The sequence below is a fragment of the Heptranchias perlo genome, chromosome 41 (assembly GCF_035084215.1).
Source record: "Heptranchias perlo isolate sHepPer1 chromosome 41, sHepPer1.hap1, whole genome shotgun sequence".
NCBI classification, from domain to species: domain Eukaryota; kingdom Metazoa; phylum Chordata; class Chondrichthyes; order Hexanchiformes; family Hexanchidae; genus Heptranchias; species Heptranchias perlo.
This window is the reverse complement of record NC_090365.1, coordinates 5,878,299-5,998,997: the sequence shown is the minus strand read 5'-3', so window position 1 is coordinate 5,998,997 and position 120,699 is coordinate 5,878,299. Positions and strand designations below refer to the sequence as shown.

Sequence of the window (120,699 nt, the reverse complement as noted above, 5' to 3'; positions counted from 1 at the left end):
CCCCACCTCTCAAACCCTCGGTTTTAAAACATTCTCTCATTAGCTGCACCGGGGTTACCAACTTTGGTTGGACGTATTCCCTGGAGGTTTCACCTCGTGAACTCGTTTTTCCCTCCCCCTGGCCATTGGTCGTCCGACACGTCCAACCTCCCAGTTTACTGCCTTCCCCCACCAACTGGAAAGCAAACAGATGCTTCATTACCCGATTGACTGTCAGTCAAACAGCCTTTTTCCCCTCCAATATTTTTATAACTAATAAATGAAAGTATTTAAAGAAAATTTTTTTTTAAAAACGCTTTTTTTCTTAATACCCTGATTATTTTTTTTTTTCACCTGGATTTTGCTCCCCGCAGCGTCCTGAATTTAATCTTCAATTCCTGGAGACTGCAGGACAATCCTGGAGGGTTGGCAACCCTATACTCCTCTTTTGGGAAAAATAAAATTAAACCAGTTTGGCCACAAAGCTCTTTTTTAAAAAAAAAACCCACATAGAGGTTTTCGGATGGAGTCACAGTGATGCTCGTCGCTCGAATCTGCCCGCTTGAGTTGAGGTGCAGTTGGCTGGAGCCGTAGACCAACCACAGACTGGCACACGGAGAAAGGGATATTAAATGCCAACCGTCTCGCACTTTTCATTTACACCCGCTGTATTGGCTAAGCACTTAACGGGGGGGGGGGGGGGTGGGGGTTGGGAATTCCACCAACTGAGGCCTTCCCTGACAGCCAGAAAGAGATTACTAGAGGCAGATGGTGGTGGTGGGGGCGGGAAAACAGGGGAAGGCTATATATATAAAAAAAAATTATATTCCGAATTCTGTTTGTTGCAGTTCATTGCAAAATAAGCTGAAATAGACAGCTCATGGGGTTGGTTAATATATTTTTGAACTGGAAATAGAAACCGGTCGGTTTGCATCGAGCGGTCTGATTGGGCAGCTTGGGTTTGGAAAGCCAATTCGGAGGAGCAACCAGTTGGTCCCACACTGGTCTGATTGCTGGTTTTTGCAATCCCTATGGTGTTGGGCTATGGTAAAATGGTACAGCTCAGATATAGGGGAGGAAATATGCTCGATGTTTCTTAAGTGAGATGGGAGGGGCATGTAGGGCAGAATAGGGGACGGTGTCATCCTAACAAGACTGCGGCATGAGTGGTTTAGGAGGGGATGTTGGTAACTATCTGTGACTAAACCGTTCTTGTAGGTTCTGGGTTATTATTTGCCTGTGTGTGCGAAGCTAAAGAAAATCTCTTTTATTTAACCACGGGGTTTAGAAGGACAGAGTTAGTAAAAGTTGTTTCCAGATACATCCCTCTGAGCAGGGAGGCTGACAAAGCCAAGTAATTGCAGTCTGCAGCCGATCTCTTCCTTAAAACTTCTTTTTTTCATACCACAGGATTCTGTAGTTCTTGGTATCAGGGAGTAATGAAGGAACAGCAGGACAGGAATAGATGGCATGTGTGTGCATGTGAAGCTTTAGCGCCCAGCAACAAGCTTGTAACCTGGCAGCTCATCTGCATTGTACAAGGTACTTTAGTGTGTAGAAAATTGCAATCTGTGAAACCAGGCTCCTGTGTCAGAGCGTGCAGGTTATCTTTACGTATTCTTATTCCTCTGATGTCATCAACCCATAATATAGGAGCCCTGGTGATGTCACCCCCCCCCCCCCTCCCCAATATGTTTGTTGTACTTGAAGTCTCAGCTTTTTTTTTACGACCTGGCAAATGGGGGGAGGGGGAGGAGGTGATTTTCTACCATAATTAAGAGAGAGCAGGGTGCTGATGGATCTCGGGGCAATCTCTGCAGACGGTACAGTTCTCAAACACATGGGGGGAGAGATCCTTACAATTCACTTCCTACAGGTCCATTATTTTCTACAAATTAATTTAACAGGAGTGTTGATCAGAGATTAACGAATTCCTGAAGCCAAGGGTCACTTTCGAAGGATGTTGTGCAGATTTATTGCAACTTTTTGATGTAAACCCTGAGACTACACGTATAAGGTGAAGGGGCTTCTCTATTGCAGAATTGTGTTTGTGTCTGTCTGCATGTCTGCCTTTCTGTGTCAGTCTCTGTCTGCCTTTCTCTGTCTCGGGGGGTTTTTCTCTCTCTCTCTCTCTCTCTCTCTCTCCCTCTCCCCTTTCCCCCCCCCCCCACTTCCCTTCGGCTCACCGTTTACAAATTCTAAACCACACTTGGAATTCTCTGCTTGTAAATGTACTCTGAGGATACAGCATGGAGACATGACTTGTTTTATAACCCACAAGTGGGCTGACCTGTTAAATGGCGATTAGCACCACAAGTAGGATCTTAATTGCACCCTCAGGTCTGCAGCTTGTTCAGTTTGTACCGTGTGTTTTAAAAAGAAATAATTGGAGCGAAGAATTTAGAAAGTTAATTATGTTCGAAAGAAGTTTGGTTTCAGAATGAACTATTAGTTAAGAGACTACCTCCCAAGGAGGGACAGTGGAGTCCAGTTAAGACTATTGCAGATGTATGTTTTGAATCTTTATGCTTTGAGTATTCTATTTAAAACAGGTTTTCAATGGGAGGGGGGGATGGTCCAATAATTATCAAGTGATGGGACCTCCCTGATGTGAAAAAATATTTAATGAAAGCGCCATTGTGACTCTTAATGGTTTTTTTTGCACTTGTGAGCGGGAATCACTTTATTCTACAGTTTGTGCCAATTTGGAACATATCTCAAATCTATGCCCTTTTTTTTAGAAAAAAGAACCCTCCAAATTATGTTCCATTTTCTACTTGAATGATTTAAAATTTTGTATTTTCTGTGGTGCAGTTTTTTTTTTAAGTGTTTAAAGATCCGAGACTTCATGCAGATGTGGTCCAGTGACAGTGAAAGCAGAACGTTTACATATTTATGAACATCATTGTGACAGTCTCAATTGTGGAAATTTAAACAATGATGATTTTTTTTTTGTTGCTCCAGTGCTTATTCTTTGTGTAAACCTAGACTAGCAAGTGCCGGTGGGCTATTTAACCGCAGAGTGCGTCGCATGCGAGCCCGGTCCTGTCCTGGTTCAGTGTCCAGATGTGCCTTTCCAGCAGGGGATACAGAACAGCGACTGAGACTTCGGACCCCTGGTCCGTGTGGCTCAGAGTCACTGAGGTTTCCTTTTAAAATAAGGCCTGTGCTTTTGTACCACAGAGTAAGTATTTTAATTAAAGGTGCAATTGGCTGTCCGGTCCCTCAACTTGGGGGGGCAGTCAGCCACGGCATCCGACTGTTAAATGATTTAAAGCTTTTGCTTGCATTCCCCCTACCTGAGGTCCACACCATGTAGCGGTCACTCTGTCTGTGAAGAGGCTCCTGGTGACCGATCCTAAACATGCCTTTCCTGAGCTTGAACCTGTTGTCCTAACTGTCGCAGTTTAGTTTGAAGTATTGTTGCTAATTTATCTTATTTCGTTAACTGTCTTGCATACCTCCGGTGAGGACCCCTTCCTTTCGAGGCTGACCAGCGTTTTCACGGGGGGGAGGGAGCCCCAGTTGATGCTCCCGGCGGTCATCAGCGCTCAACGCCAGCGGGAACTTTGGGAGTGGTCAGATACTGAAAACTAAGTTTCGGAAGAACTGTCTGTCTCAGGATCGAGGCAGGAGGAGCCTTCCTTTCTCCCCAGCCCCCTCCCGTGTTGGTGCTGAGTTGAATGATGCTGAGCCGGTCAAAAGTAGCCTCGATCATGGGAGCTATGCCTTTGTGTGCTGTTGCCATGGTGAATGTCTTTCAGGCGAAAGTTGGGGCCCAGGAAATTTGGAGAAATAGTTGCCTGTAGGGCAATTAATGTTAATTTAGAGCACTTGTTTTTATTGGGTGGGAGGGAATTTTCTTCAAACGACCACTTTGCACTTCAAAGCATCCAACTCCTTTTGCGTACAGACTAACTCTGAGCCGGCAGATTCTGCGTGCTGTGTGTGTGTGTGTGTGTGTGTGTCTCTCTCTCTCTCTGCCCCCCGGGTATTTAAAGGGATACTGTCTCTTTTTTTTCTCAAAGCAGCTGGTTTAACTCCACCTTGAAACAATGCAGAACAAAAAAACAAACAGAATCACACAAACTCCCGCCCCCGTCAAGAGCAAACATCTCTCCTTTCAAATTGTCTCTCGTACCCCAACATTCCTGAGAGGATCTTTGTGTCTCAGAAAGCAGTGCACTGAACTGTCTCAAAACGTTTTTCTTGGGCGGGGGGGTGGGACGGGGGGAGGGAGGAGGGGGGGGAAGGGATGTGATGCCACCACTTTCTGCCTATGCTTCACCTACAGACCAAGATGATTGTATATATAATATTGAAGATAGGTCTCATCAATTTGTTATACTGTTTAAAGAAAAAAAAAATGTTTTTTGGAGAGGTTATTTTCAGCAGAATGTTCCGGGGGCCTTAACCTGAGCATCGTAGAAACTTTCAATGTTCTGTCAACAATGAAGGAGGGTGATTCAAAGTACAGTGACTTTTGATCTCCCCCTCCGCTGTATAGGCTAAATCTCCTACTCTAAAACCAGTGAACATTTTTGTACACATTTATATTAAGCTATTTATTAAACAAAATGTTTTGTAATAAACAATGAAATCTTAAAAGAAGCACAAAAACCTGGCTCCTTTCTTACACAGCAGATGTTTCCTCTTCCAGCTTTTGCTTTATGAAGTTTGCAAATTAATTTTAATTTGGAGCAAGTGGTAAAGGAAATGACTATCTCCAGACAGTGTGTCTGCATCACTGCGTGTATATAACACTAGGGTCTCTGCGTATATAACACCGGGGTCTCCGCACCTATAGGGTCACAGCGTATTTAACCCCATTGTCGCCTCTAGACTCGATTAATCCGTGCTTTCCCGGCTGGCCTCCCGCCTTGCATCCTCCAAAGCTCTGCTGCCCGCATCCTGACTCGCACCAAGTCCCGTTCACCCCCCTCCCCTGTGCTCGCTGACCGACATTGGCTCCCGGTCCGTCAACGCCTCAGTTTTAAAATTCTCATATTTGTTTTCAGATCCGTCCACGGCCTCGCCCCCTCCCTATCTCCGTAACCTCCTCCAGCCCTACAGCCCTCCGAGATCTCTGCACCCTTCCAATTCTGGCCTCCTGCGCTCCACCGTTGGCAGCCGTGCCTTCAGCTGCCTCGGCCCTAAGCTCTGGAATTCCCTCCCTAAACCTCTCCGCCTCTCTCTTCTCCTTTTAAGACGTTCCTTAAAACCTACCTCTTTTTGACCAAGCTTTTGGTCACCTGTCCTAATATCTCCTTACATGGCTCGGTGTCACATTTTGTTAACGCTCCTGTGAAGCGCATTGGGCCGTTTTGCTACGTTAAAGGCACTATATAAATGCAAGTTGTTGTTGTCACCACCTATTTTTCAACTTTTGTTCCATGCTTAGCCCCAGTGATCCACAGCTGTTTTTACAAAAAAATTGAAGCTGTTTAGCAAACATCAACGATAGAGATGAGGTAGAGAGATATTCCGAGGCCTAATGGTCTCGGGGCCCAGTGTTTCATTTCAAAATCCTTTACTTTGCCTTTAAATTCCTGGTCCCCGCCCTTCTCTCGCCCTTTTTCCTCCTCCTGCTGTCCCTCCCCTCACCCTCAGCTCATCCCACTCATGGTTTGTTGTGTGTTTTGCCCTCTGCCGCTTCCCTGTTGGTGGCAGAACTCCCTCCCTAAAACCCTCTGTCTCGCTGCATCTCTTTCCCCACCTGCAGTCACCTCCTCAATCTTCCTGCCCCCCCCACCCCACTCGGGTCTGATGCCCAACTGTGAGGCGCTTGGGACATTTTGCTACCTTTAAAGGTGCTTTAACCAAGCTGTTTAGCAGATTATAATTTTCTTGCAGGAGCTTCGCAAATACTTGCACCTGGGGCAACATTGCCCTCTGCTGGAACAAACACTGCTGCAGGAGCACAAAATAAACCTTACATTTGACTAAAACTAGATGCAATATGGAAACGGCCCTTAGTCAGCAAGGAAAAAAATCTTGATTTGAGTGACCAGGGACCTCGTGGAATTACGTTGGCATCAGCCGTGGCTCGGTGGGTAGCACTCTCGCCTGAGCCAGAAGACTCTGGGTTCAAGCCCCACTCCAGAGACTTGAGCACAGAAGCCAGGCTGACACTCCCAGTGCAGTACTGAGGGAGTGCTGCGCTGTCAGAAGTGCCGTCTTTCGGATGAGATGATAAACCGAGGCCCCGTCTGTAAAAGGTCCCGTGGCCCCCCTTCAAAGAAGAGCAGGGGAGTCCGTTACCCCCCCCAACCCCGGGTGTCCTAGGTCAATATTTATCCTTCAACCAACATCACTAAAACAAATTATCTCATTGCTGTTTGTGGGATCTTGCTGTGCGCAAATTGGCTGCCGCGTTTCCTACATTACAACAGTGACTACACTTGGAAACGTAATTCATTGGCTGTAAAGTGCTTCGGGATGTCCTGAGGTTGTGAAAGATGCTATAGAAATGCAAGTCTTTCTTTTATTAATGTGCAGTGGCATCGCATTGATGTACATAACAATTTACCCATGCGTGGAGCTAATTGTTAGGTCATCTGTCATCACCCCACAGCATCGTCCATACGTTCCAAACACCATGAGAAAGGTTGTATGGGATTCCTGAGGCAGTCACTGTATGTAATCAGCTCTGCAGTGGAAGCTGAATGGACGAAGTTCGAGGATTCTGGTGGGAAAACCACAGGCCACACCAGGAGGGTGAAAGGGATGTAGGAATTTGCACTATCCATCTCAGGCAGATGGACGACACCAAGCTACAAAACTACACAAACAACAAAAAACGGATTGCAGACCAAACTGAGGGAAGTGCCGAGAAAAGAAAGCAAAGGAGGAGGTGCAGGTGATATGATTCAGTCGCTCACAGTGCTGGTCCCTCAGGGTTGTAGATGGTGAGTCGAGCATTGAGAAGCATAAACTACTGGAACGAGCATTTCAGTGAGATCCTGAAGAGATGTTCAGCAGTGAATTCCCCCATAGCCATAATTCCAGAGCAACCAATTCAAAGCTGAGCCTACCAATTGCCCGATTGAAATGCATAAGGTCATTAACCAGGCTAAGACTGTCTCTGATGGAATTCTAGCTGATGTATGGAAGCACACTGGCCCAGAAATCACAACGCAACTTTTCAGAAAGTTCAGCTGGTCAGGGATGTAGAGGTGGTTCCGATGGAGTTGAAGGCCGTGTAACTAAGGGTGGCCATTCTGACCATGGCATCTCACTGAGACGACCCTCACCAGGACCCTGCTGAATCACCTGAACGAGACCGCCACAGGCTATGTTCTTCCTGTGGATTTTGATTCAAGTGAAGCATTGTAGGCGCGATCTTCGTTGGAACGCACATTCGGGAGAAACGTGAAGAACAAAACAGGAACCTGTTTATCACCTTCATTGACCTGGCACTGGGTTTTGCGGGAAGACAAAGCCCGATTTTAAGTTTGATCGATCTCTGCACTTCTCCAATTCTGGCCTCTTGCGCATCCCCAATTTCCTTTGCTCCACTGTTGGCGGCCGTGCCTTCAGCTGCTTTGGCCCTAAACTCTGGAATTTCCGCCCTGAACCTCTCCACCTCTCCTCCTTTTAAGATGCTCCTTAAAAACTATCTATAACCAAGCCTTTCATCTAATGAGACCAATATCTCCTTTGGCTAGGTGACAGTTTTTGTCTGTGAAGCGCCTCGAGACATTTTCCTACGTTAAAGGCGCTATATAAATGCAATTTGTTGTTGCCCTTAGAAGCTCGCCAATATGATCCAACAAACGCATGATGGGTGGTCAGAAAGCAATGGCTGGTGCTTTTCCCAAGTCAAACAGGCTGTGTCCTCACACCTGCCCTATTTGGCCTGTTCTTCTCTGTCATAAGAACATAAGAAATAGGAGCAGGAGTAGGCCATACGGCCACTCGAGCCTGCTCCGCCATTCAATAAGATCATGGCTGATCTTCAAACTCAATTCCACTTTCCTGCCCAATCCCCCTATCCCTTGATTCCCTAGAGTCCAAAAGTCTGTCTATCACAGCCTTGAATATATTAAGTGACTCAGCATCCACAGCCCTCTGGGGTAGAGAATTCCAAAGATTCACAACTCTATGCGTGAAGAAATTCCTCCTCATCTCAGTCTTAAATGGCAAATCCCTTATCCTGTGATTATACCCACTAATTCTAGACTCTCCAGCCATGGGAAACAATCTCTCAGCATCTACCCTGTCAAGCCCCCACATAATCTTATATATTTCAGTGAGCTCACCTCTCGTTCTTCTAAATTCCAGAGAGTATAGGCCCATTCTGCTCAATTAATGATGAAAGAGACCACGTGAGACCTGTGGGATGGAGTGATCTTTCTCCCCAATTCTGAACAAACGGTAAACTGTTCAGTCTTTAGAGACTGTAAGCAGAGGCCAAAATTAAGGAAGCCATTTTTTCCTGAGGTCCTGTTTCCTGTCAGCTGGACCTTCAGAACATCATCATTGTGTCTGCAGCATAAACACCAACTCTGACTGTGAGGATACTGGAAGCCCATCCACACACCTTCACTCAGAGCTGGCTCGAGCCAATTGTCAAATTGGTGTTTATCCTCCGCATGAGAAGTATCCTAATCCCATCTGCCTGCCCTATGCCCATCTCCCTTTATTCCTCTTTCCTTTGAACAAAACAATATAAATTATCGGTTCTCAAAATTTTTTGTGTTGGACCCCCCATCAAAAAACAGCCTTTCACGTCCCTCTAGCTGAAGATACTAATAGGTCTGCAGAAAGTGTCTCTTTCTCTCTCCTTCTGTCCTCTTCATTACTTTCCTCCACTTGTTTTTCTTTGCTACTGTTTCTTACTCTCTCCATTTTGCCTCTTTCCCCCTCCCTTTTCTCTCTCTCTCTCTCTCTATCTATCTATCCCTGTCTCTCCCTACTCCACTTCTGTTTCTTGCTCTCTCCCTTGTCTGTCTGTCTCTCCTGCAATGATTATGCTGCCTGGCTCTCACTCTTTCATACTATCACAAACCCGGCAGTATTTCACATCTGCTTCTCCTCGAAGGAGAGCTACAAATTCCTTTATTTACACTGTTTCTCCGAGTACAGTTGTTGAACAGCCTTTGCTAAGGTTCTAACACTGAGTTTTTCCAAATGATTTGAAAATGAGCTGGCGAATCAACTTAGGCTTTTTGCCCTACAAGTTTCACATCAAAACTTTTTTTCAATTTATATTTTTACTTCAGAGAGGCAGGTGATTTACAGCATCTGTGCTTTCATTAGTTTATACCTAGAATTCCAAAACGATTACCGTTAAAATAAAGATTTAATTATGCAGTTGTGCTATTTCGCGATACGAAACCCCCTCTCCACTGCCCCAGGGCTGCCAAACCCACAGATCTCCTCCTTTCCCCAATGGTGTAAAACTCCGCCCCCCCCGACCAAATGCTACGACCAGCTCCACTCTCCTCCTTGTTTATCCCCCAATGCCAATATATCCTCCAACTCACCATCAGCCTTGAGATGAGAAATGGGTATATATCTGAAAGAGAATGCAAGGCAGACATTTAATGTGGGTTTCTTCTGACCGCAAGCCAGAAATTTACAAGTATCTGACAAGCAGTCTACATCAATTACCCTCTGATTGACCTTAGGATTAAGGACAATTAAATTTTGTGGTGTTAATGGGACAAATTAAATACAGCTGTAATTGACAGGAGACCAGCACACTTGTGAGCTACGTATTAATGTGGCTCCTGCTGATACAAAACAGCAAATCCTCTCGATTTACCATTAACAACACCACAGAGCATCTGAGGACCTGCGAGTTCTTTTTAAAGAGGATAGAGCAGGAATCCTGTGTTTGATTAAAGATTGCAGCGTGAGATGGACGAGTCGAAATTCAATTGTAAATTTTTGTTTCTGTTTCCTTGTGATGAGTTTGATGAGGTGCAAACCTGTTGGAGAAAAGAAAATCAAAATATTTGAGAGAAATTACACAAACAGGCCATTTGGCCCATCCAGTCCTTGTTGGTGTTTATCCTCCGCACGAGAAGTATCCTAATCCCATCTGCCTGCCCTATGCCCATCTCCCTTTCTTCCTCTTTCCTTCAGCCACCTTACTATCCTGTTCTTAAAAGTAGTCATTGTCTCTGCTTCAATCGTTTTAATCGCCCCACCGTTGGCGGCCATGCCTTCAGCCATCTAGGCCCTAAGCTCTGGAATTCCCTCTCTAAACCTCTACCTCTCTCTCCTTTTAAGATGCTTCTTAAAACCGTACCTCTTTGACCAAGCTTTTGGTCATCTATCCTAATATCTCCTTATGCGGTTCGGTGTGAAATTTTGTTCGATAATTGCTCCTGTGAAGCGCCTTGGGACATGTTAAAGGCGCTATATAAATGCAAATTGTTCTTGATGTAGACTCCTCAATCACCGGAAACAGTCTGTTTCTATCTGTTCTGTACCAGCCCTTCATAATTTTAAACACCAATCAAATCAAGGTTATGCCGAGGGTCAAGAGCCTCAGCCAATTTGGGATCCTGCGTTTCGGATCAGATGTTAAACCAGTTCCTCAGCTGCCTGTTCCAGGGACCCTAATAGACTTTAAAAATCACATGGCGCAATTTGAGGAAGAGAGGAGAATTCTCCTGGAGCCTTGACCAACATTCATCACTCAATGTCTAACCACCTCCCCTTGACATTCAACGGCATTACCATCGCCGAATCCCCCACCATCAACATCCTAGGAGTTACCATTGACCAGAAACTTAACTGGACCAGCCACATAAACACTGTGGCTACAAGAGCAGGTCAGAGGCTGGGTATTCTGCAGCGAGTGACTCACCTCCTGACTCCCCAAAGCCTTTCCACCATCTACAAGGCACAAGTCTGCAGTGTGATGGAATACTCCACTTGCCTGGATGAGTGCAACTCCAACAACACTCAAGAAGCTCGACACCATCCAGGACAAAGCAGCCCGCTTGATTGGCACCCCATCCACCACCCTAAACATTCACTCCCTTCACCACCGGCGCACCGTGGCTGCAGTGTGTACCATCCACAGGATGCACTGCAGCAACTCGCCAAGGCTTCTTCGACAGCACCTCCCAAACCCGCGACCTCTACCACCTAGAAGGACAAGGGCAGCAGGCACATGGGAACAACACCACCTGCACGTTCCCCTCCAAGTCACACATCATCCCGACTTGGAAATATATCGCCGTTCCTTCATCATCGCTGGGTCAAAATCCTGGAACTCCCTTCCTAACAGCACTGTGGGAGAACCTTCACCACACGGACTGCAGCGGTTCAAGAAGGCGGCTCACCACCACCTTCTCGAGGGCAATTAGGGATGGGCAATAAATAATTTATTGCATATGAAGTGCTTTAGGATGTTTCTGAGATGTGACGAGGTCCTATATAAATGCACATCTTTTATGAGGCTCTCAAAACCTTAAACTGTTGATGCTCAAAAAAAACAAAGAAAATACGGCATATCAAATGAGTAGAAGCACGGAATTCATGTGCTGTGGAAGGGAACTCGTGCAGTTGAGAGAGGTATGATAGTTCAGAATTTTTTTCAACACCTTTTTCTTGTGTGAGCAGCTTAATGATTTTCCTAAACAGATGCCTTTCTTGCAAGCTGTAATCTGCCTTTCACATACGGAAATGATGGGCAAGTAAAGACCAGCTGACCCATCGAGCCTGCCCCACACTCGTGATGCCTGGAGACCTCCCCTCTCCCCTCTCCCCCTCCTCCCCCCCCCCCCCCCCCCTCAGCCATTTAATCTGGGACAGGCAAAAAAAACCACGGCCAATAAGAGGGAGAAAAAACTCTGGAAAATTCCTCTCTGACCCTCTCAAGCGATGGAAACCAGTCCAGGAGATTACATGGACCGATTATCTTTTAATCCACTTGCTTTCTATATGATGCGATCTCTGCCCCATTCAGGAACCCGTCCAGCTCCCTCTTGAAGGCAGAGAGTCGGCACCCACCACACCAGCCGGCAACACATTCCAGAGGCTCACTACTCTCCGGGAACAGAGGAACTGCCCAACATCCAGTCTATTCCTAAACCCGTGTCCCCTAGTCCTCCCTAATCTGTCAATGGGCACACGATCCAGCCCTTTCGTTATTTTACGCCCTGGATTAGTGAGCCCAGCTCTCACAATTAACCCGGGTTAAGTTAGTGGAGAACGCACAGGATGCCCGCAACATGGCCCGTCAATTCGGAAGGTACAGAGTATGGACACCACTTAACCACCATGTACAGGCTAAAAACTACTGTCCAGATTTATTTATAAATAAAATGATTCACCGGAGCAAAAGTAGGGAATGCAGAATCAGTAACTTATACTATGACTGTTTAAAAGAGCTCAGTGAGCTCTACTCACCTTAATTACAAGAATGACAATGAACAGAAACTGATGAGTGCTGATAGATTGTCAGGTTATAGAGATATTACCTCCTTTAAAGTTCAAGCAATTTCTTTAAAGAATTCAGGTAAGTCTTAACCCCTTAGTAAACAGTGGGATATTGGTTTGTAACAGTTGTATTTTGTTATCTGCTCACCACCACCTTCTCAAGGGCAATTAGGGATGGGCAATAAATGCCGGCCTCGCCAGTGACGCCACATCCCATGAACGAATAAAAAAAAACAGACAGTATTAACTAATGACAACAATCAGAAATTACATTTTTATCCACCCCATCACACCAGGGGTGATCCAAATAATGTCCCATTAGATTAAATAGAGTTCTCCGGCCTAGAGTCAGGTGAAATATATCTGAGTAGACATTACACTTTCCAATAAAATGCTTGGAATCCATTTTAGAATTCGGTTACCATCACAATTAAAAGAGATATATGTACAAAATGAAATTCCATTGTTTGCCACCAGGCTTTGTGAAGAATCCCACTGCCCCGCTCTCTCCCCATAGCCCTGTATCAATCCCAAACTAATCCTACTGCCCCCCTCTCCCATAGTCCTGTATCAATCCCAAACTAATCCCACTGCCCTGCTCTCAGCCCAAAGCCCTGTATCAATCCCAAACTAATCCCGCTGCCCCCTCTCCCAAAAGCCCTGTATCAATCCCAAACTAATCCCACTTCCCTGCTCTCTCCCCAAAGCCCTATATCAATCCCAAACTAATCCCACTGCCCTGCTCTCAGCCCAAAGCCCTATATCAATCCCAAACTAATCCTACTGCCCCGCTCTCTCCCCAAAGCCCTATATCAATCCCAAACTAATCCCACTGCCCTGCTCTCAGCCCAAAGCCCTGTATCAATCCCAAACTAATCCCGCTGCCCCCTCTCCCAAAAGCCCTGTATCAATCCCAAACTAATCCCACTTCCCTGCTCTCTCCCCAAAGCCCTATATCAATCCCAAACTAATCCCACTGCCCTGCTCTCAGCCCAAAGCCCTGTATCAATCCCAAACTAATCCCGCTGCCCCCTCTCCCAAAAGCCCTGTATCAATCCCAAACTAATCCCACTTCCCTGCTCTCTCCCCAAAGCCCTATATCAATCCCAAACTAATCCCACTGCCTCGCTCTCTTCCCCAAAGCCCTGCATCAATCCCAAACCAATCCCACTGCCCCCTCTCCAAAGCCCTGTATCAATCCCAAACCAATCCCACTGGCCCCTCTCCAAGCCCTGTATCAATCCCAAACTAATCCCGCTGCCCCCTCTCTCCCCATAGCCCTGTATCAATCCCAGACTAATCCCGCTGCCCCCTCTCTCCCCATAGCCCTGTATCAATCCCAGACTAATCCCACTGCCTCGCTCTCTCCCCATAGCCCTATATCTTTCTCTGCTCCAATATTTATCTGTGCTTCCCTTAAAAGATGCAATGTCTCCTGTCTCAAACACTCCCTGTGGCAAAGCATTCCAGGCTCTTAACAACTCTATGCACAAAGACATTTCTCCTAACCTCTCTCCTCACTCGCATAGAGACAATTTTAAATTAATGAACTTTTAAATTAATCAACAGAGGAAGCAGTCTTTCTCCAGTCACCCTATCAAATTAAATTTAAATTTAAATTTTCTCTTAGCTTTCCCCACCCCAGTGAAAATAATTTCACCTGGAAAGTAAGCTCCTGTGATACTTGATAATGTTAGGGTGTGGTGTTTGATTTTATGTTTGCTGGAGTTTTTACATGTAAATTTAAAAATGTTGGAAAAAATATAAAATTACAGCCTTCAGTAAAATTAGAGTGGTGGAAGCAGATTTAATAATAACTTTCAAAGGGGAATTGGATAAATACTTGAACGGGGAAATTTTGCAGGGCTATGGGGAAAAAAGAGCAGAGGGAGTGGGACCAATTGGATAGCTCTTTCAAAGAGCCGGCACAGGCGCGACGGGCCGAATGGCCTCCTGCGCTGTATGGTTCTATATGTAGCCTGGTAAAGAGGGTCAAAGATGAAGCAAAAGACAGAGAATGCCGGAAAAGCTCAGCAAGCGAGGCAGCATCTGTGGAGAAAGAAACAAGAGTTAACGTTTCAGGTCGAAGACCTTTGGTGGGAGTCAAAAGTTTTCAAACAAGTACAGAGCCAGGGTACTTGGCCCAGATACTGCTGAGCTTTTCCAACATTTTCTGTTTTTATTTCAGACTTCCAGCATCGACAGTATTTTGCTTTTCATAAAGATGAAGCAGTGTTCGGCGCTAGATGGCGCCAGGCAGGTTATTTGAATAAATTTATTGAAGTTCAGATATTTTATGTGCGAATGGGAGGGGGATTTATTATAATAATTAGGGAGTGTTTTCTGCACAAGTTGAAGAAGGTGCTTCAGTTAAACGGCAGCTCTAAAACTTACCCGGTCTCGATCCTCGATAGATTTCCCCCCCCCCCTCCCAAACTCCCAAGTTATTTCTTTTGAAGAACTTCTGACAATTTTTTTTTAAAGTTATCAAACCGTTGGATCGAGAGAGAAAAAAGTTCCGGAAAGTTTTTGTCTGAATTTTTAAGGCAAGTTTTGTAATTTTTTTTTCCCACGGGAAAATATATATAATAAGAAAAAATGTTTAGCTGGATTAAAAAGAACGAGAAAAAGACCCCCGAGGTTATCCACACGGTGACAGAGGGTCTGAAGAAGTTGTATAAAAACAAACTTTTGCCTTTGGAGGAGTTTTACCGATTCCATGATTTCCACTCTCCTTCCCTGGAAGATGCGGATTTCGATAACAAGCCGATGATTTTGGTGGTGGGACAATATTCCACGGGCAAAACTACTTTTATTCAGTATCTTCTAGAGGAGGATTTTCCCGGGAGCAGAGTGGGACCCGAACCCACCACCGACTCCTTCATCGCCGTGATGCACGGAGCGGTGGAAAGTGTCATCCCCGGAAACGCCTTAATCGTCGACCCTAAGAAACCTTTCCGAAAGCTGAACCCCTTTGGGACTTCCTTCCTCAACAGGTAGGCTCCTTTCAAAAAAAGCTCCCCCCCCCACCTCTTTAAAACAATTTCCTTTTAAAAGTGTCATTTTAGTTCAATAGTAACTTTCAAAAAAGGGAATTGGATATCTACTTGAAAAGGGGGAAAAATGCAGGGCTATGGGGTAGGGGGTGGGGGGATAGCTGTTTCAAAGAGAGCCGGCACAGGCACGATGGGCCGAATGGCCTCCTCCTGTGCTGTAAGATTCTAGTTCTCCTTGATTGGTATAGACCTGGTCTGTCCCGAGTTAACTCATCTCGGTTAGGCAGTTACAATTGGCCTTAGTGCCCCTGTGCTAGGGAGGAGGGATAAATATCAGCCAGGGTTACCGCTCCTGATCCGATGATACCTGCAGGGAAATCCGTCCGTGTGGGATATGGGGCGAGGGCAGCGTTTGGCTGTGCTGTGATTCCTCCCGTGGTCGAATAGCCTACCCACACTCACTGCCGAGTCACTCACTTGGAGGATGGCCCCTTGGCCGACGTACTGAAGGGTGCCTGTAGTACCCCGCTCGTAAACCCCGGCCAATATTCCCTTCCCCTAGGTAGGACCAGTACCTCCACTCTGTCATAGATCATCATACCAGGACTATAACACGTTTTAATTGGGTTTTAGTCAACCATTTATAGAATAGAATCTTACAGCACAGAAGGAGGCCATTCAGCCCATCGTGCCTGTGCCGGCTCTTTGAAAGAGCTATCCAATTAGTCCCATTCCCCCGCTCTTTCCCCATAGCTCTGCAAATATTTCCTTTTCAAGTATTTATCCAGTTCCCTTTTGAAAGTTACCATTGAATCTGCTTCCATCACCCTTTCAGTCGGCGCATTCCAGATCATAACAACTCGCTGCGTAAGAAAATCTCTCCTCATCTCCCCCCTGGTTCTTTAGCCAATTATTTTAAATCTGTGTCCTCTGGCTAGCAACCCTCTGGCAAGTAGAAACAGTTTCTCCCTATCTGCTCTGTCCAAACCCCTCTTAATTTTGAACACCTCTATTAAATCTCCCCTTAACCTTCTGTACTCTAAGGAGAACTCTCTTGTAGGTATCCATTTGGTAGATTGTAGAAATAATGATGTTGACCGAGGCAAACTTGGGCCATAAATGGAGTCCAAATGGTGTCACTGGGGAGCAGGGAATTATTCCATTAAAAGCAGGAATTACACTGAGAGAAAAGCAGGAATGGGAAAACTGAAAATGGCCACGGATTCAATTTCTAGCCAATTGAGGGGCGTCATTGCAGACCAGAGGATAGAGGTCACTGTCGGTACGATCAATAATTTCCAGAATACAACAGATACGCCTTTGTCCACCTCTCCCCACAGGCCTCCGTCCCAGCTCGGAAATGTTGCCCACACAGCCGTGTTTGAGGAGTGATCTGGTTCTAACTCCCAATTTATGCTGTGCGAACACAAACCAGGAGACAGAGCTGGCAACTACCCAAAAAACGAAACAAAGGGCTTTCAACATTTAGATTTTCTTTATACTTTCCTTGGACTTGTTCCTCCAAATGGAAACCTCTCAGTAATGTCAATGTTTAAATAGATTGGCTGTAATAACATTCATAATGTGTTTTCTGCCTGTAATCTGTTCCATCACCAAGACCGCCTATTTCCACCTCCGTAATATCGCCCCCTCCATTAACTGAATACCCTTCACTGTACCCCCTCCATTAACTGAATACCCTTCTCTGTACCCCCTCCATTAACTGAATACCCTTCTCTGTACCCCCTCCATTAACTGAATACCCTTCTCTGTACCCCCTCCAATGAATACCCTTCTCTGTACCCCCTCCATTAACTGAATACCCTTCACTGTACCCCCTCCATTAACTGAATACCCTTCTCTGTACCCCCTCCAATGAATACCCTTCACTGTACCCCCTCCATTAACTGAATACCCTTCACTGTACCCCCTCCATTAACTGAATACCCTTCACTGTACCCCCTCCATTAACTGAATACTCTTCTCTATACCCCCTCCAATGAATACCCTTCTCTGTACCCCCTCCATTAACTGAATACCCTTCTCTGTACCCCCTCCATTAACTGAATACCCTTCACTGTACCCCCTCCATTAACTGAATACCCTTCTCTGTACCCCCTCCAATGAATACCCTTCTCTGTACCCCCTCCATTAACTGAATACCCTTCACTGTACCCCCTCCATTAACTGAATACTCTTCTCTATACCCCCTCCAATGAATACCCTTCTCTGTACCCCCTCCTATAACTGAATACCCTTCACTGTACCCCCTCCTATAACTGAATACCCTTCTCTGTACCCCCTCCTATAACTGAATACTCTTCTCTGTACCCCCTCCTATAACTGAATACTCTTCTCTGTACCCCCTCCTATAACTGAATACCCTTCTCTGTACCCCCTCCTATAACTGAATACCCTTCTCTGTACCCCCTTCAATAACTGAATACCCTTCTCTGTACCCCCTCCTATAACTGAATGTCCTTTTTGAAACAGAGACACCAAAACTGCACGCAGTGCTCCAAATGAGGTCTCACCGGGGCCAAATTATGGGCCCTGAGGACAATTATGGAGTGCGTACTTTTATTGTGGCTGAGGTTGGTACCAGGGTATCAGACCTGGAACATTCTTGAACTGTACAGCTCAGTTTCACATCGTACAATTGCCAATTGATCGGGGGACTGAAGCTCCGTCTCCTTAAGTTACTTTCTCCCCACTCCTCAGTTGAGTTCCTTTGACCCAAATACAATCCAAAACTGAGAGACGTTGGGAGGTTCCTCAGCCGCTGCCACTTCAAACTTGGCAGCTAGAAAGTGCCAACAGTGCTTGGAGGGTGACATCTCTCCGTGCATTGTCCCTCTATCCCAGTGGGGAGATGCCAGCCTCCGATCAGCCCTCCCTTGTGCTCCACCATTGGCGGCCGTGCCTTCAGCTGCCTAGACCCTGAGTTCTGGAATTCCCTCTCTAAACCTCTCTGCCTCTTCACCCCTCTCTCCTCCCTTAAGTCACTCCTTAAAACCTACCTCTTTGACCAAGCTGTTGATCACTTGTCCTAATATCTCATTATGTGCCTCGGTGTCAAATTTTGTCTGATACGATCCTGTGAAGTGCCTTGGGTCGTTTTACTACATTAAAGGTGCTATATAAATACAAGTTGATGTGGTTGGGACAGGGGCCTTGGTTGTGTTGGGCGACTGGCCAGAAGCCATCTCAATGGGTACAGTCGTGTAGTGGTTATTTTACTGGATTATTAATCCAGAGACCATGGGTTCATCTCCCACCAGGGCAGCTTGAGAATGTGAATTCAGTTTTTTTTTTAATAATCTGGTATCAGTAAAAGTGATCATGAAGCTGTCAGATTGTCGTAAAAACCCAACTGGTTCACCAACGCTCTTTAGGACAGAAAACCTGCTGTCCTTTCCTGGTCTGGGCCTATATGTGACTCCAGTCCCACGCCAACGTGGTTGACTCTCAACTGCCCTCTCAAGTGGCCTAGCAAGCCCCTCAGTTTCAGGGCAACCAGGGATGGGCAATAAATGCCGGCCATGCCCATGTACGGAAATCGAATTTTAAAAAAAAAATAATTGTAGGTGTTTGTTAAAAGCTTCTGAGATGCTCTTGTTGACGTTTATAAGTTTGTGAGAAAAACAAGGAATGTTGAAGGAAAAAGGAGCCAGGAAATCTGTCAAGCGCCTGTTAGGGAAAGAGATTACCTTATTTGTCGAGAATCCAGAATGAGTTTAGTATCATAACATTTACAGACCAGCACGGCCTCTGCTATGACAAATATTCTCTCCTGGCAACTGTTGCAATCATAGTTATAGAATTCATTGAGTCTGAGAGATAGCAACTGTGGGAACTGGTCACAAAAAGCTGCTCTAACTCAATGGGCACACCTTAAGGGAATGTTGTAAACCGGGGACTGAGCCAGTTCAGATCCAGGGAGGGGTATATGAGGGGCTTCCCTCTTTTCTTCCCCAACTCGACAGTGACTCACAGTCGTCCCCGGTAACTCATTCAAGTCACGTTCTTCGTTTGCAAGCCTGGGCAGTGTCTGTCGGAGTTGAGCCATGCTGCGCCCACCTGGAGTGAAAGAAAGAACTTGCATTTATATAGCGCCTTTCACGACCTCAGGATGTGCCAAAGCACTTTACAGCTAATGAAGTACTTTTGAAGTGTAGTCACTGTTGTAATGTAGGCAACACAATTTGTGCACAGCAAGCTCCCACAAACAGCAATGAGATAATGACCTGTTTTTTAGTGATGTTGGTTGAGGGATAAATATAGGCTCCAGGACACAACTCTCCTGCTCTTCTTCGAAATAGTGGCGTGGGATCTTTTATGTCCACCTGAGAGGGCAGACGGGGCCTCGGTTTAATGTCTTATCTGAAAGACGGCACCTCTGACAGTGCAGCACTCCCTCCGTACTGCCCTGGGAGTGTCAGCCTAGATTTTGTGCTCAAGTCTCTGGAGTGGGACTATGAACCCACAAGCTACTGACTCAGATGCCAGAGTACTACTCGCTGAGCCACAGTTGGCACTCTGTGTGTTCTGCTTGAGACTCGTTACGAGATGCAGTGTGACGTGAACCTGAGATCGTCATGGACACTCATCTATAAATGTGCATCATTGTGCAGCTGTTCACTGCTTTCATTCCCACCCACTGCTCCTCCCCTCCCTGCACCAATACCATTGTACTTACATGCCAAGTTAGGACCAACCTTAGAGCTCCCAGTGGGGGAAGGGATTGTAACTTTGACCTCCCTGTGAATTTGGCCGCTCCAGAGTGAGTGTGAGGTGTCTGAGGGCACTGAGCAACACCTCGATTTTAAAATTCTCATCCTTTTTTTCAAACCCCTCTATGGCCTGGCCCTCTCCCCATCTCTGTAACCTCCTCCATAAGACCATAAGAGATAGGAGCAGGAGTAGGCCATTCGGCCCCTCGAGCCTGCTCCGCCATTCAATGAGATCATGGCTGATCTGATTTTTACCTCAACTCCACTTTCCCGCCTTTTCTCCATATCCTTTGACTCCCTTGCTGATCAAAAATTTGTCTAACTCAGCCTTGAATGTATTCTTTACCCCAAAAAGCCTCCACAGCTTTTTGGGGTAAAGAATTCCATAGATTCACGACCCTCTGGGAGAAGAAATTCCTCCAGCCCCTACAACCCTCCTAGATCTATTTTGACTTATAGGGAGAGGTTGGATAGACTGCGACTTTATTCCCTGGAGAGTAGGAGGTTTAGGGGTGATCTTATAGAAGTCTATAAAATAATGAGGGGCATAGATAAGGTAGATAGTCAAAATCTTTTCCCAAAGGTAGGGGAGTTTATAACGAGGGGGCATAGATTTAAGGTGAGAGGGGAGAGATACAAAAGGGTCCAGAGGGGCAATTTTTTCACTCAAAGGGTGGTGAGTGTCTGGAACGAGCTGCCAGAGGCAGTAGTAGAGGCGGGTAAAATTCTGTCTTTTAAAAAGCATTTGGACAGTTACATGGGTAAGATGTGTATAGAGGGATATGGGCCAAGTGCAGGCAACTGGGACTAGCTTAGTGGTATAAACTGGGCGACATGGACATGTTGGGCCGAAGGGCCTGTTTCCATGTTGTAAACTTCTATGATTCTATCTCTGCGCTCCTCCAATTCTGGCCTCTCGCGCGTCCCCGATTTTCAACGCTGCACTATTGGCGGCCGTGCCTTCAGCTGCCTAGGCCCTAAGCTCTGGAATTCACTCCCTGAACCTCTCCGTCTCTCTACCTCTCTCTCCTCCTCGAAGTCGCTCCTTAAAAACCTACCTCTTTGACCAAGCTTTTGGCCACCTGTCCTAATATCTCCTTGTGTGGCTCACCTCTTCGAAGCGCCTTGGGACGTTTTACCATTTTAAAGGTGCTTTACAAATACAAGTTGTTGCTGTTGTGAATCAACTCCTGACATCGGGAAGCATGTTGCCTGTGATTAATGCTTCCTGCTGTCACTATAAGTTATACCACTGCTCCCGGTCACCATCTCTATCCATGTTCCTCCTCACTAAGAAGTTCGAATGGCCCAACGTAGTAGGGCTCGCATTGCTTTTAAGATGTATTAAGACTGGTCTTATCTCCTGTAGATTAACATGTGCCCAGTTGCCAAACAAAGTACTGGAAAGCATCAGCATCATTGACACTCCGGGCATTCTGTCAGGCGCCAAGCAAAGAGTGACCAGAGGTAAGAGTTTATGGAATTCCAGATCCTTCTTTCTCTCCGTTCTGCTCCTCCGGCACCTCCTTACCAGCTCGTAGGGACTAGAATTTTTTACTTGAATTGTGTTGATCCAGATGAAGGAAGTGTTAGTGCTGGGAACTGGCAGCCTGTCCAATTTCGGACCCCCGGGCCTCGATATTACCAGGGAGGCGGGTTGGAAGCGGGGGGGGGCGCTTGGGTAACCCGCCCAGTAAAGTCCGTCCGTTCCCCACGCAATCGCGGGTGAAATGAAGCCACTTAACGTGGCTTCCGGCTTTCCCGTCAGAAACCGGGCGGACTGCGCACCTGCGTCACAGGCTGTCAGCTGGAGGAGCCCTGTTTAAAGGGGCAGTCCTCCAATGACTGATCCTGCAGCAAAGAACCACACAGGACCACGGAGCAGCCCAGGGGAAAGGCTGCCCCCAAGTTTAATGATGCCTCACTCCAGGTCTTACTGGATGGGGTGAGGAGGAGGAGTAGGGAGATCTTCTACCCGGCGGACGGGAGGAAATGGCCTGCCTCTGCCACCAAGAAGGCCTGGCTCGAGGTGGCAGAGGAGGTCAGCAGCAGCAGCAACGTCTCCCGCACATGGATCCAGTGCAGGAAGCGCTTCAATGACCTAACTAGGTCAGCCAAAGTCAGTACACTTACTCATTCTCCTACACTCTGTCTTCCACATCCCACAACTCATTCTGCACTGACATCACTACTCTATCACATCACTCCTCACACCCATTCAAACCTCATCCTCAACTTACCTGCACTTACTCACCTCCCCAGTACTCATCCCACCACTACCACTCAACCCAATCCTCATACAATGTCATGGCTCTGTCTTATACTCACCCTCTGATGCATCTCTTTCACGGTCAGTCTCACCCAAATCCAATGCATTCAGCGGTTGGCCATGTCACCATCTCTCACTCAAGCCAACTAGCACTGGCCTTACAAGGTGTCACACATGTCCTCCAAACTGTCGTCCAGCTGGGTGGTAGGAGTGATGTGGGCCTGGCCCAGGAGAGGGATGATGGCGAAAGGGGACATGGAAGTGGGGACGCCACTCAAAGCGCTCCCACGTCTCACCCGTTGCCCCCCTCTCATCCAGTACCTGCAATGCTGCCTCCTCTCCAGGTGGTCGAGTCTGCCCCTGCACAGGTGCAGGTGGAGCAGTCTTTGGAGGGGCTCTCACGAGCACCGAAACCCAGAGGGCATAGGCACAAAGCATCTAATCGGTCAGGGCATGACCAAGAGCAACCTGCCACTACCTCTGCTGCAGCCACAGGGGAAGCACCACGTAGGAATAGTCATAAACGTAAGGCAAAGGTTTTGTGAGCACAAAGGGGATGCACAAGGGTGTTTGACGGTTTGTCATGTTTTTTATTTATATTTGATTTTTGTTAATGGCACATTAAATATTATTATTGTCAGCACTACTGCCACATCTTGGCCATTCTTGACTGGCTTGTGTAATAAGTCCCTTTCATGTGGTTCACCATGAACACCCACACTTGATGCCACCCATTGGGTCACCTTATAGTGGGTGCATACAACACACACACACTCACACAGAGACACACACATTCTCACACACAGACACACACAGACATACACACACACATGCACTCACACACATACAACACGCACTCACACACAGACACACATACACAAGCGCGCTCACATAGATACATACGTGATCACTTACACACACACACACACAGACATACACACACGCACTCACAATCTCACACACGCACTCTCAATCTCACACACGCACTCTCAATCTCACACACGCACTCTCAATCTCACACACGCACTCACAATCTCACACACGCACTCACAATCTCACACACGCACTCACAATCTCACACACGCACTCACAATCTCACACACGCACTCACAATCTCACACACGCACTCACAATCTCACACACGCACTCACAATCTCACACACTCATACCCACATCCCACTAAACACTCCCAGGGCAGATACAGCACGGGATAAATACAGAGTAAAGCTCCTTCTACACAGATCTTGTGCATATGCCCCAAATTAGGCACAAAATTCGCAATATTGCTCAGAGAGGCCATGAGAATGCTCAGTGTGGGAAATGGAAATGTGCCACTGGGGAAATGGAGGGTTCTTTTCTGGGGGTGGGTGCAGTACATTGTTGGAGTGGAGTAGAGCAAACTTTACTCCGCATCCAACGCAAGGTGCACATAATCTGGGAGGGATTGATGCTGACCCACGAAACAAAAAGTGAAAAATGCTCCCTTTCCAGCACCGGGTACATTCCTCTGAGTCGTTATGTCTGATCTTTCCACCACTTTTGAGTCACCAAAATCGCACTGGAGAGGAGCCAACAGCTGAAAATATAATGCTCAAAGAGCAGCTAAATCCACATCGCAAACCTGGAGCTCTCCGTTTTGGCTCCTGTGAGTGAAAGTGAGACATTGAACCCTTGGAGAAGTTTGGAAGCATTTGCTGGTTGCACTCATTCCTGTCTTGACTCGGTTGATTGGATTGGTGCAGTAGCCGTCAGTGTGACAGACTAATCACAGCTCATCCCAAACCACAGTTCTTTACAAAATAACAACGTGCACTTCTGAACATTGTGGAAACAACTACAGGAATGGGCAATTGACGGGGTAGAGTTGCTCAATCAGCAAGTGCACTGCCCTGAGCCAAGCAGGAGCAGGAAGATCCCACGTTCAATATCTGCTCAGTGCTGAGTTAGTTGATCTTGGCTGGGCTGATGTTAGCGACACCACAATTGGTCCCTGGGCTAAGGAGGCCAAAATAGAGAGTCAGGGTTCCTGCTTGCTATTGTTTAAGGGAGTCTGTCTGCAAATTTATTGGGCCTGGATGTGATGTTCCCTGTGGTCAAATAGCCATCAAGGCCAATGTCCATTTTGTAATCCCAGGTGCCCAAAGGCAAGGACCACCAGAGCTGCCCTCCCACATCCAGATCTCTTTCCCCTTTCAAATCTGATTGGCTGCAGGCATCACTAAGAAAAATAAAAGTGCAGGAACACGCGTGCGCTTGATCGCGCAGGAACACGCGTGCGCTTGATCGCGCAGGAACACGCGTGCGCTTGATCGCGCAGGAACACCCGCGTGCGCGCAGAAAACGTACATGCAGAAAAACATGTACGCACAGAAACACGTGTATGCATAGCATCGGGTAAAAGTCGGCGCATTTTAATGATTGTGTATTTCTTCAGCCAGTGCTTATGTAGAGGAGCAGACAGATTGGGGAGTGAGCTGTCTGGGAATGTGAGCTGCCTGGCTGTGGCTTATAATGGGTTAATTGAATTGCAGCCTTGCAACGATCCAACTGTTACCCTGTACTTTTTCCTCCCTTGTTTTCCACTCCCTCCACCCTGCCTCCCATCAGCCTCATTGTACCTAAGTATGATTGAAAATCTGATGATCTAAGGTCTGTTTCAATCAAACTGAGGTCCTCAAACTAACCTCTTGACCCGTCTCACCCTCCCTTCAGAAACGCCACTGGGTTGGGGGCAGAAAAATGGTTAAAAACTCCCTGTCGAATCAGCGATTACTGGAACCACATGTAACGTGTCAGAGCATGAGATGCTTGGCAGACTCTGGGAATACTCGAGCAAGCCTTGAAACGGATTCGCTGAATTTTCCATGTTAACAGCTGGGCTGCAGCCAGCAAGAGTGAGAGGCACCATTTACAAAGTGATGCCGTTAGCGTGACAACCCGTTGTGCCACAGAGTGCAGGGGAGTTTGGGGCTCCCCTCCTCCCACACGCTCACCCACACACAGAGAAGCACATGCGCACTCACGCAGCAGTGACCCTGGAAAGGGGTGGAGGGAACAATGCAGCAAAAGGGAAAAGTGGGGGGGGGGTGAGAAGGAGGGCAAGTTGCCTCAGGCCACAGCCGTGTGCTCCCATCCCCTTTGATATCCCACCCAGTCTAATTCCACTCTCCTGCTCACTCCCCTTACCCTTTAATATTCCACCCAGTCTAATCACACTCTCCTGCTCACCCCCCATCCCCTTTAATATCCCACCCAGTCTAATTCCATTCTCCTGCTCACTCCCCATATCCTTTAATATCCCACCCAGTCTAATTCCACTCTCCTGCTCACTCCCCTTACCCTTTAATATCCCACCCAGTCTAATTCCACTCTCCTGCTCACTCCCCATACCCTTTAATATTCCACCCAGTCTAATCACACTCTCCTGCTCACCCCCCATCCCCTTTAATATCCCACCCAGTCTAATTCCACTCTCCTGCTCACTCCCCATCCCCTTTAATATCCCACCCAGTCTAATTCCACTCTCCTGCTCACCCCCCATCCCCTTTAATATCCCACCCAGTCTAATTCCACTCTCCTGCTCACCCCCCATCCCCTTTAATATCCCACCCAGTCTAATTCCACTCTCCTGCTCACCCCCCATCCCCTTTAATATCCCACCCAGTCTAATTCCACTCTCCTGTTCACTCCCCTTACCCTTTAATATTCCACCCAGTCTAATTCCACTCTCCCCCTCACTCCCCTTACCCTTTAATATCCCACCCAGTCTAATCCCTCCCTCATGCTCACTCCCCATACCCTTTAATATCCCACCTGGTCTAATTCTACTCTCCTCACTCCCCATATCCTTTAATATCCCACCCAGTCTAATCCCACTCAGTGAGAGTCAGCGCCTATGGAACCCCTTTAGGAGAGGAGAAAACAAAGAAGGGTTCATACCATTTTTGGGTAGAGCTGGTACAAAAACCAGCCAACACCAAGATGTCTGCAGCCCCTTCCCCACCCCCCCCATCCTCTCCCCCTCCCCCATCCCACCCCCTCTCTAATCTCCTCCTCCCCCTCTAATCTCGCCTTCCATCCCATGCACCCCACACCCACCTCCTGCCTGAGGGAACAGTTGTGGAGACAGGACAGTGGAATTTGATTTGGCGGGAGGGGGAGATTTAATTGTTTCCCCAAATTACGTGTCTCCAAACAGCAATTTACTCAGGTTGCCACAGGCCTGTCGCTGGGAGTTGCCTGTGGGCCCAGTTGGTAAAGAACTGTACTGGGATGTTGCTGGGAGTTGAGTCGATGCAGACTGTAATGGAATGTTGCTGGGAGTTGAGTTGGTGCAGACTGTAATGGGATGTTGCTCGGAGTTGAGTTGGTGCAGACTGTAATGGGATGTTGCTGGGCGTTGAGTTGGTGCAGGCTGTAATGGGATGTTGCTGGGCGTTGAGTTGGTGCAGACTGTAATGGGATGTTGCTGGGCGTTGAGTTGGTGCAGACTGTAATGGGATGTTGCTGGGAGTTGAGTTGGTGCAGACTGTAATGGGATGTTGCTGGGTGTTGAGTTGGTGCAGGCTGTAATGGGATGTTGCTGGACGTTGAGTTGGTGCAGGCTGTAATGGGATGTTGCTGGGAGTTGAGTTGGTGCAGACTGTAATGGGATGTTGCTGGGCGTCAGCAGCTGTCTTACAGGGAAGTTCCATCTCTATCTGATTTTTGACAAAAGTTGCCTAGCCCTTTGGGGAACTGGTATGTTGCTCTGGTCTAACCCTTCTGGATTCGTATGCCTTGTAATCATAGCTTCGATCACCGTCTATGTAAAGCTCCTGCACAGACATGTCCATATTGAGCTGGAACATTCTCTAAGGGATTTGTTTCTTCTCTACTTAGGGTTAGATGAAGTAGGGAGGGAGGAGGCTTGTGTGGAGCATAAACACCGGCGTAGATCTGTTGGGCCGAGTGGCCTGTTTCTGTGCCCTACATTCTGTGTAATTCTATGTAATATACTTCCCTCCCCCTTCTGATATAACAATTTTTCTCTCTTCCCTCTTTAAAGTTTTTAATTTGTTCTTGGGGTGAGGGTGACACTGGCAAGGCCCCATTTACTGCCCATCCCAAGGTACGCTGAGCAGGGGTGGGGGGGGCGGGGGGGGGATTTGGGCCGCCTTATCAGTTTACATAACTCCATATCAGGCTGGGCCACTTCAGAGGACATTAATGGCTCTTCATCGCCTGTGGCCCTTAGTGTGTCAGTTCACTGCGCGATTCACACTTACCGACGGCTAACATGAGCTCCACAATGGACAACAACAGAAGGAAGATCGTTCCCAAAGCTGCTCTTGACCACCTCCCAGTGGTCACTTATAGAACAGCAGTGAATAGGCCTGGGATCAGGTCATGTGTTGGGCCTTTTAGTCAGCAAATGGGGCTTGGACCATTAAGGGCATTCAAAAAAAAGGCAAAGGAGGAGGTATAGAAAGGGATAAAAGTCACAGACAGCCGTGTCTGGGAGATTAATCTTTAATCCTTGGAGACTCCAGGATAATCCTGGAGGGTTGGCAGCCCAAGTGGGTTCATGATTCGGGCAGGACTCCCATCAGAACTGGCACAGTCGGTGTGGAGAAGCTTCTGACCGGACGGACCAAAAGCAAAGATCCAAATAAACAAAACAGAGGTGTAGAAAAGTGATCACTGGTCGTATTAAAGCTGAGGCTCGGCTAGCACAAGGAATCTTCACCCATGCATCTCCTGGCTAGCCAAGATTAAGCACTGACGTGAAGGATAAGTTGCTCGACTGAGGAATGATACGAGACAAGATATAGAATCATTTCTGCCGAGAAGGTGGAGACATCCAACATTCCCAACACGGAAGGGGATTGCACGAGGAAGTACTTCAGTAAAGTATCTATCCCCTTTAACTCTTCCTCTCCTGTATTCGTACTGGTGAGTGCCAGATCACATATCGTGAAATCATACAGCACGGAAGGAGGCCGTTCGGCCCGTCGTGCCTGTGCCAGCTCTTTGAAAGAGCTATCCAATTAGTCCCACTCTCTTCCCCCGCCACCCCCCCACCCCGCTCTTTCCCCATAGCCCTGCATTTTTGTCCCCTTCAAGTATTTATCCAATTCCCTTTTGAAAGTTATTGTTGAATCTGCTTCCACCGCCCTTTCAGGCAGCGCATTCCTGATCATAACAACTCGCTGCGTAAAAGAATTTCTCCTCATCTCCCCCCTGATTCTTTTGCCAATTACAATATCGAACAAGACTTTATTGCCTTTGAGGCAGGGTGTAGTGTCTGACTCTTTCCTAACATTTTCCTTCTCATTTTTCTGAATTTCTCTGACGGTATCCTACGTGTAACCAATCTATTGAGATCACTGTTTATGGTTGAGTTGTTACTTTCACTACTGGAGAATAGTGTGTAGTGGTGGAAGGGATCGCAGACTGATTAACAGTCTGACAGGCCGTAACCATCTTTATACCAGTCGATAGGGGGGTTTTAGTCCTGATGGTGAGAGGGATCGTGCTCCCTCTGTTATACGTACTATGATTCCATGAAGTTGGTTGGGGTGGAAAATTGAAAAATGTCAAACTAGTGAATTAGGACCACTTTACTGAGATTGAGACTGAGATACCTTTATAGGGAGTGCAGAGCAAGCTTTACTCTGTATCTAACCCTGTACCTGCCCTGGGAGTGTTTGATGGGACGGTGTAGAGGGAGCTTTACTCTGCATCTAACCCTGTACCTGCCCTGGGAGTGTTTGATGGGACGGTGTAGAGGGAGCTTTACTCTGCATCTAACCCGTACTGTACCTGCCCTGGGAGTGTTTGATGGGACAGTGTAGAGGGAGCTTTACTCTGTATCTAACCCATGCTGTACCTGCCCTGGGAGTGTTTGATGGGACAGTGTAGAGGGAGCTTTACTCTGCATCTAACCCGTACTGTACCTGCCCTGGGAGTGTTTGATGGGACAGTGTAGAGGGAGCTTTACTCTGTATCTAACCCATGCTGTACCTGCCCTGGGATTGTTTGATGGGACAGTGTAGAGGGAGCTTTACTCTGTATCTAACCCGTGCTGTACCTGCCCTGGGAGTGTTTGATGGGACAGTGTAGAGGGAGCTTTACTCTGTATCTAACCCGTGCTGTACCTGCCCTGGGAGTGTTTGATGGGACAGTGTAGAGGGAGCTTTACTCTGTATCTAACCCGTGCTGTACCTGCCCTGGGAGTGTTTGATGGGACAGTGTAGAGGGAGCTTTACCCTGTATCTAACCCGTGCTGTACCTGCCCTGGGAGTGTTTGATGGGACAGTGTAGAGGGAGCTTTACTCTGTATCTAACCCGTGCTGTACCTGCCCTGGGAGTGTTTGATGGGACAGTGTAGAGGGAGCTTTACCCTGTATCTAACCCGTGCTGTACCTGCCCTGGGAGTGTTTGATGGGACAGTGTAGAGGGAGCTTTACTCTGTATCTAACCCGTGCTGTACCTCCTGGGAGTGATTGATGGGACAGTGTAGAGGGAGCTTTACCCTGTATCTAACCCGTGCTGTACTTGCCCTGGGAGTGTTTGATGGGACAGTGTAGAGGGAACTTTATCTAACTGTATCTAACCCGTGCTGTAGTTTTACCCCTCACGCCTTCATTTGTATTGGAGAAAAAAATGGAAAGGATATGAAAACCTCAAAGGGGAATTCTAAATGTTGAAGGCACGAAACAAGAGGTGCATTTCTCCAGAGTTCGGGGACTTGCTCCCCGAGAAAAATGTACATTTTTACATTGAAATGATTCATTCTTGTTCAGTTTAAACATTTTTATACAATTCTTCATCCAAAAAAAAAGGAAAATAAAGTGATATTTTGATTTTCAATGGAGCCACAAAAGCCTCACTTACCTAAAAGGTACCTCAGCAGTCAGTCACCCTATCAGACCCCCCATCACCCCCATTCTCAAGAGCACTCCACCCTCTCCCACACTCTTTCACAAACACTTTCTTCTCCAACCATCCCAGTTCATACTGGCTTCCCTTTGCCCGCCCCCCTCCCAATCCCACTCCTCCCCGCCCCGTCCCGCTCCTTCTCCCACCCCCACCCCGTCCCGCTCCTTCTCCCCCCCCCCCCCCCCCCGTCCCGCTCTTCCCACTCGTCCCCGGTTAAGCTGGTCTCCTCTGTGAACCCCAGGGGTTCAGAGTGCAGATGGGCAGGGCTGCCTGTGCTTATTACGCAGAATCGACCCCCTCCTTGTGGCGGTCGGTTTGTGGACCCACAGACAGCTGGTTTGAAGAGCCTCCGCATTTTACACGATGAGTGTCTGCCCATCATACCCTCGGACTATGTGATGGGGAATCAGGGCGTCTCTGGTCAGACAAGCTAAGACAGGTTGAATGGCCTCTTTCATTCTAAATTTATTTTGTGCAACACAGCATTGTGACTGCAGTCTGATAATGTAAAATGCAGAGATCCTTATACTCCATATAAAGGGATTATTTTGGAGTCAATTCGAGGAACTAACCAGTCCCTTGATATATTTCTTGGCTCAGAGGGAAAGATAATTTCATCAATAGAATCACAAGATTCAAAAACACAAATTAAATAAAAATTGTGGAACCAAACTGCAGTCATTCATCTTTAATTATTATTAAATGGATTTTTTTCTCTCTGCTTCTTCCAATTTTCCTTCATCTTCCCAAACCTCTGGATTGCTCTAATTCTGCATCAGAAATAGCAAAAAAAAATCATATCCAGATGTTTTGTACTATTAACGTGGCTGTAGTAAGATGCCGCATTGGTGCAGCGAGGGGGCTGCACTTTACGGCGAGGGGGCTGCACTTTACGGCGAGGGGGCTGCACCGTACAGACCAGTAGGTCCCAGGTTCAATCCCTGGTCTGTGCTGAGTTGGCCCATCTCGGTTGTGATGCTACAATTGACACCAGAACTCGGGCTAAGGAGGGGGGAGAATCAGAGAGGTTTTCCTGCTCCTGTTTGATTCCCAGTGGCCCTGATGGTTGGAGGTTGGGTGAGGACAGGGTGACGCTGGGCTTGCCTGTGGTATCCTCCACTGGTTGAATAGCTTGTTGGCACTCACTGTTTGAGCAAGAATGAGAAGAATGGCCACCTGGGCAAAGTTATATCTTCGGGGGTGGGGGTGCGGATAAAGTTCGGAAAAGAAAACCACCACAGCTCCTCGAAAGGATAAGCTCCTTTTTCACTCTGGGCGGTGTCCTGCACCGTGAGCCTTCTCAGTAATAAAGGAACGTGTTGTCGGATGGAGACTATCGATTGTTACAGCTCGGGTCTGCAGATGGAATTCTAATAAGCGTTCACCAGGAGCCAGGTGTTGGGAGGAGGTGCACTGAAACCCTGAAGCTGTTTGGAACTTGGAACTTTCCTTTCGCAGTTATAAACGGAGAGCTTTGTTAAATGTATCCTGTGTGCAGAATAAACAGCGGAAAAGCTTTTTGTGGCTATTGAAATAATGTCACTGAAAGGTTCTAAGTCTGGTGTTGAGCGTTTGCGTTTTCCACTGATTTTTTTGTTGCCGTTTCTGGCTGCCCTTTAATGATAATGATTCATCTTTCAGTGTTCAAGGGAGCTGAGATTCCTCCCCCCACACCATCCCTTTTAACCATTGCAGTCTGACAGATGTTAGTTGATATCCAGTGTCTAGAACTTTGATCTTAAAAGAAAGCACAACACACAGTTGCTGACGGAGAGCCTTTGCTGAGACTTGTACCGAGGAATTTGAACAGTGAATTCCTGTGCATTGTGAGAGCAGAGCTGAACGTGTTTGGTGCTGGGTGTTCTGCTCCAACACTGCGAGGCCCGAGCGATAACTTGCGGACTTGCCCCAGAGATTTCCCACAGGGCAAGTTCACAGCTCTAACTGTGACCTTGGCCTCTCTCCCCTGAACAGAGGCCAACTTCTTGCACAAAGGAAGGGGAGTTACCTGTGCTTTTGAATCTTTAGACTTTTAGCTTTAATGACAACACTGTGATGGTAGGAGCGAAAAGGAGGCAATTGGGGCTGGGGGAGTCGAATCATCAAAGTGGCAAAGAGCAGCAGAAGAGTCGATGGTCGTGAACGGGTAGAGAGTGGACACGGCCGGAAGAATAGAGTCGTGATAAGAAGGAACTAGTTCAGTGGGACAGGAGCAGGCTCCTGAGATGGGGTATTTTGGGAGGAGGTGAAAGGGAATGTGCGGGATTGGGGGAGCTGAGAGGTTGGAAGGTATCTGGGGAAACGATGGTTTGGTGTTCAGTAGTGGGGTCGTGGTTTAGAGGAAGAGGAATCAGATGGTTGACAATCAGCATCAGATGTACAACAACAGCGCCTTGTACGTCAACAGATTTGATACGATGTCAGTATTGGGTGAGAGAGAGGGAGAACGCAGAGCTTCAAGATAAGAGGGAGATGGACACGAGTGAGTAAAGGGGATCGGAGAAACGAACGGCCAGAGAGATGACTGAAAACCAAACGGCCATCCTACATCACAGCTTGTGAGTTAGTTTATGGTCACTAACCCTCCAGGATTGTCCTGGAGTCTCCAGGAATTAAAGAAAAATCATAGGTTAATTTAAAAAATTGTGTGTGTTTATTTTCTTTGAACATTTTTGTTTATTAGTTATAAAAATATTGGAGATGGGGAAACAGGCTGTTTGACTGACACTCAATAATCATCCAGTCAGGTAACTAAGAGTCAATTCACTTTCCAATTGGCCTTGGGGAAGTCGGAGCATTGGGAGAATGGACGTGTCAGGTGACCGATGGTGGGAGTGTGGGGGCGGGGCACTGGGAGGTAGATGTATCAGGTGACCGATGGTGGGAGTGTGGGGGCGGGGCACTGCGAGGTGGACGTGTCAGGTGACCAATGGTGGGAGTGTGGGAATGGGGCACTACGAGGTGGACGTGTCAGGCGACCAATGGTGGGAGTGTGGGAATGGGGCACTGGGAGGGTAGACATGTCAGGCGACTGGGGGTGGGGGGGTGGGGTCACTGGGAGAATGGACGTGTTGGGCGACTAATGGCAGGACTGTAGGTCAGGGTGATTGGAGGCATGAGGTCATGTGACAAAACCTCGAGGAATACATCCAATCACAGTGGCAAGTCAAGGTTAGTTGTACAGTAAGCGCTGTGTGGAGATGCTTATCCAGGTGATTATACAACAAGAGCTAGGGTTTGAATTAGCAGCAACAAAGTGCTATATTGTGGGGGTACTTGTGGTGCTTAGCATTCAGCCTCAGTCAGGGTGTAGGTAGCGAGAGGATACAGTTAATGCAGGTAGACGGAGAGAATATGTTTCCACTTGTGAGGGAGTCCAAAACTAGGGATCATAAATATAAATCAAAAACAAAATACTTGAGGAACAGCACCTCATATTTCGATTAGGCACTTTACAACCTTCTGGACTCAACATTGATTTCAATAACTTCAGATCATAACCATTGCTCGGCTTTATCTGGACAGCAAGTGCTGCTAATGGTTCTGATGTTGCCATTTACAGCTCCTCTAGACCCATCTTTTGTTTCTCTACTTGTCCCATTACCATCCTCCTTTTGCCTTGCACCATCATCCCTTTTGTCATTTAATCACTCCTGCCCCCCACCCTATCACAGACCTTCCCTTTGTTCTTTCCTCCCCTCCACCCCACCCACCTTTCCCTGACTCTATACTTGCTTTAAAAACTGTATTATCTTCAACTTTTTCCAGTTCTGACAAAGGGTCATCAACCTGAAACATTAACTCTGTTTCTTTCTCCACAGATGCTGCCGGACTTGCTGAGTATTTCCAGCATTTTCTGTTTATAGTTCGTAAATATAAGATAGTCACTAATATGTCCAGTAGGGAATTCAGGAGAATCTTCTTTACTGGGAGAGTGGTGAGAATGTGGAATACCACATGGAGTTGTTGAGGTGAATAGCGGAGATGCATTTAAGGGGAAGCTGGATAAGGGAGAAAGGAATAGAAGGATATGCTGATAGGGTGAGACGAAGAGGGGGAGGCTCGCGTGGAGCATAAACACAGGCATAGAGCAGTGGGCCAAATAGACTGTTTCTGTGCTGTACATTCTACATAATTCCCTGCATACTTTGCCCATCTGCTTGATATATTACAGCGCTGGCTAACCTCAATTTGGCTGACAGTTCTCTGGCTTATTAAGCTTTTTCCTCATCTGCCTCCAGCTCTTTTGGACTTTTGAAGGATGCATTTACCCAGAAACACATCCTCCTGACCAGCAACCTGTGCGTCTCTTGTGGGGGGATTCCGCACGGGGGATTCTCCTTTGCTGCATTTATTAAAAGTGGAGAATAAAGCAGCCGTTCCTCCTTCACTGCTCAGTGACAATTAATAAGCCCCTTTAAAGGGCAGCCACGGGCCTCTCGGAGGCGCAGCAAGTCAGGGGGAGGGGTGGGGCTTTCTGAACCGATTCTAAAATATCCGACTTCAGGAAATCCCTCGAGGTTGTCTCAGCGAGAGTGATGCTTGCCGTTGTTTCGTAACATCGCCCGTCTCTGCCCCTCCTTCTGCCCATCTACTGCCGAAACCCTGAAGCCTTTGTTACCTCCAGACTCGACTATTCCAATGCTCTCCTGGCCGGCCTCCCGCCTTCCACCCTCCGTAAACTTGAGCTCATCCAAAATTCTGCTGCCCGTATCCTAACTCGCACCAAGTCCCATTCACCCATCACCCCCTTGTGCTTACTGAACTACATTGGCTCCCGGTCAGGCAACGCCTCAATTTTAAAATTCTCATCCTTGTTTTCAAATCTCTCCACGGCCTCGCCCCTCCCTATCTCTGTAATCTCCTCCAGCCCTACAACCCTCCGAGATCTCTGCACTCCTCCGATTCTGGCCTCTTACGCATCCCTGATTTTAATCGCTCCACAGTTGGTGGCCGTGCCTTCAGCCGCCTAGGCCCTAAGCTCTGGAATTCCCTCCCTGAACCTCTCCACCTCTCCCTCCTCCTTTAAGACGCTCCTTAAAACCTACTTCTTTGACCAAGCTTTTGGTCAGCTGACCTAATATCTCCTCATGTGACTCGGTGTCGAATTTCGACTGATTACGCTCCTGTGAAATGCCTTGGGACGTTAAAGGCGCTACATAAATGCAGGTTGTTGTGTTATGGTGAAGGTTTTTCTTTGTCCCAAAGCAGAAATGTTGTCCCAATCAGCTGAGTTCTGATTGACTGAGATTTGCTGTTAATCCATTGCCCATCCTGAATTCCTTAGACCGTCAACTCGCAGCTAATTAGTTACAGCTCAGTAATGGCTGCCCATCGGATCCTGCTTTTCCTCGGCCGAACGCAAACATTTTGCTAGCTGAAAGTGCCTAAAGTTAGAAACTTTTTCTTCCAAGCTGTACAGTCTGTATCTGCAGCGTCAGCTGAACAAGGCAGAGATTTGCTTCTCTTAACCAGTAATTTCCCATTAAACTTGCAGCTGCCTTTTATGGAATTTTTGAGGCTGAGGATGAGACTGGCTGCCAAGGGGCAGGGGCAGGGTTCCTGGACTCGAGCCAGTTCAGCTCACTGGGACTGAGATTCCGTGTGTGCTGACCCATATGGGTTATAAAATGCATTGCAGCTGTTTTATTAAAGGGGCAGTCAGTCCATGCCAGATCACTCTTGCTGAAAGAAAGAAAGAACTTGCATTTCTACAGTGCTTTTCATAACCTCAGGACGTCCCAAAGCACTTTACAGCCAGTGGATTTTTTTTTTTGAAGTGTAGTTACTGTTGTAATGTAGGAAACGCGGCAGCCAATTTACGCACAGCAAGCTCCCACAAACAGCAATGTGATAATGACCAGATAATCAGTTTTTAGTGATGTTGATTGAGGGATAAATATTGGTCAGGACACTGGGGGAGAACTCCCCTGCTCATCTTCCAATAGTGCCGTGGGATCTCTTACGTCCACCTGAGAGGGCAGAGAGGGCCTCGGTTTAATGTCTCATCTGAAAGATGACAGTGCAGTGCTCCCTCAGTACTACTGAGGGGAGAGGGCAAATTTACATTGATGTGCCCCAATCTGGCTTTGCTGGTTGACGTTGAAGTAATTAAAGATGTTTTAGAGCTCAGTGCGGCCCATCTTTAGACCCTCATAGCGAGTTACCCCATGCTTAGTGAGACTCCCTGAAATCTGACACACGATACAAACTGCAATTTAAACCTCAAAATAGTGTAAAACTTCTCTGAGGAAGAGTCGCTTCCCAGTTAGAGCCTTTCACCGAGTCAGCTGTGCAATCTGATGTCAGAGAGCTTTAATGGGCTTAGGAAGAAACCCTCCTTTTAAAGAATTACATAGAGATTACAGCATAGAACCAGGCCATTCGGCCCAACTGATCTATGCTGTTGTTTTTTGCTCCACACGACCCTCCTCCCACCCCTCTTTATCTCACCCTATCAGCATATCCCTCTATTCCTTTCTCTCTCATGTGTTTATCTAGCTTCCCCTTAAATGCATCTGTGTTATTCGCCTCAACTACTTCTTGTGGTAACGAGTTCCACATTCTAACCACTCTCTGGGTAATGAAGTTTCTCCTGAATTCCTTATTGGATTTATTGGTGACTATCTTATTTTTATGGCTCCTAGTTTTGGTCTCCCCCACAAGTGGAAACATATTCTCTACATCTACCCCATCAAACCCCTTCATAATTTTAAAGACCTCAATCAGGTTACTCCTCAGCCTTCTCTTTTCTAAGGACTTGCACAACACCAAGTTATAGTCCAACAGTTTTATTTTAAATCACAAGCTTTCAGAGCTTACCTCCTTCGTCAGGTGAGTGAAGGGTTCTAAAAACGCATAGCATATACAGTCAGAGAACAATGCCTGGTGATTACAGATAATCTTTCCAACTGCCCCCTATCACATCTCGGCTGGGAGACAATCACAGCAATCAAAGGTGTCGTTGGTGTTCAGACAGGTTAGCCACGGAAAACATTACATCCCAGTATACTGAATACACAATGGGTCAGATTACAAAGACAGAGAGAGAAAGAGACCCGAAAGGCAGAGAGAGAGAGAGAATGTCCAGTTGTATTAAAAACAGATAACTTTTTTTCGCTGGTGGGGTTACATGTAGCGTGACATGAACCCAAGATCCCGGTTGAGGCCATCCTCATGGGTGCGGAACTTGGCTATCAATTTCTGCCCCAGGCTGTTCAGTCTTTCCCGATTCCTTTTTAAAGATTCCTTCTGCCTTTCAGGTTATGACTTTGCTTCCGTGCTGCAGTGGTTTGCCGAGCGTGTTGACCGAATCATCCTTCTGTTTGACGCCCACAAGCTGGAGATTTCGGACGAGTTCTCGGAAGCCATCCGGGCTCTGAAGGGGAACGAGGACAAGATTCGGGTGGTGCTGAACAAGGCTGATCAGGTGGACACGCAGCAACTGATGAGGGTCTACGGTGCCCTGATGTGGTCTCTCGGAAAAGTCATTAACACCCCCGAGGTCATGCGCGTCTACATTGGCTCCTTCTGGTCCGAACCACTCCTGATTTCCGACAACCGGAAGCTGTTTGAGTTGGAGGAGCAAGATCTTTTCCTAGACCTTCAGAACCTGCCCAGAAATGCTGCCCTGAGGAAGCTGAATGACCTTGTAAAAAGAGCCAGGCTTGTGAGGGTAAGAGACACTACATTACTTCTTGAGATAGCCGTGCCACCTCAGTCATGCGGCTGATTTATGTTTAGTTTCAGTGTTGCTTCAATGTCTCGGTGAGTTTACCTGGTGACCAGCTGTGCTACACAACCAGAAAGCTCCCAGATTCGAAAAGTATGGTTATGATCACAGTCGGAGCCACAGGAGGGCAGCTCCACGTGGCTACAGTGCCCTGGTTTAGGACGAGGAAAGGTCAGACAGGGTTCCTACTCCTGATCGCTACCCGGGAACTCGGGCTGGACGTGTGCGTTACAGGGTCGTTGGGTGAGGACAAGGCTGGGCTCGGTTGAGGTGCCGCCAAGGCCAGAGGCGCTGCTAACACTCGCGGCAAAGGTCACACGTGGCTAACGGCGGCAAAGGTCACACGTGGTTAACGGTCACGTGAATGAGTTGCAGGAGGGTGACTGACCTTCGTGGAGATGGAACCCAGCAAGGAATCAGCACCTTCAGAGGAGGAGGAGGAGGGGAGTAAACTGGTGAGAAAAGGGAATAATCTCCAGGATCTGGTGTTTCAGTGGCTGATGTTGCCACGGTGACACAATCTTCTGGACTTTGAGAAAGAACTTGCATTTATATAGAGCCTTTCACGACCTCAGGACGTCCCAAAGCACTTTACAGCCAATGAAATACTTTTCTAAGTTTAGTCACTGTTGTGATGTAGGAAACGTGGCAGCCAATTTGCGCACAGCAAGATCCCACAAACAGTAATGTGATAAATGACCAGATCATCAGTTATTAGTGATGTTGGTTGAGGGATAAATATTGGCCAGCACTCCAGGGAGAACTCCCCAGCTCTTCTTCGAAATAGTGGCTGTGGGATCTTTTACATCCACCTGAGAGGGCAGACGGGACCTCGATTTAACGTCACAGCCGAAAGACGGCACCTCCGACAGTGCAGCACTCCCTCAGTACTGCCCTGGGAGTGTCGGCCTACATTTTGTGCTCAAGTCTCTGGAGTGGGGCTTGAACCCACGACCTTCTGACTCAGAGACGAGAGCTTGAGAGAACTTCAAACACACAATGGCTTTATCTGTGGCTCGCCAATGACCATGTGTTGTGCTGACCACGAGGTCCCAGCTCTGATTCCTGGTCTGTGCTGGATTTGCTGACCTCAGCTGGAGCATGAACAGCCCCCTGGGCAATGGGGTGAAAAAATGAGCCAGGGATCACATTCCTAATACATTTCCAGTGACTCCCCCTCGGGAAGCAAAGCGTGAGAACTGCAGGTGTGGATGGGAACAGGCTTGACTCTGATGCATACAGTAGTTGAATAGCCTGCCGGCTTTGGCAAGGGACCTGCAGTACCTTCAGATCAAGGCCTATGGGGACTTTAGAGAAATAATACTGCTTTTAAAACTAACTGTAAACAATTTTACAACACCAAGTTATAGTCCAGCAATTTTATGTTCACCTGATGAAGGAGGAAGCCTCCGAAAGCTTGTGAATTTAAAATAAAATTGCTGGACTATAACTTGGTGTTGTAAAATTGTTTACAATTGTCAACCCCAGTCCATCACCGGCATCTCCACATCTTTAAAACTAACATTAGCCATTTTGATCTTTTTAATATTTGTGTTTCTATGTGACTTGCATCCCATTTCACCTCGCACTCAATGGTACCATCAAGGCCTCCTAGGACAGATCAGGCATGGGTCACATGTCAATCAGTCAGTCACCCCCTGCGTCACCCTCCCACCAGACCGGCCTCAGTTGAACTCTGCTTTTGATGCTATTTCTATTTCCACTGGTCTGACAATGGCACAGATCCCAACACTGTCCCTAAAGTGTCCCCGAGCACTTCCACAATTTAAGCATTTGGTGTATCCACCGAAAGTCGGTCTTGGATCCACTGCACTGCCTCCCATAGTCCTTTACACTCTGACCCCTCACCTCCCATAGTCCTTTACACTCCGACCCCTAACCTCCCACAGTCCTTTACACTCCGACCCCCTCACCTCCCATAGTCCTTTACACTCCGACCCCCTCACCTCCCACAGCCCTTTACACTCCGACCCCCTCACCTCCCACAGCCCTTTACACTCCGACCCCCTCACCTCCCACAGCCCTTTACACTCCGACCCCCTCACCTCCCATAGTCCTTTACACTCCGACCCCCTCACCTCCCACAGCCCTTTACACTCCGACCCCCTCACCTCCCATAGTCCTTTACACTCCGACCCCCTCACCTCCCATAGTCCTTTACACTCCGACCCCCTCACCTCCCATAGTCCTTTACACTCCGACCCCCTCACCTCCCATAGTCCTTTACACTCCGACCCCCTCACCTCCCACAGCCCTTTACACTCCGACCCCCTCACCTCCCACAGCCCTTTACACTCCGACCCCCTCACCTCCCACAGCCCTTTACACTCCGACCCCCTCACCTCCCACAGCCCTTTACACTCCGACCCCCTCACCTCCCATAGTCCTTTACGCTCCGACCCCCTCACCTCCCATAGTCCTTTACACTCCGACCCCCTCACCTCCCACAGCCCTTTACACTCCGACCCCCTCACCTCCCACAGCCCTTTACACTCCGACCCCCTCACCTCCCACAGCCCTTTACACTCCGACCCCCTCACCTCCCATAGCCCTTTACACTCCGACCCCCTCACCTCCCACAGCCCTTTACACTCCGACCCCCTCACCTCCCACAGCCCTTTACACTCCGACCCCCTCACCTCCCATAGTCCTTTACACTCCGACCCCCTCACCTCCCACAGCCCTTTACACTCCGACCCCCTCACCTACCATAGTCCTTTACACTCCGACCCCCTCACCTCCCATAGTCCTTTACACTCCGACCCCCTCACCTCCCATAGTCCTTTACACTCCGACCCCCTCACCTCCCATAGTCCTTTACACTCCGACCCCCTCACCTACCATAGTCCTTTACACTCCGACCCCCCTCACCTCCCATAGTCCTTTACACTCCGACCCCCTCACCTCCCATAGTCCTTTACACTCCGACCCCCCTCACCTACCATAGTCCTTTACACTCCGACCCCCCTCACCTACCATAGTCCTTTACACTCCGACCCCTAACCTCCCGCAGCCCTTTACACTCCGACCCCCTCGCCTCCTGCAGCCCTTTACACTCTGACCCCTCACCTCCCATAGTCCTTTACACTCCGACCCCCTCGCCTCCTGCAGCCCTTTACACTCTGACCCCTCACCTCCCATAGTCCTTTACACTCTGACCCCTCACCTCCCATAGTCCTTTACACTCCGACCCCCTCGCCTCCCACAGCCCTTTACACTCCGACCCCCTCACCTCCCGCAGCTCTTTACACTCCGACCCCTCACCTCCCATTGTCCGTTACACTCCGACCCCTAACCTCCCACAGCCCTTTACACTCCGACCCCCTCGCCTCCCGCAGCCCTTTACACTCCGACCCCCTCACCTCCCGCAGCCCTTTACACTCCGACTCCTCACCTCTCATAGCCCTTTACACTCCGACCCCCTCACCTCCCACAGCCCTTTACACTCCGACCCCCTCGCCTCCCACAACCCTTTGCACTCCGACCCCCTCGCCTCCCGCAGCCCTTTACACTCCGACCCCTCACCTCCCATTGTCCGTTACACTCCGACCCCTCACCTCCCATAGCCCTTTGCACTCCGACCCCCTCGCCTCCCACAGCCCTTTACACTCCGACCCCCTCACCTCCCATAGTCCTTTACACTCCGACCCCCTCACCTCCCATAGTCCTTTACACTCCGACCCCCTCACCTCCCACAGTCCTTTACACTCCGACCCCCTCACCTCCCATAGTCCTTTACACTCTGACCCCCTCACCTCCCATAGTCCTTTACACTCCGACCCCCTCACCTCCCATAGTCCTTTACACTCTGACCCCCTCACCTCCCATAGTCCTTTACACTCCGACCCCCTCACCTCCCATAGTCCTTTACACTCCGACCCCCTCACCTCCCATAGTCCTTTACACTCCGACCCCCTCACCTCCCATAGTCCTTTACACTCCGACCCCCTCACCTCCCACAGCCCTTTACACTCCGACCCCCTCACCTCCCATAGTCCTTTACACTCCGACCCCCTCACCTCCCATAGTCCTTTACACTCCGACCCCCTCACCTCCCACAGTCCTTTACACTCCGACCCCCTCACCTCCCATAGTCCTTTACACTCCGACCCCCTCACCTCCCATAGTCCTTTACACTCCGACCCCCTCACCTCCCACAACCCTTTGCACTCCGACCCCCTCGCCTCCCGCAGCCCTTTACACTCCGACCCCTCACCTCCCATTGTCCGTTACACTCCGACCCCTCACCTCCCATTGTCCGTTACACTCCGACCCCCTCGCCTCCCACAGCCCTTTACACTCCGACCCCCTCACCTCCCACAACCCTTTACATTCCGACCCCCTCACCTCCCATAGTCCTTTACACTCCGACCCCCTCACCTCCCACAGCCCTTTACACTCCGACCCCCTCGCCTCCCGCAGCCCTTTACACTCCGACCCCCTCACCTCCCACAACCCTTTACACTCCGACCCCCTCACCTCCCATAGCCCTTTACACTCCGACCCCCTCACCTCCCATAACCCTTTACACTCCGACCCCCTCACCTCCCACAACCCTTTACACTCCGACCCCCTCACCTCCCATAGCCCTTTACACTCCGACCCCCTCGCCTCCCACAACCCTTTACACTCCGACCCCTCACCTCCCACAACCCTTTGCACTCTGATTCCCAGAGATTCCCCATGGGCCTTGGTTCCTCATCTAGGTTTTTCCATGTTTTTAGAAAACAAGAGAAGTAGAGTAAAGGAACATTGAAGTTGTCCTGCTCCTGGGGTGCGGAATGAACAAATCCAATAGCTCAGCAGGCTTTGACTAGGGTACCTCATTCCCACAGAGAAGAGAGCCCTTGGCTTAAGGGGATTGCTGATTCGGTGATGTCTAGATACATCCAACGGAGGGTGTACAATTGCTACCTGAACTATTTTGTACTACTTTCTAACTCTGTTCGAACTAACTATGGGAGCGTAGGAAGGTGCAGGGCTGGAAAAAAAACACCCCTGAGGTCCATCAACCGGTCCTAGTGTCCAGGAAATGGCACGTCCCACGATACCACTCACACCCCTCTATTACATGGTCTCCAGAACTTATCCAGCTCTCTTAAACTGCTGCCTCCCTTTGCAATCCATCCCATACGTTCACCAACCTCTCTGTAAAGTAGTTAAATTTAGTCTTTGAGGAACTTAGTAACAGGAGGAGGCCGTTCAGCCCCTCGAGCCTGTTCCGCCATTTAATCAGATCATGGCTAATCTGTATCCTAACTCCATCCAGCCGCCTTGGCTCCATATCCCTTAATACCCTCGGCTAGCAAAAATCTATCGATCTCAGATTTAAAATGATTAATTGAGCTAGCGCCTACTGCTTTTTTTTTGTGGGAGAGGTGAAGAGGTGTCTCCTAACTCCTCTCCTGAATGGCCTGGCTCTGATTTTAAGGTTATGCCCCCTTGTCCTAGACTCTTCCCCGCCAGCTGAAAAACGTTTCTCTCTCTCTACCCTATCAATTCCTTTCAAAATCCTAAAAACCTCATTCAAATCGTCCCTTAACCTTCTGTATTCCGGGGAATGCAAGGCTAGTCGATGAAATCTCTGCTCGTAATCTAACCCTTGGTGTGAACCCTTTTCACCTGCCCTTTGAGTTTGAGGCTGTGTGTTTCAATGTGTAAGTGTCGGCTGATGTCCACAGTGTGTGAACAATGGACTCCCTGGGACATGTGCCTGAAAGTGCCTGCGTAGTATTTTGTGAGAAGCTGTTATCAGTTGTGGACACACGCCCAGGGTCCCGATGTGTCAGGGACCGATAAGCCTCAGTGATGCATTGTTTTTCGGACACTGGGAACATGCAGTGCTTATGTTGTTGGCTGTGACAGGACTGTTATACCCGCTCCTGCCGTCAGCAAGAAGGTAACATAAACAAGGCAAACTCTGACAGCTCCCGGGGACCCTACTCCTGAGAACGGAGATCGGGGGGTAGCCCCAAACCGTAGAGCTTTGCCTCTTGGCCTCCGATGGGTACCAGGTGCCCAGTGGCTGAGGAAAAGAGGGAGAGGCAGCTCCCAGAGGCCGTGGGTCTCTGCTCTGATGCCCCCACCGCTGAGAAAAAAAAGGTGACAGCCATGGCTCACTCTCGCCTCTGAGTCAGAAGGTCGTGGGTTCAAGCCCCACTTCAGAGACTTGAGCACATAATCCAGGCTGACACTCCCCGTGCAGTACTGAGGGAGTGCTGCACTGTCAGAGGTGCCGTCATTTGGACGAGATGTTAAACCAAGGCCCTGTCTGCCCTCTGACGTGGATGTAAAAGATCCCGCAACACTATTTCAAAGAGTTCTCCCCGGTGTCCTGGGGCCATTACTTATCCATCAACCAACGTCATTAAAACAGATAATCTGGTCATTATCACATTGCTGTTTGTGGGATCTTGCTGTGCGCAAATTGGCTGCCACGTTTCCTACATTACAACAGTGACTACACTTCGAAAATACTTCAATGGCTGTAAACGCTTTGGGATTTGCTGGGGTTTTGAAAGGCGCTATAGAAATGCAAGTCTTTCTTTTCTTTCAGTTGACTGACATCAGTAAACACCACCCCTGCTCCTTGCTACAAAACCAAACTCCAGATGTTTGCTCTCGGAAGCTTCCGGGCACAGAAGGATCTAGAAAGATTTCGGCCTCCCGCCCAATTGCTTTCAATCAACCGGTTATTTACATGCTGCCAATAAGAAGACCCCCCCCCCAGTTAATTGAACAAAACCCTAGCCTGGGTCTGTCAGGGCAGAGCCCACTCTATCTTTCACACAACAAATCAATTCATATCCTTCAGACCCTTAAAGGGCCTTTGCCTTATCTGTGACCGGCAGACTGTGTATACAGTGTCTGTAAATAGTGCAGATCCTGCTTTCAATTTGGAATCTCCTCTGGTGCAAGCGAGCAGCCAACACAAACATATCCTTATCCTGATTAACCTCAGTCCTCTTTATTTGTGTAAAACACAGGGGTCTGGGTCACTGCATTTTTGGTTACTTTCTCCACGATATCATTTAATCCTCCTGCAGCGCCTCTCGCAGAGCTTCAGGTAATGAGGATTCTTTCTGAAAGGTTCCCACTGCTTCTCGCAGACAATGTGGACTTGACAATGTAAATCAGCAACTAATACTGAGGCTACGATAAGATCGAGACTTGTTTGTGAACAAATCTTGCTGAAATCCTGTTTATTCAAGTTGAACTCGAGCTGTGTGTGTTTAGAGAGGGAGTCGCATCGTCGGGGTTCCTTTTAAAAATAGTTTTTAAGGAATTTGAATTAAATGTAATATCCTTTTGTTTGCTTTTCCTAAAAAAAAACATTCTCCCCTCCTCTCCTGAAGGCGCCAACTCTTGTTGGGGACCAATTCACTCCTGGGCGCCTGCCGTTTCCCCCCCCCCCGCCTCCCCCAGGGACCTCACCCAAGGGTGTGTCCTTCATGTGCGAACCCAGATCAGGTTGGTCGACCATGGTGGGGGCGGGGTTCACAGCTGAGACTTTTTTATTATTCGTTCGTGGGATGTGGGCGTCGCTGGCGAGGCCGGCATTTATTGCCCATCCCTAATTGCCCCTTGAGAAGGTGGTGATGAGCCGCCTTCTTGAACCGCTGCAGTCCGTGTGGTGACGGTTCTCCCACAGTGCTGTTAGGAAGGGAGTTCCAGGATTTTGACCCAGCGACGATGAAGGCGATATATTTCCAAGTCGGGATGGTGGAGGGCACTGTCGACGACACCTTCCATCACTTTGCTGCTGATTGAGAGTAGACTGATGGGGCGGTAATTGGCCGGATTGGATTTGTCCTGCTTTTTGTGGGCAATTTTCCACATTGTCGGGTAGATGCCAGTGTTGTAGCTGTACTGGAACAGTTTGGCTAGAGGCGCAGCTAGTTCTGGAGCACAAGTCTTCAGCACTACAACCGGGATATTGTTGGGACCCATAGCCTTTGTTGTATCCAGTGCACTCAGCCGTTTCTTGATATCACGTAGAGTGAATCGAATTGGCTGAAGACTGGCTTCTGTGATGGTGGGGATATGGGGAGGAGGCCGAGATGGATCATCCACTCGGCACTTCTGGCTGAAGATGGTTGCAAACGCTTCAGCCTTGTCTTTTGCACTCATGTGCTGGACTCTGCCATCATTGAGGATGGGGATGTTTACAGAGCCTCCTCCTCCCGTTAGTTGTTTAATTGTCCATCACCATTCACGACTGGATGTGGCAGGACTGCAGAGCTTTGATCTGATCCGTTGGTTGTGGAATCGCTTAGCTCTGTCTATAGCATGTTGCTTCCGCCGTTTAGCATGCATGTAGTCCTGAGTTGAAGCTTCACCAGGTTGGCACCTCATTTTTAGGTACGCCTGGTGCTGCTCCTGGCATGCTCTTCTACACTCCTCATTGAACCAGGGTTGATCCCCTGGCTTGTTGGTAATGGTAGAGTGCCGGGCCATGAGGTTACAGATTATGCTGGAATACAATTCTGCTGCTGCTGATGGCCCACAGCACCTCATGGATGCCCAGTTTTGAGCTGCTATATCTGTTCTGAATCTATCCCATTTAGCACGGTGATAATGCCACACAACACGTTGGATGGTGTCCTCAGTGCGAAGACGGGACTTCGTCTCCACAAGGACTGTGCGATGATCACTCCTACCAATACTGTCATGGACAGATACATCTGCGACAGGTAGATTGGTGAGGACGAGGTCAAGTAGGTTTTTCCCTCGTGTTGGTTCGCTCACCACCTGCCGCAGGCCCAGTCTAGCAGCTATGTCCTTCAGGACTCGGCCAGCTCGGTCAGTAGTGATGCTACCGAGCCACTCTTGGTGATGGACATTGAAGTCCCCCACCCAGAGTACATTCTGTGCCTTTGTCACCCTCAGTGCTTCCTCCAAGTGGTGCTCAACGTGGAGGAGTAAAACATAGAAAATAGGAGCAGGAGTAGGCCATTTGGCCCTTCGAGCCTGCTCCGCCATTCAATATGATCATGGCTGATCCTCTATCTCAATACCATATTCCTGCTCTCTCCCCATACCCCTTTGATGCCTTTTGTGTCTAGAAATCTATCTAGCTCCTTCTTAAATATATTCAGTGACTTGGCCTCCACAGCCTTCTGTGGTAGAGAATTCCACAGGTTCACCACCCTCTGAGTGAAGAAATTTCTCCTCATCTCAGTCCTAACTGTCCTACCCTGTATTCTGAGACTGTGAACCCTCGTTCTGGACCCCCCAGCCAGGGGAAACATCCTCCCTGCATCCAGTCTGTCTAGCCCTGTCAGAATTTTATATGTTTCAATGAGATCTCCTCTCATTCTTCTAAACTCAAGTTAATACAGGCCGAGTCGACCCACTCTCTCATATGACAGTCCTGCCATCCCAGGGATCAGTCTGGTGAACCTTCGCTGCACTCCCTCTATGGCAAGTATATCCTTTCTTGGGTAAGGAGACCAAAACTGCACACAATACTCCAGGTGTGGTCACACCTAGGCCCTGTATAACTGCAGTAAGTCATCCTTGCTCATGTACTCAAATCCTCTTGCAATGAAGGCCGGTAATGAAGGTAATGTTTCATCGGCTGAGGGAGGACGGTAAGTGGTAATCAGCAGGAGGTTTCCTTGCCCATGTTTGACCTGATGGCTTGAGATTTCATGGGGTCCGAAGTCAATGTTGAGGTCTCCCAGGGACACTCTCTCCTGACTGTATATCACTGTACCGCCACCTCTGGTGGGTCTGTCCTGCCGGTGGGACAGGACATACCCAGGGATGATGATGGAAGAGTCTGGGACGTTGGCTGAAAGGTATGATTCTATGAGTATGGCTATGTCAGGCTGTTGCTTGACTAGTCTGTAGGACAGCTCTCCCAATTTTGGCACAAGTCCCCAGATGTTAGTGAGGAGGACGTTGCAGGGTCGACTAGGCTTGGTTTGCCTTTGTCGTGTCCGGTGCCTAGTGGTCCGATGCCGGGTGGTCCGTCCGGTTTTATTCTTCTTATGACTTTTTGTAGCGAGATTGTACAACTGAGTGGCTTGCTAGGCCATTTCAGAGGGCGATTAAGAATCAACCACATTGCTGTGGGTCTGGAGTCACATATAGGCCAGACCAGGTAAGGACGGCAGGTTTCCTTCCCTAAAGGACATTAGTGACCCTGACCCCACCCGATGACCACACGCGGGCTTCTGACCAGGGGTCACTGGGCAGCAATTGGGAACCGGAATCTCGGTTGATTTTCCCAGATGTTGAAACCTGGACAGTTGGCCGTCTGTAGATTCCATTCTACACGGCCCTGTGTACTCAGACAGTGGATGCTGGGAGTGTGCCAGTATTTACAGGGGTTCCCCGGGAGTGTGTCGATATTTACAGGGGTTCCCCGGGAGTGTGTCGGTATTTACAGGGGGTCCCCGGGAGTGTGTCGGCATTTACAGGGGGTCCCCGGGAGTGTGTCGGCATTTACAGGGGGTCCCCGGGAGTGTGTCGGCATTTACAGGGGGTCCTCGGGAGTGTGTCGGCATTTACAGGGGGTCCCCGGGAGTGTGTCGGCATTTACAGGGGGTCCCCGGGAGTGTGTCGGCATTTACAGGGGGTCCCCGGGAGTGTGTTGGCATTTACAGGGGGTCCTCGGGAGTGTGTCGGCATTTACAGGGGGTCCCCGGGAGTGTGTTGGTATTTACGGGGGGTCCCCGGGAGTGTGTCGGTATTTGTAGGTGGTCTCCCACAGAGAAAGTACCATTTTTGAACATTCTCTGACCTGCTCTTGTTACATTCCATGATTTCTGACAGATGTGTTCACGTTTGGCAGGAGTTTTGCTCAGTCAGGTACAGACCTACAGCTGGCAGTAAATATCCCACTGAATGACAGAATGATGCTGATCACCAAGCCAAAGACTGAAGGCTCGCCACGATTAAGAAATACTGGCAGTTTCTCAGCTGTTATCAATTTATCTTTTGAGTGGGAAATAAAGGGGAAACCCAGCTGTTGTCCATTAGGTTGAGTTGCAACATCAAACTTGGCAGCTACTGAGGAGAGAGCTTGGGTCCGAGAGGGAGATAAAGAGAGAAAAAGATAGAGGAAGGAGGAGGGAGACCAAGGAAGAAGGGGAACTTGTGATAAAGAGAGAGAGGCAGAGACAGGGAAAGAGAGAGGTGGAGATAGAGGAGTGAGAGAAAGAGGCAGGGACAGAGAGAAGATAAAACGATAAGAGGGAGAGTGGGGAGAAAGACCAAAGAGGAAGATGGGGGTGCAAGAGAGAGAGAGGGAGATTGACTAACTTGTAGGCTCACACGTGACGAATGGGTGAGGGAGCAGAGGGATCTTGTACCAGTGACACTGCCCAACCCAGCACGCAGCAGTGCCTGGAGCAGAGGGGAGGAAAAACTGGAGGATAAAGTGCCAACAAACTTTCAGATGTTGCAAAAACATCACCTGGGATATTCCTCCTTTCAATATTTAGCAACTCCTTGGCAGACAAGCAGCAGCTGGGAGCCTAACACAAGCCAGTTGTTTTTCCCAATATAACAGGGACCCCTCCCTGCATTCTATTCATAGACTGCTGTGAGGGAGGGGGGTCTGCTGTGCAGTTTCTACATTAGGCGAGCTCTCCCGTCGCTAATGCACACGCTCATTAATGGAAACAATTGTGCCGTCATTTCGTTTTGTTTGCTTTACCACTTGCATCCTGTGTAAATAGGAGACGGGGAGTGACTGTTTAAATCGTTGTTTGCATCCGGAAAACCTCTCCTTCGCCACTACACTGTAATTAGCTTAACCTTCCAGATTGTTGTCCGTTTGCTGAGCCTCTCGCTGATATCTTTGGAAGGATCTTAAAAGTACTTGATCCCATTCTAACCTCAACGATTCCTTTTAACAAAAAAAGAAACAACTCGCATTTCTACAGCGTATTTCACAACCTCAGGACGTCCCAGTGCTTTACAGCCAACAAAGTACTTTTGAAGTGTAGTCACTGTTGTGATGTAGGAAACACGGCAGCCAATTTGCGCACAGCAAGCTCCCACAAACAGCAGTGAGATAAGTGACCGGGTAATCTGTTTTAGCGATGTCGGTTGAGGGATAAATATTGGCCAGGACACTGGGGAGAACTCCCCCTGCTCTTCTTCAAATAGTGGCATGGGATCTTTTACGTCCACCTGAGAGGGTGGACGGGGTCTCGGGTTAAGGTCTTATCCGAAAGACGGCACCTCCAACGGTGCAGCACTCCCTCAGTACTGCACCGGGGGTGTCAGCCATGGATTTGTGCTCAAATCTTGCACCCACAACCTTCTGACTCAGAGGCGAGAGTGCTACCACTGAGCCACGGCTGACACTGTTGTGAGGAACATTATTTCAATGTGAAGCGCAATATATCATTCTGCTGCTAAAGTGTAGATGTGTGTCCTGTTAAGGCTGCAAAGTCCAATTGCTGTTAAGTAAACACTAGGTGGATTCATTCACAGGTTCGTTAAGAGACTGCAGGCTCTGCTGCTATTCATACACATGGAAAGTTCTTCTGTTTCTTTACAGAAGTGTGACACCGAAATTTGAGTGTGACAGGGAAGTGTGACAGACAGGAAATGCATGCTGGTTGTGCCGTTTGTATAATTTACCGACACAGACAAATAAGGTTCTGCAGGCAAATCTGTTTGACCAAACTTTTTTGATCGCTTGCCACTGAAAACGGGGGAAGTGAGTTGTGTCAAAGCGTCACTGTCCGGAAAGAACATCTCTGTGGCGCCTTTGGGTCATCTCACTGAAAACTTCATCAACTCTCTGACAAGTTCTCTCCGCGATGGACTTGGGTTTTATTGAGGGTTACGTGAAAAGGAGCGTTTGGCCCGAGAAAGGGCAACCAAGCTTCCGACGGTAGCATTAGTGACAGAAGAGCAGGGAGTTCCACTCGGGATCAGAGGAGATGTTTATAAAGGAGCAACAAGGCGGGGGGGGGCGGGGACAGCCGAACGTCACTGCCTATACCCCGCGCACGCGGAGTGCCCTCAGTGTATCTGTACAAACACCAGGCCACAAGAGACAGACAGTTACTGATCCCTTTGTTTAGAAGCAGGATTGAGAAATGATCTTTGACTCTTACAGCTGACGTGAAATGGAAACTGTAGAAGTTCATTTGTAAAATAAATAAATGTGTTTCCTCACAGCCTGCAACCTCTTTTTTCCAAGGATCTTTTTAAAGGGGAAAATTTCATCAAAAAAATGTTTGTCAAAACTTTTTTTGTTTCCTCTTGGTGGTGAATTAATCCACGTTAAAGGTATCACGTGGCTATTGTGGGGGAGACACACTCCTGTTTCTGTTTTTTCCCCCTTTAGTAACAAAGGCACTGCCCCTTTAATGACTTATTTTTCAGTGCTGCAGTTCCTTCCCCTGTTTTAGTGTAGCTTGCCCTTCCTGTCCTGAAAGAGTGATGTGAGAAGGCGAATGTTTGACCCATCTTGTCTGTGCCAGACTTGTGCCAAGGTAAAATTCCATGGGGACCAACTGCTTTCCAGTACCCCACCAAAGTGGCCATCCATTGTGTGTGAGCCTGGACAGCAGGGCTACTTTATCATGAGGAGCATCAGTTGATCTCGATTCCGGCCTTAATGAACATCCAGACACACACTCCTGGAAGCAGGGATCATTGGACAGCGATCAGGAGTGGGATCCCTGGCTGATTTGCTTTCCCTCCCTAGTGTGAGGACACTGTCACTCCAGCTCAGCTTGGGAGAGTCAGCACACTCCTGATCTCCAAAGGTCATTATCACTCTGCCCCTGAGTCACCAGGGCTGTGAAAGTGAGTAAATGTTCACAAAGGGGCCAGATTTCCTCTGCACACTCTGTGTAGCGAGATTGTGAGCCTGTCTTGTTTCCTCTGCATGCTCTGTGTAATGAGATTGCGAGTCTGTCTTGTACACACAGAGTGCCCCCTCCATTGTCAATGCAATGACATCATTCTAGTGCAGGTCTATTCCAACGCTCTCCTGGCCGGCCTCCCATCTTCCACCCTCCATAAGCTTGAGCTCATCCAAAACTCTGCTGCCCGTATCCTAACTCGCACCAAGTCCCGTTCACCCATCGCCCCCTGTGCTCGCTGACCTACATTGGCTCCCAGTCCGGCAATGCCTCGATTTTAAAATTCTCATCCTTGTGTGACCTCCAGCCCTACAACCCTCCGAGATCTCTGCCCCCCTCCAATTCTGGCCTCTTGTGCATCCCCCATTTTCTTTGCCCCACCATTGGCGGCCGTGCTTTCAGCTGCCTCGGGCCTAAGCTCTGGAATTCCCTCCCTAAACCTCTCCGCCTCTCTCTTTCCCTTTAAGACACTCCTTAAAACCTACCTCTTTGACCAAGCTTTTGGGCGCCTGTCCTAATATCTCCTTCTTTGGCTCAGTGTCAAATTTTGTCTGATTTACGCTCCTGTGAAGCAAATAGAAACATAGAAAATAGGAGCAGGAGTAGGCCAATCGGCCCTTTGAGTCTGCTTCGCCATTCAATATGATCATGGCTGATCCTCTATCTCAATACCATATTCCCGCTCTCTCCCCATACCCCCCTTGATGCCTTTTGTGTCTAGAAATCTATCCAGCTCCTTCTTAAATATATTCAGTGACTTGGCCTCGCAGCCTTCAGAGGTAGAGAATTCCACAGGTTCACCACCCTCTGAGTGAAGAAATTTCTCCTTATCTCAGTCCCAAATGTCCTACCCCGTATCCTGAGACTGTGACCCCTCGTTCTGGACCCCCCCAGCCAGGGGAAACATCCTCCCTGCATCCAGTCTGTCTAGCCCTGTCAGAATTTTATATGTTTCAATGAGATCCCCTCTCATTCTTCTAAACTCGAGTGAATACAGGCCGAGTCGACCCAATCTCTCCTCATACGACAGTCCTGCCATCCCAGGAATCGCTGTGCTCCCTCTGGGGCAAGTATATCCTTTCTTAGGGAAGTTTTGCTGTGATAAAGACGCTATATAAATGCAGGTTGTTGTTTTGTTCATATCACACAAGCTCCACAGACAAGGCAAAGCATCTCACAAACCCCAACAACACTGCACTTTTAACAGAAACAGTCTCCTCTGTCTGCCGTCAAGTTTGATTGCTTTGTTCTAGCTGTAAGGAGCAGTTTACAGCTCCTTCGATCTCCTGCATTTTTGTTCAGGTGCCAAATACATGATCTAAGGCATGTTCAGACTTTCCCTCTGCGTGGGGCTGCATTAACTGCTTCAGTCGCAGATCGCAAACAAGTTAGGGCTTTGCCGACAGAACTCTGGTAAACAATGATCAGTCAGAGCTGGGCGGGGAGCAGGTGTCAAACGTGGCTCAGTGGGTAGCACTCTCGCCTCTCGGTCAGACGGTTGTGGGTTCAAGTCCCACTCAGGCACAGGAGCACGATATCCAGGCCGATGCTCCGGTGCCCTACTGAGGGAGCGCTGCACTGTCAGAGGTGCCGTCTTTTGGGTGCGACGTTATACCCCAGAAAGGGCAGATATCTGGTATGTTAAAGATCTCATGTCAAAAGCAGATTACCTGGTCATTCATCTCATTACTGGGATCTTGCTGTGTGTGTAGTTAGAGCGTTTATAAGGAATTCTGGGATATACCTTTGCTTTTCCCACCAATTTTCTCTCCTTCACCCTCCTCCCCTGGCTTGTGTTGAGTGCAGCTGGGCACCTCATCCAACTGACTATTCCTCAAGTGGGAGTCCAGGCATTCAGTGTTATTTGATTGCAGGGGCATCACAGCCGAGTCTGATCCTGTCCTCACCCAATGTGTGCACGCAAAGACACACACACACAGACAGGCACACGCACTCACACACACATAATTTCCAGCAGGAGTGGGAGCCCTGTCTAATTTTCCCTACCTAGCCTAGTGACTGGGTCACACATGTAGACTGTCGATTAGATGAGATACCAGAGGGCAATAACTGTATATCCTCTAGTATTTATACACTGTAAGACAACTTAACTCATTACATGGTCACTAGGGATATGGGCTGCCGGTTACTAGGGGCGTTGGTTGCCGGTCATTAGGGATATGGGCTGCCGGTTACTAGGGGCGTTGGTTGCCGGTCATTAGGGATATGGGCTGCCGGTTACTAGGGGCGTTGGTTGCCGGTCATTAGGGATATGGGCTGCCGGTTACTAGGGGCGTTGGTTGCCGGTCACTAGGGATATGGGCTGCCGGTTACTAGGGGCGTTGGTTGCCGGTCACTAGGGATATGGGCTGCCGGTTACTAGGGGCGTTGGTTGCCGGTCATTAGGGATATGGGCTGCCGGTTACTAGGGGCGTTGGTTGCCGGTCACTAGGGATATGGGCTGCCGGTTACTAGGGGCGTTGGTTGCTGGTCACTAGGAGTTTGGGCTGCTGGTCACTAGGGGTATGGGCTTCCTATTGCAGCCTGGTAAAGCTGTCGAATGAGCTATCATGTTTAAAATGCACAAACTTCAGGACTGGAGGGGAGTAAATGGCAGAGGGAGGGAAGATGCACCATGTGTTGTACCGTGTCTTTGTTTCTCACACACTATTTAAATAAAGACCTCGGAGAGCTGAAGTATCAAATGATTATGGTGCAGTGTCTCAATAAGAAACGGCCATAAGATGGGCATTTCCTTATTACAAACCTGGGAAGCTTTGAAGAAAGACGCACATTCACATCTGGGAACACTCTCAGGCCCCTGATTTACATCACTGCCTTCCCGTCACCTCCTGACCTGCGAGAACGCTGGCTCATCGATGCCTCGCTGCCAACACCCTGAACCGATTAGTGGCCGACATCTCTGGTGTGATTGATATGGTTTGGCGTTCACACTCCGCGCGTTAACCCTTTGTGGACGCTGGGGGGGGGGGGGGGGGGGGTTTGCCAGTTTCCTCCGCTGTGTTATGACTACACCTCGATTTTAGAGCTTTTAAATTATCTTCTCACCCATACGTCTTCTGAAGCTGTTGCTGTGATGACTTGCTGCTTGTGGGAGGAGTGCGTTGCTGCATCAAGTTTCGTTGGCAGAGCTGACCTTACACTGGGAACAACGACACCAAGATAAATACAAACAGTAACGGACAGGAGCAGACCCTCTGGTCCAAACTGCCTGTCTCACAGCTGTGATTTGTTGTGCTTCACAATAAACACACTCCACACCCGCACCCGAAACCATGTCATCTCCTGGGAGAGGTGAGAAACCAGGACAATTACGGAGTGGGGGGCAAAAACTGGAAGTTTCCACTCTGACCACCCCCCCTCCCCCCCAGCTTAGGCGATTGAAACTAGTCCATGAGACCACACTGGCCCTGATTAATGTCATCAGGTACCATCAACAACAACTTGCATTTATATAGCGCCTTTAACGGAGTGAAACCTCCCAACGCGCTTCACTGGAGCGATTATCAAACAAAGATTACTGAGCTGTAACTAATTAGCAGCAAGTTGACGGTCTAAGGAATTCAGGATAGGCAATGGATTAACAGCAAATCTCAATCAATCAGAACTCAGCTGGTTGGAACAACAGAGTAAAATTCTGCTTTGGGACAAGAACAAACCGTCACCATAACAACTCGCATTTATATAAGAACATCAGAAATAGGAGTAGTCCATCCGGCCCCTCGAGCCTGCTCCGCCATTCAACAAGATCTTCTACCTCAACGCCATTTTCCTGCACTATCCCCATATCCCTTGATGCCTTTAATACCTAGAAATCTATCGATCTCTGTTTTGAATGTACAAAACAGAACCTTTAACGTAGTAAAACGTCCCAAGGTGCTTCACAGGAGCGTTATCAAGACAAAATTCGACACCGAGCCACATAAGGAGATATTAGAACAGGTGACCAAAAGCTTGGTCAAAGAGGTAGGTTTTAAGGAGCGTCTTAAAGGAGGAGGGAGAGGCGGAGAGGTTTAGGGAGGAAATTACAGAGCTTAGGGCCAAGGTAGCTGAAGGCTCGGCCGCCAATGGTTTAGCGAAGGATATTGAGGATGCGCAAGGGTATCAAGAGATACAGAGCAAAGGCGGGTAAATGGAGTTGAGGTGCAGGTCAGTCATGATCTAATTGAGTGGCGGAGCAGGCTCGACGGGCTGAATGGCCTCTTCCTGTTCCTACGTTCTTTTTCCAATCAATTCTAGAAGTTGTCTGCTCCACACAAGGTGCAGATCCTCTCTGTAATTTGGAATCAATTGACAGTGACATTCTGATCATGCTGGTGTTGGAATTCTGACCTGCGGTCAATGGAGGAGTGAGTTCGCGAACCCAGTCAATGTTCACCTGGTGCATTGAGGCACTGCATAAAATACCAGCGGCTAAACGCAGACAGTTCCCAAATCGGAGACATCCAGGACACATTTCCAAATGGCGACAGGAATAAGGTGGGAACCAGTTCTTTAAGTGGACATGTAGCTGTTTGTTCAATTTCCTCTTCGCAAATCTGAGTGGGAAGTGATTTAATGTTTTATGAATGTGAGAGTCACAGGAAGATCTCGGAAGAGCCACGTGGTCCCTCTGATTGATGGGCACGATTCCACACTGGTGCTTAGGAGGAGGTGTACTGTCATGTACTGTCGTTCTCTTTCCCTCTAGGTCCATGCGTACATCATGAGCTACCTTAAGAAGGAAATGCCTTCAGTGTTTGGGAAAGAAAATAAGAAGAAGCAGCTGATTTCAAAACTGGAACAAATATTCATCAGGATTCAATTGGAGCATCACATTTCTCCCGGAGACTTCCCAGAATGCAGGAAGATGCAGGTCAGTCCGTGTTTCACTTCACGCATGAGGGAGAAAGGCTTTCTCAACCTCAGGACATCCCAAAGTGCTTCACAATCAATGAAGCACTTTTGAAGTGTAGTCACTGTTGTAATGTAGAACAAAGCCGTACGCGGTTCATGAAAATAACTTCACCATTCCGTTGCCCCCTCATATATCAGTATTCTACAATTAATCCTTAGCACGTAATAGAATCTTACAGCACAGAAGGAGGCCATTCGGCCCTTCGTGCCTGTGCCGGCTCTTTGAAACAGCTATCCAATTAGTCCCACTACCCCGCTCTTTCCCCATAGCCCTACAAATTTTTCCTTTTTAAGTATTTATCCAATTACCTTTTGAAAGTTACTATTGAATCTGCTTCCACCGCCCTTTCAGGCAGCGCATTCCAGATCACAACAACTCAACGAGTAGAAAAAATTTCTCCTCATCTCCCCCCTGACCTTTTTGCCAATTATCTTAAATCTGTGTCCTCTGGCTACCAACCCTCTTGTCAGTGGAACCAGTTTCTCCTTATTTACTCTATCAAAACCCCTCATAATTTTGAACACCTCTATTAAATCTCCCCTTAACCACCTCTGCTTTAAGGCGAACAACCCCAGCTTCTCCAGTCTCTCCACATAACTGAAACCCCTCATCGATGGTACCATTCTGGTAAATCTCCTCTACAAATGACACATCTCCCGTTCTAACTGCTGAGTGCGTTTAGTAGGAATAGTTTAATGGTTTGGGGTTTTTTTTTGCCTTCAGTTCCCTTTCCCTCATCTGAAGGCGCTGAGTCATGTTGGAAAACTATTGGACAGGTGCTGTCCCTCCACCTGGTACCTTGCCCAACTCAAGCAGCCATCACCTTCTCTGGATTATTAGTCCAGTAACGTAACCACTACACTATCGTACCCAACCCTAGTGCTGTCCAACACTCTGGAGTTTGGACCTTCACCTGGGTTTCTCAATTTAACAACTCTTCCTGTGCTGCCGTGCAATAAACATTGTATTTAAGCGTAATTGCTTTAGGCGAGGGATGTTGAATGAGACTCACGCTAACCCAATTGGATCCGTGTGTTCTGCACAGGAACAACTCATGATTCACGACTTCACAAAGTTCCCCGCTCTCAAGCCCAAGATGATGGAGGCACTGGATGACATGCTCACGTTTGACATCGCTAAGCTGATGCCCCTGGTGAGACAGGAGGAGATGGAGATGCCGGAACAGATGGTCCATGGCGGCGCATTTGACGGGACCTCCAATGGTCCATTCATAGAAGGTATCTGCGACGGAACCTATGAGGCAACGGATGACGACGAATGGGTTGTCACAAAGGACAAGCCAAAGTACGATGAAATTTTCTACAACCTGTCGCCAACCGATGGCAAGATCACCGGGGTCAAGGCCAAGAACTGGATGATCACAACCAAGCTGCCAAACTCCGTCCTCGGGAAGATCTGGAAACTCTCAGATGTTGATAAGGACGGAATGCTGGATGATGAGGAATTTGCATTGGCAAGTCACCTCATCGAGGTTAAGCTGGATGGTCATGGGCTTCCCAGCGAGTTACCGGGCTATCTAGTCCCTCCGTCTAAGAGGAGGCAGGTGGGGTCAGCTGAGTAATGTCCAAGGGGGAAGCAGGGTTCTTTCTTGAGCCAGTGACTTCAATTCTGAGCTTGATGATCCTATTATTGATTGCAGCAGACTGTATTCTGGTGACTGGAGGGAGGGAGGGAGGTTGCTTGGCCACCTCTAAACCAAACTGATGGGGGAATTTTGGCCGCAGAAACAACATTTAATTTGGCTGGTCGGTGAATTCTTCCTCCTTTGATTTATTCAGAATTGGTGCTGATCCTGAACTGTCTCCAGGTTCATAGGTTCAACATCTTAGTTCCAAAGTTACAAACTGTTGCTCAAACCCCCTTCACCAGTCAGGCTGAAACGCAAAGCTTGTAGTGCAAGACCAGTGTTCCAGGGATTGAAACTGCCCTCTTCCCCCCCCCCCCCCCCCGCCCCGCCCCCACCCCATGTCGGGATTTTCCATCGTTTCATTCACCTCTTTTTCCCAATATCTATTTTAACGTAATAAAAAAGTTTTTTGCATTTCGCACGTGTCACGCTTTCGATAACATGTCTTGTAACACCAAAAATCTTGTCACACTTTTCCGACTGCCTCAGATTTCCCAGGAACCGAAACCAGGATCCGAAAGCACTTTAATGCTTGCTTTACTGTGTGTATCAGGCCTGGAGTCCCACACAGCTGCCCTCCGGCAAAGAAGAGTTACGACCCCAAGTATTTGCCCCATCGCAGCATGTAATGGGCAGGGTGTAAACCTATGGGCATCGCCTCTGGTACCCAACTAAAGACCATTCCCAGCGTTGAGCACTCTTTGGGCAAAGAAGTTATTTCCTGACATGAGCCCTAAACTCTCCTTTCCCCAGTTGTACCCGACGCCCCTTGTTCCAGTGTCTTGACTTACCTTGAAGTAGCTGCCAAAATTAACCGTTTAATAACTTGCACACTCCTAGAACTTAGATTCTTCTCTCAGTCGCCTCCTTCCTAAGATCCCTGGTTTCTCCAGCCTTTGCTTGTAGCTCAGTTCTCTATTGTCCAGAATTAAGTCTTCTCACTCTTCTGTTACACTGTCTGCCTGCTTTGAATGTCTCCCTCATGTAGATGGTGCAGAGTATAGTCCTTCAAGGCAACCAGCTGTAAAGTGGCAGAACATGTTGTATATAAAGTGTGTTATGGAAATGTTATGCAGTTAAACTTTTTATATATATGTGTGTGTGTGTGTGTAGATTTTATGAACTCTGCTGGCTTTAGGGGTCGGGAATGTGGAAGTCACCGGACTCCACAGGACTTTCGCCCGTAACTGTTAAAGTGTAACGAATCCTGCAGGTCTTCTGACATCCCCCCACCAACGTGCAAATCCGTACAATCTGCCCCTCTCGTGTCTTGACCGAAATGACGCTCACAGCTCACGCTCGAACGAGCTGGTGAGCCCGGTGCGTCGGCTCACCGCTGTTTCCTGATATATCGTTTTAGGTTCCGAGTAGCAGTTTTAGTTCCCCCGTCCCCCTCCCCATTTATTTCTCACGGACAGATGACCTTCTGACAGCTCCTCTTCCGTCTGGGGCAGGGGCTGATCTGAACTGTGGATCTTGGTCCTCCAAGATTGCCCGGGAGTGGGTGTTATCAGGAAGCTGACTATGGGAGTACCCTACGACCACGGATTAGTGTTTCCAACTCTGGTTGGTTGTATTCCTGGAGGTTACATTACATGGCGCCCAGCCTCCCATTGCCCCACCCCCATCCTCCCGCCATTGGTCACCCAACACGTGCATCCTCACGGGGCCCCGCCGTCCCACAGCCAATTGGATAGCGAACAGACTCTTCGTTACTCAATTGAATGATTCTTTGGGACACCTTAATTTCTGTGATAACCTTTGTCAAACAGCCTTTTTTCCCCCAACTCCAATATTTTTTATAACTAATATACAAAAGTGTTCAAAGAAAATGAAAAAAGAACAGACCAATTCTTTTAATGCCCCTTGGTTTTTGCTCCCAGCAATATCCTGGAGATTAATCTTCAATTCCTGAAGATTCCAGGTCAATCCTGGAGGGTTGGCAGCCCTTACCCTGGATGTCTGCTCTGTCTAACACTTGGCTTTAGTTGTGCCAGTTCTGGTCATCTTTCAGACATTTTATATTAACACATTCTAATAGTTATGCAACGGTCACAGAACAGCATTTAAATGTTTATTTGTTGTGCCTTTGAAGGGGAAATAACGTCAGTGGGCGGTGTCATTGATTTAATTCATTGCCTACTCCCTTATCCTTTATGGAGAGGAAATTTCCACAGTTTTTTCCCCCTAATTGGCCTTGGATTTCTATCTGTTTTTTCACCTCTCCCAGGAGATTCACGGCACCTGGTGGGTAGAAAGTGTCTTAATCTTAATGCACATGGCCTCACGACTGTAAGGGACGGGAAAGAAGAACCAGCTGGTCTTTTCCTGTCCGACATTTTCATATGTTCATATATATATATATATATAAGTTTGTTTATTACTGTCTCTCAATATCCTATGTTTGAACCTCAATGCTCACTTCTTTGGGACACCTTTAGTTTCTGTGATAATCTTTGTTCCTGCTAAGCATTGTGCTTATGTTGCCATAGCATCATTGTTGGTCTTTGGACAAATGAAGTGTGTGAGGAACCTGGTATCCACATTTATAAATCACATCCTCCATTCCTGCGGGATAGCAGGGCTTAACATCTGCAAAGATTGCCTGAGCGATGGCTAGTGAGGGCCGGTGAAGGTTGCTGAGGGTTAGTTAAGGCCAGACCTGCCGTAACAAATCAAACCCACACAGGTTTCACTGCAAGTTTCTGTCAACAGGACAGGGACTGCTGCAGGTTAAGTTGCAGCAGCCAAGAAGATCTGGTAAGAGACCAGTGCGATAAGAACACAAGACTTCTTTGAACGAGAATGACTGGTTTTCGAATGGTTCAGTTCCAGCTTCCTGCCAGCTCACCACACCCTTCGGTCCCTCACTCTCCAGAAATGGATTTAATTTGGCTTAAAAATCTCTCGGTGGTTTTACCCCGAGGGATAAATGTAGCACACGGAGCAATAATAACCAAAATTGTCTGAAGATAACTGGGGGTGAAGAGCTGAAAAGCAATAATATCTTCAATAAAAAGAGAGGCTTAGCCCACTCTGCATTTAGGAGCAGAGGGTGATCAATGATGGAGCTTGCGACTTGTGATAGACTAATACAGGAAGAATTATTGACCCTCTTTGGGAACTCTCGTAAACTTGGCTTGTATCCCCTTGAGTTTAGAAGGTTGAGGGGTGACCTAAATGATAGGGTAGATAGAGAGAAACTATTTCCTCTGGTGGGGTGAGTCCAGAACAAGGGGGCATAACCTTAAAATTAGAGCTTGGCCGTTCAGGGGTGATGTCAGGAAGCATTTCTTCACACAAAGGGGAGTGGAAAGCTGGAACTCTCTTCTCCCAAAAAGCTGTGAATGCTGGGGGCCAGTTAGAGCTTTCAAGACTGAGATTGATAGACTTTAATTGGGTAAGGGTCTCAAGGGATATGGAGCAAAGACGGGTAAATGGAATAAAAACAGAAAATGCTGGAAATACTCAGCAAGTCAGGCAGCATCTGTGGAGAAAGAAACAGAGTTAACATTCCAGGTCGACGACCTTTTTCCACAGATGCTGCCTGTCTTGCTGAGTATTTCCAGCATTTTCTGTTTTTATTTCAGATTTCCAGCATCCGCAGTATTTTGCTTTTCATCTCGACGGGTAAATGGAGTTGAGGCGCAGATCGGCAATGATCTAATCGAATGGTGAAACAGGCTCGAGGGGCTGAATGGCCTCCTCCTGTCCCTGCGTAACAGGCTTGATGGGCTGAATGGCCGCCTCGTGCTCCTGTGTGACTGTGGCAACTTGTGGAGACGACGAGAAACAGGAGGATAATCAACAAACCGGTAACAAAATCGGATCCTCGGAAATCGCGCGCCTCAAAGCCGCGCGATCCCATGACTGCGTTAGCAGGTCACTAAATACAGAGGAAGAAAGGCCTTTTCCCAAAGAGAAATTTCACCCACTTGCTGTGTGGTCAAATCAGAGAGAGGGGGGTTGCAGGAAGCCAGGTACGTTGGCTATCTTGCAGATAAGCCTCCTGTGGATAGACATGCACAGCAGTGCTGAAACCAAGAGTTGCCAACTCTGGCTGGATATATTCCTGAAGGTTTCATCACATGACCTCCTCCCGCCAACTACCGACCTCCCACACTCCCCCCATTGGTTGCCCGACATGTCCATCCTCATGGGGCCCTGCCCCTACACTCCCCCCATTGGTCGCCCGACATGTCCATCCTCACGGGGCCCCGCCTTCCCGCGGCCAATTGGAAAGCAAACGGACCCCCGATTGGATGATTCGTGACTGTCGGTCAAACAGCTTTTTTTCTTTTCCCTCTCCGACTTTTTAATAATTAATAAACAAAAGTGTTGAAAGAGAATTATTTGTTTTGTTTAATGCCCCCATGATTTTTCTCCCGGGTTTTTGCTTCCATCCGTGTCCTGGAGAATAATCTACAATTCCTGGAGACTCCAGGACAATCCTGGAGGGTTGGCAACCCTAAACTAAAACCTGGTGGAGTAACCACTGCTACACCTTCTGAAGGAAAGTTTGGCGTCAGGAGAGGGATAGAAACAAAGAGAGAAAAACACAGTGTAGTTTCAGATGATTCTAATTCATATACAACTCACAGGAAGAGTACTTACAGAGTCTGATGTGGAGTCCCCATGGGTTAAAGTTCAAATTTACCGTATATTCTGTTCATTGAAATATATTTTCAGCAATGTTATGTTTCATGTTTCACTCACTGAAGAACTCTGCACAGATTGACAAACACTGTAAGTCTGTCATTGTTTCATGTGGTTTTTATTCACAGTTTGCCTTGTCTGATCAGACGTATCGTTTTATGTCAATATATGAGTTCTCTTGTATAATTATGATTCTTAATTAAAGCAAGCAGTAAATCAGCCACCCCAGTCTTACATTAATTTGGTTGTTCCTGTTAGCAGATTTTCCTTTTGCCTCTCCTCGTTTTCGCTCCTGACGGTGCTGACTGGTGCAGGGCTACCGTTCCCTAAATGCCGGCAGCTCCCTGCCCAAATGTGAGCCTAGCCAGTGTGTATCAGCTGGCTATTCAACTGTGGAAGCATCAAACCCAATGTGGTCCTCAGCTGAGATCTGCATTTTCCATCAGGGGGTCACTGCATAGTCACCAGGAGCAGGAACACCGGCTGATTTCCCCCTCCTTAGCTCAGGGACACTGAGGCCAATTGCAGTCTCCCAACTGGGACCCCAAACCGGGGTCCCAGTTGGGAGATTAGCAGAGATTGGGGTTTGGAGCTGGACCCGCCTGCTCCCTGGGGCTCAGTCCCACACTGGGTGGTGCTCTCCTGCTCCGTGGGGCTCAGTCCCACACTGGGTGGTGCTCTCCTGCTCCGTGGGGCTCAGTCCCACACCGGGTGGTGCTCTCCTGCTCCGTGGGGCTCAGTCCCACACCGGGTGGTGCTCTCCTGGTCTCTGGAGGTGCCGTCTTTCAGATGAGACGTTAAACCGAGGCCCCGTCTGCCCGCTCAGGTGAACGTAAAAGATCCCACGGCCACTATTCAAAGAAGAGCAGGGGAGTTCTCCCCGGTGCCCTGGCCAATATTTATCCTTCAACCAACATTACTAAAAACATGATCTGATCATTATCTCATTGCTGTTTGTGGAACCTTGCCATGTACAAATTGGCTGCCACGTTTCCTACATTACAACAGTGACTACACTTCAGAAAGTACTTCATTGGCTGTAAAGCGCTTTGGGACGTTTTGAGGTCATGAAAGGCGCTATATGAATGCAAGTCTTTCGAATCTTTATTAAAGTCAGTGCGAAGGATGGGAGTTTGGTGGAGCACTTAGTTCAGGCGTAACGGCAGATTATATCACAGTAGCAAACAGTAAATGAGTTAATCCGTCAGTCTAGTTTCCTCTCATTGTTCCTCACATTCCTTTCCAATCACAACATGTGCTTTATTCCCAGAGATAAGGATTCCAGCTTTAAAGGGGCGTTTAGGAGCCGTGTTGGGAAAGGTTCTGCCAGGAACCACATGCTCTATAAACTCCGGGATACTGACTAACAATTACCCAGCTCAGCACAGAATATTTAAACCTTTCCTTTCCCCTTACACTATACAGGCTTCTAATACCCAAAGTTAGAGCCACCTCATTCACTAATTCCTCATTTATCTTATAGGAACAGGAGGAGGCCATTCAGCCCCTCGAGCCTGTTCCGCCATTCAATTATACCATGGCTGATCTGTACCTTAACTCCATTTACCCGCCTTGGTTCCTTAACCCTTAATAACCCATGCCTAACAAAAATCTATCGGTCTCAGTTTTGAAATTTTCAATTGACCCTCAGCCTCAACAGCTTTTTTGGAGGGAGAGAGTTCCAGATTTATTTGTGTGAAGAAGTGCTTCCTGACATCACCCCTGAACGGCCGTGCTCTAATTTTAAGGTTTTCAAACCCCTACAAGGACAGAGGCTGCATCTTAACGTTAATCGTCCCTCGCTATCATCGTATTACGGGCTTTAAACCAGGTCTCGGCATCAAGAAAGCTGTGTGACCAACCTCATAGAGAAAGGTGATTTATGAATCGCCTTTGTCAGGCTGAGAAAAGCAAAGATTCTTGTTCCAAGCATTTACCACATGACCCAGGTTGTCACGTACATTCAAAGTCTAAGCTTTAGTCCCCCGCCCCTGCGCTCCCCACCCCCACAACCCCGGTAACATCGCCTCTGATTGGGGTTTGGTTCCCTCAGCGCTGAACGACCCTCCTCACCCAAGGAACTATTCTGCCCAAATGAGGCCAGACAATGGGCGACAGCCTGCTATTCGACTGGGGGGGGGGGGACTGGCGATTATTCCTGTCGTCGCTCACCGTCCGCACGCGTGTACTTTCCAGCCGGGAGTGGTTGGGATCATTGTTCTTTATGAAGAAACTTTTGTGAAGGACAGATGTCAAAATCAATCAGGAAATGGTGACACCAAGCTTTGGAGTGCAGGAAGAAGCAAAATCTGAGGGGGAGGTGAGGAGTCCCATAATTTTGAGATCCTGGGAAAGACTCAGAGAAGGAGATGGAGCAATGAGCCTTGATTTCAACACGGTGAGGATTCAGGGAGGAGAGAGGGCGAATCCCTGATTTACAAGGATGATACCAGAACTGAGAGGTTATAACTATCACTAAAGACTGAACAGGCTGGGGCTCTTTAGAAAAGAGAAGACTGAGGGTTGACCTGATAGAGGTCTTTAAGATTATGAAGGGGTTTGATAGGGTAGAGAAGATGTTTCCACTTGTGTGATGAAATAGAGTGGGAGGAGGCTCATGTGGAGCATAAATGCCAGCATGGACCATTTGGGCCGAATGGCCTGTTTCTGTGCTTTACATTCTATGTATCGGAGAATGAATTGGAATTCAGGAGGAACATTCAGAAATACTGAGGAAATAGAGATACATAAAAGGGAGTGAGGCAGTGAGAAAGGATCCGCAACAGAAGGCAACTCAGCAGAATGAAGTATTGCTTTAAATATTTTCGTTTAACTTTCACAGCTTTGATTGAAAGACAAAGCTAGATAAAGAACAGCTTCGTCCAATCCCTCCCATTGCTCACATTTTCCTAATAAAGTTCCCGAGATTGGGAGTTTGGAGCGGTCAGGTGGATGGACTGACTCACAGACTGACTCACATCTGTCCAGCTGCCAACATCCAGAAGGTCGAGTTCCTCTTGCCAGAATCCACAAGTCTTCGGTTGTGACGTTACAGAGCATGGTGAGCATTGGCCCTCACTGGCCATGACTCCGTGCCCCTGCCCCTTACTTTAATTAACAACAGGCAGTTAGGGAACACATTGCAGTCATTTTGAAGAGGATTGTTTGTTTGGCCCCAACTGAAGCTGCTTCTGCTCTCCATCAAGCTCTGAAACAAAATGCTCGATTACTTCTCACTCCTGGAATTCCATCCTACTGAAAGGAGAGTCTGTGAGTCACCAAGACTGCACACATTATGTGTCCTGAGCTTCAGCTGTACTAGAAACAAGGCTTCTTTCTCATAAAACACTCTGATATACCCCACACCCCTCACTGTAACACTCTGATATATCCCACACCCCTCACTGTAACACTCTGATATACCCCACACCCCTCACTGTAACACTCTGATATATCCCACACCCCTCACTATAACACTCTCTGATATATCCCACACCCCTCACTATAACACTCTCTGATATATCCCACACCCCTCACTGTAACACTCTGATATATCCCACACCCCTCACTGTAACACTCTGATATACCCCACACCCCTCACTGTAACACTCTGATATAACCCACTGTAATGCTCTGATCTACCCCACACCCCTCACTGTAACACTCTCTGATATATCCCACACCCCTCACTGTAACGCTCTCTGATATATCCCACACCCCTCACTGTAACACTCCAATATAACCCACACCGTAACAGTCTGATATACTCCACACCTGGCACTATCACACTCTGATATAACCCACACTGTAACACTCTGATATACCCCACACCCGGCACTGTAACACTCCCTGATATACCCCACACCCCTCACTGTAACACTCTCTGATATATCCCACACCCCTCACTGTAACACTCTGATATACCCCACACCCCTCACTGTAGCACTCTGATATACCCCACACCCCTCACTGTAACACTCCGATATACCCCACACCCCCACACTGTAACACTCTGATATATCCCACACCCCTCAATGTAACACTCTGATATACCCCACACCCCTCACTGTAACACTCTGATATACCCCACACCCCTCAATGTAACACTCTGATATACCCCACACCCCTCACTGTAACACTCTGATATACCCCACACCCCTCAATGTAACACTGATATACCCCGCACCCCTCACTGTAACACTCTGATATACCCCACACCCCTCACTGTAACACTCTGATATACTCCACACCCCTCAATGTAACACTCTGATATACCCCACACCCCTCACTGTAACACTGATATACCCCACACCCCTCACTGTAACACTCTCTGATATATCCCACACCCCTCACTGTAACACTCTGATATACCCCACACCCCTCACTGTAACACTCTGATATACCCCACACCCCTCACTGTAACACTCTGATATACCCCACACCCCTCACTGTAACACTCTGATATACTCCACACCCCTCAATGTAACACTCTGATATACTCCACACCCCTCACTGTAACACTCTGATATACCCCACACCCCTCACTGTAACACTCTGATATACCCCACACCCCTCACTGTAACACTCTGATATACCCCACACCCCTCAATGTAACACTCTGATATACTCCACACCCCTCAATGTAACACTGATATACCCCACACCCCTCACTGTAACACTCTGATATACCCCACACCCCTCACTGTAACACTCTGATATATCCCACACCCCTCAATGTAACACTCTGATATACTCCACACCCCTCAATGTAACACTGATATACCCCACACCCCTCACTGTAACACTCTGATATACCCCACACCCCTCACTGTAACACTCTGATATATCCCACACCCCTCAATGTAACACTCTGATATATCCCACACCCCTCAATGTAACACTGATATACCCCACACCCCTCACTGTAACACTCTGATATACCCCACACCCCTCACTGTAACACTCTGATATATCCCACACCCCTCAATGTAACACTCTGATATATCCCACACCCCTCACTGTAACACTCTGATATATCCCACACCCCTCACTGTAACACTCTGATATACCCCACACCCCTCACTGTAACACTCTGATATACCCCACACCCCTCACTGTAACACTCTGATATACCCCACACCCCTCACTGTAACACTCTGATATATCCCACACCCCTCACTGTAACACTCTGATATACTCCACACCCCTCAATGTAACACTGATATACCCCACACCCCTCACTGTAACACTCTGATATACCCCACACCCCTCACTGTAACACTCTGATATATCCCACACCCCTCACTGTAACACTCTGATATATCCCACACCCCTCACTGTAACACTCTGATATACTCCGCGCTGTGCACATTTTCTGTGGGGTACGGAATAAGCGGAGGATGTTAAAAAATCCTCGTTCATTTTGCCTGACAATCTCACTAAAACACACCAAAGGAATTACAACCAATTTTGGACGGTAGGGACGCAGCTCCAAGCAACCAGGCCAGCTGGACGGTGGCGGTCCTCCCGCCAGCAGGTGGCGCTGAAGCCGGCGGTCGGGTTGTGTCGAAAGTGCGGTTATTATTATTAAACTTTTCACTCTGTGACCAGCAACCTGGTCGGACAAAACACGATAAAATATTTCCTGATATTCCGGGTGAATTATTCACATTGAAGAGTTGGGTTTGTTGGCGGTGAATCTGCCGCTCCCTCTCTCCACCTCTCTCTCTCCCCCCGCGCTGCCATGGCGGCCGGCAGCGTGTCGGCTCCGAGTTTCCTCAGTCTCGGCCCGGCCTCCGGCTCCGGGCCCCGCCGCAAACCGCAGCGGAGACGGCTCAACAAGAACAAGAAGAAGAACTGGAGCAAACACAGCGATGTCACCGAAGTGGAAGAGTTCCTGGAGGATGTGCGGCTGCAGGAACGGACGGTCGGGTAAGGTGACAGAGAGTGGGGGTGGGGTAGGAGTCTGTACCCTCTTTCTCCCCCCTCCCCCCCACCCTTCTCCCCCCCTCCCCCCACCCTTCTCCCCCCCTCCCCCCACCCTTCTCCCCCCCTCCCCCCACCCTTCTCCCCCCCTCCCCCCACCCTTCTCCCCCCCTCCCCCCACCCTTCTCCCCCCCTCCCCCCACCCTTCTCCCCCCCTCCCCCCACCCTTCTCCCCCCCTCCCCCCACCCTTCTCCCCCCCTCCCCCCACCCTTCTCCCCCCCTCCCCCCACCCTTCTCCCCCCCTCCCCCCACCCTTCTCCCCCCCACCCTTCTCCCCCCCACCCTTCTCCCCCCCACCCTTCTCCCCCCCCCCCACCCTTCTCCCCCTTCTCCCCCCCCCCCCCACCCTTCTCCCCCCCCCCCCCACCCTTCTCCCCCCCCCCCCACCCTTCTCCCCCCCCCCCCCACCCTTCTCCCCCCCCCCCCCACCCTTCTCCCCCCCCCCCCCCACCCTTCTCCCCCCCCCCCCCCCACCCTTCTCCCCCCCCCCCCCCCACCCTTCTCCCCCCCCCCCCCCACCCTTCTCCCCCCCCCCCACCCTTCTCCCCCCCTCCCCCCACCCTTCTCCCCCCCTCCCCCCACCCTTCTCCCCCCCTCCCCCCACCCTTCTCCCCCCCTCCCCCCACCCTTCTCCCCCCCTCCCCCCACCCTTCTCCCCCCCTCCCCCCACCCTTCTCCCCCCCTCCCCCCACCCTTCTCCCCCCCTCCCCCCACCCTTCTCCCCCCCTCCCCCCACCCTTCTCCCCCCCTCCCCCCACCCTTCTCCCCCCCACCCTTCTCCCCCCCACCCTTCTCCCCCCCCCCACCCTTCTCCCCCTTCTCCCCCCCCCCCCCCACCCTTCTCCCCCCCCCCACCCTTCTCCCCCCCCCCCCCACCCTTCTCCCCCCCCCCCCCACCCTTCTCCCCCCCCCCCCCCACCCTTCTCCCCCCCCCCCCCCACCCTTCTCCCCCCCACCCTTCTCCCATCCTCTTTCCCCCCTCTCTTTCTTTGACGACGACCCCCCCCTCTCTTTCTTTGACGACGACCCCCCCCCTCTCTTTCTTTGACGACGACCCCCCCCTCTCTTTCTTTGACGACGACCCCCCCCTCTCTTTCTTTGACGACGACCCCCCCCTCTCTTTCTTTGACGACGACCCCCCCCTCTCTTTCTTTGACGACGACCCCCCCCTCTCTTTCTTTGACGACGACCCCCCCCCTCTCTTTCTTTGACGACGACCCCCCCTCTCTTTCTTTGACGACGACCCCCCCCCTTTCTTTCTTTGACGACGACCCCCCCTCTCTTTCTTTGACGACGACCCCCCCCCCTCTTTCTTTGACGACGACCCCCCCCCTTTCTTTGACGACGACCCCCCCCCTCTCTTTCTTTGACGACGACCCCCCCCCTCCCTTTCTTTGACGACGACCCCCCCCCTTTCTTTGACGACGACCCCCCCCCTCTCTTTCTTTGACGACGACCCCCCCCCTCTCTTTCTTTGACGACGACCCCCCCCTCTCTTTCTTTGACGACGACCCCCCCCCCTTCTTTCTTTGACGACGACCCCCCCCTCTCTTTCTTTGACGACGACCCCCCCCCTCTTTCTTTGACGACGACCCCCCCCCTCTCTTTCTTTGACGACGACCCCCCCCCTCTCTTTCTTTGACGACGACCCCCCCCTCTCTTTCTTTGACGACGACCCCCCCCCTCTCTTTCTTTGACGACGACCCCCCCCCTCTCTTTCTTTGACGACGACCCCCCCCTCTCTTTCTTTGACGACGACCCCCCCCCTCTCTTTCTTTGACGACGACCCCCCCCCTCTCTTTCTTTGACGACGACCCCCCCCCTCTCTTTCTTTGACGACGACCCCCCCCTCTCTTTCTTTGACGACGACCCCCCCCCCTCTTTCTTTGACGACGACCCCCCCCCTCTCTTTCTTTGACGACGACCCCCCCCCTCTCTTTCTTTGACGACGACCCCCCCCCTCTCTTTCTTTGACGACGACCCCCCCCCTCTCTTTCTTTGACGACGACCCCCCCCCTCTCTTTCTTTGACGACGACCCCCCCCCCTCTCTTTCTTTGACGACGACCCCCCCCCTCTCTTTCTTTGACGACGACCCCCCCCCCCTCTCTTTCTTTGACGACGACCCCCCCCTCTCTTTCTTTGACGACGACCCCCCCCCTCTCTTTCTTCGACGACGACCCCCCCCCCCCCTCTCTTTCTTTGACGACGACCCCCCCCCCCCCTCTCTTTCTTTGACGACGACCCCCCCCCTCTCTTTCTTTGACGACGACCCCCCCCCCTCTCTTTCTTTGACGACGACCCCCCCCCCTCTCTTTCTTTGACGACGACCCCCCCCCTCTCTTTCTTTGACGACGACCCCCCCCCTCTCTTTCTTTGACGACGACCCCCCCCCTCTCTTTCTTTGACGACGACCCCCCCCCTCTCTTTCTTTGACGACGACCCCCCCCCTCTCTTTCTTTGACGACGACCCCCCCCCCTCTCTTTCTTTGACGACGACCCCCCCCCTCTCTTTCTTTGACGACGACCCCCCCCCTCTCTTTCTTTGACGACGACCCCCCCCCCTCTCTTTCTTTGACGACGACCCCCCCCCCTCTCTTTCTTTGACGACGACCCCCCCCCTCTCTTTCTTTGACGACGACCCCCCCCCCCTCTCTTTCTTTGACGACGACCCCCCCCCTCTCTTTCTTTGACGACGACCCCCCCCCTCTCTTTCTTTGACGACGACCCCCCCCCTCTCTTTCTTTGACGACGACCCCCCCCCCCCTCTCTTTCTTTGACGACGACCCCCCCCCCCCTCTCTTTCTTTGACGACGACGCCCCCCCCCTCTCTTTCTTTGACGACGACCCCCCCCCTCTCTTTCTTTGACGACGACCCCCCCCCCCCCTCTCTTTCTTCCCCCACCTCAAGGGTACCGATGCCAATTGTAGCCCCGGCCAATTAGTAAATATTATCCTGTAGAAGGTTAGAAGTTGAGGTCACTGTTTGAAAGGAGGGCTTGATATTCTCGGCGAGCCGGTGTGGTGGGTGGAATGATCAGGAGCCGACTGGGGGGGCCTGCAGGACGGACCCACAGACCCACGTCCATTGTTGAGATTGTGGCCCTCAACAAAACGGTTAGTAACACTGCAGGAGTACAAACAAATTGAGAATCTTTGGACTCCAGTGTGTTAAATTGTTCTTTGCCAATCTGGATGTCAATTATCTCACAAAACTGTTCTTATTTTCAGTGGTCTTGTGTCTGAAAAGACAGACGACAACCTGTTCTTCGTTGACACAGGAGACGATAAGAAAGGTAAGAAACTTGTTCTGCCAGAATGAAGTTCCCTGGATATCTTCAGCAACTGAGAACTGGGTTTTCACAGCCTCATTACCATGGGTTCAGCCGTAGCTCAGTGGTAGCACTCTCGCCTCTGAGTCAGAAGGTTGTGGGTTCAAGCCCCACTCTAGGGACGTGAGCACAAAATCTAGGCTGACACTCGCAGTGCTGCACTGTCCGAGGTGCTGGCTTTCAGACGAGATGTTAAACCGAGCCCTCGCCTGCCCCTCAGGTGGACGTAAAAGATCTATTTCGAAGAAGAGCGGGGATGTTCTCCCCGGTGTCCTGGGCCAATATTTATCCCTCATTTTTTAAAAAACAGATTATTATCTGGTCAATATCACATTGCTGTTTGTGGGCCCTTGCTGTGCGCAAATTGGTTGCCACGTTTCCTACATTACAACAGTGACTACACTTTTAAAAAAATGTACATCATTGGCTGTAAAGCGCTTTGGGACTTCCTGAGGTCGTGAGAGGCGCTATAGAAATGCACGTTCTTTGGAGTGGGGCTTGAACCCCTAAACTTTCTGACTCGGAGGCAAGAGTGCTACCACTGAGCCACGGCTGACACCTTAACTTTGAGTTATTAAAGACTTGCTCGAGCTATGGGTTCCTGGACAATCCTGGGGCTCAATGAATGAGAGCAGTCAGAGGTGTCAGCTGGTAAGGCACAACCAATTCCCCCAGCAATGTTTTTATATCAGTCAGATGTGTCAGGAAAAGTCAACCAGGTATGTTAGCGTAATGGTTACGTTACTGGGCTAGTAATCCAGAGTCTTGGACTAATAATCTCAGTGTTTTCAGATCCCACCATGGCAATGAGATTTTGAATTCAGTTTAAAAAATCTGGAAATAAAAAGCTGGTATCAGTAAAAATGACCACGAAACTGTCGGATTGTCGTAAAAACCCAACTGGTTCACTCATGTCCTTTTATGGAAGGAAACATCCTTGCCTGGGCCTGTATGTGACTCCAGTCCCTCTTGACTCTTAACTGGCCTAGCGAGCCCCTCAGTTGTATCAAACTGCTATCAGTGGTTCAAGGGCAACTAGGGATGGGCAATAAATGCCAGCGATGCCCGCACCCCCAGAAGGAATGACCAAATGAAGACAACCAGAAAATGCAGGAAATACACAGCAGGTCCGTCAGCATCTGGGAGGAAAGGGAGGTTAACATTTCCAGTTGGGATCCTTCACCAGAAGAGCTGACCATTCTATTTTTGTAATGCATGCATATAAATATTTTATTTTTTCTATAGACCTGCTCCTTAATAAAGGAAAATTGAAGCCTCTGCGGATCGACCTAATTCTCCAGCCAGACACCAAGGTGGCAGCGCCCAAAGAGTGAGTCTGTGACATCTTCTCATGTTGGATTCCATTTTGTGAACTATTATCAAATTTTTTTTTTATATAAATGCAGAAGTGATATGAAGAAGCTTTACACAGCTGAAGGTTTTTTAATGTGTATTAGTATGTTTGTGGATAACACTGGGGTGCAGGTCTGTCACTATATAACACTCGGGTACAGTCCTGGTGGGTATAATACTGGTGGGTACAGGTCTGTCACTATAACACTGGTACAGATCTGTCAATAAGTACTAGTTGCAACTGGAGTAATATCTGGGGATGAATCTCTAGCATCCCATGGAAGGGTTAAGTATGATCTGTTTCTCCGAGTTATGTAAGTTTAGCGCTAATGGTGATCGCACCGGGGGAAGCTGCAGGAGAATCAAAATAAGTTTAGAAACAGGAAAAAGTAATTGAGCTAACAAATGTCCCTGCTCATCTGAAAATTTATCACTGTGGCTTCAATGCTTTTGTTATTAGGCTGTATAGAAATAGAAAAAGCAGCTTGGGAGTGATAGGATGGGACATTGATCTGCGTGGGTTATGTTTTCTAAACCTGTGGTTGTGTTGTACATTCGAATTGAGCTGTTGGACCAGTGATCTGTTTCCTGACCCTAGGATTTATCAGGGACTTGGTCTTCCACCTCTGACCCCTCGATTTGAACCTAGTCCAGGGGGGTGAAATAGAAGTCTTCTCTGACTCGCTATTCTTACAAGCAGCAAGATTTTTTTTGTAAACTGTTATTTTGTTGTAACCTTCTGCCTAGATTTCTTTCAAGTGAGTTTTTTTTAAAACTCGATCTCTCTCTCCAGTATTTTAGCACATCAAATTCCCAACAGCCGGAAGCTGAGAAGGAAAGCGGAAATGGAAAAGCGTTTTGGCATTGTTCCCCGGAAGCAGCGCCTGCTGTACGCCAGGCTCCAGAAACCTGCGGTGAAAACAAAACCCGTTCCCAACAACAACCCCGCCAGAGGCTTCTATGACCTGTGGTCAGTCGCAAGTAAGAGAGAAGCCTTTATACCATGCACGCCTGTACTGCACTTCACCTGGAATGCATGTGTCAGAATCCCACTCCCCCCTCCCCCCTTTACCTGGAGGTGCTGATTCACATTCTGTGGGTGCTGGTCACTCTTTGATGCTTTATCCAAATGGCCACTCTTCTACTGTGGGTGGCTATCCCCATCTAGCCCCAATCCAATGACCGAATGACCTGCCGTCCAACACGTACCCACTTCCTAGTTGGCGTTTGGTAGAACGAGATAGATACAGAAAATGCTGGAAAACACTCTGCAGGTCAGGCAGCATCTGTAGAGAGAGAAACAGAGTTAACGTTTCAGGCCGATGACCTTTCATCAGAACTGAAAAGAATCAGGTCATCGGAGTCCCCGCTGCCCGACCTGCTGGGTGTTTCTAGCATTTTCTGTTTGTATTTCAGATTTCCAGCATCCGCAGTGTTTTGTTTTGGGTAGAATGAGATTGGGAATAGATTTCTTTTCTCGTCTCCCAGCCCAGAGACCGCTGGGGTCAGCTGGCACACTCCTGTTGCTCCTCTGGCTGCCAAGCGCACGCTTCATGGTCTGTGTGGCTCACCTCTACACTGGTCATTAGCTTTGCTCACTGACCATTGGGATACCAAGCGAGGGATGCAGAGTGGGTGTTGAAATGACATCAAGGAGCTGTTTAAGATTCAAGCTGTCTGTATATTGTGTGCATTCTCCACTCATCCTTGTTTGTCTGTCTGTTTTTTTGTTGCTGCTACTGTTGGTGTTGATCAGCTGTTTTTCTTGTTTCTTTGAGGTCCCCTAGACAAAGAGCTAGAAGGCAAAGACCCATGGTTCCTGGAACAAACCAAGAAAAAAAGGCCAAAGGTCGGTGTCTGAGAAAACTGCTGTAATTGAGTGAGCGAGTGAGGTACACCTGCAGTGACGGGAGTAAGTCAGGACAGGAATACGTCACTCATTCCCTCTTACTGCAGGAGGGAGGTACTATGTTAACAGGAGTAGACCATTCAGCCCCTTGAACCTGTTCTCCATTTGATTTAGATCATGGCTGATCTGTTACTTAACTCCATTTACCGGCCTAACCAATTCTTAATCCAGTTTGCTACTCTCCCCCAATTCCATACCCTTTAATTATCTCTAGTAATCTCCAGTGTGGTACCTTGACAAAGGCTTTCCTAAAGTCCATGTACACTATGTTCGCTGCATGTTCCCCATCTACCATGTCTGTTGCCTCCTCAAGCAATGCTATCAGGTTTGAACAAGCACAATTGTCCCTTTTGAAATCTGTGCTGGCTGCTTCTAACTATTTTCCCTTTATCCAGATACATGGTAGTTTCATCCTCAATCTCCTCCAACCCTCCAAGATCTCTGCGCTCCTCCAAATCTGGCCTCTTGTGCATTCCGGATTTTCATCGCTCCACCATTGGCGGCCTAGGCCCTAAGCTCTGGAATTCCCTCCCTAAACCTCTCTGCCTCTCCCTCCTCCTTTTGAGATGCTCCTTAAAACCTACCTCAGGTGTCAGCTGTGGCTCAGTGGGTATCACGCTCGCCTCTGAGTCAGAAGGTCGTGGGTTCAAGTCCCACTCCAGGGACTTGAGCACAAAATCTAGGCTGACGCTCCAGTGTAGTACTGAGGGAGAGCTGCATTGTTGGAGGTGCGTCTTTAGGATGAGACTTAAACCGAGGCCCCGTCTGCCCTCACAGGTGGATGTAAAAGATCCCACGGCACTATTTCGAAGAAGAGCAGGGGAGTTCTCTCCGGTGTTCTGACCAATCCCTCAGCCAACATCACTAAAAACAGATGATCTGGTCATTATCACATTTGTGGGATCTTGCTGTGTGCAAGTTGGCTGCTGCATTTCCTACATTACAACAGGGACTACACTTCGAAAGTACTTCATTGGCCGTGACGCGCTTTGAGGTCGTGAAAGGCGCCATATAAATGCATAACGTCATCTTCTGCTTCTCCTCTTTGACCAAGTTTTTGGTCACCTGTCCTAAAATATCTCCTATTGTGGCTCAGTGTCAAATTTGGTCTGATAATCGCTCCTGTGTAGCGCCTTGGGATGCTTTATAAAGGTGCTATATAAATGCAAGTTGTTGTTAATTAGAGACTCTAAACTAAGAGTATTGCACATGCAGAGTATTAGGACAACAATTAGAGTCCGCTGGCTTGGTGCAGTTTCAGTATCTATATTAAATAAGCTGGTGTCTACACAGCGACGTAGGGGAAGATTTCTTCTGTTTCAGCAAAGTATGAAACACATTTCTGATTTCGGGACAAGTACCCCACAGAGAAAAATGTTTTTTTTTGTACATAGGGAGGAAGGGTGCTCTTATCTTCAAACTGTGTTCTTTATTTTAAACAGCGCCCACTCAAGCTGAACCAAAAACCTTCCCAGCTGTCGGCAATAGAAGTGATTGCACCGGGCGGCTCGTACAATCCCACGTTTGAATCTCATCAGGTACGTGGGCTGCGGCGACTTTTTTCGTTTTTTTTTCTTGTTGCAAACGTATCATCTCAGCTAGAGATAAGAATTAAAGCTGGATGTAGAAAACAGAGGCTGCTGGAAATGCATTACACAACACAGGAGGAGGCCATTTAGCCCATCGTGTCTGTGCTAGCTCTTTGAAAGGTATCCAATTAGTCCCACTCCTCTGCTTTTTCCCCATAGTCCTGCAAATTTCTCCTTTTCAAGTATTTATCCAATTCCCTTTTGAAAGTTACTATTCAAGCAGCTTCCTTTCAGATAGTGCATTCCAGATCATAACAGTTCTCTGCATTAAAAAAAATTCTCCTCATCTCACCCCTGCTTCTTTTGCCAACTATGTTAAATCTGCGTGCTCTGGCAGTGGGACAGGGTTCTCCCTATCAAAACCCTTTGTAATTTCAACACCTCCCCATTTCAAAATCATGTAGGGTCTAGACAGAGTAAATAGAGAGAAACTGTTCCCACTGGCAGAAGGGTCAAGAACCAGAGGACATAGATTTACGGTGACATGAGGGAAAAACTTTTTTACACAGTGGGTGGTTAGGATCTGGAATGCAGTGCCAGAGGGGGTGGTGGAGACAGATTCAATCATGGCCTTCAAAAGGGAACTGGATAAGTATTTGAAAGCAAAGAATTTGCAGGGCTGCGGGGGAGTGAGACTAACTGGATTGCTCTTGCACAGAGCCAGCACAGACTCGATGGGCCGTATGGCCTCCTTCCGTGCTGTAACCTATGATTCTATGAACCTTCTCTGCTCTAAGAGGAACAATCCCAGCTTCTCCAGTCTCTTCACATAACTGAAGTCCCTCATCCCTGGTACCATTTTAGTAAATCTCCTCTGCACCCTCTCCAAGACTTTGGCATCCTTCCTAAAGTGTGGTGCCCACAACTGGACACACTACTGCAGCTGAAGCCTAACCAGTGATTTACAAAGGGTTAGCATAACTCCCACATCTGAAAGAGCCATGCAAGTTAATGCTTTGCATGGGGTCCTTCAGAGCTGGCAGGGTCAGGCTGGAGACCCCCCCACCCCCCCAATATAACAAGGCAGAGTCGAGTTCAGCAATATTCCAACTACTACTCACAAACTGTGTCAGACTCTGTGTTTCCATCAGTTTCTGCTTCGTGCCTCATGGACCTGTGATGAATAAGAGGTTCCTCAGCCAGTTTAAGGGCTTTGACGTTTTATCAAAGTACAGGCGAGGCTTTTACGTCAAAGGATCCTCGTGATTGATTATTGGTTTAACACTTGCCGCAAATATACTTTTATCAAGACCTACAATATCCTAAATACGTTTTGTGTAAATTTTCACGAGCAGTAAATTTACTGGTACTATGTGTTTCAGTAGATGGAAATGATTTGCTGTTAAATTATTGATGCACTTTATATATTTAAAAACACTTGTCGCCACAGGCTCTGTTACTCGAAGCTCATGAAGTGGAAGTTAAGAAGCTAAGAGCCGAGGAGAAGATTAACCGGCAGGTGAAATTTCCAACTCAAGAGGAACTCCCAACAAAGGTAGGAGTGGACATTTTGTTATCTTTGTCCTTTTCTGTCCTTAGCCCCTCCTGCCCTCTCCTTTCTGGAACACAGTACCATGGGAATTTGAGAAATTAGTTCAGCTGGATGCCGTTTTCTCACCTCACCGGCCCCCCACCCCAACAAAATGTGTTGTGGTTCTGACAGGTTAATGCTGGCTCAGTACTGGTGCAGGAATCTGGGAGCCTAATGCTGACTGCCTGTTTCCCCGTGCGTTTGCAGGAAACAGAATTCCAGGAGCTGTGCCAGGGTCTGTTGGAGGATTCAGATGGTGAAGAACAAGAGGGGCGTACGAAACCCGATGACGACGAAGAGGCCGAAGACGGACTGGTGTCGAATGCCGTTTGTTGTGAGAAGAAAACCGAGCGGGATCGCAAAAAAGAAAAAAGAATCAAAAAGCAGGTGGGTGTGGAATCAGTCTGCATCGTTTCAGCCTCCGTCAGAGAGCAGCGTTTGCTGTGGTGCCCTCCAGATCGGGCACGGGCCAGTATGGTAACAATAGATGTAGCGCAGACCTCTCTCCGCTCTGGCCCCGCAATGTACCTTGCCTCTAACCTCAGGAGACCCCAGCCGGCTGCTGCAATGAGACATTTCGATTTGCTACTCTCTCTGAGAGAAGCTGTCAGCTGGATTCTGATAGCAGGAGAAGGTGCTATTTCCTCTGACCGATCAAGGTTAATATAGGGGTAGCGTTTCACCTCTTCCTCTTCTCTTTCCCCCCCCCCCAAAATCAATACTTCTTGGTTGGTTAGCAAGTGATTTTATGTAAATTGTGACATTTTCTAGAAGTGACATGGATGCAGACCGTAAACAAAGGATTGCAGTAAGTGAAGATCTGAAAATGTCTTTCTATTCACACCTGGTGCCTGAGATGTAATACGTTCTGCTCCTCAGCACTAACATGCCTCATCTTGGTAAGCACAAAATTCACACGCGAAAAAAAACAATCTGAATTATTTCCCTGCCTGATGACGAGAGCCATCCTTGCACACAAAGAATTCCTGTGGATCTCCTGTCTGGGAATGTGAGGATAATACTGGGATTCCCAGGCACTGTCAAGTGGGCAGGCGTGGGAACTGAAGGCAGAGGAAATAATCTGATTTGGTTTAATGTCATTGAAGAACATCGGGCAGCACTTCAGAGTGTCTGTTCTTGTTTCCCTTTGTTCAGTTCTGACAACTTCCTTTTGCAGTTTGTTTGTAAGGCGAGCGGGAGTGAACGGGCATCTGTCTCGTCTCTTGGGTAGAGGCTGTAAACCAGTCCAGTTAGAGGCTTGGGTTTTGCAGTCGCTGTGATACAGTAAAAGGAAAAAGGTTTCCGGGTTATTGGCAATGAACACCAGCACTTGGACAGGATTTCGTCTGAGCCTTGAACTTTTTGTGCTGGACTCTGGTTCTCACCAGTCGTCCCCTCACTCCAGCTTGTGCCGGTGTGAAAACTCTGCCTGTGTGTTTCATGCTTTCCCCTTGTCAGTGTGCTGTAAAGAACCGTGGAGATTTGCTGCATTGTCCAGGGGAATGGGCGAGAACGGAGAGGATATTGTGCCGACATTGAAAGACCGTCAAAGTACTTTGGTTAACTTTGAGATGCTGCTTATAAACTCGTTTCAAATTTATATTGGGAATGTTGCATCCCTTGCCCGAGCCAAGTGTCGTGCAAGACCTGCTCTCTCAATGTGCTTTCCGCACCTTTTTAGGAGCAAAGGTTAAAGGAGCAAAAGGAGGCACGGCAGAAACAGCAGGAACTGTTCCGCCTTCGATCCATCAAGGGTGAAGTGAGGGAGCTGGAGCTCAAGCTGGCAGAGAAGAAAGCAAAGCGCGCGGAGAAACGCAAAGCTGAGGCCAACAAGCCTCGACGGCTAGGCCGGTTAAAGTAAGTGCTTTTATTTCCCCTCAAAACCTTGGCTCGGTGGGGGGTGGAAAGGTGTCTGGTTATTACAGCACAGGCTGCTGCTCCGTGCGACGGTGGGCTGAACTGAGCAGGGCAAACGGCAGCTGTGGTTTTCTGCACGTTCCACAGCGCGCGCGCACGCACTGACCACCCGTCCAGCCTCAGCACCGACTGGCTGGACATTTACTTTGGAAACTGGACCCTGAAAGTTGAATTTTTTTTAAATTCAGCTCTTTGGAAAATCAGTGATTGATGCCTGTGGTCGGGACGCCACTCTGTGCCTGTGCCAGCGGGCCACGTGCCAGCGGGCTGCTGTGCACGCGCACAGCTGTTTGAATAGCTGGGTTCCCAGGGGATGACAGTCTCCCCCAGACAGTGGGGCGGGTACCCAGGCCAGTTGCATCTTTCAGGCAAAGAACGAACAGGTTGCCCATCCCACGAGGCGGAAACTAATGCGGTAAAATAAATGGAACTATTCTTGTTTTATTGAAAAGTGTAAATGCAGATTTAGAGAGAACACGGGGAAATTTGACTCCGTGCTCAGTCCTGTCCCCTGTCTGATGTTTTTTTTTACTGTGAAAGGTGGCAGCCCTGCCAGCACGTGTCAATAAAGCTCACTGCTGCATGGTGTCACCCCGGCTGATACCGAGGAGGGAGTGACTGGGTACAGGGGTTGATTTTGTGTTTTAACAGTTGTTGAAAGTATATTAAACTCAGATTTAGGAAATAAAGCCTAGAGTTTGATTTTTGAAATAAATCTGGGTGCAGGTTCACACCGAAAGCTGTGTGAGATTGGGTGAAAAGGTCATTTTTCGATGTAGTTTCCCTGAATCCCATCTCTTTGTGCTGTTGGTGAGGAATATGGTGACTGAGTGTGTTTGTGTTTCTTGTTTAGATATGAAGACCCTGACCTTGAAATAAAGCTCAGTGATGAGCTCTCTGGTTCTCTCCGGGCTCTGAAGGTTGGTATTGCAGCGACGTTTATTTTAATTTGACTGGAATATGGCACCATTACAAATTCCCTCCCCTCCCGCATACAGCTTCTGCAGTGGGGCGCAGGTGGTGGTGAGTTTTCCCGTTGTTGCCATCGTTGTCTAGTACCGAGGAAGGTGATGGCGGACCGCCCTCTGGGCTACAGGCTGTAGGAACACCAGAAGTTATAGAACCGGAAGGCACTGTTGAGATCCAGCCGGCCAGCCCCAAAGTTTAAAGTATCCTACACGTTGCTGTACAACTCTCGTTCCCCTCTGTGCCAAGAATCTGTCCATTTCTCTCTTGAATCTGACTCCTCCTGAAAGCTGCACTTAAATATGTTTCAAGGTACGGACTAATGATACAAACCTTGTCCACCCTGCCCAGTGACGAGAACCATCCTTGCGCACAAAGAATTCCTGTCCGTGGATGGGAATGTGAAGATAGCTCAGGGTTTCCCAAGCACTGCCGAGTGGGCTTTGTACTGGGATCTGAGGGCAGAGGTTAATTACCCGTATCGGTAACCTTCACTTCCATTAACCACTTTCGACCTTCTTATCTGCACAAATCTAAAGAACTTTGGCCCAGGCTTTCAAGCTGGGGTCGGTGAGGGGATTCAGGGCCTCAGCGCTTGTTCATCGGGTTTCTGTCTATCTGAAGCCAGGTATATCACATGCTATGAACAGAGTGTCTCAAATTCTCTGCTTGTTGGCTTACTAGCCCAGTAATCCTGCGGCTGACATTGTTATTTGGAAGTTAGGACGGGGGGGGGGGGGGGGGTCAGTGGGCGTGTCAGTATTTGGGGGGTATGTCTGTGTTTGGGGAGGGGGGGGTCGTTGGGGTTGGGGGGGATTCCAGGGAGGGTTTGGTGGGGGGGGGGGTCATCAGTATTTGCAGTGTTTTCCCAGGATTTTCAGTATTTTCAACGGACCCCCGGTTGTTGTCAGCATAATCAAGAGGTCCCATACAAAGCAGAGATTGAAAACTAAGGGCCTGCACAACTTAACTAGACTTTCAGCCAGGCTTTTTATGTGTATCACTTGGACCAGTTACTGGTGAAAGCAGCCTGGGGCGTGCTCTCCTTGAGTGCTCATTGCTTTTTTGCCCCCTCTTTTTTTCCCACCCCCCCACCCCTTCAAGTGGCATAGCAGAGATCTGACCTTCCATTTGCACACCAGAACACTATTCTACCTAAACCTCTTGTTAAATGAGATTAATGAGAACTAACGGCTGTCGGATTAATAATTTTAGCTTTTGTTGGCAGTGTTGCTCATGCCTGTGGTTTCTGTGTAATATCTTATGTTTTTTTTTTCTTCGTTTTCCTCAGCCTGAGGGCAGTGTCCTTGCTGACCGATTTAAGAGTTTACAGAAGAGAAATCTGATTGAGCCCAGACTGAGGGCGAAGTAAGTGGGATATGACTTGTGTAGAATTGTCTTTTTTTAAAAAAAAAGCTGCATTAAAATGCACGGCAGAGCATGGTGCTAAAACGGGGCAGAACCTCCCAGCCTTGGTCCTGTGTCCGCCCTCAGTTAACACGTCTCGGGTGGAGCAGCAACAGGCGATTTACAATTCGACTCGGTGCCTCCGGGCTGAGGAGCAGAGTCAAATCAATCTGGGCCCGCCGCTCCTGATTGATGGCCAGTGATTCCTACTGCGAGGTGCGTGTGTGTAACTATCCAGCAAAGGTGGGATCAGGCCTGGTGGTGATGCGCTCCACTGTTAAATAGCTCGCTAACGCTCGTTGCCTAGACCCTTGTATGAAGAAAGAGCTTGTATTTACATAGCGCCTTTCACGACCTCAAGATGTCCCAAAGCGCTTTACAGCAAATGAAGTACTTTTAAAGTGTAGTCACTGTTGTAATATAGCAACCAATTTGCACACAGCAAGATCCCACAAATAGCAATGTGATCATGACTAATTTGTTTTTAGTGATATTGGTTGTGAGATAAATATTGGCCAGGACACAGAGGAGAACTCCCCTGCCCTTCTTCGAAATAGTGGTCGCGGGATCTTTTACCTCCATTTGAGTGGGCAGTCAGTCAGTTAACGTCTCATCCGAAAGATGCAATTTTGTGTTTATGGAAAATATGTATTTTGTGAGAAGAGTCTTTTTTTGTAAAATTGGTTTTGGCAATGGTCTCAGTTTATCGTTTTCCTTTCTTAGGTTCAAGAGGAAGCACAAGCTAAAATATGTTGAAAAGAGAGCATTCAGAGAAGTTACGTAAGTCTCCTGGCTGTACACTATCAGAGGCCAGCTTCTGAGCTGAACTGGTTATTAATTAACACCGCAGAGTCTACCTGTTTGATGTTGCTATCACATTACTGTATCCCCAAGGTGTGAAGTCTGATATTCCAAGGTCTGAGAATTAATGGCCAACTTTGCAGTCGTCCAGCATTGCCCTTAGGCCACCTGACAGCCCTGTCCCACTGCTCCCCCACCAGTCTGTGGCGAACTCTACGAGAGGCCCCAGGACATGATTTTATACACTGACCTTGTAAAATATAATAGTTAAGCCGATAACTGGAAAAAAAAAAGAATTTTAAAGTTCTCAAATTCTGTTTAAATTTACTACTTGCAAAAGATATTGCTTTAATTATTAAAATGCTCATAGATAGAGTTAAGTTTGTTTGTTTAAGCCCTGTGCTGGATCAAACCTGATTGTCCACATCTGGTTATTGTATGTCTTGGAGTGGCTCCTGTACATTTACACCAGGTAAAATCGCTTGTGTCCAACATGCTCTCCACTGCCAGTTTCTGTACAGTACACTGCTAAAAAGCTTCCATGTACATCGGATTCCATGTGACCCATGGGCTGCCGCGTGTCTGTTGCTGTATGTTACATACCCAGGGCTTGCTGGTACTTGAGAGATGCACTGGGGCTGAAGGAGCCCCTGATTTACCATTGATTACATTGTATTAATGTGTGCATCTCCTACACAAGTGCATTAGCGGTTTGCTTTACGTCCCCTTCCATTTGCCTTTCTCCAGCCTTATCGTGAACCTCCGCATATGTAGGACCCCACCGCTTTGTAACTGCACAAACTGTATCGCAGACAGGCAGCACTGCGAGCGAGTGATGTTCAGCTCTGCCCTTGGCTGGTAGTTACAGCTGATCGCGCTCCCAGTGGGCGGGCGCCCCACCGGTTTAGTATCGCGGGTACAGCCCAAAATTAGCTGGATTGAGACTGGCCCGAACTTCGCTTCATAGAAACCTTTTGTTGCAGTGTCTGGTGAAACTGAATATAGTAAACTTTTTGAACTTTGCAACTAAATTTGCTTTAGATGCATTAAAATGAAGGCAGTGCAATATCAGTTTATATTGATTTATTGTTTAAAGCAACAGTGTAATTAACTACTTTTAAAATACGACCCTTCGAGCCACGAGTTGGGTTGAGATGGTGCCGAGTCCAGAGTTAGCATTTAAAAAAAAAAAAATTCTACACTGTAAATGTGGAACAGATGTACAGGCCTATTCTGCAGATCCTCCGGTTTGTTGTTAACCCAGTTTTATCCAAACTTTTTGGATTGTGAATCCTGCCCTTTTTAGTTTCTGCACTGACAGCAGGAGGGAGGGTTGTGAGCTGCCTTTGTTCCGTATTCTCTAATTCATATTTAAGTAGACCAAAAATTCAGCAGCTACGTGGCAGAACAATTCATTCCCTCAGTGAGGTCCCAACATCTGGAACATATTTGCATTTTTTTCCCACCCCGTCTGTAAATTCTAGAAATAGCTATTTCTCTGATAGGAGATTCTACTTAGATCCCAGCCTCCTCTCCCTGTCCCCCCCCCCCCCTTCCCCTGCATTGACCCTCTCCCTTCCCCCGCATTGACCCTCTCCCTTCCCCCTCCTGTTTATTTGCTGCTACAGTAATTCTCCTTTGAATTTTCCTCTTGCTTTCCTCCTGCCCTTCAGATATCGTTCCCTTGCTCCCCCGCACCCCCCTGCTCCCTCACTCTACTGAAATTTCTGCTTTGACCCATTTGTGACCTCGAGTGGGGCCACTCCTTACATTTCTTAGTCTTTCTTTCTTTCCTCCTAGAATCTGGCACTTAAAAACTAAACTTGGTGTCACCTGACCACCATTTCTTGATTTAACTCGCAATCTCTCCCATTCTCACCAATCTTGATGTCCTGGTCCTTCACGTAAGGGTCTTAACGTCAAAATTATATATATATATGAAAGGGTGATTGACCGCCGCATTTGGCGATCTGCTGATTTGGCTGTGATTTCTGTACATGCCACAAGGTGTCAGTGTGATGTAGGTGATGTGGATTGTACTGGGAATGGAGCCAAAAACCTTCTGCGGGATCCTGCAATTTGCCTGAAATTGGAACAGAACCAGATTTGCCTGTTTTGGATTAGCTTTTTAAATTGAGAGAGCTAAAACTTCTCTACAGTTAACAAAAAATGTTCAATACCACTTCACGTGGGGATTGTTCAGCAAGACTGCTACTTGACCCCGGCCCAAGCTGCAAGCTCAGAGAGATCCCATTTATTTATCTGGCGTTACGTACGTAGACGCTTGAGGGTGGAAACTTGTCTGAAAACCAGTGTTAGTCCCTGCTAATTGGCACTGTCAACTTCACTGCCCTCTGGGTACAGGATCTGTCTGAGGATTGAGAACTTTCAGTATTCCCACTGGGCTTTTTTGTGTATCGGTCCTAATGCTTTAGGATAAATTGCACTTTACCCCATACACTTTTACATGGGATACTCTTCTGTGATGCTCTTAAATCATCCCCTCAAATTGATCCCACAGTAATCACCAGTACTTCACCACACTCAGACGTGTAATCACTAGTACTGTACAATAGTGTTGCACAGCTCTCTTAAAACCCTGTTATTCCTGTCCAGCCACTTACGATTTTCTTGGGAGTTTCCCGGGTCCTGCTATTAAAGTGCCTTTTTGAAACTTTATTTTTCAGGTTGTAGCCTCTGTGCTCAGAAGGAGAAGAGAATCTCACGGCTGAAACCGATGTTTAATCTTTTTTTCTTGTGTGTCAATAAAATGTCTAAAACATTTAATATACAGATGGTATTTTTGATTACTGGCTGTTTCTGCAATTTTCTTTGGTTTATTAAGAATGATGAATAGCCGAGGTTCTTTATCTCTTTTAGTGTATGTGTGTAAAGCAATAGCTGTGATTGGTGAAAATTTATCCAATGGGATTGTTTGTCAATCCCGTCAATCTGCATTTTTACGAGTTCTCTCCAGTTTTCTCCTGAAGGCGCTGACACTTGCTGGGATACAGGTTCCATAGACACCCCAACTCTCTGGGGCCTTAACCAGGTAACCAGGTATGAGCCCGGACGCTGAGCATCAACTGGCCATTTGACCGGGGGAGTGGACATCAGCGCACAGTCCAATCCTGGCCTCATCTACCCATCTGTACACCTGCACTTTCCAGCAAGGGCCACTGTGTGGTAATCGGGAACAGAAACCTGGCTGCTTTTTTTCCCCTGTCCCTCTCAGCCTGAGTGCTGAAGCCAATCGCAGTGCCCCTCAGTAAGAAAGAAAGAGCTTGCATTTAAATCGCGCCTTTCACGACCTCAGGAGGTTCCAAAGCGCTTTACAGCCAATGAAGCACTCTTTGAAGTAGAGTCACTGTAATGTAGGAAATGCAGCAGTCAATTTGTGCACAGCAAGATCCCACAAACAGCAGTGTGATAATGACCAGATCATCTGTTTTAGTGATGTTGATTGAGGGATAAATATTGTCCAGGACACCGGGGAGAACTCCCCTGCTCTTCGTGGGATCTTTTACGCCCACCTGAGAGGGCAGACGGGGCCTCGGTTTAAAGTCTCATCCGAAAGACAGCACATCTGACAGTGCGGCACTCCCTCAGTACAACACTGGAAGTGTCGGTCTAGATTTTGTGCCCATGGCTCTGGGGTGGGAGTTGAGCCCACGACCTTCTGACTCAGAGGCGAGAGTGCCCCAGCTGCCACCCTATTGCGCTGGCTGATATCATCTATCTCTCTCCAGAACTGGCCTTGAACCTCTTAACCTCCTGGTCTCTGTGGTTCAGATCACCACAGATGGTACATTTTCTGAGCGGGCGGGGGATTTTTGCATTGCTTCTATAAAACCTTGTTCTAGTGATGTGTCCTTTCTCTGACTGTGGCTAACGCTTGTCGATTGAACAAAAAACAAAGTTCTGGTGGGGTGGATTTATCGGATCCTGTTCCGTACTGCGCTTGATCTGCTGCAAGGGCAGTCAGCTGCCTGTGATTGACAGACCCTCTGACGGTGGGTAGTGTTACTGGAGTAAAGATCAGAAGCTGCGCTGTGATGCTCCTGTCGTAAAGTCCAGACGACATTGGCTCAGGTACTTGTATTTAAATACAACCTTACTGCACCTCAATGTCTCAAACACTACGCAATCGGTGAATTACTTTTGAAATGCAGCAACAATCCTTCTCTAGGTCAGAAGCTCGTGGGTTCAAGTCCCACTCCAGCGACTTGAGCACGTAATCCAGGCTGACACTCCCAGTGCAGTACTGAGGGAGTGCTGCACTGTCGGAGGTGCCGTCTTTCGAATGAGTCGTTAAACCGAGGCCCCGTGTCTGCCCCCTTGGTTGGATGTAAAAGACCCCGTAGAAACTATTCGAAGAAGAGCTGGGGACTTCTCAGTGTTACTGCCAACATTTATCCCTCAACCAACGTCACTAAAGACAGATGATCTGGTCATTACCTCATTGCTGTTCGTGGGACCTTGCCATGTGCAAATTGGCTGCCGCATTTCCTACATTACAACAGTGACTACACTTCAAAAGTACTTCATTAGCTGTAAAGCACTTTGGGATGTTCTAAAGTCGTGCTATAGAAATGCAAGTCCTTTCTGCTTTTATATATAAATACATTCAGTTATTTCACTGCAAAGTTCACTTGTATCAAACAGAATAAATGAGGGACAACCCTGGGGTCTAAAATCAGGTAAAGAAACAAACTACAAAATAAGTATTAAAGATTATTTTATTTCCCAAAATAACTAAGATTCTATTGATTACATTTTTTAAAGATAGACATTTAATTATGATGCTATCACAGGTTATATTCTGACCAATCAGACCCACAGTGTGTAACAAGAAACCATCTGATCAAATCAGAAATTTAGTGGCGGAGACACCCGATCAACACTCAGTAGGAAGGGGCACTGACATAAAGTTCAGGTTCTCCAGAGCTGGTGACGAGACTTTCCCGTTCACAATTACCTCACCACGTGCAGAAGTCGGCATGGAGCCAACTAATCTACACAAATGCCGGTTGGGTTGGATGGGTGAGATGGTCCCGTGTCTGTCTCCAGTGGAGTTGCCAACTCCAGATTCTGGGAGCTTTGACCTCATGAATCATGCCTCCGACCGTCCCGCCCCCATCCTCCCACCATTGGTTGACCTGACACCCATCCTCCCGGTGCCCCGCCTTCCTATGCCAATCAGAAAGCCTTCCTTACCTGATTGACAGTCAAGGTTCAGCCAGTCAAACCGCCTGTTTTCCCGTCTCCAATATTTCTAAAACTAATTAAACAAAAATCTTAAAAGAAAATGAAGAAAAAAAACACACAATTTATTTTAATGGCCCTATGATTTTTCTCCCAAGTTTTGCTCACGGGAGAATAATCTTTAATTCCTGAAGACTCCAGGACAATCCTGGAGGGTCAGCAACCCACGTCTGTAGCACCATTGCAAATTGCCAGAGATTACACCAGTATCTTTGCACCATAGTAAGAGATTTTTTTTTTTCTCTAGTGTATAGCGATCCGCTAAATTTTCTTTTCTGAATATGTCTGTTTTCCATGCGGCTGAGGGTTTTTGTGCATTGATCAGTGGGATGGTTAGTTACGGCTCAGTTCTCCTCCCTGAGCTCTCTCACTCGAGACAAGTGTTTACGCAGTCAGTACTGAGCTACGCACTGCGGAGTTTGGGAGGCCAGGTGCGCTGCATCAGCTTAGTTTCAGCTGATTTTACAGGCGCCCCCTGCATTTTTATATATTTCTCCCCTCCGTTTACGACTCTCGTTGCCGTGCGTTGCTACCTGATCGAGAGGACAGACAGACACTGGTCACTGAACGGTGTACAAGTACGGCCTGTCGTCATTGGGACTGGTTTCCTCTTCCCCCCCCCCCCCCACCTCGGTGAGGAACCCATGTCCCCAGCTCAGTTCCACCCTCCCCCTAACAGCATGGGGATTGTAGACATTTTTAACAACAACTTGTATTTATATAGCACCTTTTAACGTCGTAAAATCATCCCCAAGCTGCTTCACAGGAGTGTTACCACAAAATTTGACACTGAGCCACATTAGGAGATATTAGGACAGGTGACCAAAAGCTTGGTCAAAGAGGTAGGTTTTAAGGAGCGTCTTAAAGGAGGTGGAGAGGTTTAGTGAGGGAATTCCGGAGCTTAGGGCCTTGGCAGCTGAAGGCATGATAGACGCACAAGGAGCTGAGGGATAATTGCAAAAGGTAGGGGGAGGCTCCTTATTAATTTGTCTTTTTTCTCTCAGTCCCAAACGTCCGGGGACACAAGGCTCCAAACTCTGCTACGTGTTCCGGTCGTCTTGTTTTTTTTCAGACACACTGCGACAACACGAACCCTCTGGACAAAAGAGCTTCTCAGATGGTTTATAACTGCAGCCCCTGCAGAAAACTATCCCAACAGCTGATCAACCGGGGGTGGGGGGGGAGCAGCTGATCAACTGGGGAGGGGGGGGGGAAGTCATCTGATCAGCCGGGTAATGATTCCTTTCATCTCTGGAGGTTGGGTTTTAGTGAGTCAGGAACCTGCTGCCGACCTCCAGCTCCGGCTCACCCTCAGGCCAAACTTCTTGTTTTGTTTATTTGAGACACACAGGCTGCTCAAGGAAGGTGATAGTTTAATGTAAGTGCAGGATTCACTGTCTTCCTCCCCCCGCCCCCCCCCCCCCAACCCGAATGGAGGAATAGTACAGAGTCCTTAAGGATTTCCGATCAAGAGGGAGAGGGGACCCGAGGGAGGAGTCCTCAGGGATCCTGATCCAGAGCTGTCAGTAACTCCGCTCCCTGTAGGAGACGACATCTGCCCTGTAAAGGGGCGTTAACTTCACAGTCGTAACGAGTCAGCTCCGGGGGTCCGAGCCCCTCCGTCCCGAGCAGTCGCCTGGTCAGTGCTGTAGAGAGGACAGAACGTTAGAATGAATGAAATGGACGTTCTCAGAACCTGTACTTATTTTGTTGTTTTAAGTGTCAGCCGTTGCTCGGTGGGCAGCTCTCACGCCTCTGAGTCAGCTCGTGGGTTCAAGTCCCCACTCCAGAGACTTGAGCCCATAATCCAGGCTGACGCTCCCAGTGCAGTACTGAGGGAGTGCTGCACTGTCGGAGGTGCTGTCTTTCGGATGAGATATTAAACTGAGGCCCCGTCTGCCCTCTCAGCTGGACATAAAACATCCCACAGCACTATTTCGAGGAAGGTGATAGTTTAATGTAAGTGCAGGATTCACTGTCTTCCTCCCCCTCCCCCGCCCCCCCCCCCCTCAACCCGAATGGAGGAATAGTACAGAGTCCTTAAGGATTTCCGATCAAGAGGGAGAGGGGACCCGAGGGAGGAGTCCTCAGGTATCCTGATCCAGAGCTGTCAGTAACTCCGCTCCCTGTAGGAGACGACATCTGCCCTGTAAAGGGCAGGGGAGTTCTCCCCGGTGTCCTGGGGCCAATATTTATCCCTCAACCAACATCACCAAAACAGATTATCTGGTCATTATCACATTACTGTTCGTGGGATCTTGCTGTGCGCAAATTGGCTGCCGCGTTTCCTACATTACAACAGTGACTACACTTCAATAAGTACTTTAATTGGCCATAAAGCTCTTTGGGATATTTTGAGGTTGTGAAAGGTGCTATATAAATGCAAGTTCTTTCTTTATAGTGCCTTATGATGTTGAAATGCCTGACACACAATGAGAGCAACAACTCTCATTATGTGGATATCAAATTTCATAGAATCATAGAAAGGTTACAGCACGGAAGGAGGCCATTCAACCCATCGAGTCTCCGCCGGCTCTATGCAACAGCAATCCAGCTAGTCCCACTCCCTCGCCCTTTCCCCGTAGCCCTGCAAATTTTTTCCTTTCAAGTACTTATCCCGTTCCCTTTTGAAGGCCATGATTGAATCTGCCTCCACCACCCCCTCGGGCAGTGCATTCCAGATCCTAACCACTCGCTGCGTAAAAAAGCTTTTCCTCATGTCACCTTTGGTTCTTTTGCCAATCACCTTAAATTTATGCCCTCAGATTCTTGTCCCTTCCACCAATGGGAACAGTTTCTCTCTATCTATTCTGTCTAGACCCTTCATGATTTTGAACACCTCTATCAAATCTCCTCTCAACCTTCTCTGTTCCAAGGAGAACAACCCCAGCTTCTCCAGTCTATCCGCATAACTAAAGTCCCTCATCCCTGGAATCATTCTAGTAAATCTCTTCTGCACCCTCTCTAAGGCCTTCACATCTTTCCTAAAGTGCCGTGTCCAGAACTGGACACAATACTCCAGCTGTGGTCGAACCAGTGTTTTATCAAGCTTCATCATGACTTCCTTACTTTTGTACTCTATTCCTCTGTTTATAAAGCCCAGGATCTCGTATGCTTTTTTAACCACTTTATCAACCTGCCCTACCATCTTCAATGATTTGTGCACATATACCCCCATCTTGGAGGAGTTCGTCCTGAGTGTCTCAGAGACCAGGCAAAATCAGCCCTGAGTGCCCCCTCCCACTCACTAGCCTATGGCTGCTGTTAGAATGTCTGGATTGACATCGGCTGAGGAGAGAATTGGGCTTGTGTGTGATGCCTTCCATAGTCAAATAACCTGCCAATATGAACATAAGACCAGCACCGTGAACTGTACTCCAGCAAGATCAGCACTTTCGGTGGGGAGAAGAGAGCAATTGCATTTTTTATTTGTTTCTGACAAGGCTGCATTTTTGCCTCGAGAGTATTAAAAGTCAACCCCATAGTGTGGGACTGAGTCACGTGTAGGCCACACCGGTTAAGGGTGACAGGTTTCCTCTCTTAGGTCCCGTGCTCATTTCCTGCTGCTGATTCACAAATAACCAGATTTGGTGAACTCGGTTTCACCACTTGCCCTGGTGGAATTTGAATTCATGGACCTGTGGGTTCCAGCCCAGTACCATAACCACTAGGCTACTGTTCCCTTTCTGTGGTAAACTGCACTGGAATAGCACTAACAAGCAAAGTTGCTCCTGGCAGGGAAACTAAGCAAAACCAGGAGTCCTGGAAATCTGAAATGAAAGAAAAATAGAAAGCGATCTTACTCATTGGGGTAGCTGAAGCAAGAAGTTTTGGCTCCAGACTGGTTTTGTTATTCTCGATGTTTTTCAGTCGCTTTGCTGTGACTCGGACCATATCTGCAACACTTGAAACGTCCAAGAGAGAATCCTGCATAGCAAATTAAATCAAAACATGTAACAACTGACTCCAAATAAATAACAGCCACTCAACCAGCTACCCAACCAGCCAACCAACAAATCAACCAGCTACCTAACCAGCTAACTAACAAATCAACCAGCTACCCAACCAGCCAACGAACAAATCAACCAGCTACCCAACCAAACAAATAACAAATCAACCAACTAACTAACAAATCAACCAGATACCCAACCAGCTAACTAAAAAATCAACCAGCTACCCAACTAACTAACAAATCAACCAGCTACCCAACCAAACAAATAACAAATCAACCAACTAACTAACAAATCAACCAGCTACCCAACCAGCTAACTAACAAATCAACCAGCTACCCAACCAACTAACAAATCAACCAGATACCCTACCAGCCAACTAACAAATCAACCAGCTACCCAACCAAACAAATAACAAATCAACCAACTAACTAACAAATCAACCAGATACCCTACCAGCTAACTAAAAAATCAACCAGCTACCCAACCAATTAACTAACAAATCAACCAGCTACCCAACCAGCCAACCGACAAATCAACCAGCCCCTCAAACCCCAGCCAACTAACTAGCCAACCATCTAACCAACAAACTAACCAGCTACCCAACCAGCCCACCAATAAGCCAAGTACCCACCAACCTGCTAGCCATCTGACCAACCTGCCAACCCACCAGCCAGGAAACTATTCACTGCACCATTCCTTGACCAACCTGCCAGCCAACCATTCAACCCACCAGCCAACTAACTAGGCACCCAAATAACCAGTCATTCAGCCAGCCAGGTAACTAATCAACCAGCCGGCCACTTGTTCAATTCTTCAGTCTTCTGACCAGCGAACCCATGAACCAGCCTGTCGGTCAACTAATCAACTTGCCACCAACTGACTAAACAACGAGCTGACTAACTAGCCAGGCAAACAAGCAGACCAGCACCCCCGCCATCCGACTAGTCACCTGCCCAGCCAACAGATGATTCTGAGTGTGTTGATAATTCGGTCGTACCAGTAAGTTCTTGTTCTCTGAACAGTGTTTGCGTTTCAGGTTACGAAGGGCCAACATCTGGGGGCTTAGTTCGTGCTGGTCCAGTATCCTGCAGGAGCAAGGGAATCGATAAATTTACATTCGGGGCAGTGGTGACTCCACCAAGCGTACACTCAGCCGACTACAATCGGCGTTGGATATTTTCAGGCAGTACTGTGACTTAATATTTCTCTCATTGTCCCCCCAAAAAAAAATCAACAATGTTTTTTAACAGGCCTTTCTGTGCACCAACATTGGATATTGAAGCAAATTTCAGGAAAAAAGAGCATGCGGTATTCAAAGAGTTAACCTGGTTGTGTACTGGAGCCTGAGTGCCCCCTGGAGGCGCTTAGTAACAATGTGATATCACCAGGAGGGGGCGACTTGGTGCAGCTCCTCGCTATTAGAATTGCTGCTCCATTCATACTCCAATTAGGTCTGTTCTTCCCCAACTCTCATCCCTCCATCCCTAGAGGCACTGACTCGTGCTGGGGTACAGTTCCATGGGGCACTGACTCGTGCCGGGGCACTGACTCGTGCCGGGGCACAGTTCCATGGGGCACTGACTCGTGCTGGGGTACAGTTCCATGGGGCACTGACTCGTGCTGGGGTACAGTTCCATGGGGCACTGACTCGTGCTGGGGTACAGTTCCATGGGGCACTGACTCGTGCTGGGGTACAGTTCCATGGGGCACTGACTCGTGCTGGGGTACAGTTCCATGGGGCACTGACTCGTGCTGGGGCACAGTTCCATGGGGCACTGACTCGTGCTGGGGCACAGTTCCATGGGGCACTGACTCGTGCTGGGGTACAGTTCCATGGGGCACTGACTCGTGCTGGGGCACAGTTCCATGGGGCACTGACTCGTGCTGGGGCACAGTTCCATGGGGCACTGACTCGTGCTGGGGTACAGTTCCATGGGGCACTGACTCGTGCTGGGGTACAGTTCCATGGGGCACTGACTCGTGCTGGGGTACAGTTCCATGGGGCACTGACACATGCTGGGGTACAGTTCCATGGGGCACTGACTCGTGCTGGGGTACAGTTCCTTGGTGTACTGACTCGTGCTGGGGTACAGTTCCATGGGGCACTGACTCGTGCTGGGGGACAGTTCCAGGGGCACTGACTCGTGCTGGGGTACAGTTCCTTGGTGTACTGACTCGTTCTGGGGTACAGTTCCATGGGGCACTGCCCAAAACATATTCTCTATGTCAACCCCATCAAACCCTTTCATAATTTTAAAGACCTCTATCAGGTCACCCCTCAGCCTTCTTTTTTCTAGGGAAAAGAGCCCCAGCCTGTTCAGTCTTTCCTGATAAGTTCTGGTATCACCCTTGTGAATCTTTCTTTGCACCTTCTCCAGTGCCTCTATATCCTTTATATAACAGGAGACCAGAACTGTGCACAGTCCTCTAAGGTTTGTAACGCCCGTGTAAAATGAAGTGAAATCAGTACCTCTTTTTGGACGGCGAGTGCTGGCTGGGTTCTACTGGCGTTGAGATCTCAGCCCCTCCAGTGTCCAGTCGGTCATTGGACTCGAGCCCCACTCCAGCCTTTAAAGGTGCTGCGTCCTGGCCAGTACTGGCTGCTGACTTGCTGTTTCGGACTCCAGTCTCAGGAGGATCGACCTTGTTCTGGGGCTGGAATAAAGCCAGGAGGACATTCTCCACGGCGACAGTGAATGCCGGCCCGCCAAAAGCTATCGGCTCGTTGATGGGGCTCATCGCCCGACTCGTGGTCAGGTCGGTTGTACTGCTGCAACGTGCCAAGGTGGCAGGGTTTGCCAGGGGCTGCGATGCGAGGCGGATGTTGGTCATGCTGCCACAGCGGATGTGGCTCTGGGCACCGGCCGGCTCCTTCGGGCGGGCATCGTGGAAACTGGCGGATCGGGGGCGTACGCTGGCACGGTCTGCGGTCTCGGGCTCACTGAGCGACAGGGGCAGACTGGGAGGGTCAGCCCGTGTAGGGGGCAGGGCATTGGGAGCGGTGTCTGGCTGCTCGTCAGTACCAGCCTGTGAGTCCGTTCCTTCAGGCAACGCCTCAAAGCTGCTCAGCTGAAAGTCCTCTTCCATTGAGATGTACGGCGCTAACATCTCCAGATCCAGCTCCACAGATTCCTGCAAACACCAACCGCAAATCAGCCATCGCCTCTTAATAACCATTGATTTTCTCCAATTCCTCCTCTGTCCCGCCCACCATTCCTTCATCTGTGAACCTATTTGACCTTAGGCTGAGATTCGAACCCAATCTCCGCTCCATCACCGTCTGTTTCTACCTCCGTAACATCGCCCGTCTCCGCCCCTCCTCAGCTCATCTGCTGCTGAAACCCTCACCTGTGCCTTTGTTACCTCCAGACTCGGCTGTTCCAATGCTCTCATAGGAACATAGGAACAGGAGTAGGCCATTCAGCCCCTCGAGCCCGCTCCGCCATTTGATAAGATCATGGCTGATCTGTGATCTAACTCCATATACCTGCCTTTGGCCCATATCCCTTAATACCTTTGGTTGCCACAAAGCTATCTATCTCAGATTTAAATTTAGCAATTGAGCTAGTATCAATTGCCGTTTGTGGAAGAGAGTTCCAAACTTCTACCACCCTTTGTGTGTAGAAATGTTTTCTAATCTCGCTCCTGAAAGGTCTGGCTCTAATTTTTAGACTGTGCCCCCTACTCCTAAAATCCCCAACCAGCGGAAATAGTTTCTCTCTATCCACCCTATCTGTTCCCCGTAATATCTTATAAACTTCGATCAGATCACCCCTTAACCTTCGAAACTCTAGAGAATACAACCCCAATTTGTGTAATCTCTCCTTGTAACTTAACCCTTGAAGTCCGGGTATCATTCTAGTAAACCTACGCTGCACTCCCTCCAAGGCCAATGTGTCCTTCCGAAGGTGCGGTGCCCAGAACTGCTCACAGTACTCCAGGTGCGGTCTAACCAGGGTTTTGTCTAGCTGCAGCATAACTTCTGCCCCCTTGTACTCCAGCCCTCTAGATATAAAGGCCAGCATTCCATTAGCCTTCTTGATTATTTTCTGCACCTGTTCATGACACTTCAATGATCTATGTACCTGAACCCCTAAGTCCCTTTGGACATCCACTGTTCTTAACTTTTTACCATTTCCTGGGTGGCCTCCCATCTTCCACCCTCCTAAAACTTGAGCTCATCCATAACTCTGCTGCCCGTATCCTAACTCACACCAAGTCCCATTCACCCATCACCCCCTTGTGCTCGCTGAACTACATTGGCTCCCGGTCCGGCAATGCCTTGATTTTGAAATTCTCATCCTTGTTTTCAAATCCCTCCATGGCCTCACCCCTCCCTATGACAGTAACCTTCTCCAGCCCTATAACCCTCCAAGATCTCTGCGCTGCTCCATTTCAGGCCTCTTGTGCATCCCTGATTTTAATCGCTGCACCATTGGCGGCCGTGCCTTCAGCTGCCTTAGCCCTAAGTTCTGGAATTCCCTCCTCTACCTCACTGGGAGTCAGTTCCTCTCCGCCTCTCTACCCCTCTCTCCTCTTTGACCAAGCCTTTGGTCATCTGTCCTAATATCTCCTTATGTGGCTCGTGCCAAATCATTCACGGAGCCATTCACTGGTGCGGGGGCTTCTGCACACCTGAGTTATCCTGAGACCTCGCGCGTTCAGAGATATGCAATGCAGAGCAGAAGAATCAGAGAGGTTAACACAGAAGGACAGAGACTCACCCGGCTAGTGTCAGTCTGCTGAGTTTCGCCATCGATTGCAAGCAGCTTCTGCACAACTTCCTGATCGAACCAGATACTCTCAATACCACAATTCTGGAAAAGGGAAAAAAATCAAACATCAATAGACCGGAAACCCAGCAAAACATTTCCCCAACTCCTCCATCAACCTCAACTCCTCCATCAACCTCAACTCCTCCATCAACCTCAGCTCCTCCCTCGACCCCCAGCTCCTCCATCGACCCCCCGCTCCTCCCTCGACCCCCAACTCCTCCATCGATCCCCAACTCCTCCATCGATCCCCAACTCCTCCATCGATCCCCAACTCCTCCATCAACCTCAGCTCCTCCATCGATTCCCCGCTCCTCCATCGACCCCCAGCTCCTCCATCGACCCCCAGCTCCTCCATCGACCCCCAACTCCTCCATCGATCCCCAACTCCTCCATCGATCCCCAACTCCTCCATCGATCCCCAACTCCTCCATCAACCTCAGCTCCTCCATCGATTCCCCGCTCCTCCATCGACCCCCAGCTCCTCCATCGACCCCCAACTCCTCCATCGATCCCCAACTCCTCCATCGATCCCCAACTCCTCCATCGATTCCCCAACTCCTCCATCGACCCCCAACTCCTCCATCGACCCCCAACTCCTCCATCGATCCCCAACTCCTCCATCGACCCCCCGCTCCTCCATCGACCCCCAACTCCTCCATCGATCCCCAACTCCTCCATCGACCCCCCGCTCCTCCATCGACCCCCAGCACCTCCATCGACCCCCAACTCCTCCATCGACCCCCCGCTCCTCCATCGATCCCCAACTCCTCCATCGACCCCCCGCTCCTCCATCGACCCCCAGCTCCTCCATCGATCCCCCCGCTCCTCCATCGACCCCCCGCTCCTCCATCGACCCCCCGCTCCTCCATCGACCCCCAGCTCCTCCATCGATCCCCAACTCCTCCATCGACCCCCCGCTCCTCCATCGATCCCCAACTCCTCCATCGATCCCCCCGCTCCTCCATCGACCCCCAGCTCCTCCATCGACCCCCAGCTCCTCCATCGATCCCCAACTCCTCCATCGACCCCCAACTCCTCCATCGAACCCCAGCTCCTCCATCGACCCCCAGCTCCTCCATCGATCCCCAACTCCTCCATCGACCCCCAACTCCTCCATCGAACCCCAGCTCCTCCATCGACCCCCAGCTCCTCCATCGACCCCCAACTCCTCCATCGATCCCCAACTCCTCCATCGATCCCCAACTCCTCCATCGACCCCCAGCTCCTCCATCATTTCCCCAACTCCTCCATCGATCCCCAACTCCTCCATCGATCCCCAACTCCTCCATCGAACCCCAGCTCCTCCATCATTTCCCCAGATCCTCCATCAGCCTCAATCCACCAACACCCGCCTCATCGCCCATCCCTCCCCTCTTCTGAAAGTACATTCCCCTGTGGAGCTGGTAGTTGGGCCCTGCCAATGCACCTGTGTAATAACCTCTCTCTCAACTATGGTCAGTGCTTCTCTGAACTTTCACTCTCTAGTTCCTTGTACGTTTCAAATAATCCAGGTTACGCACTCCCCTCGAATCCTCACTGTTGAAATCAGGACCTCAGTGAGAGTCGGCACCTTCAGGAACTGTATCCCAGTGAGAGTCAGCACCTTCAGGAACTGTATCCCAGTGAGAGTCAGCACCTTCAGGAACTGTATCCCAGTGAGAGTCAGAACCTTCAGGAACTGTATCCCAGTGAGAGTCAGCACCTTCAGGAACTGTATCCCAGTGAGAGTCAGCACCTTCAGGAACTGTATCCCAGTGAGAGTCAGCACCTTCAGGAACTGTATCCCAGTGAGAGACAGAACCTTCAGGAACTGTATCCCAGTGAGAGTCAGCACCTTCAGGAACTGTATCCCAGTGAGAGTCAGCACCTTCAGGAACTGTATCCCAGTGAGAGTCAGCACCTTCTGGAGAGTTGGGGAGAAAACTGGAAAAAGTAAGAACATTGTTCAGTGGAGACAGGAGCTCAAACATGTCAGCTCCTGAGGAGAACGGTCGTTCCTGGTTCCAGTGTTGTACACTCACAACTTCACGACACACTCCCAACTGCAGGACACTCTCACAGTTTCACAACACACACTCAGCCTCACGACACACTCACAAGAACAAGCGTACACCACTCCTACAACATAGCATCATCACCCCAAAAAGCGAATTCTGCCCCCCCACCCCCCGGCCTCCGAACGACTCTGCACTTACCTGCTCAGAACTGTCACGGCCCTCCGGGGTCACGTGACATGGTGTTATGGCTTCCTCGCTGTCTGGCTCCGGTGTCTTGTTTGGTGGGACTGGCCGCTGACCTTGTTGCCTGTTGGACCCCAGCTCTGCCTGACGGTCAAAGATGGGTGACAGAAGCTTGCAGAGCGCGGGGCTGCAGAATTCCTCGGGTGACTGGAGCACCTTGCTGTCTTCAGTGAGTGTTTTGGTGAAGTGAAATGCTTTCGAATCCAGCCGCTCTGGACACACAAAGAAAGTGTATTTAGTGAAGAGGACGTGGAGCTGTATCAAGCTGTCCAGATACATGGCTCAGTGGGTAGCACTCTTGCTTCTGCGTCACAAGGTCGTGGGTTCAAGTCCCACTGCAGCGATTTGAATATAAAATCCAGGCTGATACTCCCAATGCAGTACTGAAGGAGTGCTGCACTGTTGGAGGAGCCGTCTTTCAGATGAGACGTTAAATTGAGGCCTCGTCAGCCCTCAGGTGGATGTAAAAGATCACACGGCACTATTTTGATGAAGGGCAGGGCAGTTCTCCCCGGTGTCCTAGCAAATATTAACCAACATCACTTAAAAAAACAGATTATCTGGTCATTTATCACATTGCTGTTTGTGGGATCTTGCTGTGCACAAATTGACGGCCGCATTTCCTACATTGCAACAGTGACTACACTTCAAAAAAAGTACTTAATTGGCTGTGAAGCACTTTGGGAGGTCCTGAAATTGGCAAAGGCGCTGTAGAAATGCAATTTCTTTCTTCTTAAAGGCACTGAAAATAATTACCAGTAAATAAACTTTGTGCCTGACTCAGAGCTCCTTGTCTGTACCCATTCCTCCCATGTAATAAATCTCTCTCCTGTTTTACCCTTTGTCCTTGTGCCCTGTGGGTCCCTGTCCCTGTGGGTCCCTGTCCCTGTGGGTCCCTGTGCCCATGTCCCTGCGGGTCTCTGTGCCCATGTCCCTGTGGGTCCCTGTCCCTGTGGCTCCCTGTGCCCATGTCCCTGTGGGTCCCTGTCCCTGTGGGTCCCTGTCCCTGTGGGTCTCTGTGCCCATGTCCCTGTGGGACCCTGTCCCTGTGGGTCCTTGTGCCCATGTCCCTGTGGGTCCCTATGCCAATGTCCCTGTGGGTGCCTGTCCCTGTGGGTCCGTGTGCCCGAGTCCCTGTGGGTCCCTGTCCCTGTGGGTCCATGTGCCCATGTCCTGTGGGTCCCTATGCCAATGTCCCTGTGGGTCCCTGTCCCTGTGGGTCCATGTGCCCATGTCCCTGTGGGTCCATGTGCCCGAGTCCCTGTGGGTCCCTGTCCCTGTGGGTCCATGTGCCCGAGTCCCTGTGGGTCCCTGTCCCTGTGGGTCCCGGTGCCCATGTCCCTGTGGGTCCATGTGTCCATGTCCCTGTGGGTCCATGTGTCCATGTCCCTGTGGGTCCATGTGCCCAAGTCCCTGTGGGTCCCTGTCCCTGTGGGTCCATGTGCCCGAGTCCCTGTGGGTCCCTGTCCCTGTGGGTCCCGGTGCCCGTGTCCCTGTGGGTCCATGTGTCCATGTCCCTGTGGGTCCATGTGTCCATGTCCCTGTGGGTCCCTGTCCCCGTGGGTCCATGTGCCCGAGTCCCTGTGGGTCCCTGTCCCTGTGGGTCCATGTGCCTGAGTCCCTGTGGGTCCATGTGTCCATGTCCCTGTGGGTCCATGTGCCCGAGTCCCTGTGGGTCCCTGTCCCTGTGGGTCCATGTGCCCGAGTCCCTGTGGGTCCATGTGCCCGAGTCCCTGTGGGTCCATGTGTCCATGTCCCTGTGGGTCCCGGTGCCTGTTTCCCTGTGGGTCCATGTGTCCATGTCCATGTGGGTCCCTGTCCCTGTGGGTCCCGGTGCCCGTTTCCCTGTGGGTCCATGTGTCCATGTCCCTGTGGGTCCCTGTCCCTGTGGGTCCATGTCCCTGTGGGTCCTGGTGCCCGAGTCCCTGTGGGTCCATGTGCCCGTGTCCCTGTGGGTCCTGGTGCCCGAGTCCCTGTGGGTCCATGTCCCTGTGGGTCCTGGTGCCCATGTCCCTGTGGGTCCATGTCCCTGTGGGTCCTGGTGCCCGAGTCCCTGTGGGTCCATGTGCCCGTGTCCCTGTGGGTCCTGGTGCCCGAGTCCCTGTGGGTCCATGTGCCCGTGTCCCTATGCTCATGTCCCTGTGGGTCCCTGTCCCTGTGGGTCCCGGTGCCCGTGTCCCTGTGCCTATGTCCCTGTGGGTACCTGTGAAGTCCAGGGGTACGATGATATCTCCAGGGTTTGGAGCCAGCCCCACCAGCGTCTCTGGATTCTCCAGGCCTGGCTCGGCATCAATGACAGGGTCCCGGAGCCTCTGAGTCTGTTCCAAGGAGAAGACGACCGTCTCCTCTATTACTGCACTGCAAGGAGAACACAGAGGGGCAGTTAAACATCAGGGGCAGAGCAGTCATCAATGGACACGTAACCTTAAGGAGAGACGTTACCACAGCATCGCATCCCACCACTGTGAGACGTGATTGGAGGAGCAATTATATCATCTGGTATGGATCAGTCTCCTCGTCTTCCAAACTCCTAAATCCCCCATCTGACACACACACACCTCCCTCCATCCTCACTGTGTTGAAATACCGGGGCTAAAAGGGTTAAATTATGAGGACAGGTTGCACAGACTAGGCTTGTATTCCCATCCTCCACTCTCCGTAAACTTGAGCTCATCCAAAACCCTGCTGCCCGTACCCTAACTCGCACCAAGTCCCGTTCACCCATCACCCCCTGTGCTCGCTGACCTACATTGGCTCCCGGCCCAGCAACACCTCCATTATAAAAATTCTCTTATCTTAAAATCTCTCCATGGCCTCGCCCCTCCCTATCTCTGTAACCTCCTCCAGCCCTACAACCCCCCGAGATCTCTGCGCTCCTCCAATTCTAGCCTGATTCTCTTCGTTCCACCATTGGCGGCCGTGCCTTCAGCTGCCTGGGCCCTAAGCTCTGGAATTCCTTCCCTAAACCTCTCCGCCTGTCTCTCCTCCTTTAAGACGCTCCTTAAAACCTACCTCTTTGACCAAGCTTTTGGTCACCTGTCCTAATATCTCCTCATGGGGCTCGGTATCAAATTTTGTCTGATAATCGCTCCTGTGAAGAGCCTTTGAACGTTTTACTACATTAAAGGCGCTATATAAATGCAAGTTGCAAATGATGCCCTGACCACACAAGACATAATCCCGCCCACATTCCCCAAGCTTTGTTCCCCGTGTTCTCTTTCCCCTTTCGCCCCACCCATCGCCCTCAGGGTCCTTGTCCAAGGGGCTATTCTTTGCGTGTGAAGAGATGGTGATAACTTGCCTGAGCACGGAGTTGATGCAGACGATCGACTGGGGCTGTGATTTCTTGGTGCTGTAGATCGTGGTGGCTTGTGTCTCCAGCCAGACATACCCGCCGTTCTTGGCGAGAAATCGGTACTGACCAGAAATGACCTGTCCCTTACTGAGCACTGCGAGGAAGAAAGGAGAGGTTACGGTCAGTCTGCTGAAATAACCAAGACAGTCAGCCCTGCGGGCAGCGTCGCTCCAAGAGGGAGCGTCACTTTGCGGGGGAGTGCCACTCCGAGAAGGAATGTCACTCCACGAGGGGACGTCACTCCGCGAGGGGACGTCACTCCGCGAGGGGAGTCACTCCGCGAGGGGACGTCACTCCGCGAGGGGACGTCACTCCGAGAGGGGACGTCACTCCGCGAGGGAGCGTCACTCCGAGAGGGAATGTCACTCCACGAGGGAACACTCCTTTTCCCCTTAACACTCGATAAATTCCAAGTCCGTTCAAGACATGAATCCTAAGCTCTATCTGGAGAGTCTCTTCCTGTACCTCTCTTGTTGTAGCACTGGCTCTCTGCGTGTGGGATCTCTCCAGCTATATATAGCACGGGGTTACTGACAGCTATTCTGCAATGAGACCTCCAGCTGCTTCCCTGGGTAAAAATGGCCCTCGAACATCATCAGATAAACTTGCCCAATTCCCAACAGACGAGTCCAGCTGAAAACATTCCAAATAAAACTTCTTGTTACGGCCATCAGTGGTCCCCAGAAGGCCCTAATAGGCTTCAGTCAGGGGGCTTCAACAGGGTCAAAGAGCCTCCTGACTCTCCCAACATCCAGTGGGCCACAGTGTGGAACGCCAAGCTTAAAAAGAGTCAGAGAGAAGGTGAGGCACATCGGGAAGCAGTGACGCCAAGCTTAGCTTTGAAAAAACCTGTAGATTAAAGCAGGAAGGAGTGACATGATGGAGGGGAGATGAGGGAGAGGAGACTGAGGGAGAGGAGAGACTGATGGAAGGGGGGAGACTGAGGGAGGGGGGAATGAGGGAGGGGAGGAGTTCTGTAGATTTGAGGTTCGAATGGGTCAGAGTAAGAGATGAGTCTTGATTTCTGCTCAGTGAAGCTGAAAGGAGGAGGATCGGGTCGGGGGGGGGGGTGGGGGTTGGAGTTTGGGAGGAACGAGAGAGGAACGTTCAGGGAGGCTTCAAACTAACGCAGTCCATGGCGTTAACTCCCAGCAGTTTTTTAATTCAATTTCCTCCCCTCCTGAAGGCACTGACTTCAGGGGTGATTCTCCCCAGGGGTGAAACACTTTGGGTAAACAGTCTTTCCTTCACGAGGAATGTGTGTGGTGGGACAGCACAGAGTGCTTGAAAGTCTGCAGCAAGATACCAGCGATTCCTACACTATCTCCAGGTTTGATACAGAGTAACGCTCCCTCTACACTGTCCCATCAAACACTCCCAGGGCAGGTACAGCATGGGTTAGATACAGAGTAAAGCTCCCTCTACCCTGTCCCATCAAACACTCCCAGGGCAGGTACAGCACGGGTTAGATACAGAGTAACGCTCCCTCTACACTGTCCCATCAATCACTCCGTGTTCTATGGGTTGATAGACCCCGGGACGATTGTAAAATGGGAAATACTTACACATGTGGTGGCTCTTGGTCATGTGATCAGAGTCCAGCGAATGGTAGAACTGGTAGGAGGTGTGTCCAAGCATTTCCTTCGGGTGGTAGCCAATGAGCTCGGTGATTCTGCAGAGAGAGGGCCAATCAGGTGAGGCAAGTCAGGGAGATGCCTCCTGTCAGCAGTAAGAACTGGAGATCGAGCATCGTTGTTTGTTCACTGCCGCCTGCCCCATCCCGTCCTGTGTCTTGTCCTTTGCCCCAGGGCAGGGCAGACAGTCTGGGCAGTACATTCATGCATGCCTCTCCCCCTTTCAGTCCCCCTTCCCCATGTCTAAGCATGATGGTACGTATGTTGTTTTGGTATGTTGGCATGGTACCACATGTGCTGTTTTGATACTATGTATGTTGGCATGGTGCCACATGGGCTGTTTTGGTACTGTAGATGTTGGCATGGTGCCACATGGGCTGTTTTGGTACTATGTATGTTGGCATGGTACCACATGTGCTGTTTTGGTACTGTGTATGTTGGCATGGTACCACATGTGCTGTTTTGGTACTGTGTATGTTGGCATGGTACCACATGTGCTGTTTTGATACTATGTATGTTGGCATGGTACCACATGTGCTGTTTTGGTACTGTAGATGTTGGCATGGTGCCACATGGGCTGTTTTGGTACTGTAGATGTTGGCATGGTGCCACATGTGCTGTTTTGGTACTATGTTTGTGGGCATGGTGCCACATGTATTGTTTTGATACCATGTATGTTGAAATGGTGCCACATGTGCTGTTTAGGTACTATGCACATTGGCATGGTGCCATGTGGGTATGATACCATAGTACAAGGTCTTTGCTACGTGCCCCAGCTCTGCTAACAACCTAAGCGACTGGCTGGCTTGACAGTTAATAAGAACTTGCTGGAAGGCAATGCCCTTCCATCTCTCTTTCCAGGGGCTGGAAGATTGCCAGTGAACAGATGGTTCTAATGCTCATTGAAAGTGATGGGCTGGAATTCAACTCCCGAGGGTCAGGCTCCATGTTATTATTATTGTTAAGGTTCCTGATGATAATGAGAATCAAAGAAAAACAGAATTATTACTGCAGAGGCACAGCAGTAACTCACCAAGGTTACCCCAACGGTACCACTCCCTCCTGCTATCTCCACCACTGTGTGTTGCATGGGAAAACCAGTGCCTCTAAATTCCCCTCCAAGTCACACATCACCCCGCCTCGGACATTTATCGCCCGCCGTTCCTTCATCGTTAAAGTCCAAGAGCTCCCTTCCCAACCCCATTATCGGAGAAAAATCACCACAGGGACCCAGAGATTCCAGGAGCAATGTCCTTCTCAGGGCAACGAACCCTGATTATGCACCGACCCCTCACAATTAGTGCCCTCCACCTGCCCACGACAGCCAAAGATCCCTCTCAGTCATAACTGAGATCGACCTGATGGGAGGTGGGCTGTGATCTCTCGGCTTGTAACCCTGGGGCCCCCAGTAATGTTCATGAATGTCTCTCCCGTCATTGACTCTATCATCCTTACTTCTGGTCGCAGTAGGTGAATCTCATGTCCATGTTGTGCCGACTCAGGAAGGTCTTACTGTCCAATGGTATCTCGACGTTAGATGGGTGTGGAATTGGCTCACACACCATCACCAGGAAAAACATCGGGGGCTCTGGGAATCCGCAATTGGGAGGCTGAATGTCCACCTTGCACCCCTTCACATGTCCCGTGCAGTGTAACACCTGGTAGAGGGAGCAGGTTCGAAAAATCAGTAAAGGGGTGTGCTCAGTGGGACCCTCGGGATCACCGTCCCTGAATTATCCTTTATCCCGGGTCTCACCCTGACCCGAATGCTCAGCGATGAGCTGGCAGGAGTTGCTGGATGCTTGTACACGCCTGAGCAACTACACCCTACTTGTCTCCGAGCCCCAAACTATTACCTTCACCGCCCCTCCCCCGCCAACACACATTGCCCGCAAATGTGTCGAATGGATGGGATTTGGGTCAGAACTGTACCCCATGAGTCAGCACCCGTGGAACTGTACCCCATGAATCAGCACCCGTGGAACTGTACCCCATGAATCAGCACCCGTGGAACTGTACCCCATGAGTCAGCACCCGTGGAACTGTACCCCATGAGTTAGCACCCGTGGAACTGTACCCCATGAATCAGCACCCGTGGAACTGTACCCCATGAATCAGCACCCGTGGAACTGTACCCCATGAGTCAGCACCCGTGGAACTGTACCCCATGAGTCAGCACCCGTGGAACTGTACCCCATGAATCAGCACCCGTGGAACTGTACCCCATGAGTCAGCACCCTGGAACTGTACCCTATGAATCAGAACCCGTGGAACTGTACCCCGTGAGTTAGCACCCGTGGAACTGTACCCCATGAGTTAGCACCCGTGGAACTGTATCCCATGAGTCAGCACCCGTGGAACTGTACCCCGTGAGTTAGCACCCGTAGAACTGTACCCCATGAGTCAGCACCCGTGGAACTGTACCCCATGAGTTAGCACCCGTGGAACTGTACCCCATGAGTCAGCACCCGTGGAACTGTACCCCGTGAGTTAGCACCCGTGGAACTGTACCCCATGAGTCAGCACCCGTGGAACTGTACCCCATGAGTCAGCACCCGTGGAACTGTACCCCATGAATCAGCACCTGTGGAACTGTACCCCATGAGTTAGCACCCTGGAACTGTACCCCATGAATCAGAACACGTGGAACTGTACCCCATGAGTCAGCACCCGTGGAACTGTACCCCATGAGTTAGCACCCTGGAACTGTACCCCATGAATCAGAACACGTGGAATTGTACCCCATGAGTCAGCACCCGTGGAACTGTACCCCATGAGTTAGCACCCTGGAACTGTACCCCATGAATCAGAACCCGTGGAACTGTACCCCATGAGTTAGCACCCGTGGAACTGTACTCCATGAGTTAGCACCCGTGGAACTGTACCCCATGAGTTAGCACCCGTGGAACTGTACCCCATGAGTCAGCACCCGTGGAACTGTACCCCGTGAGTTAGCACCCGTAGAACTGTACCCCATGAGTCAGCACCCGTGGAACTGTACCCCATGAGTTAGCACCCGTGGAACTGTACCCCATGAGTCAGCACCCGTGGAACTGTACCCCGTGAGTTAGCACCCGTGGAACTGTACCCCATGAGTCAGCACCCGTGGAACTGTACCCCATGAGTCAGCACCCGTGGAACTGTACCCCATGAATCAGCACATGTGGAACTGTACCCCATGAGTTAGCACCCTGGAACTGTACCCCATGAATCAGAACACGTGGAACTGTACCCCATGAGTCAGCACCCGTGGAACTGTACCCCATGAGTTAGCACCCTGGAACTGTACCCCATGAATCAGAACCCGTGGAACTGTACCCCATGAGTTAGCACCCGTGGAACTGTACTTCATGAGTTAGCACCCGTGGAACTGTACTCCATGAGTTAGCACCCGTGGAACTATACCCCATGAGTCAGCACCCGTGGAACTGTACTCCATGAGTTAGCACCCGTGGAACTGTACCCCATGAGTTAGCACTCGTGGAACTGTACCCATGAGTCAGCACCCGTGGAACTGTACTCCATGAGTTAGCACCCGTGGAACTGTACCCCATGAGTCAGCACCCGTGGAACTGTACCCCATGAGTCAGCACCCGTGGAACTGTACTCCATGAGTTAGCACCCGTGGAACTGTACCCCATGAGTTAGCACCCGTGGAACTGTACCCAATGAGTTAGCACCCATGGATCTGTACCCCATGAGTTAGCACCCGTGGAACTGTACCCCATGAGTTAGCACTCGTGGAACTGTACCCCATGAGCTAGCACCCATGGAACTGTACCCCATGAGTTAGCACCCGTGGAACTGTACCCCATGAGTTAGCACTCGTGGAACTGTACCCCATTAGTCAGCACCCGTGGAACTGTACTCCATGAGTTAGCACCCGTGGAACTGTACCCCATGAGTTAGCACCCGTGGAACTGTACCCCATGAGTTAGCACTCGTGGAACTGTACCCCATGAGTTAGCACCCATGGAACTGTATCCCATGAATCAGAACACGTGGAACTGTACCCCATGAGTTAGCACCCGTGGAACTGTATCCCATGAATCAGAACACGTGGAACTGTACCCCATGAGTTAGCACCCATGGATCTGTACCCCATGAGTTAGCACCCGTGGAACTGTACCCCATGAGTTAGCACTCGTGGAACTGTACCCCATGAGCTAGCACCCATGGAACTGTACCCCATGAGTTAGCACCCGTGGAACTGTACCCCATGAGTTAGCACTCGTGGAACTGTACACCATTAGTCAGCACCCGTGGAACTGTACTCCATGAGTTAGCACCCGTGGAACTGTACCCCATGAGTTAGCACCCGTGGAACTGTACCCCATGAGTTAGCACTCGTGGAACTGTACCCCATGAGTTAGCACCCATGGAACTGTATCCCATGAATCAGAACACGTGGAACTGTACCCCATGAGTCAGCACCCGTGGAACTGTACCCCATGAGTTAGCACCCTGGAACTGTACCCCATGAATCAGAACACGTGGAATTGTACCCCATGAGTCAGCACCCGTGGAACTGTACCCCATGAGTTAGCACCCTGGAACTGTACCCCATGAATCAGAACCCGTGGAACTGTACCCCATGAGTTAGCACCCGTGGAACTGTACTCCATGAGTTAGCACCCGTGGAACTGTACTCCATGAGTTAGCACCCGTGGAACTGTACCCCATGAGTCAGCACCCGTGGAACTGTACCCCATGAGTCAGCACCCGTGGAACTGTACCCCATGAGTCAGCACCCTGGAACTGTACCCCATGAATCAGAACCCGTGGAACTGTACCCCGTGAGTTAGCACCCGTGGAACTGTACCCCATGAGTTAGCACCCGTGGAACTGTACCCCATGAGTCAGCACCCGTGGAACTGTACCCCGTGAGTTAGCACCCGTAGAACTGTACCCCATGAGTCAGCACCCGTGGAACTGTACCCCATGAGTTAGCACCCGTGGAACTGTACCCCATGAGTCAGCACCCGTGGAACTGTACCCCGTGAGTTAGCACCCGTGGAACTGTACCCCATGAGTCAGCACCCGTGGAACTGTACCCCATGAGTCAGCACCCGTGGAACTGTACCCCATGAATCAGCACATGTGGAACTGTACCCCATGAGTTAGCACCCTGGAACTGTACCCCATGAATCAGAACACGTGGAACTGTACCCCATGAGTCAGCACCCGTGGAACTGTACCCCATGAGTTAGCACCCTGGAACTGTACCCCATGAATCAGAACACGTGGAACTGTACCCCATGAGTCAGCACCCGTGGAACTGTACCCCATGAGTTAGCACCCGTGGAACTGTACTTCATGAGTTAGCACCCGTGGAACTGTGCTCCATGAGTTAGCACCCGTGGAACTATACCCCATGAGTCAGCACCCGTGGAACTGTACTCCATGAGTTAGCACCCGTGGAACTGTACCCCATGAGTTAGCACTCGTGGAACTGTACCCATGAGTCAGCACCCGTGGAACTGTACCCCATGAGTTAGCACCCGTGGAACTGTACTTCATGAGTTAGCACCCGTGGAACTGTGCTCCATGAGTTAGCACCCGTGGAACTATACCCCATGAGTCAGCACCCGTGGAACTGTACTCCATGAGTTAGCACCCGTGGAACTGTACCCCATGAGTTAGCACTCGTGGAACTGTACCCATGAGTCAGCACCCGTGGAACTGTACTCCATGAGTTAGCACCCGTGGAACTGTACCCCATGAGTCAGCACCCGTGGAACTGTACCCCATGAGTCAGCACCCGTGGAACTGTACTCCATGAGTTAGCACCCGTGGAACTGTACCCCATGAGTTAGCACCCGTGGAACTGTACCCCATGAGTTAGCACCCATGGATCTGTACCCCATGAGTTAGCACCCGTGGAACTGTACCCCATGAGTTAGCACTCGTGGAACTGTACCCCATGAGCTAGCACCCATGGAACTGTACCCCATGAGTTAGCACCCGTGGAACTGTACCCCATGAGTCAGCACCCGTGGAACTGTACCCCATGAGTTAGCACTCGTGGAACTGTACCCCATTAGTCAGCACCCGTGGAACTGTACTCCATGAGTTAGCACCCGTGGAACTGTACTCCATGAGTTAGCACCCGTGGAACTGTACCACATGAGTCAGCACTTGTGGAACTGTACCCCATGAGTTAGCACCCATGGAACTGTACCCCATGAGTTAGCACCCGTGGAACTGTACCCCATGAGTTAGCACTCGTGGAACTGTACCCCATGAGTTAGCACCCATGGAACTGTATCCCATGAGTTAGCACCCATGGAACTGTACCCCATGAGTTAGCACTCGTGGAACTGTACCACATGAGTCAGCACTTGTGGAACTGTACCCCATGAGTTAGCACCCATGGAACTGTACCCCATGAGTTAGCACCCGTGGAACTGTACCCCATGAGTTAGCACTCGTGGAACTGTACCCCATGAGTTAGCACCCATGGAACTGTATCCCATGAGTTAGCACCCATGGAACTGTACCCCATGAGTTAGCACTCGTGGAACTGTACCCCATGAGCTAGCACCCATGGAACTGTACCCCATGAGTTAGCACCCATGGAACTGTACCCCATGAGTTAGCACCCGTGGAACTGTACTCCATGAGTTAGCACCCGTGGAACTGTACCCCATGAGTCAGCACCCGTGGAACTGTACCCCATGAGTCAGCACCCGTGGAACTGTACCCCATGAGTTAGCACCTGTGGAACTGTATCCCAGCACAAGTCAGAACCCATGGAACCCCCACCCCTGCATAAGTCAATCCTTTGGGACGGGATGGTAGAAAACTTCAGAGAAAGGCCATGGTATGGGGTTGCTATGGTGATTGGTGGTTTCTGTCACACTCTCACTGTGACACTGTGTTACTCACTTTCCACGTTGCTGATTTGATGGGAAAACTTCGTTTCCCGCTGATCAGTGTGGATTTCATCCTCATGAAGAAGTTTCTCTCCATCTGAACTTCCTTTTTTTTCGTGAATCCTATCATTGGAAGATTAAACAGAGTTAGTGTGTTGGTGAGTCGGTGAGTTAGTTGATGAGTCAGTTAGGCAATGAGCGAGTTAGTCAGCCAGTCCCCCTTGCCCCCATTCTTCTCCTCACCCCCACTCCCTCCTCACCCCCACTCCCTCCTCACTCCCACTCCCTCCTCACCGCCACTCCCACCTCACTCCCACTGCCCCCTCATCCACCCTCTGCAGAGGAAGCCCATGGTATGGGGTTGCTACGGTGATTGGTGGTATTTGTCCATCCCTCGCCCCCCCCACCAAGGATGGGCTGTAATGGATGGGTGGGTGGGCGGGGCTATTCTTACCGTGACGCGGTGTCAGCCAATCCTTCACCTCCTCCTCATCACATGGGTGCACGAAATCGAAGACACTGTGTCCAATCAGGTCCAGCTGCTCGAAAAGGAAACCAAAAAACTTGAGTTAACTCAAAACCAAACTGTCTGACCACAACTGGACGTTCACAGCCCAGAGACCCCGAGTATTACAGCCCAGAGACCCCGAGTATTACAGTCCAGAGACCCCGAGTATTACAGTCCAGAGACCCCGAGTATTACAGCCCTGAGACCCCGGGTATTACAGCCCAGAGACCCCGAGTATTACAGTCCAGAGACCCCGAGTATTACAGCCCTGAGACCCCGGGTATTACAGCCCAGAAACCCCGAGTATTACAGCCCAGAGACCCCGAGTATTACAGACCAGAGACCCCGACTATTACAGACCAGAGACCCCGAGTATTACAGCCCAGAGAACCTGAGCATTACAGCCCAGAGACCCCGGGTATTACAGCCCAGAGACCCCGGGTATTACAGACCAGAGACCCCAAGTATTACAGTCCAGAGACCCCGAGTATTACAGCCCAGAGACCCCGAGTATTACAGCCCTGAGACCTGAAATATTACAGCCCAGAGACCCTGAGTATTACAGCCCAGAGACCCCGAGTATTACAGCCCAGAGACCCCAAATATTATAGCACTGAGACCCCGAGTATTACAGCCCTGAGACCCCGAGTATTACAGCCCTGAGACACCGAGTATTACAGCCCAGAGACCCCGAGTATTACAGCCCAGAGACACCCCCAGAGACCCCGAGTATTACAGCCCAGAGACCTGGAATATTACAGCTCTGAGACCCTGAGTATTACAGCCCAGAGACCCCGAGTATTACAGCCCTGAGATCCCGAGTGTTACAGCCCAGAGACCCCGAGTATTACAGCCCAGAGACCCGGAATATTACAGCTCTGAGACCCCGAGTATTACAGCCCAGAGACCCCGAGTATTACAGCCCTGAGACCCCGAGTATTACAGCCCAGAGACCTCGAGATTTACAGCCCTAATACCCCGAATATTACAGCCCTGAGACCCCGAGTATTACAGCCCAGAGACCCCGAGTATTACAGCCCTGAGACCCCGAATATTACAGCCCTGAGACCCCAAGAGTTACAGCCCAGAGACCCTGAGTATTACAGCCCTGAGACCCTGAGTATTACAGCCTTGAGACCCCGAGTATTACAGCCCTGAGACCCCGAATATTACAGCCCTGAGACCCTGAGTATTACAGCCCAGAGACCCCGAGTATTACAGCCCTGAGACCCTGAGTATTACAGCTCTGAGACCCCAAATATTACAGCTCAGAGACCCCAGATATTACGGCCCAGAAACCCCGAATATTACAGCCCAGGGACGCCCAGATATTACCCAGAGACCCCTAAATATTACAGCCCTGAGACCCCAAATATTACAGCCCTGAGACCCCAAATATTACAGCCCTGAGACCCCAAATATTACAGTTCAGAGACCCTGAATATTACAGCCCTGACACCCCAAATATTACAGCTCAGAGACCCCAAATAGTACAGCCCTGAGACCCCAAGTATTACAGCCCTGAGACCATGAGTATTACAGCCCAGGGACCCCCAGATATTACCCAGAGACCCTCAATATTACAGCCCTGAGACCTCAAATATTACAGCTCAGAGACCCTGAGTGTTACAGCCCTGAGAACCCAAATATTACAGCTCAGAGACCCCGAGTGTTACAGCTCAGAGACCCCAAATATTACAGCTCAGAAACCCCGAATATTACAGCCCAGAAACACCCAGATATTACCCAGAGACCCCTGAATATTACAGCCCAGAGACCCCAAATATTATGACCCAGAGACCCCGAATATTACAGCTCAGAGACCCCGAATATTACAGCCCTGAGACCCCAAATATTACAGCCCAGAGACCCCGAATATTACAGCCCAGGGATGCCCAGATATTACCCAGAGACCCCTGAATATTACAGCCAAGAGATCCCAAATATTACGACCAAGAGACCCCGAATATTAAAGCTCAGAGAACCCGAGTATTACAGCCCAGAGACCCCCAGATATTATCCAGAGACCCCTGAATTTTACAGCCCAGAGACCCCGAGTATTACAGCTCTGAGACCCCGAGTATTACAGCCCAATGACCCTGAATATTACAGCCCAGAGACCCCCAGATATTATCCAGAGATCCCCAAATATTATTGCCCAGAGACCCCCGAATATTAGAGCCCAGAGACCCCCGAATATCGCAGCGACTTGCTGTATATCAGGACACTGCCGGCTATTAACCCCTCGGGCGCTGCTCTGTTTCCCGTTACCTGGGTCAGTCCAAGATATCTGTTGACGTTCTCTGACAGATAAACCATGTCTCCTTCCTCTGTCAGCACCATGATGAACCCGTCGAGAGCTCTCAGGTACAATCCATCTTCGTGCTGCTTCTCGCCAGCCCCGATTGGACCTGTGGACAGAGCGATACCCGGTCAGTGGCCTCGGCCCCGTGTCTGTGATACGTTCTCACTGTGACACACAGTTTGGCTCGATTCCTCCTCGGGGAGGCCCTGAACCACAGGCCTCGGCCTTTCATCCAGGCTTCTCGATATAAAATAATTCTCGACTGCAAACTCAGGCTCTTTGAGACTGAGAAACGCAGGAATGGAACTCACTTCTTGTACAAAAAGGATATAAAAGCACTGAAGAGGGTGTAATAAAGGTTTACAAGAATGATATCAGAACTGAGAGGATATACTCATCAGGAAAGGCTGAGCAGGCCGGGGCTCTTTTCTCCAGAAAGGAGAAGGCTGAGGGGCGACCTGATCGAGGTCTTTAAAATAATGAAGGGGTTCGACAGGGTAGACGTAGAGAAAATGTTCCCACAAGTGGGAGAGTCCAAAACTGGGGGCCATTAATATAAGATAGTCACTAATAAATCCAATAGGGAATTCAGGAGAAACTTCTTTAACCAGAGAGTGGTGAGAATGTGGAACTCGCTCCCACAAGGAGTGGTTGAGGCGAAATAGCATAGAGGCATTTAAGGGGAAGCTGGATAAACACATGAGGGAGAAAGGGATAGAAGGATATGCTGATAGGGTGAGATGAAGAACAGTGGGAGGAGTCTCGCGTGGAGCATAAACACCAGCATAGACCAGTTGGGCCGAATGGCCTGTTATTGCTGTAAAATTCTATGCAATTCTATGTAATTTTTGTTAAGCAGGGGTAGTGAGGGATACAGAGTCAAGGCGGGTAAATGGAGTGATCAGCCATGATCTAATTGAGTGGCGGAACAGGCCCGAGGGGCTGAATGGCCTCCTCCTGTTCCAAGGAAAGGATTAAACTGAGGGGTGAGGGGGGGTAGAGGACAGATTTCCCGCAGCCAGCGCGCACGGGACACGGCACACCGCGATTACCTGGCGCCACGACCCTTTTCAGACGCAGGTAGCTGATGGCGACTCGCATGATGGAAGCCTTGTCCAAGTGGGAGACCACGCTGCGGGGGAGGGGCAGCTGGTGCGCCAGCTCGTACAGCACCTCCGTCTCTCTGCCGCGCCTGCTCCTCGCCGCGTCCCGCGACCTCTCCTTCCGCTGGTCGGACGCGGGGGCTCGAACCTCGGTAGGCATGTCCCCGCGAGTTCCCCGGCCCCAGGTGGGGGGGTCGATGGGAAGAACGACCCCTGAACTCACCGGAGGATCAGTAACCGGGTGTCGGGGGGGGGGGGGGGTCGGGGGTCGCTCGACAGACCGTGACCCTTTTCCTCCCCCCCCCCGATGGTCGTTTTCCAAATCTCAGGGAGAAACGTGGGGTCTCTCGAGAAGGTCGTGTTTACACACTCGGCACACAGCGCACGCACTCTTGGGGTTGGCGATGACCTATCCTAGCACACTCCTGAAGCTGCCTCCAATTCAGCCTCCTGCCCTCTGCAGAAGATTCTCGAACAGTCGTATTAAACACTCGGTAGTTTGAGTCAAGAGCTGGCCACACTGCCGCCCCTCGAAGATTCAGCTTTGCGTCTCCTCAAAGTTAACCGTCAGCATCAGGAGATTGAAAAGTCTTTGTCTGCAACGATTAAGATTTGTTTTCCGCTATTGCAGGCTCGTAACCCAATCTCCACTCCAGCCTAACAGGCTCTACAGCTCTCCCTCTCTGTCTGTCTGTGCTGAGAGGCTCCACCTCCTGTAATGGGAGGGTTTGGGCCCAGAGCCAAGCCCCTGACCAAAGACCAACAGTCTTAAGAACATTGTGTCCCAAGCTAGCACTCTGCCATGTGACAGTCATTATCTAGGAACGTGCCCTGGTTAATAACAGACTGTCAGCCTCGATAAGCCTCTCAGCCCCTGTTAACTCTTCACGGGGAAACAGGCAGATCATTTCAGGACAGACCTCAAGTATTGCTGCTCCCGGCTCGGCAGCGCCTCGATTTTAAAATTCCCATCCTTGTTTTTAAATCCCTCCGTGGCCTCGCTCCCCCTCCCTCTCTCTGTAGCCTCCTCCAGCCCTACAACCCTCCGAGATCTCTGCGCCCCTCCAGTTCTGGCCTCTCGCGCATCCCCGATTTTCATCGCTCCACAATTGGCGGCCGTGCCTTCAGCTGCCCAGGCTCTAAGCTCTGCAATTCCCTCCCTAAACTTCTCGAACTCTCTCTCCTCCTTTAAAACGCTCCTTAAAACCTACCTCTTTGTCCAAGCCCGTCCCAATGTCTGCATATGTGGCTCGGTGTCAAATTTTGTTTGATAATCGCTCCTGTGAAGTGCCTTGGGGGACGTCTCACTACGTTAAAAGGCACTTTTTATTCCGACGAGCCAACTATCCGACCAATTCTCGAGATGTGGGCGTCGCTGGAGAGGCCGGCATTTATTGCCCGTCTCCTAGTTGCCCCTTGAGAAGGTGGTGGTGAGCCGCCTTCTTGAACCGCTGAAGTCCGTGTGGTGAAGGTTCTCCCACAGTGCTGTTAGGGAGGGAGTTCCCGGATTTTGACCCAGCGACGGTGAAGGAACGGACGATATACGTCCGTGTCGGGGTGGCCTGTGTCCCAGCGCATGTGGAACTGTACCCCAGAAGGAGTTAGCGTTTTGGGGTTGACTTTGATGGGGGAGTGAGTGCGTGAGGAGGGTGGGCTTTGCAGCTGAACTGCCTTTTCGCCTCATGTTCCATGCTCGTTCACATCAGAACGCAAGGGGTTAAATGCAGCTCTTTCCTCAGTCGGAATTTTAAAGCTGCCCAACCCCCACCCACCCACCCAGCGGCTTAAGCAGCTTATGTTGTTCCCCTAAACCGGCTGGGGCTGGTTCTGTGCAGCCAGGCGCTGGGAAAGTTCCATGAATGGAAATGAACTGAATGAACCCCCTGAAGGGAGCACATTCCACACCGACTGTCCAATCACACACTTTCATTGCACGAGAACTCTGTGCTTTCACACAGACTTTGCATCACTTCCTCTCGTATGAAAAACAGCACATTCTGCACTTTATTTCGGGAGGAGATTATTTTTTTTTCTCATTGGATGTTCTTATCACAGCAAGGAAAAGGCACGGACTTCATCAGCGACGAGCGACAGGCTTCAGAGTAAAGCTCCCTCTACACTGTCCCATCAAACACTGATGTGGAGATGCCGGTGATGGACTGGGGTTGACAATTGTAAACAATTTTACAACACCAAGTTATAGTCCAACAATTTTATTTTTAATCCCACAAGCTTTCGGAGGCTTCCTCCTTCCTCAGGCGGTGTGGAAATGATATTTTCGAATCCTTCGCATTTTAAAATCACAGAACAATGCCTGGTGATGACTGCCCGTTGCCAAGGCAATCACAGTGAGCAGACAGAAAGGTGTCACCTAAAAAGGCCACCGAATATACAAACCCCCCAAAAAAAAAGAGAGAGAGAGAGAGAAGGAAGACAGTCAATGACCCGTTATATTAAAAACAGATAACATTTGTTCGCTGGTGGGGTTACGTGTAGTGTGACATGAACCCAAGATCCCGGTTGAGGCCGTCCTCATGGGTGCGGAACTTGGCTATCAATTTCTGCTCAACGATTTTGCGTTGTCGTGTGTCTCGAAGGCCGCCTTGGAGTATGCTTACCCGAAGGTCGGTGGCTGAATGTCCATGACTGCTGAAGTGTTCCCCGACAGGGAGGGAACCCTCCTGTTTGGCGATTATTGCGCGGTGTCCGTTCATCCGTTGTCGCAGCGTCTGCATGGTCTCGCCAATGTACCATGCTCTGGGGCATCCTTTCCTGCAACGTATGAGGTAGACAACGTTGGCCGATGCACAGGAGTATGAACCGTGCACCTGGCGGGTGGTGTCCTCTCGTGTGATGGTGGTATCTGTGTCGATGATCTGGCATGTCTTGCAGAGGTTACCGTGGCAGGGTTGTGTGGTGTCGTGGACGCTGTTCTCCTGAAGGCTGGGTAATTTGCTGCGAACGATGGTTTGTTTGAGGTTGGGTGGCTGTTTAAAGGCGAGTAGTGGAGGTGTGGGGATGGCCATAGCGAGGTGTTCGTCATCATTGATGACATGTTGAAGGCTGCGGAGAACATGGCGTAGTTTCTCCGCTCCGGGGAAGTACTGGACGACAAAGAGTACTCTGTTGGTTGCGTCCCGTGTTAGTCTCCTGAGGAGGTCTACGCGATTTTTCGCTGTGGCCCGTCGGAACTGTCGATCGATGAGTCGAGCGTCATATCCCGTTCTTACTAGGGTGTCTTTCAGCGTCTGTAGGTGTCCATCGCGTTCCTCCTCGTCTGAGCAGACCCTGTGTATTCGCAGGGCCTGTCCATAGGGGATGGCCTCTTTGACGTGGTTAGGGTGGGAGCTGGAAAAGTGGAGCATCGTGAGGTTGTCCGTGGGCTTGCGGTAGAGTGAGGTGCTGAGGTGCCCGTCTTTGATGGAGATTCGTGTGTCCAAGAAAGAAACTGATTCTGAGGAGTAGTCCATGGTGAGCTTGATGGTGGGATGGAACTTGTTGATGTTATCGTGTAGTCTCTTTAGTGATTCCTCACCGTGGGTCCAGAGAAAGAAAATGTCGTCGATGTATCTGGTGTATAGTGTTGGTTGGAGGTCTTGTGCAGTGAAGAAGTCCTGCTCGAACTTGTGCATGAAAATGTTGGCGTATTGGGGTGCGAATTTGATCCCCATGGCTGTTCCGTGTGTTTGGGTAAAGAACTGGTTATTGAAGGTGAAGACATTGTGATCCAGGATGAAGCGGATGAGTTGTAGGATGGCGTCTGGAGATTGGCTGTTGTTGGTGTTGAGTACTGATGCTCCCTCTACACTGTCCCACCAAACACTCCCAGGGCAGATACAGCACGTCTGGAGATTGGCTGTTGTTGGTGTTGAGTACTGATGCTCCCTCTACACTGTCCCACCAAACACTCCCAGGGCAGATACAGCACGTGTTAGATACAGAGTAAAGCTCGCTCTACACTGTCCCATCAAACACTCCCAGGGCAGATACAGCATGGGTTAGATACAGAGTAAAGCTCCCTCGACACTGTCCCATCAAACACTCCCAGGGCATGTACAGCATGGGTTAGATACAGAGTAAAGCTCCCTCTACACTGTCCCATCAAACAGTCCCAGGGCAGGTACAGCACGGGTTAGATACAGAGTAAAGCTCCCTCTACACTGCCCCATCAAACACTCCCAGGGCAGGTACAGCACGGGTTAGATACAGAGTAAAGCTCCCTCTACACTGCCCCATCAAACACTCCCAGGGCAGGTACAGCACGGGTTAGAGACAGAGTAAAGCTCCCTCTCCACTGTCCCATCAAACACTCCCAGGGCAGGTACAGCACGGGTTCGATACAGAGTAAAGCTCCCTCTACACTGCCCCATCAAACACTCCCAGGGCAGGTACAGCACGGGTTAGATACAGAGTAAAGCTCCCTCTACACTGCCCCATCAAACACTCCCAGGGCAGGTACAGCATGGGTTAGATACAGAGTAAAGCTCTCTCTACACTGTCCCATCAAACACTCCCAGGGCAGGTACAGCACGGGTTAGATACAGAGTAAAGTACCCTCTACACTGTCCCATCAAACACTCCCAGGGCAGGTACAGCACGTGTTAGATACAGAGTAAAGCTCCCTCTACACTGTCCCACCAAACACACCCAGGGCAGGTACAGCACGGGTTAGATACAGAGTAAAGCTCCCTCTACACTGTCCCATCAAACACTCCCAGGGCAGGTACAGCACGGGTTAGATACAGAGTAAAGCTCCCTCTACACTGCCCCATCAAACAC

The 120,699-nt window shown here is 49.5% G+C and overlaps 3 protein-coding genes across 3 annotated transcripts; 2 read left to right on the top strand and 1 right to left on the bottom strand.

Moving 5' to 3' along the window:
- The first annotated feature begins 14,716 nt into the window (after positions 1-14,716).
- On the top strand, positions 14,717-63,341 carry LOC137305996 (EH domain-containing protein 2-like). Its single transcript, XM_067975004.1, has 5 exons — positions 14,717-15,377; positions 21,480-21,577; positions 37,565-37,977; positions 56,608-56,772; positions 57,860-63,341. Exons 1-5 carry the CDS (start codon positions 14,980-14,982, stop codon positions 58,394-58,396), a joined length of 1,611 nt encoding a protein of 536 aa, XP_067831105.1. The 5' UTR covers positions 14,717-14,979; the 3' UTR covers positions 58,397-63,341.
- A 5,496-nt stretch (positions 63,342-68,837) lies between these two features.
- nop53 (NOP53 ribosome biogenesis factor) lies at positions 68,838-86,698 on the top strand. The gene is made up of 13 exons (XM_067974990.1): positions 68,838-69,049; positions 72,334-72,398; positions 73,680-73,764; positions 74,581-74,768; positions 75,566-75,636; positions 77,139-77,234; positions 78,676-78,780; positions 79,024-79,203; positions 80,498-80,673; positions 81,587-81,653; positions 82,991-83,067; positions 83,830-83,886; positions 86,595-86,698. Exons 1-13 carry the CDS (start codon positions 68,862-68,864, stop codon positions 86,599-86,601), a joined length of 1,362 nt encoding a protein of 453 aa, XP_067831091.1. The 5' UTR covers positions 68,838-68,861; the 3' UTR covers positions 86,602-86,698.
- Positions 86,699-88,628: 1,930 nt separating this feature from the next.
- Positions 88,629-116,633, bottom strand: LOC137305991 (hypoxia-inducible factor 1-alpha-like). Its single transcript, XM_067974988.1, has 14 exons — positions 115,870-116,633; positions 114,784-114,923; positions 112,459-112,543; positions 112,018-112,127; positions 106,585-106,787; positions 105,061-105,167; positions 103,442-103,589; positions 102,344-102,498; positions 100,096-100,352; positions 97,850-97,942; positions 95,596-96,257; positions 94,123-94,210; positions 92,976-93,099; positions 88,629-90,818 (listed from the first exon to the last, which is right to left on the bottom strand). Exons 1-14 carry the CDS (start codon positions 116,078-116,080, stop codon positions 90,673-90,675), a joined length of 2,529 nt encoding a protein of 842 aa, XP_067831089.1. The 5' UTR covers positions 116,081-116,633; the 3' UTR covers positions 88,629-90,672.
- Between the last annotated feature and the right edge of the window lie 4,066 nt (positions 116,634-120,699).

Coding starts and splice junctions, on each gene's coding strand:
- LOC137305991 (XM_067974988.1), bottom strand. CDS start 116,080: ATGCCTACCGAGGTTCGAGCCCCCGCGTCCGACCAGCGGAAGGAGAGG. Junction 94,211..95,595: donor CACTCGCCGTCCAAAAAGAG/GTACTGATTTCA, acceptor TTGCTCCTGCAG/GATACTGGACCAGCACGAAC. Junction 90,819..92,975: donor TGCTTCAGCTACCCCAATGA/GTAAGATCGCTT, acceptor TCCTCTCTACAG/CACTGACCAGGCGACTGCTC.
- nop53 (XM_067974990.1), top strand. CDS start 68,862: ATGGCGGCCGGCAGCGTGTCGGCTCCGAGTTTCCTCAGTCTCGGCCCG. Junction 72,399..73,679: donor CACAGGAGACGATAAGAAAG/GTAAGAAACTTG, acceptor TTTTTTCTATAG/ACCTGCTCCTTAATAAAGGA. Junction 81,654..82,990: donor GTTCTCTCCGGGCTCTGAAG/GTTGGTATTGCA, acceptor CGTTTTCCTCAG/CCTGAGGGCAGTGTCCTTGC.
- LOC137305996 (XM_067975004.1), top strand. CDS start 14,980: ATGTTTAGCTGGATTAAAAAGAACGAGAAAAAGACCCCCGAGGTTATC. Junction 21,578..37,564: donor CAAGCAAAGAGTGACCAGAG/GTAAGAGTTTAT, acceptor TCTGCCTTTCAG/GTTATGACTTTGCTTCCGTG. Junction 37,978..56,607: donor AAAGAGCCAGGCTTGTGAGG/GTAAGAGACACT, acceptor CTTTCCCTCTAG/GTCCATGCGTACATCATGAG.